Raw genomic sequence first — 144179 nt, forward strand, 5'->3', positions numbered from 1 at the left:
GAGATTGAGTATCTACCTCTAGTGGCCTCTTGCGAGAGATATTTTATTGTTGCCCTTGTCCAACACCAAGACAACTAGTATCAGTAGTAGTACCCATGCCGACCCCACCAATCACAGTAGCACTTGACTAAACAATAATAGGAATACTATCCCCAGATTCCCCACTAGTGGCAGTGGCACTTGATTCACCACCAATGGGAATACCATGATGTGGTGGTGGTTGTAGATTTGAACCTGAAACAAATGTAGGTGGACCCTAAGGGTAATGGGTAGTACCTATCCGTGATGAATCTGAAGAATCAAGTCCAATGACTGGTTTAAGATGACCTTTTGATTTTGACTGTGATGGAAATTGTACCTAAAGTGGATACCAAATTCCCTCTCCTCTAGCACCTAGACCAACACCTTCAAAACCCATTTTTTCCACAAGGTTTGCCCCTTTGCTATATTTATCTTTCATGGACTCACTGACTCCACCTAATATTTTTGGGACTGTAGTAGTTGTTGGAGGGGGTTCAACGACAACCTCATGCTCATCATCATCTTTAGTCATGTCATGCTCCATATCCCACAATTTTCTAAAATATGCATCCTCGTCGATGCTCTCAAATTCTGCACTTGTCTTTAATTCACCGAGATTCCTCCTCATAGTCCAAAAATAATTTATTTTGGTTTGAGTGAAATAATTCTCTTTACATTTGTGCATAATTGATTTGGGAATAGATTTGTTAGATGGATTAGCAAATTTTAGGTAGAAATTATAGGACCTCCTATTTTGGATGCCCTGGCCCTCCTCTGTTGTCCTCTTTGTGTGCATTTGCAATGCCATAATTTGTGATAAAATTTCTTCTGTTGAAATGTTATTGTCAGCTGCAATTTTCTCCATCTCTTTTTTAACCGCATCCCAGGAGTCCATGTTTCTAATATTTTCTAGCAATGGTTTACTTTCATGTTGACATAACGTTGAAGAGTTCCCATTTTTCTTAAGCCTTGCTTGAACTACACCGATTGGATCATACTGCCAGAGACCCTCATCACCAAAGTTAAAAAACTATCAAAAAATCATATGCCACATTGAATGCTTTTCTCTCAAATGTGAACCCTCCACATGAGAAAGGCAAGGAAGAAAATATGCTCTTCTTTTATTGACCATGGAAGTGCCTATCTGTGCTCTCCAATTGCCGTACATACTGTAATGCAAATACCCTCTTTGTCACATGTATTGGAAGTCTATATGGTTTTACTGTCGATCTATAAAACCTTAACATAGTGAGTTCTTCCATGAAGAACCAGTCAGCCAATTCTATTTGACTTCCGAGTTGAATGAAATCTCTACAAGACACAGGCAACCTAGGCATTGGAGTGCTTGTAATTTCATTATACATAGGTGCCAAAAAGAAGTCTACAAAATGGTTGTAGTTCTTTCTGTTATCATGCATCCTTATCTTTGGCATCCAATCATATATTGGACACTCTGTTCTCTTCCCAGTCTTCTCATCAATCTTATAGCTCACAATTTGAAGCTTGTTGGTCTCGAATATTGCATGATACTTGGATAGAAGGAGATAGCACAAGTAGGATGAGAACCTAAATGTCTTATAGGAACCTTTTTTGATCATTAGTTATTGTTTTTGCATGGATTTTACAATGTGCTCAATAAAATTATATCTTACAAGTTGACTTGCACAATGGATATTATAAATCATTTCAAGAAGGCTTGCACCCACTTCCCTATCATTTTCCAATCTCAGGCAAAACAACAACAAGGAAATAGTATCCCCAACCCATGGAACAAAAATGTTAGAATCATAAGGAGGCTTATGATTCTGATCCAACACAATACCAGTACCACTCTTTATTAGAGCTTTGATAAATGAATCTCTACGACTTGGATCAAGACTCTCATAATTCCCTGCCAGCTTTTCAAGGTCAATTTGGATGTTTGAGCTTTGGGCTTCAAATCCTAGGTTCAACAAATGAGCAAATTATCCCTCGTTTATGGATAGAATTTCCTCTTTTGTATTTTTATTGACAATTGCTTTTTTATCTTCATCATAATTTTCGGTGCAGACCATGACAAAATCAGGGCAAGGGAATACTTCAGGTAACACCATGCTTCCCAATCCAACATCCCACGATGAGATTTTATTTGTTTTTTGTTTTAACATTGGGTTGAAAGCAGTCAATTTTTCTTTGGATGCATCTGTCGCCTTACTAGACAATGCATATCTAATGTCTATGATACGCTTTTCATCATAGATAGCAGGGTCATAAATATCATGGTATTCATCAATGAAACCTGGTGTTTTAACCAGTTCGGTTAGGTACATTTTGTTTTTCACTTGGCTTCTTGTTGAACTACTACTTCTTGTTTTCCCCATCACTATTATTGTTAATAATTTAAAATAATGCTAGATAAAAACCTGAAAATGCTAACCCTCAAATTAGACCACGAGATTACCAAAAGCAAAAAAGGCGGGATGTAGGTGTTCTAGATTTTACCCAGAAATTGGAATTTCTATTTCACTAGATTGGCGCACACAGTCTCAGTTGCAACTTTCATTCCTCAATCTAGTAGCTATTTATGATTCTCCCTCGATTTATAGGTTTGTCCATGAAATGAAAGACGATTATGATTTACGAGTCTCTTATTTTGAAAACTCTGAAAAGTAGAAAAGTAAAACCTAAGGGGCAAAATATCTAGAATCATGTTGTAATTTTATTAATTACTATTAATAACTATTCAATACCGAAGGACAAAACATTCATTACTTCAGTATAAATTCTGAGGATATTAAGAATCATGTTGTAATTTTATTAATTATTATTAATAACTATTCGATGTCGAAGGACAAAACATTCACTACTTCAGTATAAATTATGAGGACATTAAATGTAATACTTTCAATTCCGGGTGAAGTTCTCCCAAATATGTTCACTTCCCACATTCGGGCCGAAATCCACCTTAAGTCGTTGATCTTTGCTCATCCAACGGACGAGGGACCAAGGTACATGTTGTGACTTTACGGGTCTGTTTTTTAAGTCTGTTTAATAATTTTAAACTTCCACCCGAAAAAGTGCTTTATAGACTTAATTATATTTAATTAAATTTAAAATATTCAATTCCAGGCGAAGTTCTCCCAAATGTGTTCACTTCCCACATTCAGGCCGAAATCCACCCTAAGTCGTTGATCTTTGCTCATCCAACGAACGATGGTACCTGTTGTCAGTTGTCGTGGGTCCCATGACTTCTGCCAATTTTTGGGCACGTCACCATACTCGTGTCACTTTTTCGAGCAAAGTTCTCAGAAAGTTGTTCACTTCCCACATTCGCCCCAAAATCCACCCTAAGTCGTTGATCTTTGTTCATCCAATGGTCGATGGTACCTGTTTTCAAATGTAGTGGGTCCCATGACTTTTGCCATTTTTCTGGCATGTCACCATACTCGTGTCACTTTTCGGGTTTGATTTTTAAGTCTATTTAATCATTTTAAACCTCCGTCCAAAAAAAAGCTTTATAGACTTAATTATATTTAATTAAATTTAAAATGTCCAATTCCGGGCAAAGTTCTCAGAAAGGTGTTCACTTCCCACATTCAGGCCAAAATCCACCCTAAGTCGTTGATCTTTGTTCATCCAACGGTCGATGGTACCTGTTTTCAGATGAAGTGGGTCCCACGACTTCTACCATTTTTCTGGTACGTCACCATACTCGTGTCACTTTTTAGGTCTATTTTTAAAGTCTATTTGATCATTTTAAATTCCACCCGAGAAAGAGATTTACAGTCTATAGACTATAGACTTAATTATATTTAATTAAATTTAAAATGTTCAATTTCGGGCTAAGTTCTCACAAATGTGTTCACTACCCACATTTGGGCCGAAATCCACCCTAAGTCGTTGATCTTTGCTCATCCAACGGATGATGATACTTGTTGAGAACTTGAGTGTTGTCAAATGTCATCAGTCCCATAATAAGAGATTTTTAAATTTTAAAGATGTGCAATAGTTTGAGATAGCTATTAAATATAATGTTAATATTATTTGTAATTAAAGATGTGCAATAGTTTGAGATAACTATTAAATATAATGTTAATATTATTTGTAAAAATTTGAAATTCAAAAATAGTATAAAACATGAAACTTAGTTTCTAGAATAAAACAAATAACTAAATAAAAATATAAATTTTGATATACAATTTGAAAGGTAAAAGTTTAATATAAAAAAGAAAACATTCAATATTAAATCTAAAATATTAATTTAAAGTTTAATAAAATTCTTTGAAAATATGTTTACGATATATAATTTTAAAAAATAGTTTAAAAATATATATAAAAGTTCAACATAAATTTAGTATATTAATTTAAAAAAATGTGCAGTCCTCAACCTGTTAATGTGAGCAAATTTGGAAAGTACAAATGCCAAGGTGGCGATTAATTGTTGCAGAAGGAGTTGTCTGTGGCATGTCGCATGAACGGAGGAAGGGGAGGATGGGAAGAAATCTTTTTCTTGATCTCATGGCATTAATGCCTTATCGTGCACATTCATTACCTGGCCTATAAGATGGAGGCATAATTTATTACCTTTTGATCTGTGTACCAGTTTTTGCTTTGAAGCAGAACAAATTTGTAGTTCGTAGAATCGTAGCTTCTGTAAGACATTTTTTGCAGGAAGTGCTTTTGAAATTGTAGGTGACCATAGAGGCCAATTTCACACTTTGAATATACAAGAAGTTGGTGCCCTTTTTGGGCAAAGTATCTGATAAACGAATGCAAGGATTGTTCAGGTTTAAGGAGGAGAAGTTGTGGGCGGCAGCTCGACTGATGCTTGCGGAGGAGGTGGCACATATCAATCACCGGTATTGAACTAACATGGAGGTTTACTCTCTGATTTTAGTGTGGGCCTATGAATTCAAACAGGAGGTGGAAAAAGTAAAACTCACATTGGTCAAATTGATTGATGGGGATTTTTTGATTAACCTGGATTCAATCTTGGAGTGGGTGGTGTTGGGAGTTGGCATTCGAATTAAGGAAGGGGACGACTAGGAGGAGTTTCTTCCTTTTATTCATGGACCAGAGGATGAAATCAAATACCAGTGTCATGAACAAGCCCGAGTGGGGTGGGAAGCGATGAAACTCTTTCTAAAATTAACGAGGGTGGATGAAGTCCTGAAGGCTTTGCATGTGGTGGCAAGGATGGAGGTTGGTAGGGAATTGAGAGATAGGGATAAAGAAGGAAGGGCCATACAGCTACTGGCAAGCTTGGAGGGTGACCCCGACTGATAAGTCAATGATGAACAGTGAGTACCAAACCGGTACTGATAGGGAGGCGTGAATCAGTACAGACACAAAAACTTTTCTTGAACCGGTTTGATTGCAAACAGTGAACTTAATTGGCAATCACTAACACCGGTCAGAACTAGATTACTACCGGTTAAGCACAATAAGACTGTGAAAGACATAAACTGGAAACACTTATCTTTCCACACAACCTATTCTCTCATTTCCACATTATCTTTGTGCATAAATAGGTAATCTATCATCAGAGATATAATAACTTACTAAATCAACATGATTCACCGCTTAAACAGGAAATAACAAAGCATCATAGGAAAGAGGCATCACACATGACACACATATTTTTCATGTGGAAACCCAACTAGGAAAAACCACGGTGGGGATGAATACCCACAAGATATTTTTGAACTCTTTAGAAGTTCGCTCTATTAGGAGCCTAGTCCGGTTAAAGATTGTTACAATAGGTTCTGTTAGGAACCGATCCTGTTAGGGATCACCCGGTTAAGAGATGGCTAGAATACCCAGTTAAGGGTTAAACCTTGTTAAGGGTTACCTTGTTAGAGGATTTTATGAACTCAATGCCTTTGAGTCACCCTGTTAAAGGATTTACAGCAAGCTGGTTAAAGCTACCTTGTTAAGGGATTTTCCAACTGTTGAAGTGATTAGAGATCAACAGGTATTACAATGATCTGGTAATAGCACTCAATGCCAATGCAGACCCGCTTTAGTTCCTTCCTTCTGCATACACACTCTGCAGGTATCAGTCCTCTTATCTGGTCTGGCAAGAATCACGTATCTTTGCACTTAGATACACACACAACATTTGCCAACAACTTCAACATGAAAAACTACATCGACCTTATAGGAAACAAATAGGTCGGTAGCATAAACCCCAAACCCTAGACATTTAGGATGAGCAAATCAATCGGTTCAATCCTAACCATTGAACACTTTTCACTTGCATACAATGGTCTTGAACAGATCTCAATAAATTCTCCATCATTTGTTCTTCACCGTTTCTTGGAGGTGATAACCCATTATGCATTCTTCACCATTTGCAAGGGCTTCACACATTCCTGAGGTAGATAGGAACAATCCCCTTCATGCAAGATCCTTCACACGCACGAGGCTGACGTGGCAACATGATCTGATCTCCATTACAATGCTAACTCATCACACAATACCATCAGTTGAATCACATAGGCTCGAAACACTTCAACTGGAAACCCTGAGGCTAGAACTACCAACTGGTAGTCATACCATATTAAACCTTGATAGAGAACATTCCATTTACCGGTTCATTTGGACAAATGTACCACTTCACCTTTTGCACCTATACCAGTTCATAACATATACCAGTTCACTTTTCCAATCACTTAACTTCAATAAACCTGTTCACTCTTCAACATATTGCCAGTTCACTCTTCAGCATATTACCGGTTCTCTCTTTAGCATATTGACATCAATGACAACACAATATCATCATGTCAACATGTTTTGCACATATGCCAACAATCTCCCCCTTTAGCATTGATGGCAATATACAAAGATATCTCTCTTTCTGCATCACATCTTCTCCTTAATACTTGCAGGTATCTTCTTTGCTTCACATCTTCTACTCCTTTGACAACAATGCCAAAGTGGAGGCACGAGCTTCCCTATTCCACTATGTTGCTCCCCCTGAGGAGTAGCATCCTTCAACATATAAATCCTGAAAAGATATGGCAGAGTAAGATCTGACTGGTGTGGCGCACAAACCTTTAGTTTGCCTCTTGAAGGGGCAGGACCCCTAATTCACCTCTTAGATAGGTAAAGGTAGCCTTCGATAGAGGCTTGGTGAATATGTCTGCTAACTGCTCCTTACTAGAAACATGTTCCAATACCACCTCTTTGTTCTGAACCTTTTCCCTCAAGAAATGGTACTTGAGTTCAAGGTGCTTGGTTCTAGCATGTAAAACTAGATTCTTGGAAATATTAATTTCACTTGTATTGTCACAAAATATACTTACCAGTTCAGATACAGGAACTTTGAAGCTATTCAATACATGCTTCATCCAAATAGTCTGGGTGCAGTTCATAAAAGCTCCAACATACTCTGCTTCTATTGTAGACTGAGAGATACAACTCTGCTTTTTACTCATCCATGAGACCAGTCTACCACCGAGAAAGAATGCACCACTGGTTGTGCTCTTTCGGTCATCCACATTACCAGCCCAATCAGCATATGTGAACACTTCCATGTTGAAATCATCATTGTATGGATACCATAATCCATAGTTAATAATTCCCTTCAGATATCTAAGAATTTGCTTGACTACTACCAAGTGGGATTCTCTTGGGCTTTTATGAAACCGAGCGGTAATCCCCACTACATGTGCAATGTCTGGTCTGCTATGCACTACATAATGCAACTTACCAATCATGGATTGGTATTCCTTCTCATATACCAATGTTGATTCATCCTCTTTTGATAGTTTACAAGCGGTCATCATTGGTGTACCAATCGATTTACTGTCTTCCATCCCAAAGGTCTTCAACACCTCTTTGACATACTTGGACTGAGTAATAAAGATTCCTTCTTTCATTTGCTGAATCTGCAATCCAATGAAGAACTTAATCTCCCCTATGAGTGACATCTCAAATTCCTTCTTCATCTCATCTACAAAGTCATGACTCATCTTGTCATCTCCACCAAAGATTATATCATCAACAAATACTTCACAGATCAGAATCTGATCTCCTTTTGATTTCAAGTAGATATTGCTATCTTCACTTGTTCTTTCAAATCCAATCTTCGCAAGATGGGAGTGCAAGTGTTCATACCATGCTCTAGGTGCCTGCTTCAGTCCATACAAGGCTTTATGTAGCCTACACACCATGTCATTGTCTTCTGATAGGGCAAAGCCATCTGGTTACTCTATATACACCTCCTCTTCAAGTATCCCATTTAGAAATGCAGATTTCACATCCATTTGGTATACCTTGAATCCTTTAAAAGCTGCATATGCAAGAAGCATACGAACTCCTTCCAATCTTGCTACTGGAGAAAAGGTTTCTCCATAGTATTCTCCTTCTTCTTGGGCATATCCTTTGCATACTAGTCTGGTTTTATTCCTTACCACTGTGCCATCCTCATTTAGCTTGTTTCTAAAAACCAATTTGGTTCCAATGACATTTTTATGCTCTAGTCTGGGTACCAAAGACCATGTACCATTCTTCTCTGTCTAGTCAAGTTCCTCTTCCATTGCCTTGATCTAGTCTTCATCTTTATGTGCCTCTTTGAATGATTTAGGCTTAAATTCAGAGATCATACATGAGCTTTCTCTGACCTTTCTTCTTGTAATAATTCCTGCATCTTTGTCTCCTATGATTTGCTTTGGATCATGATTGAGTTTAACATACCTAGGTATATTCTTAACAGATTCTTCTTTCTTTTCTTCTTTATCCTCATCTTCATCAGCATCAGCATCTACCGGTGTAGGAGCACAGTTACTGGTACTGGGCAGATTTACAACTGGTTCCCAGAAGGTTACTATTGGTTCATCTCCTAGATGCTCACTATCGATTTTTTTAGGTTTCTCAAATTTTCATCAATCCTAACATTGATGCTTTCAACAATTCTCTGAGTCCTACTATTGAAACATTTGAGAGCTTTACTCTTGGTGGAGTATCCTAGGAATATTCCCTCATCACATTTTGTATCAAACTTACTTTGATGTTCACTTCTCTTGATATTACATTTGCTACCAAATACTCTAAAGTAGCTTACCACTGGTATCTTACCGGTCCAGTACTCATAAGGAGTCTTATCCTTTCCTTTTTTGATGAGTACTCGGTTCATTGTGTAGATTGCAGTGCTCACCGCTTCTCTCCAAAAGGTGTGAGCAACCTTTCCTTGGATCAATATAGTTCTAGCTGCTTCAACCACAGTCCGATTGTTCCTCTCTGCTAAGCCATTCTATTGTGGAATCTGGGGGCTAGACAGTTGCCTCTTGATGCCATTCTCTTCACAATATTTGTTGAATTCACTGGAAGTGAATTCCCCTCCTTGATTAGTTCTAAGGCATTTGATTCTTCTACCGCTTTCCTTTTCTACCAGTGCTCTGAAAGATTTGAACTTTCCAAAGGCTTCAAACTTGTCCTTCAATAATGTGACCCACATCATTCTTGAGCAATCATCTGTAAGAATCATATAATACCTATCTCCCTGCACACTCCTGGTTTTCATAGGACCACACAAATCAATATGCACAAGCTCAAGTAAATTGTTTGTAGTGAAAGATTTACCTTTGAAAGTTGACGAAGATATTTTCCCCAGTTGACACTCTCTGCACAAAGGATTTTATGGTTTTCTCAGCACCGACAATCCTCTAACTGTCTTGATCTTACTGGCCTTCACAATATTGTCAAAGTTTACATGGCAGAGTCTCCTATGCCATATTGAGTTGTCTTCAAACTTAGCCATAAGACATGTACTGACATTAGCATTTAGCTAAAATAAGTTACCTTTGGTCTGCATACCGATAGCCATCAGTTCACCACTCTTTCCTTTGATTTTGCACACTCCATTTTTGAATTCCAGAGTGAGTCCATTATTATTCAGTTGAGCAAGACTCAAAAGGTTGTACCTTAGACCTTCTACCCAATACACATTATCAGCACTGCTTCTTCCATTCAGAGAGATGGACCCTTTGCCTTTTACCATACATGGTGCATCATTACCAAAATGAACCACACCACCATCATACTCTTCCAGAGAAAGAAACTTACTCCGGTCACCAGTCATATGGTGAGAACAACCACTATCAATAATCCACTCATTGGAATTGTCAAAGTGAGAGACAAGAAACTTCTTGTCTGACACATTTTCCTTGACTGCTACAAACACAATATCCTTATTTTCTTCATCTTCTGATTCCTCATCAGTGACACCTTCATCAACTGCTACAAAACAGTTTCTCCAGTTTCCTCCTTTGAACTTCTTGAACTTTTCCGGTTTGTCCTTGCTATCACCATTTGGACAGTTAATAGCAATGTGTCCTATTCGATTACAAGAAAATCATTTCAAAGGGAGCTTACCTCTGTATTTACCGGTTCCCTTAGGAAGTCTCTTAGCAAGAACGACTTCAAATTCCATCAGAATCTCCTCATCATCCATTTCTTTGTTTTGTCTTGGTTCCCCATTGGTACTAGCTTCTTTGCCTTTTCTAGATGGAGCAGCAGATGCTATAAAGGTTGATTCAGTCTTCTTAACACTACCATCAAAACTAGTTAGCTCATAGGATGTCAACTTTGCACTGATGGAGTCTAGGAATACCTTAGTTTTGTCTATTGACCTCGACTCCTGAATAGCAACAACCCTTATTGCATAGACCGGTAATAAGGATCTCAAGACTTTGCTAGCAACAGTAGAATCTTCCATTTTACCACCTGCACTCTTGATATCTCCAACAATAGTTTTGATTCTTATTCCATATTGTTGAATGGTCTCTCCTTCAACCATCCACATGTCTTCAAAATTTCCCCTAAGGCTTTCTTCCTTAGCTTGTTTTACATGCTCATCACTGCCATAGATATTCTCAAGAGTATCCCATACTTCTTTGGGATTTTCTTTATCTTGGACATTAATAAACTCAATGTCAGATAAGTTGTTGATTAGGGCTTCCATGACTTGCCCATTCTTCTGGATCTCTCTCTTTTGGTCATCGGTGAGAGTACTGATAGGAATAACATAAGCATTCTCATCATAGCTCCAGTGTTGAGCACCCATGCTTCTGATATATATCTTCATTCTATCCTTCCATATTTTAAAATTATCTCTGTTGAAATTTGGACCTTCCCTCCTCATCATTATAATAGGATCTTTCCCTCAGGCGGTTAGGCTTACAACACACAGAGGACCTGGAGGATGCTCTGATATCAATTGATAAGTCAATGATGAACAGTGAGTACCAAACTGGTATTGAGAGGGGGGGGTGAATCAGTACAGACACAAAAACTTTTCCTGAACCGGTTTGACTGCAAACAGTGAACTTAACTAGAAATCACTAACACCGGTCAAAACCAGATTACTACCAGTTAAGCACAATGAGACTATGAAAGACATAAACCAGAAACACTTATCTTTCCACACAACCTATTCTCTCATTTTCACATTATCTTTGTGCATAAACAGGTAATCTATCATCAGAGATATAATAACTTACTAAATCAACATGATTCATCGCTTAAACAAGAAATAGCAAAGCATCACAGGAAAGAGGCATCACACATGACACACATATTTTTCACATGGAAATCCAACTGGGAAAAACCACGGTGGGGATGAATACCCACAAGCTGTTTTTGAACTCTTTAGAAGTCCGCTCTGTTAGGAGCCTAGTCCGATTAAAGACTGTTACAATAGGTTTTGTTAGGAACCGATCTTGTTAGGGATCACCCAATTAAGGGATGGCTAGAATACCCGGTTAAGGGTTAAACCCTATTAAGGGTTACCTTGTTAGAGGATTTTATGAACTCAATGCCTTTGAGTCACCCTGTTAAAGGATTTACAGCAAGCTGGTTAAAGCTACCTTGTTAAGGTATTTTCCAACTGTTGAAGTGATTAGAGATCAATAGGTATTACAATGATCTGGTAATAGCACTCAATTCCAATGCAAACCTACTTTAGTTCCTTCCTTCCGCATACACACTCTGCAAGTATCACTCCTCTTATCTAGTCTGGCAAGAATCATGTATCTTTGCACTTAGACACACACACAACATTTGCCAACAACTTCAACATGAAAAACAACATCGACCTTATAGGAAACAGATAGGTCGGTAGCATAAACCCTAAGCCCTAGACATTTAGGTTGAGCAAATCAGTCAATTCAATCCTGACCATTGAACACTTTGCATTTGAATTCAATGGTCTTGAACAGGTCTCAAGACATTCTCCATCGTTTGTTCTTAACCATTTCTTGGAGGCGATAACCCATTACGCGTTCTTCACCATTTACAAGGGCTTCGCACATTCTCGAGGTAGATAGGAACAATCCCCTTCATGCAAGATCCTTCACGGGCACGAGGCTGACATGGCAACATGATCTGATCTCTATTACAATGCTAACTCATCACACAATGCCATCGGTTGAATCACACAGGCTCGAAACACTTCAACCAGAAACCCTAAGTCTGGAATTACCAATCGGTAGTCATACCATATTAAACCTTGATAGAGAACATTCCATATACCGGTTCATTTGGACAAATGTACCACTTCACCTTTTGCACCTATGCCGGTTCATAACATATATCGATTCACTTTTCCAGTTGCTTAACTTCAATAAACCAATTCACTTTTCAACATATTGCCGGTTCACTCTTCAACATATTATTGGTTCTCTCTTCAGCATATTGACATCAATGACAACACAATATCATCATGTCAACATGTTCTGCACATATGCCAACACCGACTTCGGGTGCCTAAACTGCATTCCAAAAATGAAAGCTGAAGCAAAAAAAGGGAAAGCCAAAGCATCGACCTCCAAGGAGGGAAGGGACTGGGAGGAGGTGACCCAGGGGGATAGTGAGATTGAGTGAGCGGCCTATCGGCAATGAACTGGTTTTTTTGTCTGCTTGCTATAAGTTGTTGACAATATGGTTTTCTATATGTCTGCATTTATGCATGAATGATTGCAAATTTTGTATCTTGAAACTTTTGAATTAATAGATTGAAAAAACCTTTACGAATAAGCTTTTGTATCTTGAAACTTTTGAAATTTTGTATTTTGAATGACTATATAGTATATATTTATAAAATTATAATCAACCATAATCAATGTACAAATAATTAATGGAACGAACTGAATTTTTTTTTTAATAGCATTACATAAAAAAGATCACAGTATTAAATTTATTTCCATTGTTTAACAAATAATTGAAATAACGTAGCTCATATACAAAAAGAATTTGAAAGAAATTAATTAATAAAAATGAAATAGAATTATAGAAAGCATTTTTATATCCATAAGACTGTAAGAGGAAAACTGAAACAAACTAGAATTTGAAAAATTATCATTAATATTTATGCTTTTGAAATTTACAATTTTTCGTCTGAGACTTGAGTCCCCCAAAAACTTAAAAGCCAAAATGAGTGAGCCACTGGCACTGAGCCTGTTAGGGTTCGAGGATATAGGAAAAAAAAACTACAAGGGGGCGGGGCTAAGGCACAGGTAGTGGAATTGTTTACAATTTTTCCCTAAGAATCTGGCCCTCCTTCCATGTAGAATTCTTCAGATAGCATAAGCTGAGAGAATTCTTCAATCCACATGTAGTTTGGAAAGTCGTCTAGGCAAAACCATTTCCGGAGAAAGTCCCTGCCAATTCGCACCCATTTCCTGTGACACATCAACTGCTCCGCATTCAGGTTTAAGAGAAACGCTTGCCTGGCCACTGGCACTGTTTGATTAGGGAGGAGAAGCTTGGATAATTCACTCGCCCAAGGGATCCCCACCCCTACTTCTGCAAGGACAACAAGAGTAATGTCATCTCCAAGGAAGTCTTCCTTAAAAACCTTCCTCAACAGCATCAACATATCCACCTTGTCTCCTCCCAAGTCCAGAAGAGACGCTAAGAAGCGAGATGTAAAGTCTGTGTTAACACGGTACCTATTTTTCATTTCGCAGAAATTCTCTGCCCAACACCATCCACACAGCCTCATTGGTGAATGACCCAACCTCCTTGCAGACTGATTAGAGGGTTGGGTCTCTAATGGAGCCTAGAAAGGCCTTCTAGTCTTCTGTAGAAATGCTTCTCATGCAGATGGGAATGTCCATCTTGAGAAAACAGATTAACAAATTAAACAACCTGAGCCTATAAACCTAAAATACCATGAGCTCCAACGATTTATCTACCAAATGGCAAAGGCTCATTGAAGATGAAAGAAGCAGAGATCGTATATAAATTGTTGAAGCTCTTGATTGTAATAATTACTTCTTCAACCGTATTAACTACTATAAAAAATTTTAAATCTTTTGTATCTCTACAAATCTTTCCCATAAATGCACTATTGTGGGAAAATGGAAACAACTATGAACTGGTACCACATTGGCAAGTATCACATTGGAAGCCGTGGGGACATACTGGATTGTCGTAAGTGAATAGATATATATTAAATGAACGAAATTATTGATCGTGATTCGTGACATTTGATAAGTGTCTATTGAATCCAATTTCATTCTAGGCACTTTTTAGTGAGCTATGTTCTCTTTAGAAAATTGGGCCGAAATAAAACTTCAGTCATTAATCTACGATCATCGAACGGTTTAAAATCATTGATAGATTTTAGGTATGTGTCACCCTTCATGTGTCAAAGAGGCCGCGCTTATTGATACATCGTGCAGAGTTCGGACTCAATGTATTATGTGATGTGATGTGCCTTGTCTATTAATGACAATGGATTCATGAAATCGCAAATGAATTATATATTGTACCATAAATAACAAAATATTTGCCAAAACAAATTAAATAATTTTCAAGCGGTGGAAAAAAATCGCCAATACATTTAAATAATTTTCAAGCAGTGGATAAAAATCGCCAATACATTTAAATAATTTTTCCTTCGGAGTAAAATTTTTCGCTCATACAATTATATATTTGTTCTTTTTAAAAAAAATTATTCGCCTCCCACAATAAATATTTTCCCCATAGAACAAGGTATTATTCGCCAGAAATTTATGGCATTTTCGTACACTAGAAAAAAAATCGCCAATACAAAATAATTTATTCCTCATTTTAAAAAAAAATTCGCCATCGATATGAAAATCCCCCCCGAAAATAATGTCTGATTTGCCAGGATTTTACACAGTTGCCTGGGGGGGGGGGGAGTTCTTAAAGTTATCCCTGTATGACACTAAACAATTTCTCATCATATAGGGCACTTAATAGTGCTTATTTTTATCTAACATCATTATTGGCTCTCTTCAATTTGTTAGAAGGTGTCGGAGTTCCAAAATTAGGATCATGAGGTGTATATCCTTTTTCTACTATCTCCCAAACTTCTAATCCAAGACATCTCAGATGAATCTTCATTCACTCCTTCCATAATTTGTAATTTGTACCATCAAATCTAGGACTCTCCTTTCGGTAGGGATTAAATCAAGAACTTGATGCCATGGGATCTCTTCAAGTGGTTAATCTTCTATAGAGAGGACCTTTCTCTAATACCAATTGTTAAAAATTTTTGATTCCAAAAGTTAGAATGAACCGGAGGAAAATTGAGAGGGGGGTGAATTAGTTTTCCACAAGTTAAACAATTATTGCAAATTATAAACCTTCTACCGGAGCACAATGAAAAAAGAATAGTGAAAGACAAAGCATGAACGTATAGAATACACAACACCAATATTTTTGATGTGGAAAACCCGATTAAGGGAAAAAAACACGGTGGGAAACCCTACCCACAGTGAGATAATACTTTTGCACCAATATGTGAAATATTACAATGGGGATTGCACTTGCAATCAGGCCAACCTCTTAGAGTTCACTGCTCAACACAAAGGGAAATCTCACTGACTTACATAAACATCAGACTACAATCCAGAGGAAATGAACTGTGGAAATAGCATCTCCTAATGCTTGATACAGTTATGATTAAGCACAGATGTCTTCCCTACAATACCAAACTCTCCTAAAACCTTCACTAAATGATATAACCTTGTTCGCACATAAACCACTCTCTGATAATGCAGACATAACCATTCCATACAAATTACATGAATATATCACCTATATATATAGATCATCAACCTTGATAAACAAGGTCGGCTAAACCCTAAACCTATAACCCATAATTACAAAAATTACATCACACGATACAAAGATTGACCACTGGACCAATATTATGATTTAAATTACATATCATGGACCTAATTCAAATTCCCAAACAATTATATCCACCAAAAATCGCGCCAAGGCAAAATTTAGTACATAACTCCAACTGATAGAAACCCTTAGTGTTAATAACACAAAATAACCAACCAGACCCAAATAGGATCACCAAATTAGCACGCCAGCCAATGTGAAGCCACCAAACAATTAAGACACAATCAAGAACACCTTCAGCATGTTAGGAACCATTTCTAGAAGCCGGATCAAAACCACTTAACCATTTCATCAAATATCACCAACTAGTATAATCAACCAGGACCAAGAATATCAACTAGAAAACCAGAACATAAATGATAGCTTCTGGAGCACCAAATCATGAACCAACTGAATATGACATACATATAAACATCTTGAATAACCATCCAAAACTGAATCCAACAATCTGATCATACTAGATCAGAATCTCTGGTAAACTCAACCAAAACCATTTCCAACCGGAAGAGGTCAGCAACCAACCGAGACAATGTTGACATCAATGACAACACATAATCAATTCTTGCATAATGCCAACAATATCCATATTTGGCTTTCTTCAATAGCATACAACTTATGTTTGTAAGATCTAGGTAATGTCCTCATTACTTTTCTCACAACTTTATTTTCTTTCAATTCTCTGCCAATACCTCTTATTGCACTAATTATCTCATTCACTCGGTGTAGGTAACCTTCAATGTTCTCATCTTTAGACACCCTCAGTATCTCAAATCTATACTTTAGATTCTACATCTTGGCTTTCTTGGTCTTCTATTCTTCTTCATAAATGGTGCTCAACTTATCCCAAAATTTCTTTGCAGATAATTTGGAGCCCATGACCTTTAAGAACTCTAAGTCACTCAAACTATTAACAATTACATTTATTGCCTTGGCATTATTCTCATGATCTTTGACCTTATCCAAAGTAGAAGGACCACCAATTAGAGTAGTATAACTAATCTTAATAATATCCATATTCCAAGTGATATAAAATTCAAATGATATTCTATTTGCACTTTCCAAGTAGAATAATTTTATGCCATCGAACTTCGGTGTTGTGTAACTATTCTATTGTGCCATCTTGGACCTTCCTCAAGTGGTTAAGCTTATCTTAGAGGAACCTCGCTTTGATACTAATTGTTGAACATACAACAAGACTGAGAGGGGGGATGGGTGAATTATATATTCTTGACCAAATCTTTAAACTTCTTTAATCACAAGTAATTATCAATTATCATTAACCAACTAAACATCAATGAAATATGAAACAATAAACACCAAATACATGAATACCAAATTTTTACATGGAAAACCAAATGTGGGAAAAAACATGGTGAGAATCACACTAACAATATGAATAATTGAATGTACAATGTTTTAGGCTCAAGGCTAAGGAAGCTCACTAATCGAGGGAAAGATACAAAAGACTTGCAATATTGAGACACACGATCCTAGGGTAAGATACATATCTGCACAAGTTACCAAAAGGACTCACCATCTTCTGATAGGCATAGAGAAAAACATGAATTGAACTGAGTAAGATCTCCTAATCATAAACACATCACAGAATAATATTTGCACTTCTAATTCCACACATATACTTCTACATCATCCTTAACCAATCCACTCAACAATTTACACATCCGCACATCAATTTATATTAGCTTGTTCACTGAAACACTTAGTTAGGTTGGCCATAGATAAAATAAGCAAAAATTAGACAAGGTCTACTACTATGATCAACTGTGCTAAATGCAGTCCACTCTAGGAGATAAAGTTGACCCAAATACATCACAAAATGTCTTCCTAAGTCAATTCCAATGAACCACACACACCAACACCTCCTCCAAAATCAATATCAAATATAACATGTAGATAAGCAATAAAGAACATTAACCAATTGACCCAAAAAAATCAGCCAATGCAAATAACTCAATGTGGATCTTTAAATGCCACAATAAGACCCATATGAACACCTTGAATCAACTTCCAATGCATATCTGGACCAAAAGAGTATGATTCAAATTAGATAAACCAACTGAGTTGGCCAAAGACCAACACAACAAATAATGCCAAATTACAAATCAACATAGCTTCACTTGTGGAGAAAACCAACATAGGAATTATGAACTGGAACATTATACAAGCAATAGGAACATGTCCTCCAAGACACAACACTTGAACTAACACTACAAATAAATGTGAAGAATTCTCCAGAACAGTCCTGATAGATAGCCTCATTGTCAACAACCTACAACAACTCACTTCAACTCTTGAACAACTGAAAACATGAAACATAGGAATGAAACATCCATAGATCATAGACAATAAATTCAAAACCACAAGCCATCATCTTTAGAAACTAGAGGAATGCAAAGCATTCTTCTATAGAGACTTTAAATACTCTTTCTTATATATTTCATCTTCCACTACTATCACCTTCCAAAAACACCACATACTCACTCAATATCACCATCAAACAATATAACAATATGTGAGCATGGAACATAAACATCAAGCAATAAACATATAGACAATATTGACCACAACTACACTTAAAAAACAACTAAACAATTGCAACATAAATGACAATACTAGCAATTTACCATGACAACAACTTTGACATCAATAACAACACAAACACATTTTCTAACAACTAGTTTGTAGCATCATATCCAATAATTCTCGAGTAGTTTGTCCTAAAAAGTTGCATATTAGGGGTTCTTCAAGACATTCTAAGAACAAATGCAATCAAGAGAGAGGATTCCTATGAAACTGTCACCTAATACACCAATACAATTACATTCATTGTGGACAAATATTACACCTACATGGATGTGGTAGATCCTCACATGATTTGTGTATAGTGGCTACCCTATGAGCTCACCACGTAGGAGGTAGATACATATGTCACCACCATCCTTATCCAACACAAAGATCCCAAGGTAGAATATTTTGGTACCTACAAGGAAGTAATAGACAATAGAATAAAAAAGGAGTCACATGAAAGGTTGGAGAAGAACAAAGAAAAACTGCATACATAGTGGGGAATACCAAAAGGGGGTTTTCTCAATTCCTATCAACTGCAACATAGTTAAACCCTACCATTTCTAGAAGATATGGGAGGCTCCATACTACATCATCGAGGAAATTAGAAGGCACCACCTCCTTCACATAGACAATGTCCACACCATAAAAAGGGAGAAAACCATAGAAATCCTAGGGAGAAATACCAAAACAAATGGCCAAAAAACCACCAAATTTTTTTGAGGAAGAGATAGAACAAGTAAAAGAAATAGAGGTTGAATAAGTAGGAGAAGAAGAAGAGGTTGAACAACCTCTACAAAGGAGGAAGAGAAAATGATAGATCATGGAGGCCAATAAATAAGAAGAACAAGAATCCCAAGAGCCTCCATAGGAAGTAATAGATATTTTAGTGACATAAAATGCTATCATCAACCATGGGATACTATCATATCTACTAAAAATGTAAGGGGAGAAGAATATGAAGAAAAAATAAAGAACAATCTAGTTCCTAGTGAAGTATGTTAATCATTCCAACAAAACACTATATGATGCAATGAAAGAGTTTCGAGAGGAGATTGTTTCTGCATTGAGGGTCAAGAGGGCCAAAGAATTAGAATTAGAAGAATAAATAAGGGAAAGGGTGATCATCAAAGTCAACCCACATAACACAAAAGAATAAAAAAAGGTGTTAGACCAAGCACAATCTCAAGAGCTCCACACAAAGCATAAAATAAATATACTCATGGAGGAGGATTTGGAAAATGAAGATAGGCTCTGGAAGGAGACAATAGATGTAACTCAAAAATTTGATGAAGAGATGATCAAGAAAACTAATAAAGAGGTAGAAGGGCGAGCACCACCAAAAAAAATCCAATAGGGGAGGACAAATACAAGGGAAAATACACTAAAGTCAAAGACTTGCCTCCGCCTCCACTTCCACTTATGCCTCCACAATCTCCACAATTAGGAATTTCTTGGTGCAATATAAAAAATTATAATTTATACCCTCACCACAACTGATACAACTACCAATGGTTGGACAATAAGTAGATCTATCGAGGTTTTCACCCATCTAGAAAATGCAATTAAGGGATATCTTACATGCTACTAGAAGGGAAGAATTACTAAGCAAACACATTAGTAACACAAACTAGTTGTAGGATGTGGTAGCTACACTACAGAATGTCATCCCCCATCTACCCCAAGATACTTCACTCACCTAACTCAACAAATCAAACAATTTGTGGATAGTTTACAAGGAGATTCATCCTTCACTAAGGACAACATAAGAAAAGAGGCTCGAGAAGAGTTTATTTAAAGAAGGGGATAGATGAATACTTGAAGAAGCATGTTGTCACACACATGCAATTAGAGGAGCAAATCAAAAGCTTAAGTGACATTATCTCATAAGTAGGATTCATCTACCAATTTTTTTTGCAATGTCCTACCACAACCAAGAGCCTCAGGGACCAAATGCTAATTAGAGGAGAATATGCCCTCATCCTACTCCTTGTCCCAAAAGTTGTAAGTGTTGTCATCTATTTGAGTAGTGTTATATCCTAGTCATTTCATCATTATTATTATTATTGTTAGTGTATGTTATATGTGGATTGGAGGATGATGTTTCCTCATCCCTTCCTTGTGTGGTGTTACAAGAAAACACAAACGTGGGATTAGTATTTGATCATTGTCATGTATTGTCCCCTCTCTCATAGGTTCATCATGGTGGATTTGTCCCACAATTATTTAGCCTTTTTCTTGTATCTCCTTGCTTATTAAATTATGAGGTCATTATTATTGCCATTGTCCTTATGTCATTATGTCACCCACAACACTTGTGTGCACACTGAAGTGCAAGTGCAACATATTATGTTGTGTGTTTCAAAAAATAATTGTTCTGCTAATTTTTGCCTTGGTCCTTTGAATAAGGCATTGCATTTGGTAGCAAAGCCCAATTGTAGCACTAATATCTCTGGTTAATGTTGTTGCCCATGGTGTGGCTTTAGTGTGCTTGATGTGTGTGTTTTTATGTGCTTGTTGTGACAGGGTACTCATAGGACCTCTTTCCTTTTGTGCCTTAGCATATGTTAGAGGGTTGAGTTTACTAACCTTTATTTTTTGTTTGTGGAGGAATGATGTCTCTTAGTCCTTTCCTTACTCAATGGGACCAGAGTTCCAACCTTGGTTGAGAGTCTCTCAAGGTTGATATTGATCACTTGCTTATGTCTTTGGTTGTGGGTGGGCATATTTGGGTTTTAACATGCTTTTGGGTTACAAGTGACATGTTTGTTGCCTAAATGGCCCTTGTTTGGTTTCTTGATTTATGCTTGTTGAAAGGTTAGCTAGACCTTAAGATTGCCATGAAGTTTTTATTTGTATGTATTATTTGTGCTTTGTCTCCTTGTTGCAAGTTATTTTTGAATTGACCCTATGTGCTCCTAAGTTGCTTTCGTAATTATTAATGCATGATGGTTGAAAATATGATAAGTGAGGAAATGAATGATCATCTTCTTAGTACATAGTGAATAATCCATGCTTTCATATGATTGATGCATTTTCATATAAAAGATGGCGTGTTGTGATGAAATCATGTTTATATGTCTTATTATTTTGGAAATGGTAAATTTCTCCTTCTTGAACAACAAATTTGAAGTGTTTGGTGTAATGAACTATGTATTGAACCTCATTAAATGTACCTAGTTATGTTGTGTAATGAAGTCTTGCTTAGTGTGTGTTGATTTGAGTTGAAATAAAACATCTCTATCCCTTTCTCTTGTCAAATGGTTAATGAACATTCTTACCTAGAGTGCGTTGTGTTTCATAATCATTTGAGAGCTTGTTTCATATGATTTGATTTTGTGTGTGTAAAAGATGTTGATTAGAAAAAACCTTTGGGTAAAGGGCCGAAGTCTCCAATTGCATTAGTAATGGTAGAAGATCTTATAAATGTTGAATTATTACATTCTTATTAGGAATGCAAAGTATTAAATGTATTGTTAAGTGAGTAGGTGATATGTCCTTGTCTTGGGTTAGAAATTTGAATGCTCTTAATTTAGCAAAAAATATTTATAGTTACATATACAATTTGATAAAAATAGAGTGGATTGCATGATAATGAAGTCATTGAGTAGAGATTTATTTTTACAGCCCACTAAAACCTTGATGTGCATTCTTATTTAATAAATCCTTGTTGTATGTTATTGCATTATGAATTTAAAAGAGATAAGGTTGTCATTTGTGCATGGTAAGTTGATGTATCAACTTATGAATGTGAATGCAAATTTATTGATCTTAAGTATGGTGTTGCCATTTAACTTCATCTATTGATGAGATTAGTTCAAGTGTAAAAAGGATTTTAATTATGAAAATATAATTAATATGCATTATCGAGAAATTTGAATGGATGTTTGGAAGTACTTGTTCTTGGAAAGTTGTGTTAATTTCACATAATCATATGTGTAGTAGTGGTTTTGCTTTTTTAGAAATGAAATCGTAATTGTAATTGTACTCCCTTGTGGATGCAAATTTCCTATATTAGTGCTTATGTTGAGTGTTGTGAATATAATGTTCTTGAGTAATGCACCCATGGGATTGTGGTATTAGGTACCCCTCCATGGATGATGTGTTTGGATAAGAGTACATATGGTGGAATTATAAAATATTTATGTTTTCTTGTTTGTAACCTTATTGATTTACCAACCTAAGGGTTGCAGATAAGTCAATGTGTGTGGGATAGTAGAAGAAATAAATTTATTTGGTAGGTTTTGGAAAGGTGTTTGAATATTAGCATGGTGTGACCTTGATTTCCCACCTTCCTAAAGAAAGCACTCACTACTTCCTCTTATGAATGAACCACAAATTCAGCTCATACTGATAGCTTGTTTCTCACAGTTCTTGAGGATGATATTGGAAATTGGTATGAGTTACTAACAAGAAGTTTTATCATACCCTTTTATTTTATGTATCTATCATATCTACATGTATTCCAATGTGATGCCATGGATATGATGTCATGCCACATTAATGTCTAGACACAATATTGGTGATGATGTCGTATCGTTGATGGTAGTGAGTTGAGCTCAAGGCCATGATACCACGTACATGGAGGCATGAAGGCACATTGCATTTAATCTTTCCTACTTGGTGTTGAGTGTTGTGGGGATGTTTCACACTTGTAGATGGGAACTCATGTTTACTTTCATGTGGTTTGTTTGGTTAGCATATGAGTGGGGCCTAGGCATGTATACCTCTAGCTTTAGCAATTAGCTTACATGTATCTTCTCTATGAGGTAAATCACTATGAGAGGTATGATTTACATGTGATTTACATGTGATTTCTATATGAGGTACATTGGCATACAACATACAACCATTGTGTGTCTTCTCTACTTGGTGTATGACCATGCTATGTGTAGATGCAAAGGGGGTGCAGCTAAGGTGTGTCTTTTCCACTAGGTGAAATGCCATCTATGTGGGGGATTTGTGTACTCACTCCACAAACACACATGTACAACTAATGTTATAGCCATAACATTACTCCCCTCCTTCCTCATTTAGTGGTTGGTTTTACTCACACAATGATGTAATGTGTAATTTTGAAGATTGCAAACCTTCCTTGTGGTTATTGATGTCTCTTGTTTGCTTGTGTAGGCCAACAAATTTAGTTTATCTTGTCTATAATGGTTTAACCATAGATTGCAAATTTACTTTTGCATGTAGCTCTTGTAGTTACATTTGATTTAATGTTTCAATTTTACAAATTTTTTATATCTTATTATTGAAATTAAAAATTATTTTTATTTTTTATGATCCTTTGGTGGCTAAGCTAGTTTATATTTGTTGTTTTTCAAGAATGGTGGTCTTGTATTGTAATGTGATTCCTCACCAAGGATGATAGAGTTGAACCTAGTTGAGTATATATGAGGAAGTATACATAGGGAACCTTTGAGGATGGGGGTATGTGAGGCTCTTTTGTAGCTATGCTCCACTACCTGGCCTATGAGTGTTGACTATCTCTTGGAGGTTGAATGCCTTACACAAAAAAGAGGTAGATCATTGTGGACTCGTATGCACCATGTGTGTATAGCCTAACACCATCAAGCCACAAATGATTTGGCATTGATTTTGGATTTAGGTGAGATTATTATGATGACCCCATGGTGTTATTGAGGACCCAAGTAGCCTTATGTTGTGATCCATATTGATGTAAATGTGTATTTATGTGTGAAATGCATGTTTTACAATGGGTATAGTTTTTATTAAGGATCAAACAAGTTTTGAGGGGACCCAAAACCCCTTACAACAAGTTTTGAAGGGACCCGAAACCCTTTGGACTAAGCAAAAATCCAGAAACCAAACACAAAATGTTGCTAAAAAATACACCAGAGACTATTAGAAACCCACTAACAACCAAACATCAACAACAAGGCATCAAAGAACTGGTTGAGACACACACAAGGCCTAAGCCATCACACAAACAAAGGGTTTTGCAAGGCTCCCATAACCTAAAACATGGATTTTGGCAAGGATCCCATAACCTTCATCTCCAATAACAAAAGGATATTACATTAAAAATACACTTGAATAGTGGGTTTTGAAAAGGCTCCCATAACCTTCAGTAGGTTTTGAGGGCACCTGAAACCCCGAACATAGGGTTTTGATAGGAACCCCAAACTAGAATCAACCCCCTTATAGTAACACCTCGAACCTCTCCCACACAACCAAATTCCACCTCAATAGGATAGGTAGGAAAGGATGTCAATTGAAGAAGAACCAAACCCTCAACTCAACTCATAAAAAAACTCTCCAAACAACATGTATGCAACATTTAACAATGAAAAATGAGAGAAGAACCCAAGTTTGTAGCTCCAAAGACAACAAAAGAAGGAAACAAAGGTCCTGCCAAAAACGGATCCAGGTCTTTAAAAATACCCCTTACCAGCATGAAGACCCATTGAAAAAAAATCACCAACATTAACAATTTGGGAAAACCAACTCATTCAAAACAAAAGCAAAGGAGACACCCATTGAACGAGCCAATCCAAAAAAAATAGTCACCTTGGTAGAAGAACCCCCAACCACAAACCCACCATGCCCTTTCCAAATTCCCCCACACCTGATCATGTTATCAAAAAACAATGAGAGGACTAAGGCCACCAAGGGTAGAAAGACCCTCTCAAAGTAGGGCTAGAGAGGCCAAACAAACAACTCCATCAGACACCACCTCCAAAAAAAGAAGTCACTCACCACACCTACGATCAACAATAACCAATGCCAACAGCTAAGCACTAAAAAGAAGAGAGGTCCATAACAACCACGCTACTTACTAGCCATAGAAAGAGCATTGACCAAACATCAACAACACTCAACTTAACACAAGGGCATGAGAGTTGCACTATAGCCAACACCCTACCATTGTTTGAATTTGACTCAAACTACCCATCCCATTTTGCAATGCCATCGCCTCCTCCCAAAACCCTAAAACCTCTCATTCCACTGCTCCTGGTGCTCCATAGTTTAAATCTATAATTCTTTACTATGGGTATATTTACATATGAAATATTACAACTAAATTATCATGCTTGAAAGTGTAAAATTGTTGCATTTTGTGAAAATAAATATTAATTATGCTATGATATTCAAAAGATGAAATTGTGTAAGTGATGAATCTTTTAGAAACAAAGATATTCTTGTGAGAATTGTGTGTATTGTGCATCTTCTTATCCTATTTAGCAGGAAAATAATGTGTATTACTGCATATCTTTGAATGATGTATGAATCTTTGATGATTGGTGAAGCAAATTTCATTGTTTTATGTGTGGATGTTTTCATCCTAATCTTTGTGACTTCTAGAAGTAATTCAAGTCCTAGGGGAGAGGATGTAATGTCTCCCTAACCCTAGCCTAAGTGAGATAATGTGTTGATATTGATTTTATGTCTTGCATGGGGGCTTCACTTAGTGAACTTGGGTTATATCACGTGTGTTCATGGCATACTAAAGAATCCCCCTATTTTCAAAAAATATTGCCCTAAACACCTTTTTTTGTCACCCCCTCCCAATATACAGCTTGAATTAAAAACCCCCCTATTTTCACCAAATAAGCAATATATTGAGCTCATTTTTTAGGATTTTAAACTCTTCAATATGAATGCACGTGATATAATATTGCCTAGCTAGTGAAGCCCCCATGATGTTTTGGTAATAGATGGATATTATAACATTAATGATTGCAATTTGATGCTAATCATATAAATAAGATTTATATTGGTAGGGTCTCATGGAATGCGTATATGTGTTGTGGGATTTATCGAAGTATGATTATTATGCTTAAATTCATGATTAGTTGTATAGATAATGGTGTTGTATCATTTAAATGTAATGAGTTTGAATACGATGTTAGAATCCTTTATGACGATCATTCAATGCTTCAATTATATATATGTATGTAGGTATGTATGTATGTACACACACATATATGTGTGTGAGGTGGAAAATGATGATGACAAACTATTGCAAAACCACGAAGATCCAACCACAAACAATCCTAGTCCTACAATAAAACATTCACCATACAACAATGAAGATACCTGAGAACATGCAAATTAACAAATTAAACAATATTACCATTCACATGCCAAGTAGGGTTTGATCTCCATTGTCTCCTATCTCCATTGATCTTGCTTGATATATTTTCTCTCAGATTTTATATGTGCACAAGAGCTCAACAGAGAACAAATTGTGGTTGTGAAGTCGCTTGATCAAAAGAAGGCTTGATTGCATAAAAGTGTTAGCTAGGGTTGTGAAAGACGGAGAGTATCCTCTTATATAGAAGACACTTTAGAAAATGGAGGGATAAAATTAAGAGGTGAGAAAATAAATGGTCAACTAGGATTAAAGTGTAGCTAGAAGAAATAATAAAATATGAAGAGGGTAAGTAGAGGAAAAATTAAGAGATAAATGACATGTGTCATAGAGAGGAAAAAGCTAATGAATTAAATTAAATAAATAAAGATTTATTTAATTAATAGAGGAAGTGGGACTAATTAAATAAATGAAATATTTATTTAATTTTAGGGGCAAAATAATTTAAATAAATAATATATATTTATTTAAATGAGGAAAGGGCTAGAAGAGGATAAATCAATGAATTAAATAAATAAAGATTTATTTAATTAAGAGAAGGCTTAGGATAACATAATTCAATAAAAAAATATTTATTTAATTAAACACGACAAATTTAGGTGTCTACAACACACACACGCACACATACACGCAAGCGCACGCGCACACACACACATAAATCCACATATATTGAGTAGGTATGCTTAATAAGTGTGTTTAAGTGACTACAGATACCACCTGACTCCACAAGTCTGGGCATACCTCGATGGTGATTAAATGGAGATATTACACTGGTCAATTCCACTATGTCTTACTTGTCATACTCAGTTAAGCATGATTCCCCATGTGATGACTGTATTACACCCTACATACCATGATTGGTAAGTTTGAAAACCCTTATTCTCATGTGAAATCCTAGTATAGAGTGCTTGGTGTTAGTTTATATTCATCACACATTTAATTATGAAATTGACTTTATGATTTAAATGACGTTTTTCTTGTAATTTAATAATTAAATAAACTTGTTTGGCTTTTAATGAAAGATTAGATGTTGTATGCATAAGATTATTTTTCAAATGACCATCTTGGTTCAAGGGTGAATTTTGGGTGAAAATAAAATATGGCATTACTTTATTTCGATTTAATATAAAATTATGTTTTATAGTTTTAATTGGCAATTTTATGTTTGAAAAGAGCAAATAAGGGCTTTATGTATATTCATTTTGAAAGACATTCATAATTAAGGTAAAATAGGATATTGGGAACTAAAAGGTTTTTAATTTATTTATTTCAAAAAGTGAAAATGTCAATGGAGTTTTATAAGAGGAAAAAGACTCATTTTGTACTTAGCCAATTTTAGAAATTTTGGAGAGAAAAGCCCTCATTTTTGTATGAAATTGAATTTTAATTTGGGAGATCTTTTGTTGGGGAAATTGAATAAATTTTGTTGCATTGGAGTAAGAAATCAGAAGAGTTTATGCTGCTCTAGGGATTTGCACATTCATTCGGTATTTTTAATGATTTTCAAATTTTAAATTTGGAGCTATTTTGAGGTAGGAATCTTATTTCTTTCTCCCTACTCTTCATTTTTCTCTCTTTTCTTGTTGAAAATGAATTGTATGATGAAATTAAGCATTTTTTTAATTGAGATCATTTCATTTGATTGAGTAGATAACAAGTTGTGAGAAATTTTGTAGAAAATTGCATTTTGAAATGTTATCATCCAAATTTTATACAGGGTGGGTGAATTGATGATTTTATGTTAAAAGATTATTGTTGGGAACCTTATAATCAAAAGGTTATTGTTAGATTTTTAAAATTATGACTTTGAATTACTATGAAATTTTGAGCTTCTTCAATGGAGGATTTCATTAGTCATGCTAATTTGGGTTAAAATTGGAAAAGTATTAAAAAGTGAAATTTATGTCAAATAATGGTAGATTATAATGTGGAACAATTGAATTAGTGTATGAAATTTTAATTTGAATCAATTTTGATCTCATTACAAGGGTTTATTAAGAATTGAAACTTTATGCCCATGTCGTGAATAATAGTATAATTGTGTTTTTTTACATTGAGCTTTGAATTTGATTTTGAGTCATATTTTTTTGTTTGTGGAGAACACAATGATCCTAGGTAGCTATTAGGGTCGATTAATGGAGTGGCTCCTTATGAGGGCTTGGGCACATGCAATTGCTTGGTTAACTCATTGGAAGTTATGTTGAAAACAAGTGAAAACAAAACAAAACATGAGAAATGAATTGACTCAAGTGATAGTTTGCTCCCCCTCATGCCTTGAGTGCTAGCATGGTAATAAGATGAGTTGGGAAGATGTGACCTTCCTTGGGATGTCGAGTTAGTATGAGTGATTCTCCTTGTCTCCTTGAGAGGACCACTTAGTTCCACATGAGTAATAACTTCATGCTATGTGATGAGACTCCTCTTCCATGACTCTAATACCTAACCCCTTTTGTAGCTTGAGTAGCACCCATGAGAAGTTATATCCCTTTCTATTTTGGTGTTTACTCTACAACTTTTCATAATGTGTATACTTTGTGATTGGTGCATGTATGTCTTTCTCCCCAAGTGTATTATGTGATTGTTGTGTTTTGGCCATGTGATTATATCCATAGCATGGTGGGATAGACCTATAGGTTCCACATAGTTGGGTGGTGTGGTAACTATCATTGGAGACATGAGGCTTTTGTTGGCAAATGCACACTCCAATGAGAAATTGTAGGTGATTGAAGGTATTGCCATTGATGGCAACCTTACAATCCTATGGCACCGGCAGATGCCAGCATTGGCATAGACATCGACAGCGACAACACCAAAGATGTTCACCGACACCCTGACCGACAAGATTTTATTTATTGTATTTTGTATTTTAATTGTAAAATATTTTGTAAGTCGACAAGGTCAGTTGTAATATGACTCATATAAGTATGAGCTCTTGTAAATAATTTAGTAGATATGAATATGGTTAGATTATTGCAAAACTAAGATGTGAATATTAAGGCAGAGTTTGGAATAAGGTTTTGGAAGTTGTATGAGCTTAAACCGGTACTAAACCTGGCATAGAAGATGTTGATCCGAAGAAGTACAGGACATTGGATTTTCATAATCCACTTTTGTAAGTCAGTGAGACTTCTCTTTTGTACTTAAGCAGTGAGCTTTAGGCAGTTGGCCTTCCTGCATGTGCAGGCCCCTATTGTATCAGTAATATTCACTTATTGGCCAGTAAGGAATATTGTGGGTCACAAATCCCACCGAGGTTTTCCCACACCGAGTTTCCTCTTTAAAAATATTGTATTATGGTGTGCTTTCTATGTTGTAGTTGTTGTTCTTATTTACTGCATTAATTCTTGTTTAGCGGTATACTGTTTTGAGATGCAATTCATTTAATAAGTCAAGAAAATCCATTAACTGACAAGATACTGATTCACCCCCCCCTCTCAGTATCTTTGGGAATCCTAACAATTGGTATCAGAGCCTGGTCCTCTATTTTCAAAAGCCTAACAACTTGAGGAAGATTCTAACATCGGTACAAATGGATAATATGAGAAAGCAACTAGAAACATCTCTTGCAGATTATGATACAAAAAAGTTGAAGAATATAAAACTTGAAGATGATCTGAAGGCTGCACAGGAAATCATTCAAGGACTTCAGGAGAATCTCACTATTGCTAGGAACAAAAGAAGATAACTTCATGAGAAGATATAGAGTGATGGTGATGAAAAAGAGACTCTTAATGATCTGGTAAGCAAACTGAAACAAGAGAATATGTCTTTGAGAAATGAGATGCAAGACATAACCATGAGATTTTGTAAAGACACTGAAAACAGAAAGAAGAATGAAGATGATCTAGCTAGAAGAATCAATGATGCTGCAAATGAAAATATAAGACTCAGTCATGAAAATGATATGTTGAAGACATATATAATTCACTTGGAGCATGATAAAACCGAACTCATGAGACAGAAAGATTTCTTGGAAAATGAGTTGGCTACTGCGAATCAACACAAGTAGAAATTCAAGAAAAGTTCAGAAGAACTTGATGACATGTTGAAAAATCAAAAACCTAATGGAGATATTAATGGACTTGGCTTTGAAGTTGGTGAAAGCTCTGGCACTGCAAACAAACATGATCACAACAAACCGGTAAAAGTTAAAATGCTTTAACTATAACAAGTATGGTCATAGAGAAAATCAGTGTAGATCTAGAAACTATCACAACACCAATGCACCCACCGGTCATTGTTCTAAATGCAACAAAGTTGGATACAATTCAGAAAATTGTAGAATGAATGTAAGATGTTATGTTTGTGGAAGATTTGGACACTTATCTAATCAATGCAGAACACATACCGACATAGGATATGGAAAAGCTATTCAGAAAAAACAATGTGACTTGTTATGCTTGTAACAAGATTGGACATATTGCAAAATTTTGTAGAAGTAAGGCATCACCGACAAATAACAAAGGACCCAGTTTGAAATGTAAAGAGAAGGTTGAAGAAGTAAAGCAAGAATTCTCAAAACAATGGATTAGAAAGTCATATATGAATGTTAGTGAAGCTATGCCTTCACCGATAGAACAAAGTATCACTCCACCGGCAAGAGATTCATCATCTAACTGAGAAATAATCCTTTGGGGGTATGGAAACTAATGCAAAACATGCTTATTTACCCTCAGTTGATGGTGAGAAGTTGAAATACTTCTTTACCGACAGATGAGTTAAGTTTTCATTTAACCGACAAGCATTAAATGTGGTAGTTGAAGGAACTGACATTATAAAGCAAGTTATTTGGCTCTCTTTTCATTCACCGAGCATTCAAACTTCCTTAAGTCATGAAAATTCTGAGCGAAGACATCCATAGCGAGAAGTGAAGGAAATAATTCAAGCATTCTTACCTAAAGGCAGATTAAGGTATTTATAACAATGGCTTCCTCCTCTGCACCCGAATTCATTGCAAACCCTACTATAGTTGAAGTTTTTAAGCGCACTAGGCCCGTATTTAAAATTATTCCTGAAATTGCGAAGACAGATGATACCCTAGGAACATTCTCAAAAATAACCAATGGAGTTGCTTATGCTGAGGATCCTAGAATCTACATACATTGTCATATAGAAGAACTAGGAGATGATGAAATTAAGAACATGTACGGGACCGTTATATGTGATGAAAATGGAAATGTTAAACCAGAACACAAGATAGTTGAAACCCTAGGTTTTGTGGAAATTCTAAGTATCCCTAATTTTACCAAGGATGATATAAGAATAGTATTAAGCAGAGTTCATGGAGAGTTCTTTTGGTTGGATTCAATTCACAAGATAACCAAAGAAGCAGTTAGGGCAGTGACAGGCTTACCTTCCACCGGTAGCAGACCTGAGAAAGAGAAAAAGGTTCCTAATGCCACTGTAATGACCCTAACCGATGCAACCTTTGATAAGAGATCCTTGAGAGTAAATGATGTAAAGGATATCAATGTAAGGTTCATAAACATGATACTTGGATACAAAGCTACTCAAGCCAATAGATTAAACTTTGTTTCTATCTTGTGTATCAAAAGTGCCTATTACTTGGTAAATAACAATGCAATGATTGACATATGTGAATGGTTGAAGGATGAATTTATAGATAATCTGAAGAAAATCAAAGGAGACAAGAAAGGAACTTTCAGATTTGGCAACCTACTTGTATGTTTAATGTTGTATATAACCAAGCAAGTTCTCGGTATTGGTAGAAAGGATTTTGGTTTTGACATCTCGATAGGAAAACAACTACTAGACATTCTAAACAACATGGGAGATAACAGAGAAAAGAACATAAATGAATACTTTCAGGCATTAAAGGCTATAATGAAAACTAGGATAAGGCTATCTCAAGCTATTATTGATAAATATCAAAAGGAGATATGCTTTGTAATAAAGAAAGATGAGATCTAGATGGAGGCAGTGGTCCCAAGGACTATCTGGGTTACTGAAATGGGATATGAGGCAGATGACAATATAATTGAAACTTATGCAAAAGCCCTCTTAGAAGTACCTAAAGAACCAACTGAAGAAATATTTGGTAGTGCTTAAACAATAGAAAGCAAAATTCAATCCTAGAAAAGATTAAAGAAAATTGAGCAGATAGTTAGGAAAGGAACAAGGCAAGAAAAAGCAATCAAAGAGGATGTATTAAATAAAACTGGTATCAAGGAGAGTGACTTAGAAGGACTACAACTGGAAACACATCTTTCACCGGTTGCTACCTCCTCTGGCAGTGAAATACCAACAGAGTTTAAAAGGGTAGTCAGGAAAAGAAAACCTTCACCGACACCTGCTCCTACACCAAAAAGAACAAGACAGAAACTGTTGGTATTTTGGTATGGTTTTGTCATTGATGTCAACACCTACTAAATACACCTACTTTGGAGATCCAGCAACATTCACCGACAAACAGTAAACTATGCAACAATTACCAGTATATGGTTCACCGACAGGATATAATGTTCACTGACAAGATATAATGTTCACCGGTACCTGCAATGACATGGAAGACACTTGGTAATGTCGAAGAGTCGAAGACATCATGTGGACACTTTATTTTGAAGTAATAATCATTGGTATACTCTTATTTGCATATTTGCTTTTACCGGCAAATAGGTCCAGGTTATCTAGGGTTTCACCGACAGGCTTATCTTTTCCAGATCAGCATGGCATGCTATGGAGATGATTTATTATTGTTGTAAATGCATCAAGCTGACATGTTCAATCGGTTATTGCATCAGATATTGTATTATTTGTAAAATGTTTTTATTGTAATATCTTGTAGAGTCGACCTACTAAAATTGGTCTTAGGGTATGGTATAAATGTAAGATCTTATTTGTAAGATCAAGTGTGGAATGCGAAAAAGATTTAAGGAAGGGTATATGCGAGATCAAGCAGGGATATACATGAAGAAATCATTTGAAGGTGAAGTTAGGTTTTTGTGGAAGCATATCAACATTACACCGGTACTGAATCCAGCATATGAAGATGCTATTTTGTGCAATACATTCTCATTGGATTTAACCATCCAACTGTAGTCAGTGTGACTCTCATTTGTGATTGAGTAGTGAGCTCTAGGCTGTTGGCCTTTTTGCATGTGCAGACCCCTCTTTGTATACCTACTATCTGTAGTAGTATCATCTGATTGTGGGTAAGGTTTCCCACTGTGGTTTTTCCCCTTACAGGGTTTCCACATACAAATATTGGTGTCATGTGTTGTGGATGACTTTGTGCTTATGTTTCAAGCATTAATTCTTACCGGTACAACAATTTTCTGTTAACACTGTCTATCGGCATAATTAACTGTCTTACCGGTATTAAGCATTAAGTTGGTTAATAAGTTTTGGGTTTGAATTTATTTGACAATTGATTCACACCCCCCCCCTCCCTCTCAGTTGTCTCCAGGACCTACAGAAACAACAGGCAGTTAGGCCTCCGACAAGGAAGTTGACACCAAAGAAGAAACAAAAACAAGTTGTTCCTCCACTTGACAAATTTCTGAGTGAAATAACTGAAGATGGCAAATTGACTAACATCAACAAGTTGTATAACACACTATTAGATGATGAAAAAGAAAGTATAGAAAATAGTGTTATTTTACATCTTTGATATTTATAAGAAATTTTTGATGGAAGGTGTTGATGATATACCCAATGACTTGTACAAAAGATTAGAAGCTAAAAGGGTAGCAATTGTGGAATTAGATAAAAAGATAAAAATAGAAAAATTACTTGCAGTTCACCCAGTGAACTCAACTCAAGAGATTGATGAGTTAATCAGTGAGGCTAACCGGACAGTATTCTCAACCAGTCATCAACATGTAGCACTAATGGCAGGAAGAGTTAATGAGATATCAGAAGAAATTGTAGACAAAGTGGGATATATTCTTTGTTGAGAAGGAGAAACAAGAAGAGATTAAGAGACCAAAGACCTTTAAAGTCTATCAAAAAGAAAAAGACAAAGGTAAAGGTAAGGTAGGTGGACCTCCAAGCATAAAGGTGACATATAACTTACCCCCACCTCCTTCTGATACTCCACCGGCAACAAAGAGTATGGAGACAACACATGAGCACACAAATCCTAATTCAGAAGTGTCGTACACAATGAATATCGACACACAGGAAGTAAATATTGTGGTTGACAAGGAATCAAGTGAGAAAAGAGATGTGGCAACTAAGCCACCGGTAGAAGACACAACAGTTGACACAAACATTGAGGATATAGTTGGAAACCTTGAGATTGGGACTAAGCAACAAACTGAACAGGCAACTAATTTCTCGGATACAAGAATTGCAGATATCACTGGTACACATACTGATGTATCTACTGAGCAACCAACAACTGATAGCAATGAAAAATATATTGAGATACCGACTGTAGACATTTCTGAGGTGCAAACAAAAAAACCGGTAGTGGATACCATTGTAAAATCATCAGAGGCACAATCAGAGAAACCATCAGTAGAGAGCACAGAGAAACCGACAGAGACACATACAAAGAAATAGGTAGAGCAAAAGGATTCACAAGTACATTCAGAAACAGTGCCATCGACTACAACAGAAAAACCTAAACCTTTGGTAGTGGAAATGGAGACACAAACTGACCCTCCAGAGAAAGATGAAAACAAAGCTATTACCACCATTGACGAATTACATATTGTAAAGGTAGATGGACAATCATCTAGAACCTCTATGTCTGAATTTAGGCCTACTAATGTGACTGAGGTATTGCTAGATTCAATCAAGAAAATAACAGAGTGTAATGCACTAGCATATAAGGCTATTGATGATACATTACCAATTTTGAAATTGATAGCACCTAAGTGTAATATAGAGAATAAATATTCATTAGGCCAATTATACACATTGTCTAAGTACATAACCGACAACCTACTGACAATTGATCAAATCAATGAGGAGACATTCAGAGAGAAAATGAACAAAGAGAAGGAAAAATTCTTTGAGGAGACAACCAAGAAAAATAAGGAACATATGGATACCTTATTACCGGTACTAGGCAAGACAATTTTGGACTTCAAGAAACTGTATAGAGATACATGCAAGACAAACATTTTGACAAAAGATATAGATAAAGAGATCAACATAGCTCAAAAGGAAAACAATGATATTGCTGACAACTTAATAGGTTCATCGGATTCAATATCGGTAGTAGAACATGAAATTACCGGATTTGAAGAGAAGATATAAAAACTTGAAAAAGATAAGGAAAGATTAAGGTTTAAGGCAAAAGAACTGAAGTGCAGACTAAGTCCTAAACTGGATATCCTCATCTCTTAGAGAAAAGAGATTTCTAAGGCTCTTGTTCCAGGACTTAAGACACCGGAAGAGAAAATGCACTTTCTCACTGGTACAATTCAAAGGACTAAAGCAACACTCAAAGACAGTGAGAGATTATACAATAGTCTGAATGTTGCTTTAGCAGAGTTATATTAGATTGTAACCCACCGGTTACAGGGATCATAACAGGAACTACACTCAATTGACATTAAATGACAACCTTTGTCATTGATGTCAAAGGGGGAGTAGTAGAGGATGAGAAAAAGGATATGACAGAAGAGATCACCAGCTCAGGTGGAGCACACAATTTTGATAGTTTTAGACAACACTTTTTGGATGCACATTTTGACTTTTTCTCATGAGTGTTGCCATCAATGCCAAAGGGGGAGATTGTTGGAAAATGCACACTCCAATGAGAAATTGGAGGTGATTGAAGGTATTGTCATTGATGGCAACCTTACAATCCTATGGCACCAACAGACACCGACACATGCACAGACACTGACAGCGGCAACGACAAAGATGTTCACCAACACCCTGCCCGACAAGATTTTATTTATTGTATTTTGTATTTTAATTGTAAAATCTTTTTGTAAGTCGACAAGGCGAGTTGTAATATGACTCATATAAGTATGAGCTCTTGTAAATCATTTAGTAGATGCAGATATGGTTAGATTATTGCAGAATTAAGATGTGAATATTAAGGCAAAGTTTGGAATAAGGTTTTGGAAGTTGTATGAGCTTAAACCGGTACTGAACCTAGCATAGCAGATGCTGATCTAAAGCAGTACATGCCATTGGATTTTCATAATCCACTTTTGTAAGTCAGTGAGACTTCTCTTTTGTACTTAAGCAGTGAGCTTTAGGCAGTTGGCCTTCCTACATGTGCAGGCCCCTATTGTATCAGTAATATTCACTTATTGGCCAGTAAGCGAATATTGTGGGTAACGAATCCCACCGAGGTTTTTCCCACACCGGTTTTCCTCGTTAAAAATATTGTATTATGGTGTGCTTTCTATGTTGTGGTTGTTGTTCTTATTTACTACATTAATTCTTGTTTACCGGTATACTGTTTTGAGATGCAATTCATTTTATAAGTCAAGAAAATCCATTAACCGACAAGATATTGATTCACCCCCCCCTCTCAGTATCTTTGGGAATCCTAACAACTTTGACATCAGAGTCAACATCAAACTCTCTCTTCTCTCCTTTTGTTCCACGTTTTCTAGTTCTTTCTATTATGGCAAATGTATAATTCAAGGACCCTATGTCCCATGCTATGTAAATTGTAAAATGTATATTGGACCCTTGTTAGGAAGGGATTGCAATAATATATAAATGAAATTGGTTAGAGTAGATTACATGTGTTTGTGTTGATGTCAAGAACAAAGTACTTGTATGCTTACCTTTACATTTGAATTTTGAATTTATCCCTTTATACTATCACCATTTCCATAGCAAAATATATGACTTCATTCTAGGTAAATTGCCTTCATAAAATTTCCATCCTTGTCCCACATTCATTATGTTGCTTCGTTTGCAATCAATAAGAGATATAAGTACATAGAAAACATATAATTTTCATTTTGGTACTATTCTTCAACCATTGTTGTATCCATCCATCTTGGTCTATATAGTAATTTGTTCTTCTACCACTATTATATCTATCTTACACATTTTTGCAACCTTTAACTTCTATTCTAGTGGCAATGAAAATTTAAAGACAAATGTAGATTAACAATTTACAACCTATTCATCTACAATAATCAAAGAAAATAGTACTACCCCCCACTTTACTTGACAACATGGATTATTTCTTTAATCATGTGTACAAATGACTTTTGTGAGGAATAGTAGCAAGATCCAAATATTTAATCTCCACTTCTCCTTGATTTCCATTTACAAATACATTATCACATTTAAGGATTGGTGAATTACAAGAGAATCAAGGTTGCGAAATAAGGCAACCCTATGATGATTTTATGAGTCTAATTCACCATAGTTGTGATTTCCATGTGCTTATGTTTTGTTTTTGCGTTTGATATCACAATTGATATCACAATTGTTTGTACAAATGACTTTTGCCAAAATATTAACAAGATCCAAATCTTTAATCTTTACTTCTTGATTTCCATTTACAAATACATTATCACATTTAAGTATTGGTGAATTACAAGAGGATTAAGATTGTGAAATAAAGGGGATTTTATGAACCTAATTCACTATAGTTGTGATATCCATATGCTTATGTTTCTACATTTGCTATCACAATTGCTTCTGTAATCATATCCTCTTCACTTTCTTGAGAGGAGAAAAATAATATTATGACTATCAAACAAGCCAATTTAAATTGTTAAATGAGGAGAATATAACATACAATTTACTATTTAATATTTGTCATCTTAATAGATTTGGGTAGTTATGTGATTCATGTCTTTGAAATATTTTAATCTTTTATCATTGGTGAAGAAACATAACATACATAATAAAGAACCACGAGCAAATGCTAAACCTTAAAACAACATAATTCTTGAACCTCAAAATAAAGTATTGTTATAATATTAGAGGACTATGAATTTTACAATAAAATTTAAATGTTTCACTAGCACAATCAACATAATTCTCGAATCTCAAAATAAAGTATTGTTATAATATTGGAGGACGATGAATTTTACAATAAAATTTAAATGTTCCACTAGGGGAAGAGCACCAATAGATAACATAGTTCCAATAACCGTCACCTTATTGTCATGTTGACCCCCCAATAGCTGTCATAGTGAAAACACCATTAATAAATTTGTTTTGTACCAATAGCCGATCATTTTTTGTAATTAATTGGCCCATTTGTGCACAACTATTGGAACATTTGTCCCATTTGTGTATCACTATTGGAACATTTGTGCACCACTATTGGGACATTTGTCAACAAGTACTAGCGATTTTGAGTTGATGGTTACTGGAACATCTTTAGTTAGGTATTGGGCGACACTTTGAAATGTGTACTTTTTGACCTTTGTGCGCATAACTGATTTCAAAGCGTGCATCATTACTACCCAGAAGCCAGATCAATAGCTATAAGTAGTTAAGTCGCATACGGAGACAACTAAAAAATCAAAATCAAAATCCAATGTACCGTTTAGGATCTGTGGGTGCTCGAAATTAGCTATGACGGCTACTGATGCTCTTCCCCTAGCACAATCAACATAATGGTAGAAGTTTTGTATTTTACTATTATCATCTTTATGTACAGTTTGAGTTGGCGTGATAGTGAGACTTATTTTACAAGTAAACGAATAAAAAATTCTGTGACAAGATGGACACTAAAAGAACTTGTATTTTATAATGACAACTCAAATTAGCATGATAATAAAGAAATCTATAATATATATGTTGCCTCTTCTGGAATTGAAAAAGTGATCTACGGTAGGTATAGTGAAGAAATTCTTTTTCCCTGACTTAGATTTTCCCTGTCAACATAAACTATGGCACCTGCACATGACGCAAGTACCTGACTTAGATTTTGCCGGTCGCCATAACCATTCTGGTACAGGTGTTAGTTTAAAAACGTGGAACTTCACTCCACTTTACTATAAAAAAGGGTTTCTGGCACCGATTGGATTAGACCCGACACCAACTTAAGATGAGCGCCCGCAAAATATTTTTGCCTTAGGTTGAAAGTGACAAGGGATATGCCCGCTCATATTCTGTGCACTATACCCACAAATGATTAAAAAAACATAAATAAAACAAGGGCGCATGGTAAAATCAGGGACCTATGCCTGCATATTCTCAATAATTTATCATCCAACGTATGTAAAATGAGGTACATCTGTATCCACTACGGAATACTATATCCATATTTTGCAAACCCTTGTATTAAATTCAAAAGGTCTGTAGTGGAGCGGTATCAGGTCGAGCATATCGTATATACTGCAAATCCCAGCTTAATTTTTAAGTATCTTGAGTTAGTTGATACAATGCTCATCTTTAATGCAAATACAGTGCTCAGCTTTCGCTTTTTAAGTTTCCGAATACCAATACACAGTGGAATTAACTTGCATAGTTGAAAATGTGCGTTATTGTGAATTGGCGATTGGATTTTGGGGGTTTGGAAGGTTAAGGGCAGCTCAAATGGCGTGAACGGCTGGTTTTAGGGAGGTTTGGGCATCGAATCTCGCCCGCCCCCCATGCGACGAGCTTTTCAAGCCTTCATTTGTACAATTTGGTGCAGAATTCGCTGTTATCTTTCTTGGTTTTGCCCGAAGCCTTTTGTTTACATTTGGCTGTGTTATTTGAAGTCTTCTTTGTGTCTTTGTTTTCAAATTTCGTTTTTTGGCATGCGAAGTGGATGTACATTAGTAGTGTTGCTTTTCGGGCTATCTGTGGCATTTATTACGAGATGATATTGAAAAATAGTCTTTACAGTTTGTTTCGGTATAAGATTTGATGTTCTAGGCTCTAATTTTGCGTAGGTTATGTAATCACTGAGAACTTGCAATTGAAACAGCATAAGGAGCTCTGGAAAATAAAACGACCATATCAAAATCGAACTAAAAGCAAGGCTTCGACCTTAAATGTGTTGCGGCCAGAAACCAAATAGGCTGGGTTTATTTTAAGATTTAAATTCTCAAGGTCTTCGTAGATCAGTTTTGTTTTGGAACTGCAACTTACTGATTTTCTCATTCAATTGGATAGCTGTGCTCTATAAGCCGAAAGGAATGCACGTTTGTTTGGAAGATTTGAGATAAACAACTGCTATTTGTTTATTATTGTGCTCTTCGTGTTCTAGAGTTGAGAAAAGAGAATAAAGCACAATGGATGTTTTCAAAGACTGGTTTTGAAAAATAGTCTAAAAACTTCTATATTATTTCAAACTTCAACTGAAAGGTGAAAGCGGTTTTTCGTAGGTCACAGCCTAACTAGCATGTCTTTGAGCGTGAGACTCTCTTATGAAAACATGGGGGATTTTTGAGTTTAATTTATATAGTCTTCAAGTTTTGTGCTCTATCATATGAACTCACCACAAGCAAACCAAGTCTTGCCAGTCGAACCTGCATGAGGAGTACGCAATGTGCCATCCTTGCCATGATTCGGTGATTATTGATAGTGGGATTTGATCCATATTTCTTTGGGCCAGAATCGGAACATGGCATCTTTGACCAACTCAGCCGTCGCAACAACTATTCATATTCATGTATATTTATATATTCATGAGCAAGATTTTAAATTTTTTTGTGCAGATTGACTGAGTTGTTTTCCAAGAGCAAATAAGACCTTCTAAGTCAATTCTAGGAGATCAAGGTCAAGCTATTCTTGTTAATTAAGGTTTCGAATCTACCTGAGCGGAGTCCAACAAATATCGAAGTACTTTAGTTTTGCTTAAAAGTGTGTTTTGAATAATACTTCGATAACAAGATGAATATTCTGTGCTTTTTTCATTCCATTAAGTCCAACAGAGTTTCCTTCATAATTGTGATGAGCGCATCCTTGGCACCTATAGGTGCTACTGCTAATACGATTGTTTGTTGGATTATTAAATTTTGTTGGGTTTTTTCTGGTAGTTAATCATATGCCAATTTCTGGCCAAAGGTCGCTATTACCAGGGTTCCATGACCTTTTTTACATACTTTATGGCAATAAGTTCTTGTAAACAACCCAGACATAGCAACCCCTTTATGGTGCCAAATTCATGCATGTTGGTAAGTTTTAATTCTTCTTTTGGAAGGAATTGATCAAGGAAGCATGAAGGTCTACAATTCCTACACAATTTGAATTGATTTTATACAGGATTTAAGGTTTTTAACTGACTTCACGATCAGAAGATTCCACCATTCAAGTATATCATATACTTGGAAGTCACTCTATAAAGGGTAGCAGGCACTTTTAGGCCTATGGGAATTCTAGGATCACTGTGAAGGCAGTTTTCTAATACTTTGTACGCTGTTCTGTTTTTCGCAAAATCAGTAATTTGCCTTAGAGTTTTGCATTTAATATATATACCATGTTTCTAAGAAGGCTATAAAATCAAAAAAATCTTTATTCACTGTGCAAAGAGGGAGATTCGATCTCTTTATTTGAACATCATGAAATGCATGGTTAGGCGTTTTATAATGTTTAGGATCTCATGTCTAAGATGGTTAGGAATTAAATTCTTTGCCCTTTGCAAATATGTAAAAACATATGATGCAAAATACTATTGTATGATGAATCTTATTTTATGATAGATCATATCCAATTCAGTGGCTGATAGCCTGATACTTACTGGAATCATAGATGAAAAAGCATTTCCCTTTATCTCTCCTTTGTTCCTCCAGCTTTTGCTTATCCTTAATGGTTCTACGAATTTGGCATTTACCTGGGTCTACTAGAAGGAATTTTGTTGAAGTGCATTTCCTAGGTTCTTAGTGAGTTGTGAGTTTAAACTATGGTGATCAAATGAATTCTTCCTTTTTCCAATTATAAATGGTCATTGTTATGTTGATGTTTGAAGACACGCATAATTTCTTAGAGATAAGGGGAGGAAAGTTTTTGGCAGCATTATGGCCACTTTGATTTTCTAATTTCAATATCAATTTGAAGTGTGTTTAAATGGTTCTGGAAGAATTGTATCTTTTAAAAATACTATTCGTGTCTTGGGTAGACATTGAAGAAGCTAAAACATTGCTCTTCTGATTACAGCTTTTGTTATGCTGTTGGCAGGGTTGATGCCGTTGGCAGGGTTTTATCTGATTAAGTTGCAAACCACTATAATGTGAGTATTGAACAATATTGGTACACTTTGCCACCTTCTAGATGAATTGTTACCCCAGATGGTCTTTAACATCAGTCTTTTAAACATTAGAAGAAGTTCAGCGTATATTTCAAACTTTGAAAGAGTTGTACAGTAACACCATGTATTGATAGAAGTATTGTTTGTCTCTGAAGCTGTTCATTTCAAACTGTTATATTCAAGGAGATACTTGTGTCAGCACATCCTCCACTGTTGTATGGCTTAAAAATTTGGTGCTGCTCTGCTGCTTCTACAGAGGTTCTGGTTGACAACAGGGTGGTTTATTATTTGCAATTAAACCGTGTGAATTTCATTTAGAAGATTGTTTTGGGCAATTCTCCTTTGGCAGTTACGTTTTTACATATTCTCTGGGGCGGTTCTTGATATTACATCTTCAAACCCTCTTTGGGCAATTCTCCTTTGGCATGTTCTATTCTGAAAAGTTCACTTGGGAAATTCTCCTTTGGCACTTTCTATGTTGAAAGGGTTGCTTTGGGCAATTCTCCTTTGGCATGTTCTATTTCAGTAAGCTTGCTTTGGGCAATTCTCCTTTGGCAAGTTCTTAAAATCAGAAGGATTTGCTGGGCAATTCTCCTTTGGCAGCAGGTTTTAGATTGAAGATTGGTTTTGGCAATTTGCCTAGGCAGGTCTTCTCTCTAAGCTTAAGACGTGAGGTTTGTTTAGGGCAATTCTCCTTTGGCATTTAGTCTTCAAAGATTTTCTCGGGGAGCTTATCTTTGAAATTACTTTCATCATTGTTTGCTGAGGTCCAGCATAATTTGGATGTAACTGTAATAACCAATTTGGACAGAACTGCATATTTGGATCTACAAACCAGTGTGCAGAAAGCTCTGTAACATTGCCACTGGATTTGATTTTTAATGCTAAAAGGATACTACTTGCTGTAGACGTGTTTGAGAAGACACTCCAAAGTTCTGAACAATAGGACCTGGTAGGCATGGTGATGGGAATTTCAGGTTATTTAGAACTTGAAAGCAGCAGCAGTGATAGTGAAGATCAAGATGAGAGTGAATCTATATTTGAAGGCCATGCGCAAGTAATCTGGACAAGTCTGGCTGAAACAATTGAGAAGATTGATGACATTTTAGTAGTTGACAGGGCATTTCTTCATGGCGATATTGTTGCATCTGTGTCAGATCCATCAGGGCAGACAGGTACAATAGTAAATGTTGACCTTACAGTTGATTTGAAAGCGGCTGGTGGAGAAATCATAAGAAATATTAATAGCAAAAAACTTGTCAGAGTATGTGCCTTTGCAGTGGGAGATTATGTTATATATGGGCCTTGGTTGGGCAGGGTTGAGGGGGTAGATCAAAATGTAACAGTCCTTTTCAATGACAATGCAAAGTGCAAGATAAGAAGGGCAGACCATGAGTGTCTTATCCCAGTTTCACAGAATCTTCTAGAAGAGGGGTATTATCCTTATTTTCCAGGTCAGCACATACGTGCCAGTTCATCAGCAGTATTCAAGAATGCTCGATGGTTACAAGGAAGATGGAAAGCAGGCCGCATGGAAGGTATTATAAGTGATGTTGATGTGGGATATGTACATGTCAAATGGATTGCATCGGCCATGCCAGGCTGTGGTTCCCAGTCAATAACCATCCCTGCAGAGCAACAGAACCCTAAGAAATTGACACTCTTGTCCTGTTTCTCACATGTTAATTGGCAACTTGGTGACTGGTGCCTTCTCACTACAAAAGGAGAGTTATCAGGTTCAGTCTCTTCTAGCGTGGAGTCAAGTGTAGACACAGAAACCAATGTGGAGTTGGATTGCTTGAAATTTGATTTGGGAAGAACTACTGATGATATTCTAAATCGCAACAAAACCAACAGAAGTCCCATGAAGCACAATAGTAAAGTGCACAAAAAGGGAGATGTTATTGAACAGGCACTATTTGTAGTGAACACAAAGACAAAGGTGGATGTGGTTTGGCAGGATGGCACTCATTCATTTTGTTTAGATTCACGGACCTTGTTTCCTGTTGATAATCTTGGAGATCATGATTTCTGGCCTGAGCAATATGTGCAGGAAAAGGGTCAGGATGAGGATGGAGTGGCTTCTAATTCCAGACAAATAGGAGTTGTGAAAAGTGTAGATTCAAAGGAACGAACAGTAAGGGTAAAATGGCTAAAGCCTATGCAGCATCCAGAAGATCCTCATGAATTTGACAAGGAGGAAGTGGTAAGTGTCTATGAGCTCACCGAACATCCAGATTACAGCTACTGTATTGGGGACATTGTCATTCTTCTGCCATCTGTTCGAGAGAGATTCATAAGATCTGGTATTGTCAACCATTTCGGTCAGCAAAATGAATGCCAGAACAATTTAGAGCCTGAGAAGAATGGCCTATCACTAGAACCAAATTTTGGGGAAAGAGGTTTAACAAAGATGACGAGTCTTAGAGGAGATGGTTGCGTTGGGGAATCATACCTGTCCTTTATTGGATATATTATTGGTCTTCAAGACGGCGACATTGAAGTTGCATGGGCAGATGGGATGGTATCGAAGGTGTGTACACTCTTTCTTTAGTAGTGAGGCAGTGTTTCTGAAATACTGAATGTGATATATATTTGACTTGTAGAGCATCACATGCATCAATTTTGCTCAATAAAGATGCCAGGTCTATATCTTTATACCATAGGAAGTATACAAGTTTCTTGAAAGTTAATTTTGTTTTCATTCTTCCTTTCTTTCTATTTCACTTGAATTTGTACAAAGGATATTTGTGTATTGTTTACAAAGGTGACATTGGTAATTCAGATTAGTTGCTGTAGAATTTGTTCAGAGTAGCTCCAATTTAAGCAATAAAAAACAGTTCTCTTTGGTTTGTCCAACAGAGCATGGTCTAGCAGTAAGTTGTGGCATGTGATGTGATGATGAACTGAGTCATTAGGAACCATTTCTTTATGTTGTTGCCTTTAGGTGATCCAGTAGATGAATCCAAGATAGCTAGATTCCTATAAAAAAGGGACAGCTTTCCTGTGGCTTGTAATTTGAGATAGCCATTCAAACTTTGTCTCAGACAAAACTTTCCTAATAGATATTCTCTTGCTTTTTTATCTTCAGAGGATGCAAGGTCGTATTCAGGTCAGTTTGTTATTTCCTAGAATACAAGTTTTAGATCTTAAAGCAGGTGACATCTTTAGCTAGTGGTCATGTGGAATCATAAATTGGTCTTTAGCTATCTATTTTGAAAGTACCTATAGCTTTTACTATTAGTTTCATGCCAATAGAAGAATGAACCTACCTCTATTTTTCATTGGATTTGGGTTTTTGCACACCATATTTCACTGTGTCCCTTTCTCTGATCCAGAGTTCGTAGTAAGTGCTTGATTCCCTGAATACAATGGAGTTTTGCTCTTGTCAAATCTTTCATTTTACCTCCCCTGATCAACACCATATAATGTTCTTGTAGATTATGATTTTCACTCCGTATGATTGTAACAATGTTGTGCAGATTGTTCAACCATGCATGAGTTGGGTCAGGTTTATTTGCTGTTCTTGTTGACACACGAAGGTGTACTCCTTGCTTACGAGGGTGTTGAAAATTCACGAATGGACTATGCATCTTTCTCCTTCCTACTATAACAAATCAATTGATTGCATATTGGTGTTGCTTATCTGAAGTTTTCCACATTACCCTATCTTTGCCCATCAAACCATTGGTGTGATTGGTACTTTCAGTCTAAAGTACCATTCTCTTAATTATAGATGAATCAGGTTGTCAAAATAAATAAAAGCACCATCATGGACCAAAGTCCAAATAATTCAATCTTATTGAAAGAGACTGCCTAAAGCAAAAAAGGTGACTTCTAGATCAAAACTAGTTGTGAAATACAAGCCAGATAAATGATAAATCTTAAAATAGCATATCAAAAAAATTCTGGCATCACCAAAAGAATTGGAAGCACATCCATATGCTGACAGTTGTTTTGGGTAAGATGAACCATTGGAAGCAAAGAGAAAAGGAACATCAAGTAACATCAAAGAAAGTAGCAATGATTTCTCGATAAATACAAATAGGTGCAAATTCCAAAACTGTTCACTTTTTTCTGTTTGCTCACTGTCCCAGAGAGTGGCATGTGAGAAAGAGGATTCCTACCTAAGGCAAGGATCCAAAGGATGCTTGATTGCTCGACTGATAAGAAGAGCACTTTTAGGCCATTAGTAATGTTTGCCGATACCAGAGTGATGCTAGACTGAAGTATACTTAAGATTGTAATGATGCCATGCAACGCCATTCAATCAATTGACCTAGATTGGCTGTTGACTGACTCAGCGTCTAGTCTTGTAGTGGCAGTGCACTACTGACCAAAAAGACTGATAATAGGTAGTTTGTAGTTTGTACCCATGACTGACTTTAGGGATTCCAGGTGCTTGACCAGTGAGTTGTATACTTCTTGACCAACTTCATGTCATTTATGCAGACAACCTTCGGTACTGATTTTTCACTTGACTATTGGGGTTTGAACAGTAGGATATCACTTGGTGTATCTCTGACTCAACAGGTTGTCTATGGACTCCCATGTTGCAGCTAGTGTCCAGAAGTAGTCTATTGATTGGGACTGCTGGAATCAATCTCAATGCCCAGATCAATGCCCATAAATTGATGTGCTCCTGAATCAATCAGTCAGTGGGGTGGAATTCATCAATTGCCGAGTTAAACCAATTGGTGCTAGATGGATTACATCAATCAATACTCTGACTGGTCATTATTGTGGTGGAGCTCAATGTTGTTCACTGCCTTTTGGTGACTAGCAGATGAGGCTGGGTGCAAGTCTTCGACAGATTTTGGTGGGATAGAAATCCTGTGGACGCAACTTTTTAGGCAAAGAAAATTCAAAAGTTGATGATGGTTCATCCTCAATGGTGATGCATCCTTCTCAAAATAGTTCATTCTTCTCAAGATAGTGTTATGACCCATAATGGCCTTTAGAAGTTGGGGCTCTTGCATTGGAAATATAAAACATATAGGACAGTTAAAAGAGATCTAAGAGGGAGTTACTTGTTGACCAACTTATGATGCATATAATGACATGTCATAAGACAACTTTGAATAGAGGTAATGGAGCCAAAATGGACTGCCCAAGCTAGTGAGTTGATTATGAAGAGTTTCTGACAGGTGGATGGAATATGTCATTTTTAGTCTATGGACTTATCTTGAAATTTGGGTGTTGGATTTCTGACAAGGAATTTGAGCATCGAATTTTAGGTTGTTTAGCTCATGGGTTCCTAATAATTTTTTGATGATTTCATGTATTGCGTTGTCATTTTATTGGATGCTTGAGATGGATTTCTTGATAGTGAGTTTTGTAGGTATTGTTATGTTGCTAGAATTACTCTAGATTTCTAGTTGGTTATACTCTTGTAAAGGCTTAGACTTTGCAAATGTATTATAGCCATTGATTATTGAATAATAGATTGAGTTGCTTTGGAGTGTGGGTTTTTTCTGCCAAAAGGGTTTTCCTCACATAAGTCACTGTGTTATGGTGTAGTGTCTTGTTTATTTTTCCTTGTAATTGCAAAGATTTAGTTTATTTGCACATACTTCCTCTCATAGATTAGTGTAGAAGCTTATTTCACACTTCTACTTCCTTTTAGTGGTCTTGATTCTTTTGCATCTTTTTCATGATTATTGTGAATGCTTTCAGTTGAAATCATGAAGATTGACTCCATTTGATTTTTTTTTGCAATTGACATTCTTTCATATCCTGACATTCTCTATACATCCTGATGATGGATCATAGAGTGTGATCCGAAATGTTGATGCAAAAAAAAGTCAGAGTCATATCCAGAAGCAGCTCAGATATTCCATTTGATAGGTTATGCAATGTACTTGTTGGCTCAAACAATCGATTGGCTTGGTTTAGTTTGCAAATTGGTTCATGCTATTGATTGTGGTAATGTGGTTCAATTTATTGGTTGGCTTGGTGGCAATAGTATCTTGGCTGGCTCAATTGGCCTAGTTGGGTGTTTGTTTGGTTGATGCAATTTGTCACGTGTCATTTGTACCAATTGGCTTAGTTTGCTCCCCTGGCTTACTTTTGCTAGTTGGCAAGTGAGGAGATCCACTCTTGTAAGTGTCCTGTCTTTGATATTAGCTTTTAGTTTTGATCTTATTGCTTTTTCCTTTCCATCTATGCTTGGCCTTCTCCAACCAACACACACCCTCACCATTGTACATCTATTTAATGCATGCAAATTGAGAATGCAATAAATGAAATTTTGGCCTCGATCTCCTTTATTTCTTTTTGTGCTATGTATTTTCTCTTTTTTTTTTCTGAGGGTTGGGACATATCAGTTGGTATCATGGACAAGTTCAAGCTTGCACTTAACAGCCACACTGCCATTGAGTTCCTCTCTTGAGGCGGAATGGCCTAGACTTTAATTTTCTTCTCCAAAGCATCCTTTGAGATTATCATATAACGGCGAACCTTCATTTCCATCTTTGTGGATGACCATTCTCTTTCTGGGACAAACCACAGGACTACTAATTTTTTCATACTCTCTTGCTGTGGTGACCAAAACAGTTAATCACATATTACCCACATAGGCTTGAATTCTTTGGTCCTTCATCTTATCAAATGTTTCTCAGCCACATATTACCCAGATAGATCTGAATTCTCTAGATCTGTTTATTCTGTTTGTGGATGATTCCTGCAAATCCAACCAGTTTCCTTTCTTCTCAGTATCACAATATTCATTGTCAACCTCCATATTGGCATCCTATTTATCTTTCATGATGACTTGTTCTTGGCTACAATCAAATTTAATCTTCAAGCTATGTTGCTAGTTGGAGTTCATGTTTGGTGGTTCATCAATTGTTTTCTCTAGGGTCTTTACAGCTGGGTTTGGTTCATATATATAACATGTATGTTATATGTGTGTATGTACAGACACACAAACACACGTGTTTGTGTATAACCATAATTTGTGCAAAATGTACAGAATTGAGAATGCAACTGATATTTGATAATGTAATATCAATTATCAAGCCATAAATGTTTATATCATAGTAGCATTACTTGGAATCAAGATTGACTTTGCAAACCAAAATTATAAATGGAATATACCTACTTGGGATTTAATTGAAAAAACCTTAGGAAAAAACTGTTGTTTTTCTATTTGGCACAGCCCTAAACAATTTTAACTTTTTGATTTTGAAAACTAGAGCAGGGATTTGGGGGCAGCACTCCTTGTAGGGTCTGAGGGCTTGCATTATAGGGCAGCATTGATCCTATGCTGTAATGTCCCCTACCTGATCTATTTAAATATACTAAAATTGATAGATTTTCTTCAATAAGTTATTAACAAGTGCTTGTCTATTTTCCTCATTATATGATTAATATCATTATTAATATTAATATCAGACCCTGTTACTACTTTAGTTTTAAGGGAGAAGGGATTTACGTATGTTACCAAAGCGCTTAGAGACCAACTACAATAGGTTCCCTCAAAGTTTACAGATCCAAGCCCTTACCTATCTTGGGTCTATACCCTCAAGGCTTATGGGTTGCTGATCCCCACCCTATCTTGGGACTTAACCTATTTCTTGGATTTAGACTGCCCCTCTTTGGAACATCTCATCCTCATCTTCTTAAATACTGACAGTAATAACATGATTTCTCTTTGGAACATCTCATCCTCATCTTCTTAAATACTGACAGTAATAACATGATTTAGACTATGAGTATATATATTTCTTATGTATTATGAATACGTATATGAAATAAGTATGACTATCATACATATTGCAGTCCATATTAGTATTAATATTAATTCTGCATAAGAACATTATTGGGCTTCATATATTTAATATTAAGGATACTTATTAAACACATCCCCATGCATACCACCAAGAACAAGGATGTTACTGCATGTAACTTAATAACAGTTCTGATCTGATCTGATCCATGGTGCTCTTACCAAATGCTTTTGATTCCTTTCCTTTATATCTCTCAATGTGAGGGAGAGGTCACACCTCTTCATCATGTATGCCCTTTGGCAAGAGACACACCCTTTCACCATTCCCTTTGATAGAGTGCAACTCTTCATTATTTCTGCCCTTTGAAAGGGACACAACCTCTCATAATCAGATCTGCACTTATCATTTAAATTAGATCTGCACTTCTCATTTCCAAATTATTCCCCCTCTCAAATGAGGTTCTCTTCTCCCTTTTATATCTCATTGTTGAGGGAGTCACAACCTTTCCTTTCATTTCTTTTGACTTTTCATTAACTTAATTAATTTTTAATTAATCATATTTAATCATATTTAATTATTTTATTTTATATTTTAATTTTATTATTATCATTTATTATTGAATTTTATTTCAAAGTGGGGACATTACAGATATCTATATTAATAATGGACATTACAGATATCTATATTAATAATGATATTAATCATATAATGAGGAAAATAGACAAGCACTTGTTAATAACTTATTGAAGAAAATCTATCAATTTTAGTATGTTTAAATAGATCAGGTAGGGGACATTACAAATGGTATCAGAACCATGATCTTGCCATCCTGTAGGGTAAGATTCAATCAACGAATTATTCTAGTCAATAAACAGAGGCAAATACCATGACGGATAAGCAACGAGGGTTCCATCTCGTAAAATGAATTTAAAATATATTATTATCAGCCAAATAGATATTGAATTGGTATGACTTCAGAGTAATTCAAATTAGAATAGTGGATAACTAGGCATATCCATGTGGCATTTAAAATATTTAATATATATATATATATATATATAATATAATAATGACAAAAAAAATAACAAATAACAAATAAGCTGGCTTGTAAATTGAGAATAAATTAATCATAAATTCCATATGGACCATTAGTGAGGAAATGGGGTAGAGCAATGAGGTCAGCAGATGTTAGGCCTCTGTCAGGTGCATCACCCGCTATGGCGACTGTAGGTCTGCCATTAGTGAGGCCAAGGGGGAGTAAACCACTCTTGGGCCTAATAAGCGCTACGGGCGTCTCATTGCGTCTAAATCCTTTTGATCTCATTGAGGAAGTGAATACGAAGAAGGCTAATGCATACACAAATATTTATTGAAATTACAAGTCAGTATTGAATTGCATTATTAATGTGATTTTAAGATCACAAGGATTAGTCCCATAAAGAAACCATGGATTAATTATTAAGTAATGATGAATGGATAAATTGCATACCCAAACCCAGTAAGATACAAGGGAATAGGGCCATGGGATAGCAGGAACTAGGCCTCTGTCAGGTAGGCAACCCACTGTGGATGACCGAACATCTGCCACAAGTTGGGCCAAGGGGGAGTGTACCGCTCTTGGGCCTGATAAGCGCTACGGGCATCCTATTGCACCTACTTCTCCTTGGTCTCACTAGGGAATGAGTATGGAATTATCTCATTGATAACAATATAATCTTAAACAAATTGACTAATAATAGATGTATACTTTACATTCACCACTAGTGTGGGAGAGAGATAGAGCAATGAGGTCAGCAAAAACTAGGCCTCTGTCAGGTAGGCAACCCGATGTGGATGACTGAAAGTCTGCCATCAGTTGGGCCAAGGGGGAGTGTACCGCTCTTGGGCCTGATAAGCGCTACGGGCGTCTCGTTGTGTCTAAATCTTTTCTCTTTCATTAATGGTGAATAGGGGGTTAAGCATAGTCCATTTAATTAATACTTGAGGCAAGTATCCAAACATTGTGCTATCTATCCTCTTTGTCGATATGGCTAATCAGACTCATTATATTTACTCCATTTGAAATTCTTAAATAATCTACCTGAGATCACAAACTAGATTGAGTGTTTATGTTTTTGCATCAAGCTGGTGTTGATTTGTGTTTCTACTCATAACAAGAAAGAAATTTCACAATGTGTGTATTCACATGTATACTCCGTGTTTGCATATATGTATGCTTCGTGTTTTCCATGTGTATGCTCTGTGCCTTCCACGTGTATGCTTCGTGTTTCCCATGTATATGCTTTGTGTTGTTTAACTCATGTTGGTAGATGACTTAGTTGAGGAAATTAAAATAAACATTTGCTTGAGGACAAGCAAATTCGGGAAGGGCGGACTGTAATGTCCCCACTTTGAAATAAAATTCAATAATAAATGATAATAATAAAATTAAAAAAAATTAATTAAGTTAATGAAAAGTCAAAAGAAATGAAAGGAAAGGTTGTGACTCCCTCAACAATGAGATATAAAAGGGAGAAGAGAACCTCATTTGAGAGGGGGAATAATTTGGAAATGAGAAGTGCAGATCTGATTTAAATGATAAGTGCAGATCTGATTATGAGAGGTTGTGTCCCTTTCAAAGGGCAGAAATAATGAAGAGTTGCACTCTATCAAAGGGAATGGTGAAAGGGTGTGTCTCTTGCCAAAGGGCATACATGATGAAGAGGTGTGACCTCTCCCTCACATTGAGAGATATAAAGGAAAGGAATCAAAAGCATCTGGTAAGAGCACCATGGATCAGATCAGATCAGAACTGTTATTAAGTTACATGCAATAACATCCTTGTTCTTGGTGGTATGCATGGGGATGTGTTTAATAAGTATCCTTAATATTAAATATATGAAGCCCAATAATGTTCTTATGCAGAATTAATATTAATACTAATATGGACTGCAATATGTATGATAGTCATACTTAATTTCATATACGTATTCATAATACATAAGAAATATATATACTTATAGTCTAAATCATGTTATTACTGTCAGTATTTAAGAAGATGAGGATGAGATGTTCCAAAGAGGGGCAGTCTAAATCCAAGAAATAGGTTAAGTCCCAAGATAGGGTGGGGATCAGCGACCCATAAACCTTGAGGGTATAGACCCAAGATAGGTAAGGGCTTGGATCTGTAAACTTTGAGGGAACCTATTGTAGTTGGTCTCTAAGCGCTTTGGTAACATACGTAAATCCCTTCTCCCTTAAAACTAAAGTAGTAACAGGGTCTGATATTGTAATGTCCCCTACCTGATCTATTTAAATATACTAAAATTGATAGATTTTCTTCAATAAGTTATTAACAAGTGCTTGTCTATTTTCCTCATTATATGATTAATATCATTATTAATATAGATATCAGACCCTGTTACTACTTTAGTTTTAAGGGAGAAGGGATTTACGTATGTTACCAAAGCGCTTAGAGACCAACTACAATAGGTTCCCTCAAAGTTTACAGATCCAAGCCCTTACCTATCTTGGGTCTATACGCTCAAGGCTTATGGGTCGCTGATCTCCAACCTATCTTGGGACTTAACCTATTTCTTGGATTTAGACTGCCCCTCTTTGGAACATCTCATCCTCATCTTCTTAAATACTGACAGTAATAACATGATTTAGACTATAAGTATATATATTTCTTATGTATTATGAATACGTATATGAAATTAAGTATGACTATCATACATATTGCAGTCCATATTAGTATTAATATTAATTCTGCATAAGAACATTATTGGGCTTCATATATTTAATATTAAGGATACTTATTAAACACATCCCTATGCATACCACCAAGAACAAGGATGTTACTGCATGTAACTTAATAACAGTTCTGATCTGATCTGATCCATGGTGCTCTTACCAGATGCTTTTGATTCCTTTCCTTTATATCTCTCAATGTGAGGGAGAGGTCACACCTCTTCATCATGTATGCCCTTTGGCAAGAGACACACCCTTTCACCATTCCCTTTGATAGAGTGCAACTCTTCATTATTTCTGCCCTTTGAAAGGGACACAACCTCTCATAATCAGATCTGCACTTATCATTTAAATCAGATCTGCACTTCTCATTTCCAAATTATTCCCCCTCTCAAATGAGGTTCTCTTCTCCCTTTTATATCTCATTGTTGAGGGAGTCACAACATTTCCTTTCATTTCTTTTGACTTTTCATTAACTTAATTAATTTTTTTTAATTTTATTATTATCATTTATTATTGAATTTTATTTCAAAGTGGGGACATTACATATGCGCTCAAACCAATAACTATATTGGGTCATATGTAGCTGACTTACAACTTATGTAAACATTTAATTAGTCTTAGTTATATAGTCAAGTAAGCCTATGTGATTTAATTAGGTAACCAAATCGGGCCTAGGTGATATCCAAGGCACGAGTAGGGTATATATAGGAGGTAGCGAGTGTTATTAGATTATTCATTATCATATTGTAATCATGTTCTTATTGGAGATATTTGGAGGTTTGCCCCCTCAAAGTGGCTTATTATTTTCAATCATTATCAAGTAATTGCAGTGTACTTTCTACTATATTCTTCTCTTGTGCAAGTTATTTCATTACAAGTGGTATCAAAGCACGATCTTGGCACTTGAAGGGCAAGAATCAAGACAAATTTTATGGCTCAAGAGGTCAAATTGGGAAGTGCATATCTTTCTTGAATTAGTGAACTTTTTCCTATTTTTTAAATAGTTTTTCAAGTCCATATTGAACTGGCTACAATTTGAATTTGACATCATTTGGAGCAAATTTGAGGAAGTTATTGCAAGATTAGGGTTTCCACCAAGTTCACTCCCAAGGCTGTTAATTAGCAATTCTCTTGAAGATATTTTTTCAATAAAGGCAAGATCTAAGCCTAGGTAAGTTATAATAATTTCTGTAGATCATGTGGATTTGTTGTGTAATTTATTCCAAAAATTATTTTGCCCCACCATAGTGGGGCTTGCAAAAAGTATCCTGTCACACTTGGAATATCTCTAGATAAGAAGGATATAGCAATTGACGAGATTGATCCTAGTGATATGAAGGATGAAAACACCAAGGTTAAGGAAGAGATTTCATCCTTGAAGATAGAGATGATAGCCACAAGAGTAGAGGTTGGTTTGTTAATGACGAGAATTGAGTCCCTTGTGAGTGTTTTGGAATCTAAAGGAGTAGATTCACATAACATGAATTGGGAAGAAGATGACACTCTTAACGGGCATGATGCTTTTGTGTTTGATTCAAATCTGTAGAGGCGAAAAAGTGAATTACTCCGACAGGCGGGCGACCAACTATTAGGGACTCACTAATCAACCTCTCCACTCGGGTTGCGGTACAAGGTGTAAAACTTTTAGGTACCCCTTAGATGACACTAAACGTATCACAAAGGCACTCTGACGTGACTCAGTGACACTCTGTTTGAGGACGCACGTGTGGGTCTAAGACAATAGCGTGACACGTTGGCATCCTATATGGATAGAGTCATAGAGTCTGTACAGAGAATGGACTGTGACGGAAACATGCCCAAATAACAGGAAGTAAGCGAAATGACAATGCGAAAAGCAAATACGACTATCTATGAAATAATGAAAAGGAAAAGGGAAGAGATAAATCTCACAATTGGTCCACGCTTGAAGTCTCCAACTAGCTCTCCAAATCTACTCGGCAACTTGCACACAAGACGAACAAGGACAAAAAGGTTGTGGCTGTGTTTTTAGAGTCTTGCCACAATTAGACCCCTGCTTTGGTGTTTCCACCTCCACGAACAACCAAGATAGATAGATGAAAAGATAGTTGAAATAATAGATAAAAGATACAACAACAATATGCTAACAAATATGCTATGGAGATAACAAAAGATAGAGGAAGAAGAAGACTCCCCTTCCACACCCAAAGCGAGAAGCCTGCTGGATGATGATGAAGAAGAAGCTGGTGTTCCTCAAAGCATGACAATGGTAGGAATGTGTAAATCCAATAACAATGAAAGAGAGCTTTGAAATGAGACAATGAACAAGCGTAAATCCAATAACATTCTAGGGAGAGAGTTAGAGAAGCAACTAGAGAGCCAAAATGAGCTCCAAAAGGGAAGATAAACATGTTGGGACGAAAACAGATATCGGTGGATGCGCACAAAGGCATTACAAGCATCTTCCAAGCGTAGGCATAACACTCAAACAACCACCTTTAGACTGTCAGATTTGCGGGACGCTAGCGCGATGCGCAGACATCTCCGTGGCACACTAGTGTCTACAAGTCAAATGGTCAACAAGGTCGGGAAAAGGACAAGGCAGAGGCTGACAGGGCAAGTGAGATGGACAAAAGGACAAGGCGATGAACAAGATCTCCAATCAGCGCAAAGTGAAGGTGCTTATGTAGCATAGAATTATATGGCTTATAATTTACGACACTACATTTTGCCCCCACTTTAGCGAGCATATTATTATCAAGAAGCGAGCTAAAGTAGAGATTATCGAGATATGAAGGGGAAGGAGAATCTTCTACCTGTGCGGAGATGCCCACAGGGAAGAGTCCTGGAACTTCAAAAAGATGTTGGTGGGCTGTTCCATAAAAAACATGTTAGTTGCAGACAAATATGTTAGATGAAAAAGCGAATAGCATGATACACCAGATATTGAGATAACAGATGATTATAAAAACATAAATAAATTTCATCGGTATGGGTAGCAAGTTGTGCTAGATAGCCATACGATAGGGTGACCTTCAATAAAGTGGATTAGCCCCCACGAAAGGCGATAAGATCTAGTGGTTTGGCGCCCACCAAGGCAAATGAGATAATGGTTTATAGATTTCGTCGGTATGGGTAGCGAGTTATGCTAGATAGCCATATGATAGGGCCACCTTAGATCAAGTGGGTTGGCCCCCACTAATAGGCAAACAAGATAATAGATTTCGCCAGTATGGGTGGCAGTTATGCTAGATAGCCATACAATAGGGCTGTGGAATATTCGGAATACTGAGAGGGGAGGGGTGAATCAGTACTCCCTTGAACTTATTAAAACTTCTAACTAACCAATTAGATAACATAATTTAATGCAGTAAAGGAAATTAACACAAAACACAAACCCAACATGTGAAAAACCATGGAGGGAGTGATCTCTCAAGTATAGTGTAATATGTAACCGGTTACATAGTACAAGGGGTGGCTCACTGCCAGTGGAGTCTCATTGCCCAAATAGAAAAGGCTCACTGTCGGATGATAGGCTTATAGCCAGAGTACAAAAATTGAATTGCTAGAGTTGCATTTGACATATGCATGAATTACAGTTTCGTTGGAGTACACAAACTGCTTTTATATCCTTTGTACATACACCGCATAACAACATTCACATCCACAGTTTTTTTGCATATACAATATGTACACAATAGCTGTTTTTCAACAACCATATCTCTATCTTGCAAAACTGATGGTTATATATATCCGCACCAAATATTCTGATAAATTGGCTCAACCGGAGAAAGGATGAGACCGAAATGCACACATGCTACAGCAAAATAACTTCATAAGATGTCGGCTTCACTCTTGAATCCAAAATACCTCATGGATTACACTTTCTTCATATCCGTATAGGATCGAACCAAGATGCCTTCTGGTGAAGTAGATATGGAAACTCAAAACTGCGTGAAGTAGGCACCAAACCAAGCATACATACATTGCATAATAAATGACCAAAAGAAACGGATCAATAACATATGCTGGGGCAAATTGCCAAACCAAAATATAAGCCGAAACCAGACCACATATACGCCGGACCAAATTGCATCAATGTCATCAATGACAACAGGCCAAGAAGGGTGACCATAGATAGAGTGGATTGGCCCCCATTAAAGGCAAACAAGATATTGCAAAATGCAGATATGATAATGCAAAAATGCAGAGTTATGAAAGCATGGAAGGCCCCCCCTTAGAATGGTATGTGTGAAACATGTCATTCTAAGAAGGGATGTTGTGTCACGTCAACATAAAGAAATGTTTTTATGGAATGCCACCTTGCAACTGATGACACATAACACCCACAACAACAACAAAAACACAAATGCATAGGCAGATCCACTAATTCAACGTCAGAATCCATAGCAATGAAATGAGATGATATATAGTTGTGTATGGGTGTTTCATCATGGTACTAAACTTTACAGATTGTATGAAGAAGGTGCATGAAAACAAAGAAAAAAGATAAATCGGGTCAATATGGAAGAGAGCCTAAATGCCCCCAATGCTTTGCATCATCTTTGATATCAAAAATCAATATACGACAGATGGAAGAAGGGCGATTAACAAATAGAAGAATATTAGTATTACGACAGACAGATAACACAACACAAAGACAGATAACCTCCTGTTTCCAAGTACCAATGGGGTTACTTGGGTCCCTCGGGAGGGAATAAACACATAAAGCAAGAACGGGGGAACACAAACAGGTACACTCTAATCTACAAGATAAAGAAAAGAGGCACCGTCCTACAAGTCATCTACCAATAGGTCACCATCTTCCCAATCTTGATCATACAGGGAGGGAGGTCGAGACCAAAGGGGGACAACTACGAGGGCAATGCTGGGTGCAGTTTTAGCAGCAAGAGCTAGGGACGAGGCAACTTCCACTTTTTCGTCCAATAGCCCCTGAGAGGAGAGAATCAACGATCATGTAAAGATCGTCAACAGTGTCGGGATATCCTCTAAAGAGTCAAACAAACACCTCTCATTAGAAGAGGAAGGTGACTCGCCCGAGGTGGCGGAATAGGAGCCACATTGCCAACCCCCGAAAGAGGGGCAAAAACAAACTCCAGAGAAGGCGAAATCTCCTCAACAAAATGCACAGAAGTAGACAATGAAACCGAAATAGAAATAGGCAAAGACAGAGAAATCAAAGGTGTCGGAGTCGACTTTCGGCAACGAAATTCAGGCATGGGGCCTTGTTCAAACTTCCTCTTTGGTTTTTGCGGAGGTGAAGGCATTCGATCAACCATAGCGGGTTTGAGTACCTTGGGAAAGCTCTAATGCAGAGGCGGCTAAGCAAGCGGAACAGACAGGGCTACACTGGGCACTACCTGTGTGTGAGGCATATCCATAGACTGGGAAAACAGAGGAACATCTAGCAAGGATGTGATCAAGAGAGGCTCCAAGGAAGGGGTGATGAAAACTTGTACCCATTTAGGGCGAGGCTCGTCAACAGCCATTGGAGTGGGCGGTAACAGGATAGAGGACAAAGCAAAAGCAAGATTAGTAGGCTTGGAAGCAAGCACATAAGTGGCGGGGACGAACACCATCGGTTCACTCGCAGCCGTCGAAGCGGCCTCACGCTCATGGGCCATGATACGCCGATGACGCTTGTGCTCATGCATTCGCTGATTACGGTGTAAATGGGCTCCAAGAATGGAAGCTTGGGGAGGCTTAGCAGCATTGTGCTCCGTGGGAGAGGCCTCCGAAGCTGGAACCAATAAGGGAGAAGGCCCAATTGACGAAGTAGGAGGTGTAGTTGACATGGGTCTCACGTCCACAACTACGGGCGCACTTCCTCATTTTGGTCGAGCAGTTGGAGGAACAGGGGGTACCCTCGAAGGTTGTGATGTGGGAGCCAGTGGAGACGAGTGAACATGAGGTGAACGTCTACACTTATCATACCAGGCAGGATGAGGGATGTTAGCAAAGATGGGAAGCTCAAAGGGAGGGCGGGATGTGGACCATAGCAACATGGATGCATTTCCATTGTCTGTATCAAGTACAGATGTAGGAATAGAAGGCACCGTTAGAGGTTGCGTGGTTTTGGGTGGGCGAGGAGGTCTATTTTGAGGAACAGGGTTAACCTCAGCCCCTGATGAGGAAGTGAGAAAAGGTACTACCCATTGCAACACATGAATAGACTGAGTGGAGATGGGTGTAGGAGGAGGCAAGGAGACTGTAGGCTGAGTTGATGAAGAAGCTAATTCTCCCATCTTATACTTGTAATATGCTTTATATAGTAGATCTCCACGGGGAGTCATGGGCCCAACTAGAGCAAGCCAAAAATGATCTAACGAAAAGCCCCCACGTGCAATCAGTGGCTAAAATCTAGTGCCCTGGACAATATGCACAATGCCCTCGTGAGGAAACTTTAGACATTTATGCACAACTGAGGGGACTGCTTCCATGACGATTAGCCAGGGGATACCTAGCCTAACCCGAAATAGGTTCGATTCAGGAATAACAACAAAGGTGGTTGAGACCGTCAAAGTGGTATTATTGAGAGGTGGTACGGAAAGCCAGTCATGCATACGGACAAAGGCACGACACTCATCGTATCTCACTCTATGCCAGCCATTAATGAATAAGCCCTCCTCCGTGATAACATCAACTCAACATGTGGGATCTACCATCACATTTGTGACAATGTAATTGTTGATCTTAGCTGAGATTTATAACAAAATGGGCTCCTTGCTATAAGGAGCGTCTAGAGGTGTGAATGATATTTCTTTGTTACTTTGCATCTTCAGGCTAGGGGGCAAGATAGGAGTGATAGTGACCATGTTGACAAAGGAGCCACAACCTGACTCGGGTTTTGATGATGCGAAAATGAAGTTAGATGAATGAGGTGGAAAAGGATCGACGAACTTATTAGCTTTTTGTTTACGCCTATTGACTTGAATGACACCACTGTCTATATGGTCTTGGACCAAATCCCTAAGGCAAATACAATGCTTAGTATCATGTCCGGGCACATGATGGTACTAACAAAATTTTGAGCCATCATACCATCTAGGATATGGTCTGTTGTCGGATAGTGGTCAAATCTCAGGAAGAGTTATGAGATTGTCTTTCAACAGTTTATGCATGATGCTTAAATAGGAGTCACACAACTTTGTAAAAACGCGATTCCGTGGTAGCTCTTGCGTAGATCTATCACTAATTTGAGGGACCGAGAATGCATTTGCCACCACATTGTTCTTTTTAGATCCTCCTCCAAAAGAGTCTCCATGGGAGCTTGAGGAAGATTCCCCAAACTGAGTCATCATGTGCTAATAGTTAGTGAGTGCAGTGCATAAATTGGTGAAATTTGAATAACGATTTGAAGCCAATTTCCCCCTTAGTGCTGGCTGCAAATTCCCAATTGACATTCTCTGTAAATCACTATTTGGCAGGGCAAAAGGGATCTTGGTGGAGATGGATTGATATCGGGAGATAAACTCCATAACCTTTTCATTGGGCTTTTGCTTACAATGAACTAGGTCTGCTATGGTGACCCGACTTCCAATGTTTGCTTGAAACCTTGTACAAAAAGCGTCCATAAGTTGATCAAATGAATGAATCGAATAATTAGGTAGTGAACTATACTATTCTAATGCGGTTCCTTTGAGGGACTGAGAGAACAACTCAAGTAGCACAAAATCTAGATTATGGTAATCGCTGCAAACGGTCATAAAAGCATTTGTGTGCATTTGGATCCCCTTCTTCACTATATCAATCGAATTTCAAAGATTTAGCTCCTCGTGGGGTGATCGTATTTAGAATACTCACATCAAGAGGGTTGTGGCGATAATAAGCAAGAAGAGATGACTGGTTAGAAGCAGATACAAGGTTAGTGAGTTGCTGTTGTAACTGTCCCATGTTTTGCAATATGGTGTTACGCATAGGATTATGCGGTGGAGGAAGTGGAGGTGGAGCAGTACTGCCTCCACCACCATCGCCAAAACTATGTCCACCACCACTACCAGCACTAGCAATAGGTCCAGAAGTAGTGGAGGTCATTGCTATCCTAGTATACCCAAAGGACATATGTGAGACATTAACTTTAGGTATCGTATATCCACCGACAAGCGAATCGATAGTAGATCCAGTATTTACCATATGGATCGTTGCCTGAGGAATATCGACACCAATCTGTGGCTAGTGGTGTCGGATTGATCATCCTGAACAATGGCATCAACAAGTGGTACATGATTTTTTAACGATCATAGAGATGACCCTTAACACTTCCAAGCCCTTCTTATCTGAGATTAGCATATCTCTCAAATTATGGATAATAGGATTGGCTTGAGGAAGGACGTTTTCTCGCTCAAGAAAACCTTCGAAGTCCTCTAAGTTTCTCTCTAGAGAATGAACTTGGTCGAACGGAACCTCCAGAGCAGATTCATTATTAACAATAGGTGGAGATTGCGGAGGACCATTCGTAGGAGTGTTGGTTTGTGAATTGTGTAGAAGAACCCTCAGTCATGATGTTTTTAAGGGCTCGTGAAGCAAAAAGATCATCTGGATTTGGTGAATCTGCGAACATCAGCCCTAGCCGGGTCGAACTATAATGAATCGGAGGGATACTCTTTCTAGCAATTCTCCTTACAACAACTCCAGTAGTTGTCTAGGTTGTAAAGCTCATAGACAAGCCTCACGCCGACAAGCCAAGAGGGGTGAAGAAGAAATATGAAATTTCTTTTCATGTCGGGTTCACCAAAATGTAGAGGGGAAAAAGTGAACAACTCCGACAAGCGGGTGAACACCTATTAGGGACTCACTAATCAACCTCTCCACTCAGGATGCAGTACAAAGTGTAGAACTATTATTAGGTACCCCTTCGATGACACTGAATGTGTCACAAAGGCCCTTTGACGTGACTCAGTGACACTCTGTTTGAGGATGCACAGGCGGGTCTAATACGATAGCGTGATGCGTTGGCATCTGGTACGGACAAAGTCACAAAAAAAAAGACTAAGACAGAAACGCGCCCAAATAACAAAAACTAAGCAAAATGACAATGTGAAAAGCAAATGCAACTATCTATGAAATAATGAAAAGGAAAAAGGGAAGAGATACAATCGTACTATTGTTCCACGCTTGAAGTCTCCAGCTAGTTCCCCAAATCTACTTGGCAACTTGCACACAAGACAAAACAAGGACTAAAAGGTTGTGGCTATGTTTTTAGAGGCCTACCATAGTTAGACCCCCACTTTGGTGCTTCCACCACGAATAGCCAAGATAGATAGATGAAAAGATAGTTGAAATAATAGATAAAAGATACAACAACAATATGTTAACGAATTTGCTATGGAGATAACAAAACATAGAGGAAGAAGAAGAATCCCCTTCCACACCCAAAGCGAGAAGCCTGCTAGATGAAGAAGAAGAAGTCGGTCTTCCTCAAAGCATGACGATGGCAGCAATGTGTGAGAGCCAAGGACACAATGAGAGAGAGCTTCAGAATGAGATAATGAACAAGCGTAAATCCAATAGCATTCCAGGGAGAGTTAAAGAAGCAACTAGAGAGTCAAAATGAGCTCCAAAAGGGAAGATAAACATGCTGGGACGAAAACGAACGTCGATGGACGCACACAAAGGCGTTACAAGCATCTTCTAGGCATAGGCGTAACGCTCAAACAGCCACCTTCAGACTGTTAGATTTGTGGGATGCTAGTGCGGCTCGTGGATGTCTCTGTGGTGTGCTAGTGTCTATGAGTCAAACAGTCAGCAGGGTCAGGAAAAGAACAAGGTAGAGGCTGACAGGGCAACAAAGATGGTCAAAAGGTCAAGGTGATGAAGAAGATCTCCAACCAGTGTAAAGTGGAGGCGCTTATGTAGCATAGAATTATACGGGGTATAATTTACGATGCTACAAAATCTCAAGATGGATTGTCACCCAAATAATTCTATTGTTAGGCATTTCACATTGAAGATGGATGTGTGGAAGTTTGATGTCAAAGATCCAAACAACTGGCTATGTCAAATGAAACAATTCATCAATCTTTATCATGTTTCTTGTTGGCAAAAGGCTGTAATGGCATTCTTATACTTGCTCCTCACCAATTCATTTGGTATCATTGGCTATGTGAATAGAAGAGATGTGCTGCTAAATGGTTCTTTTTTCAAGAGGAATTCACTACACACTATGGTGACAATCTTATGGATGGTTACTTCATCTAGCTTTCCAGATTAACGAAAAGATGTAAAGTCACAAATTATATTCAGTAATTCCAAACTTTGTCTTTAGGAGTGGAGAATGTTGTAGAGGAAAATTTGAGGGAATTATTCTTAGGGGGTTTAAATGACCACTTTTAAAATGAGGTACACATGTTATATTTGAATTCTATTCCCCAAGCAATGATTATGGCAAGGTAGTGTTGATGTATTTTTTATGCACATGCGAACACAGAATAAAATACCGAAGTATCTTATCCTCTCTTGAACAAAGTTCCCGACTGCTGAAGATCTCGTTGAAGGATCAATCGGAGTAACTTCAAGGTTCTGTTATGTAGGATCTCTACGTGTGGATAAGCTCTTTGTGGTATGATGTGATTTTGCTGGAATCACAAGGGGACTTACACTTGATGACCTAAACGTCTGATTTGCTGGAATCACAGGTCCTATTAACTAACTGGAAGACAAACAAATGACAAAAGATGCAGGGTTCAGGAAGTCTACTCTACTACCTAGAATGCGAGAAGATGGATGAACGACTAGGTGGAGTCCTACTGGGCTGGGTCTCACCATCAAGTTGAACAATTCAACACCAACTCAGTGCGATCTTCTGGGGGATGCTTCAAATATATTCAAATCGGACACCATCAGATACTGATCATCATTCAAGTTAATGCATGAGCAATAGACGTGTAACGACTTGAGATTAAGCTCATTTTATGCCAGTTGACCACGGAGGGCGCACTTACAATCAGTAAGAGGCTAGTGGTATGGATTAGACGAATTCCACACAAGTGCATTCAACGACTTCTTTCATTCAATTTAATTATCTATCATCTAAAATGAAGATTCAACAAGAGACCATGCATATTGCAACGAAACAACATATTTCACCATATCTTCAATGAAAAAGAAGTCTTTACAATTAAGGCAACAATGTCTTGTCTTCTCTTCCTAGCCTACTCTGATTGCTATTCTATTTGCTATTCTACTACCTATTCATAGACTATCAACTATTTTCTCACTATTGTCTATTAGCTAACCATTGACTAACTATTCGTCTTTACAAATGAGGAGCCAGGGCTTATATAGTGCCCACAATACAGTTTAATGGCTTAGATCAATTTGAGATCAATGGCCAAGATTTTACAATGAAACTTTAATTAGGGTTTGTTACAACAAACTTAATTCTAACCAATGAAATAATTGCATTATTTGGACACATGTCTTCTCTGGAATATTCGACCAATGGATAGCCGAGGTAGGTACATCGAAGTTAGTGCCATCTTTGATGAGTTAGGTACATTGAATCTGGACATGCTGAAGTGGACTAACCCGATTGGAGGAGTGATGACTGGGATGCCACCTTGTCCTTCCTTCAAATGTTGGACTTGAAGAGGTCGTCCTTGATGAGGCTGGGCTGGAGAAGGTCGTCCTTGTTGATGTTGGGCTGGAGAAAGTCGTCCTTGTCCTGGCCTGGTCTTCTTTCATCTGCCAAAACAAACCAAAAGATGATTAAGGACACATGATAAATTCATTTCAACATAGCATTTTCAACTTAAATCATCAACAAAAAGATATTAACATGAAACTTACCCAAGATTTTCTCCAGGAACAGACCCTATAAGAATTTCGCCCTGGACCCTTTGGAAGGGTCAGGAGCGAAATTCCAACTTTAGCTCAAAATTCACATTTTTGAAGGTCAAACATCTTTCCAAGGCATTCCAAATAGCTTTTCTCACCCTAGTCCAGGCTTGACTCAGCACAAAATTTGGAGAAAAGGATGGTTTTAGTGTTTTTCGCTCTGGACCCTTTGGAAGGGTTAGGAGCGAATTTCTTGTTTGTAGCTCATTTTTTTCATCATTTCAACTTCAATCCACCTCACAAGGCAAGGAAACACTTTTCTTCTCTCATCCAACCCAAGTTTATCTTGATTTTGCAAGGCAAAATAGGTGATTGAAGGATTTTCGCCCTGGACCCTTTGGAAGGGTCAGGAGTGAATTTCCTCTTCTGGCCTAAAATCATCACTTCTGGAGACAACCATCAACTTAAGGGCAATCACAAGGGCATCTTTTAGCTTGGTCTAGGCATAGCTTAGCATAAATTTGAAAGGAATAGGTAGATTTTAAGATTTTCACTCTGGACCCTTTGGAAGGGTCAGGAGCAAAATTCTCATTTGGCTTCAAAATTTGCATTCTTGGCAACTCTAAGGCAATCCAAATGACTTCTCTCACCCTTGTCCAGGTTTGACTTTGCTCAAATTTTGGAAGAAAAGATGGTTTTTAGGATTTTCGCTCTGGACCCTTTGGAAGGTTCAGGAGCGAAAATCATTTTTAGGCTCAATTCCTTCATCTTTCATGGTTTCTAGCAACTTAAAGTCACTCTCAGGGGCAAATTCTCCTTGATTTTACCTTAGCCCACACTTGATCTAGCAAAAAATTGATAGCAAAGAGAGGTTTTGAGAAAATTCGCTCTGGACCCTTTGGAAGGGTCAGGAGCGAAAATCTCATTCTTGACCCAAAATCATCATTCTTTCAACTTGAAACTTCTTTGCAAGGTAGAATCTCATCCTTCATTGCCCTAGAAACAAGGTTTCATGTCCAAGAAAGGTTAAAAAGTAGGCTTATAAGGAATTTCACTCTGGACCCTTTGGAAGGGTCAGGAGCGAAATTTCCTTTCCTGGCTAAAATCCTTCATTTTCACAACTTCCAAACACTCTCAAAGGCAAGATCATGTCCATTTCCCCTTTCAACATGCTTTGGACATCACAATTTGGTCAAATAGGGAAGGAAATGAGGTCTAGGAGGATTTTCGCTTTGGACCCTTTGGAAGGGTCAGGAGCAAAAATCATGATTTGGGCTTGATTCTTCCTTTTTCCAACTCAAAATCACCTCAAGAGGTAACTAAACATCATCCTTCACCCAAGGGATAAGGTCTTAAGCCAAAACAAAGTCAAAAGAATAGGCTTTCAAGGAATTTCGCTTTGGACCCTTTGGAAGGGTTAGGAGCAAAATTCACCTTCTTGGCTAGAATCCTTCATTTTTTCAAGGCTTTCAAACATTTCCTACGTCCAAACATGTCTACTCTTCCCTTCAAAATGCCTTGCAAATCAAAATTTGGTCAAATAAGGCAAGAAATGAGTCTTAGGTTGATTTTCGCTTTGGACCCTTTGGAAGGGTCAGGAGCAAAAATCTTGATTTAGGCTTTAATTGCTCATTTTTCAAACTTCAATCTTCTCCTGGAGGCAAATATAGATTGTTTTCCACTTGAGGAACCAGGTTTTGAGCCCATTCAAGGTATCAAATGAGGATTATAGTGAATTTCGCTCTGGACCCTTTGGAAGGGTCAGGAGCGAAATTCCTATTCTTGGCTAAAATCTTCATCTCATCCACCTTTACTCACCTCCTAAGGTCAGAACATGTCAAAAATCCCCCAAACATGCCTAAGGAACTATGAAATTGGTCTTGACAAGTGATAAATTGAGGTGCATAAGGATTTTCGCTCTAGACCCTTTGGAAGGGTCAGGAGCGAAATTCCTAATCTTGGCCAAAATCCTTCACATTTCTACGTTCCATCACCTCAAAAGGCAGAGACATGTTATTTCCTTCCCAAATTCGCCCATGGAACAAGGTTGGTATCAAAACAAGGGAGCAAATGAGGCTTATGAAGAATTTCGCTCTGGACCCTTTGGAAGGGTCAGGAGCGAAATTCCTATTTTTGGACAAGATCCTCACTTTTCAAAACACTTCTCAAGGCAAGAACACATCAAGACTCACACACAATGCCTAATAAACCAACGCCCAACCAAAACAAGGAAGGAAAATGAGGGTTATAAGGATTTTCGCTCTAGACCCTTTGGAAGGGTCAGGAGTGAAATTCCTCTCCCAGGCTAGAATCCATCATCCCAAAGTCTAAAATCTCCTCTCCAAGGCAAAGTTGCATCAAACCTTCTCAATTATGCCTCAAAAGTCTACAAACTTGGTCAAGCTAAGGAGAAAAATAGAGGAAATATGAATTTCGCTTTAGACCCTTTGGAAGGGCCAGGAGCGAAATTCACCTTAGGCCATGATCCTGACTTCATTTTTCGCATTTCTTCATTCAAACAAGTGCTTTTGCCTTCATTAAAGCCTAGGAATGCATTAGTTCTAGGTTTTGGTCAAAGTAGAATGTCTTATGGAGAATTTCGCTCTGGACCCTTTGGAAGGGTTAGGAGCGAAATTCGCTTTGGACCCTTTGGAAGGGTTAGGAGCGAAATTTGACATTTTGGACTCTCCGTCAAGATCATTTTATGGAATATAACATTTACTTTAAGTTATATTCCATATATACTTTCAGGATGTTTGAGAGTGGTTTCGGACCTCCAGGAGTTATATTGCAAAATCTAGTTTTTGGAGGATTCTTCAGTTTTCCAGACTTAGTCAAATTTCAGGATCAGGACATTCCAAACTTAGCCAAATTTCAGGATCAGGGCATTCCAGACTTAGCCAAATTTCAGGGCATTTGAAGATCAGGATGACATTCAGACTTCATCACTCACCAACTCGACCTAGCTCGAACCTTCAAGAATGATACCCACTCACAAAGAAAGACACAATTAGCAACGAGAGCAAAACCAGGCCCTAAGAAAGACTCTCAAAGAAACCCTAATTCTGGGGCCCTGTGGACTCACCCTGGCTCAAGCAAAGCCTGTAATTCAACAATCCCCTCGACAACACTCATCCTGCAAAGTTTAACAGACAAAACCCTAAAAGACCTAGAAAACAAACCCTAGAAAGCAAAAAGCAGGGGTCCCCATTTGCAATGGGGCGATGTGTGAATACGTCACAACAGGTAGGTAGAGGAAAAGTTTGTGACCAATAGAAAGCAAGGTTTGTAAATATAAGAAACATAAGCACTCCTACACATTCACTTCCTCAACTTACTAGATTGACTCCGCAACAAATTGAAGAGAAGAGGGCAAAAGGATTATGTTTTAACTATGATAGCAAACATGGTCAAGGAGATAAATGTATTGAAAAGAAATTGTTCTATATTGACAATGAGAGAGATGAAGAATTGGGAGATACTAAAGCAACCATTTCTTGTCATGCACATTTTGGAATTGGCACACCACAAACTTTAAAGGTAGTGGGTTTCTTGAAGACAGAGTATAATTGTGCTGACAAACTTTGAAGCAATCACAACTTCGACAACAAAAAGTTGGCTGCTTATTTAAATTGTTTTATATTTTCAACTCCAAAGTTTAGATCTTGATTATAGATGGGGGTACCATCATTTGTTTATGGAAATGCCATAGCATTGAATTAGTGATGGGAGATTACTATATTGATTGCGCAATGTTTGCTATCTCTATGGGTGCAACATATATTGTTTTGGGAGCATAGTGACTTATGACGTTAGGGATAACCGAGATGAACTTCTAGGAGGTGTTCACATGCTTTCACTTTGATGGAAGGACAATAGAATTGAGAGGCTTGTGTGCAAATTCTCCACAGATGGTAAGCTCTTACCAAATACAAAAGATGTTTAACAAAGGGGTAGATGGGTTTATTGCCCAATTGTTTTCAATAGAAGCATATCGCACACATCCTTCTACACCACTAGATCTACAATTAGTTGTAGATAACCATTGAATTGTTTTTGGAGTTATGCCTTAAGAACTACCTCCTAATAGGAATCAAGATCATGCCATTCAAATAGAACTAGCTAGTCAACCACCCAACATCATGCCCTACAAGTATTTAGGGTCCTATGTACAAAAAGTGAGATCAAGAGATGCTATAGGAAGGTATTATTAGGCATAGCTAGAGTGCCTACTCCTCTCCAGTGGTGATGGTACGTAAAAAAATGACACTTGGCACATGCGTTCAAACTATAGAGATCTCAACAAGTACACCACCAAATATAAGCTTCCTATATCAACCATTGATGGTTTACTAGTTGAATTGAATGGAGCTATGTTGTTTACAAAACTTGATCTTAGATTAAGTTATCACTAAATTCGAATTAAGGAATAATATATTCCCAATATGACATTCAAGATTCAAGAGGATCATTATGAGTTTCTAGTGATGCAATTTAGTTTTACTTATGCTCCTTCCACATTTCAAAGTTTGATTAATTCCATCTTTAAGCCATTTTTGAAAAAAAATTGTATTAGTGATGATATATTGATTTATAACAAGACCTGGGAAGACCATTTGCACCATGTAGATCAAGCATTACAAGTTCTTGAACAACACTGGCTTTATGCTAAACCTTCCAAGTGTGCTTTTGGTCTTAAAGGTGGAATACCTAGGTCACATAGTGTTTCACATAGGAGTACAAGTTGGTCCTAACAAAATCAAAGCTATGATGGAGTTGGCCTATTCCTAAAACCTATGTTACTGGATTTGTGGGTTTGGGTTTGGGTACGGGTTCGGGTTCAGTTCAAGTTCGGCCCCGAGTTCATCCTGGGTTCGAACCCAACACACGAGCTGAACCTTGAGCAAATCTGGGCATTTCCGATGTCGTGGGCGTCTAAAAAAGGACCCCACAAGTCAAAAAAACCAATTAAAATTAAAAAGGCTTCCCCAACCCTAATTTAGCCCTACCTTTCCTTTTTGTCATTTCACCTCATTTTTTCAACACAAAACTTGCATTCTCACCATTTTTTTTTTCTCCTAGCGGGTTTTGAAGGTCACTTAGATGCTAAAGTTGCACAACTTGCCCAAGTCTCTATAGATGAGGCAACTCTTGCACTTGACATAGATGTAGCTAGTGGGAGTAGCAATCTAATGGATTGTGGTTCAAATGAAGTTGAACCAAACGTTGACCTTGATGCTTCTAATTAAGATGAATATGGAAATTAAATATGGATTGTAATTTGGATTTTCATTGTGTGATGACATTGGGAGACTTGAATATTATCACTTTTGCAAATTAAGAATATGATATTATGAGGTATTTAAATTTTTTATTTATTGGCAATTATTTAATACAAAATTAACATGGTACCCAATGGTTATTGTTATTAACTGTGATCCTATCTTTACTAGTAAATTTTTGGACAGATTTATTCTCTTGTTTGGGTACTCAGATGACTTGTAGCTCTTCATACCATCCTCAATTAGAGGAAAAACTAAGATTGTCAATAAGTGCTTGGAAGGTTATCTAAAATTGTTTCACTTCATATAAACAATCTCAATAGGTGGATTGGCTACCACCAATAGAATGGTGATATAATACTTCCTTCTATAGTTATGCAAAAATGTCCCCATTTATGGCATTATATGGATATCGTCTCCCATCCATCACATCATCATTGACAATGACACCAAAAGTTCAAGCTATGGAAGACCACATTAATCATCAACAATAGGTACTTTCAAGACTCAAAGAGAATTTGGCCATGGCACAAAATTGAATGAAGCAATAGGTTGACCATCACTATAGTGAAAGGAGTTTTGAAATAGGTGATTGGGTTTTCTTCAGATTGCAACCTTATAAGAAAATGTCCCTGAAGTGACAAAAGAAAAAACAAGTTGTGACCCAAAATATTATTGTCCATACCATATTCTATTGAGATTGGTAATGTAGCCTACAAGCTTGAGTTACTTCCAACAACAAAGATACTTCAAGTTTTTCATGTTTTTTGTTTAAAGAAGGGATTGGTTTACAAATCTCTTTGCACAAATAGTGTTACTATAGCTAGAAGAAGAAGGAAGAATCATCTTGGATTTAGAGTTAATTCTCAAGACAAGCACAAATAATTTGAGGACTAGGACAATGATAGAGTATCTCTTTCAATGGAAGAATTTGCCAATCAAAGATGCCACATGGGAAGATGAGGATTTTGTATAGAAGTATCCGCAATTGATTAGCATTGAGGACAATGTTTCTATAAAGACGGGGGGCATGCAACACCCTTAATAACTATATCAGGTTGTGTGTAGTTGAATTTTGACTTATGTAATCATTTAATTAATCTTAGTTAGGTAGTCAAATTGGCCCATGCGATATCCATATATATATATATATATAGACACTAGAATTTGATCATTATTTTTTGATCAAATTAATTGTCATAGTTCCCTTCCTATATAGTCCAGTTAATAATTAAATAACTTAATTATTTAATTAAAATCTACTTCCTCTACAGTCCTAGGTAAATTAATTTAATTAATTTTTCTACACTCCTTGGTCACATTTAATTAAATAAAATCCCACATTTATTTAATTAAATATTTATCACCTTTTTCTTCCATATTTTGTATTCAATTTAATTAAAAAATCCTATTTACCCTCATCCACTTGCATTCTCCTACATCTCCCACTTGCATTACTAAACTCAATCTTAATCCATCTATTAAATTAAATATATTGGAGATAATTGGAGGTTTTCTCCCTTGAAGAAACTTATTATTCTAAAGTATCATCAAGTATTTAAGAATGCTTTGTATTATATTCTTTTCTTGTGCAAATTATTTCATTACAATTGAAGGGTGAAGCCCCTAACACCAAGCCTAAATTAGAGACCTTTGAGGCCATAGGGACTTTTATGGTGCATGCCATTTTTCATAATTGCTATTTTTAACCAAGCTCCAAATTCTCCATAAGTGCACTTTTAAGGTTAGTTAGCTTTTTTTAAACATGGTTTTTGATCTAGGTCCTTTGGTTCACCTAGGTTCTCCTTGGATTCACCCAACGAGTAGCTTGGATTGGGTCATTTGGGTTGGGAATGTCTAAGATGTAACCAAGCCAAATGATAACTTTTGGAGCCAAACCTTGTTTAGACTAAAGTCGGACCAAGATCAAATTTGGCCTGAATTCATTTGGCTTTGGTAGGTGTTCTTGACAATCTTGATAATGTAGTCTCTAAGGATTTTATTGAAGGAGAAAAATCTTTTCTAGATGTTTTTGTTAACCCTTTCTATGTTTACACTAAGCCTTTATTTTTCAAGGGTAAAACTCAAAAGAACTTTATTATGTTTATCTATATGTATAGGTTTTAAGACAAGTGGGAGTTATATGTTCACCTAGGTATTCCTTTTTGTAAAGTTCTTGTAATATGAACATTACATATTATTTCAAACAAAACATTTTTTAACGGTGTCTCTTCCAAGATTTTTAATTTTTGATTAATTTGTGGGGGATTCTATTGGGGCCTTTGCTTGAAATGTAGAAGAGAGGGGGGCAATAGAAGGTTCAATAAAAGCCAAATCAAGAAGAGAGGTTGATGAAGTTGCCAAAGAAAACTTTGTAGAAGGAAGAGGAGGAGAAGGTGGAGGAGAAAATTCCAAAGAAAGAAGAGTTGAAGGGGGCAAAGAAGTTGGATCCTCTACTACAAACCTAGGAGACAGTCTTCACAAAAACCACCTCTTCAAACCTAGGAGAAGGAAATGATGAAGAAGAAAAATAGTCTTAGGAGTGGGGACCCCAACCAAGAGACGCCTTCTGAGGAGCCATAGTACCAACCTACTAACTAAAAATGGGAGGGATTAGCATCCTTCCACCACAATGTCTGATTATTAGATTTTTGCTTTGCTAAAGAACACATCCAACCACCCTATAAGCCAAGACAAAAAAGTTATGGCATCAAAATGCCAACATTTTATAATCTAATTGTTGTTTCTAATTTTGATCCTTCACTTTATGCCAAATTTCAATCATTTAACTCTTAGAGATATCCATTTTAACTTGAATGCAGGCAAGGGTAGGATGGGATAAAGCATTAGTTTCAGGGGATACTGCTAGAAATTAACCTAGAGTATTACCAATGGCCTTTAAATCCGAGTCTATCCAAAATTGGAGTGGAAGACAAGGTAACCTTTCCCACATTAGAGGTATAAAGAAAGTCTTAGAAAGAGGATCAAGAGTTGGATACCACAACTTTGACAATAAAATTATTTTCCCACAAAACAATGGTCCTTGAGCTTAATTTTTGGCTTGACCAATGCCAGATTCACAAAAAATAACAAAGAACCCTACACATGGATAAATATCCACAATTTTTATAGAAGAGGCATCCAATTTTGAGATACCAAGGAATAGAGAATTGACTAGCTAGGTTAGTGATAGTGAATTTTGCAAATTTAATGCATTTTGAGAAAAATACTTTTCTCCAGCCAATACATCAGCTCCTAAAACCAATAAGCAGATTTTGTTGGAACAAGAAATTGCATAAGCACCAGGGCAGAAAAAACCTACATCCTTACCGAGCTGTTTAGAAACACCATCCAACTCATTTGCAGACTTCCCTACATTGGTGAATGAGAGGTGGTTAGACAGCGAGAAAAGAGGAGCTGCAAGGTTGCCATTTGCAATCTCTCCTCACACATTATGAGAGCCACATTCACTTGCCCAGATCTTAGCAATACATTTGAACCTAACTAATTTGAAGCTTCCACCACCCTTTGATCCCTTGCAATAGTTGCAGATAAATCCTTAGACCTGTAGCAAATGCAATAGCTGCCAAATTGGAGGGATTATGGTTTACAATAGAAATGGGTTCCATTGTGCCTTTGGCTAGCTTCCTTAATATTTTGCTAAAACTTCTCTTCCTAGATTTTTATTGTCACATAATGTTTTTGTTGTAATTGATAAAGAGGGAAAAGTTTGTGGGATACCTTTCTTTATTACACCTTTATCTTACAGTTGTGGTTATTATTGGGGTTCTTGAAAATCCCATAGATGTGACCCATGTCTAATGATAAAAGCATAATGGGATTTAATTCAATTTCAAACTAATGTAGCAAATTATGAGCATTTGCAAGCATATCACATGACAGTATGCAGCCAACATTATTTCATTGGATATGTGCATTGAGCACCCTACTTCCTAGTTGGACACCATGATATCTTTTTTCCATCTCGATGATGACATTCAATGGGGACAGACTAGATGCTTGGATTTGCAGTCTAGAGGTGTATTTCAAGACTCACACAACCCATACAAAGCCATGGTGCAATATGGTTGCTGAGGTTCATAAGAATGATTAATCTCTCATTCGGTAGGAAACTCACATCCAACTTGTAGTGCAACAAAGCAGCTGGGCATTGACAATCGGATAATCTTCAAGAGACATTCAAGAAATTCTTTTATGCCCTTTGGCATAAAGAGGAGATAATTGGCACATTGGCATCATCTTCGTGGAGGACACTTTAGTGTACTAGTGTATTGATCGAATTCAACAACCTCTCCATGCAGTTGTAGGTGAACGTGTTTATGAGCTAGTTTGAATCAAGTTTATCTTAGGGATGTTTTCTCATCTTTGAAAGAAGCTGGACCTTTTAATCATCATGTCCTTGGAGCATCATTTCTTTCTTTCTTTTAAGGTTGAAGTTGAACAATAGAATGAACCTACAAAGTCTAACCAATCTTTTCATCTTAGAAGAAGAGTTCATTTTCTATCCCTATTAAGTCTTCGAACTGTTGATGGTGTTTTTACGCACTATGCAACATAAAATAAAATACTAAGTATTCTATCCTCTCTTGAATAAAGGCTCCCAAATGCTAAGCTGCGTGATCAAGTGGGACGATTCCAGGGTTCTTGAATGTCAGGTCTTGACATGCTCTTGGATAGACTCAGTTGTATATGATGTGGTATTGCTGGTTTCACAAGGTGGACTTACGTTGAATGCCTGAATGCTGGTATGTGGGATTTCACTTGGTAAAAAAGGGAAAAAAGGATAGAGGTTAGGAAGCTATTCTAATCCTAAGAATGTAAGAGCAAAGGACAATCTTTGGTGGAATTCAACTAAGTCTTGCTTCAACATGCAACAAACATATCCACAAGGCTAGTGAAATCTCCTAAGAATAACTATATGATTTTCAAATCATCACCACAAGCATAGACACCATCAAGTTGATGCATATCAATGAAGAAGCGATAATTGAAGTTAAGCTTTAGCTGAATGATTCTAGTTAACTACATAGGGCACTTTACCACCGGCAAGGTGTTAGTAGTATGCATATACAAACTTCACCATTGATTATACATAAGTTCTTCCATTCATCTAATTATCAATATCTAAAATGAAGATCCAGCAAGAAACCATGCAATTGTAGAAGAAACAACACATTCCACCATAACTTCAATGAAAAGGAAGTTTATTTAAAACTTTGGCAACAATTTCTACCTTCTCTTCCTACTCTACTCTAATTGATTTCTACTCACTATCTATTCACTATTCACTATTAATTTACAAATGAAGAAGTGAGGCCTTTTATAGTGCTCTCATTACATTCAGTGGCTCAGATCAATTTGAAATCAATGGCCAATATTGAAAGATAGAAACCCTATTGCAAAGCATTTGATGTTCGACCAATGATAAATTTACAATTGATGGGACACATGTCCTTTTTAGAAAATTCAACCAATAGCTGACAGCGGTAGGTACATCAAACTTTGTGCCCATGCGGTAGTTCTCTCTTTGATAGATGAGTTAGGTTCATTGAATCTGGATGTCTTATTATGAAATGATATGATTGGATAAGCGATGACTAGGCACCACCTCAGTGTGCTCGATCTTTGTAACTCATCACAAGTGTGTGAATGAATGAAGCATATCTCTTGACAACTCAATATTTTAAGCTCCCGATGTGATGATGACTTTGCTCATGTTGATCTTCTAACTTTGATTAACTCTTCTGAAACTATCTCTTGTCTTGAACATTTGCATTCTTGAGCTTTCATCTGGCTATACTGACAATGATTCTTGGATTTCCGAAGGAAATTCAAGATTGTGAAAATTCCACCTTAAGTGATTGATGTTGAGAGTTGCTCCTTACGTTGATTGCTTGCATTAGACCTTATCTTGGACGGACGGACGGACCTTACTTCCTTCGTCTTGTAAGAGTTGTCCAAATTAGTTTTATGAAATGCTATTTGCTTTGCAAACAAAACTTTATTGCCTAAGTTAGGATTCATAACCTTAGCCAAATCTCTAATCTTTCATCAAAATATAATATGATCATGATAATAATTAGTCCCCATGAATGCTTAAAGATGACCAAAATGCTCTACTTTAAAGTTTCTAAGACAAAAACCTCATGAAGGAAATAAACAAGAAATTAAATGTCACAAAATGATGCCTGATTTTGCATAAGAATGATGAAATAAGCTGTATTTCAGACCTGCGCACTGTTGTACAATAGTCAGAAATTTCAATTTGGTTACCACTAGACCAAATTGTCTTTATAGTTGAGTGCACTCTTGATATCAGCTGCTGGATTTTGTCAGGCTGTTGATGTATGCGTAATAATCTTTTCCAAGTTCGATATAGATCAGCTGATAAGTGTTTAGAAAAGACAATATTACTTTGTAATGACAAAATCGCATTTTGGGAGGAGCCAATTGTTGACTAATCTTGAAACTTCGAATGTCTTCACCTCCACCCCAATCAAAGTCGCTCTCAATCAGACTTTAAATTCGCTGTAGCATGTAAAGGATCGTTGCTCTGCAAGTGGGTATTCGCTGAAGTTTGTAGATGAAAGCCTTATTACTTTCAAATCGAAAGTCGCTATCAACGAATACTTGATCAAGGAGAGATCGCCTGGTCTTTAATTCGCTGGTGTCGAAAGTCGCCACCTTTATGATGATCAATATGTTGCATCTGGAAAGCAATTTGCAATAGCTTGATGATGATTAAGCTTAGCATTCAGACCATAATCGCATTCTTTTAAGGGAAAATCCCCATAGTTTTGAACTTGGCGCAGTTAGTCATCAAAGTGACTTCGCTATAGGCTAGGATCAAAACTGTCTTTCAAATGACTTTGCCTTTTCCTGGACACCCATTGCTGTCTTAAAGAGATCAGTAGCAAGATCGATCATGTGTTGATCAAATGAAATGATCAACATAAAGTTATAATCGTTTACACAAATTCGATACCTCATCACAAGCATTTGGCAATTCTACTCAATGAAATTCGATTAGGACGACCAATACCTTGGCTGCCTCTAATATTTAATGTCTCACCATTGACTTTCAATGGTAAGACAATCATTCATTAAATGTGCTGCATTTAGAAACTTCGAACTTTGCACCTCAAGCCTTGGGATATAATTGCTTTATAAACATTTAAAAATGTGAGCGATTCATATTAAATGCCTTTGCCACCTTCATTCATAGCTCAGCTTTGAACTTAAAGTCATTAAATTAAATTCCCTGCGTTAAGAATCAAGACGTAGTTGCCATTTTTAAATGCATTTCACTCATATGTCAATTCCAATTCAGTACATTTAATACTTGCAATCATCTTCGATTTTTTAAAACTTGCATCGAATAGGATATAGAGATTGTATCGTGGAAATACCAAATCTTGAGGTGGCGTCCTCAAATGCTCATCGTTCATTGCATTCATTAAATGACTTACATCATTTGAATTTCAAGGCGTGGTTCTCCTTTCTTCACAATCGAATTTGACTTGATTGCTCTCACTCATACATCATCGTGGTCAAAGGACAGGGCTCATGTTCAAAGGACGAAGGGTCATGTTCAAGGGACGAGGGTCTTGTTCAAAGGAAGAGGCTTCCGTTCAAAGGACGAAGTTCTTAGCTATAGAACGCCTCAACGTTTTCCATGCCTTAGCCAAATTTTTTGATTTAAAATGATCCTTACTCACTCTATGCTGAAGTGGCATTATCAATGCCTTAAAAACATTTTCAATCTCCTCCATAATGCTTTGTGGGGGCCAGCATACCACAAAAAAAGCTTCTAACTTTTCCACGTCAAAATTTGGTGGGGCCAGCAATGCCACGTTGTGAAGGGAATCAAAGGAAATTATAATGTTTTAAAAAAAAAGCTTGTAAAATCTCCCTGTTTAAATCTTGTGGTGGGCCCAAGCATGCTACATGGGTGGAAAGGGAGAACCAAAGGTGATAAGGTGAAAGGGGGATAGGACTTATGGTGGGAGGCATAAGGGGTTAGGAAAGGGAGGTCGGGGGGGGGGGGTGTAAAGTAGGGGGTAAGAGGGGTAAGTTAGGAGCTACGGGGTTATAAGGGATAAGGAAAGGTAAGGGTGTAGGACAGGTGATGGGAGATTGGGAGGTATAAAGGGTAGTGAAGGGAGTTAGGATAGGATAGGGGTAGGGGTTAGTGAGGAAGGAGATAAAGGGAGGTTTAGAATGTAAGGTATGAATTAGGGCATAGGAAATGGAAGTTGGGCGGTGGTGAGGAAATGTGGGTAGGATAAAGGGCAATGGAGCGGGTAAGTGGTAGGTGAGAGGTGTAAGGTAGGATAGGATAGGATAGAAGTTATGATAGGTTAGCAAGGAGGGCTATGAAGGGTGTAAGGGGGATGGGTTAGTATAGGATAGAAAGGAAGGTAGTAAAGGAAATAAAGGGATAAGGAAAATAGGATGAGGTTAGGATGTAGGGAGTGGTAGTTATGAGAGGTATTATGAAGTGGAAGATAGATATGAAGTGGGGTGAGATGAAGGTAGGGTGAATATGGAATAGGTAAGTGGGTAGGAGGTTGAGGGAAGTGGGAGGTGAAGAGATGGTGGAGATAGGTGAGCTGGAAATGATAAGTGAAGGTAGAGAAGGGTAGGAAAGGGAAGTGGAAGAAAGGGAAGTGGAAGAGGTGGTATGAGGGAACAGGTAGAAATGAAGGAGGGGCAAGTATAAAATATAGGATGGATGGAGAATAGGAGAAGGTGAGGTTGGAGGGTGTGAGATGGAAATGGGAGGAATCGGGCTTGGGCACCCACTGGTAGTGCTGGGAGAGGCAGGTCGGCAGCTTGGTTGGGCAAAGGAGGTGTTGTGCTTGACTTCATCCTAAAGAGAGAGACTTGTCCTGATCATAGCTTAGCCACCTATGATACCACACTTCTTCAAAGCAATGGCTAACAGCTAAAGGAGTCAAAGACTAACCTAGAAAGAGAAAAAGTGGGGGTCCCCATTTGCAATGGGGCGATGTGTGAAAACGTCACAACACTAACCTTGCTAACACATCATTGAAGAATTGGAATTCTTCATAGGGTGGCTCTAATAAGGGTTTGGCTTTTATCTAGAAAGGGGCAAACATTTTTTTTATGACAAATATGGTGAAATTCTTCTACCAAACTTCATTTCCTCAAATAATGAAGGGAAAGACCCCTCTTTACAAGAAAAAAATTACAATCCAGAGATCAGGAGATTTAGATATTTAATTCCGATGCTTCTTATCCTTAAGTCATCTTCATTGTTGAGATTCATCTAGGAAACAATCAGAAATATTTCTTTGGTTGTGATTGCCAAATTAGATGGGATTAACAGAGGCTATTGCTATTGCCCCTAGTTGCGTTATTTGGAACCTCCTTCAAATACAAGGTGTTTTGGATGGTTCATAGTGTATGAAGGTTTTGATCTCAAGGCATAGTTGGGTATTGTGGTTTCTTTCTCTCTTGGTGAGGACCCTTTATAGGGGTTTCTTGGGTGTTTACTTTTAGCAAAGTTATGAGACTCAGACTTGGCTCGGACTTGGTAAGCATGACTTGACTTAGGACTCAGGACTAGGCGAAGACTCGACAAATTGAAAAACCCAAGAAATTTGGAGATTTTTAAGGATTTAAAACTTATTTCATGCACCCTTTTTTAAATAAACCTTAAAGACACAATAACATCAACAAATAGAAGCTAATTTGATCACATACACAAGTATACATCAAGCACATAAGTATAAACACAAATTGTAGCTGAAGGAAATAACACACTTAGATATATAAATATTGTCAAATTTATACAAAATTCATGGAATATGAAGTCCATGACATCAAAAGTTCCAGACAAATATCAGAACAATAGCTAGAAGTCTATGGCTCAAAGGAGCTTGCATCCTTCCTACAAAGGCATCTAAGGTAGGTCCTAGATGATGTAGCAGCCATAATATTATTTTAACTATGAATATGCAGAGATTTGCAACAAGGTATATGTATTATATAGATTTTTATGACAATGATTCATCATTGGCCTATTACTTGCTTACACTTATATTTTGATAAGGGTTTGGGGGCAACACCAAAATGAGGTTGAGGGTAGCACCCCTAATGGGGGTCTGAGGGTGAGAGAAAGAGAGAGAGGTAGAGAGAGGGGATAGAGGATGAGTGATAGGTCTAGAGTTTAGGGCAGATAAAGTGAGTGAGATAGAGAGAGCGAGAGAATGTTGATAGGAGCCTTCTGATTACTGAAATTTGACTATCTAAAAATTTATAAGACGTTATAAAACCTAGAATTTGCATTATAACTCCTAGAAATCTGAAACAACTCTCAAACATCTTGCCAATATATACATGAAATTTAACTTCAAGTACAAGTCACATTTCCCTTGACTTATACTTAAATGTTATATTTCATCTATATATTCTAATGAAGGGAATGGGACTGACTTGAAGACAAAGATGGGGAGTTAAATACTATATTTCATGTCTATTCTGGGGGGCATGTTATAAACCAAAAAAGCATTGAAATTTTGAGGCTTAAATTATTTGTTTTGTCTGGCCGAGTACAGGTGATCAGGTGATGAGACTTGCCTAGACTTGGCAAGCCTGGCAAGTCTGTCAAGCTCGGCTGAGTACAAGTATGAGCCCCTGGGACTCGCCGAGTCTGGGTGAGCCCGTGCGAGTCTCATTTTATTGACAGGCTGACAACTGAAAGAGTTGTGTAGCATACAATTTGATTGGAAGTGACTGATTTCCTTTGAAGGACCAGATTTAAAGCTACTTTTCAAGAAGGTACCTTCTATTTAGTGAGGGGAAGTTGCAACTGTGTAGTCAAGATGCAAAGCTACTTTCCAAGAGGATAACTCTCCTTTCATTATGGGGAGGGTGTGAGCTTTTAGATAAGATTAGGCTTTCATTGTGCGAGCTAAGGCTCAACGGTTTTGGAAGGATGTGAATTCTTTGCTCATTGGGGTGCAGGTTGAGGTAGTTTCTTTCCTTGTCTATGTAGGGGTTAGATATTTGTTTTAGTCACTAATGCTTGGCTATTGTGAATCATTTTACTTCTTCAGTAATATTACTAATATAAGATGCAATTCTTTGAAAAAAGACTGGATTAGGGGAGCTAATCATTGACACTGGCAGCATAAACTTGATTTAGTAGAATCCATTAATTTCGAAAATGAGTTCTTAAGGTAAAACTTTGGATGCCATTTAAAACAAAAAGTATTTACAATGCTAAATGGATATCAAGTTACTTTGTTTTAGAAATTTGTTTACAAAAATATACCTCTAAGTTTTAGGTACCTGTTTATGAGAGTCTAGAATTAATGTTGAGTTTATTTAGGAGAAAGACTTGATTGCTGTACATTTAGATATTTAACAGAATACCTTAGATGGTACATTTTGAGGAGCATGTAGCAGATATCAAGGGAAGAACCAATACTACAATATGGAAGAGTCAGTTCATATTAACTGAAGAATATGTCCACACAGAAGAAGAACCATAAGGTAAAATTGGATTTAGCAAGAGAATGGATATTCCATTTTGTTTTTCCATAATATATAAAAAGAGATATGAATGAATGGGCATTAAAGAGGAAGGTGATGAAATAATGACATATAGTGAAGATATTTTTGAGCTTTTTGGATATTTTCTTTTTGCAATTCAGAAATGATAATGTGAATATCGAATTTGCATGCCATTCTTATTGGCTGCTCCAAACAGACTTGTGGTCTAGGAAGGGCTAAAGATACCAGAATGGGGTACAGTATAGTTGTGGATGCTCACACACAACACTTACAAATGTGTGAGCTACAAAGAACAAAATCTTAAAACAGCATTTCATTAATCAAGAGCCAAGTGACCAATGATTATTATCCTGAAGCCCCAACTTTACATTTACAAGAGCAATGCATAGCATAAAATTGTGAAGACAATCAAAAAATATTTACAAAGAGGAAAAACGCTGTACATATAGATTGCCAAAAGTAAGCAATTTCAGTCATGGATTTAATAGGGTTTTATCCAAAAAGCAAATCTTAAAATAGACATCTTCTTTTTTTGAGTAACTTCCTCGCACTCAAGATGGGGGTGAATTATCACATTAAATATTAAAGGGAAACCACAACAAATGATAATTTAATAACTTGCACAGCTCCAAAAGAATTTTAATTAAATAAGAGATTTATTAAAATCCAAATGCTGAGAAAATCCCTACATGTTTATCCCTTCAAAATATGGACCATGAAATTCCCTGCTTAGATGTTGAATGGACAGAACATACACCCGAAAAAACTAAGGGTATCCAATCTTTAAGTATTGATGGTCTTCTTGCAAAGTCGTATATTGCCAATAATGTACGTAAAAGTGAATAAATGTCACGAGGCAGGGTAATTTTACAGAAGTTAATAGAAAATAGTGATTTTTCATGCAACAACAAAATGCAAACAGTTGGATGCTTATGCTTATTATCATGCAATAAAGAGGGATAGCATAGTTGTTGATTTCTATTATACCTGTGAGGCCTAGAAAGGTCTTGTAATTGAGGCATATATGTTGAGGAATTTAATATATGTTTTGAAGGGGATAGAAAGGGCCTCAAAAATTAGTCAGACGGCTTGAGTTTCAGATCTTAGTTCAAATGAACTGGGATTTTAAAAGCTTGATATTGAAAGCATCAGTGTTTGGGGATTAAACCAGGAAAGTTCTGGAGATTATTACACAAACCAAGGCAATTATATTTTAATTGATGAATTTTTAAAGATATTTATGTTGAAATGTCTATTTACACAAGATTATCTTTTATTTGCTGTCCTAGTCTTCTGCTTAATTAAAGTTACCACGAACTCAATCATGATATAGTATAGTTGGAGGACAGTGGTTTGCATAAAAATAGTAAAATACTAATGTTCTTAACAACTGTTCAAGGTTCATCAGCTATTTCTGCTGTGTTTGATTTATTTTGCTTGTGGTTTATTGAAATTGAGAAATTCTCATTTGTTGGAACTTAGAAGTAGGGATAAGTCTGTCAGATTTGTGTCTGATACCATGGTTGAGTGCAAGTATTGTATTTACTTTTCAAATACCAAAGTTGAGAGGACACCGATACAGATTTTCTACGTTCCTGATAAATGGGTTTGCTTTGTTGAACAGAGAGGCATCTCAAAGTTGATATAACTTGTGACAGAATCGTGGTCAGTGGAATGGCCATATACCTAGTTTGGTGTCATGAATCATGACAACTTTTGAAATCACATTAAACTTCTAGAGAACTTGCTGATTTGTAGAATGGTATTTGATGTGCAATTTTGGTATTTTGTATGATCTAAGATTGTTGGGATGAATTTTCATGTTCATTATAATTACTTAACTAATAAAAAAATTAAACACATTTAAGGTATGCAGATGGGGGGTTATTTTACAGAATTGCAAGTAGTTTTAATGAAATGTTATTTTATAGTACAATTGCATTTGCAGTGCCATTACATGTGTTCGTGCTTCCTTTTTTTTTTTGTTGGGGCAATCTTGTTTACATGGGGGTTATTTTACAGAATCGCAAATAGTTCCTAATGAAATGTTATTTTTTTTAGTACAATTGCATTTGCAGTGCTGTTACATGTGTTCCTGCTTCCTTTGCTTTTATTGGGGCAATTTTGTTTTACTTGGATTGAGACACAACATTCTTGGCACATGGGCATGATTGTATAACCTTTTCTAGATTTTTTGTTTTAGGTTGGACCACAAGCTATTATTGTTGTTTCCAGAGATGAGGATATGGATTCAACTCAGAGTAGCTCTGAGGAGGATGACTATGAAGAGGGTACCGAGGACAGTGAAGACAATGCAGCTGATTTGGGAACTAATGATTCCGATGAAGTGTACATGAATAAGAAAGAATGGCCGGTGAGACAGATGCCTTTCTAAATTCCTTTTGGTTGGTTCTATTGACTATGTTATTGTAATGCTAGGTCTTCAGGATATATGTTTTTCAACTGATAGATAAATGCCGTGGGCAGGTTGAGGAAGCTTCTTCAGCCCAGATTGATACACATGGATATCATGGTATTGCAAATAGGCAACAGGAAGTTAATGCAGAAGAAAGATTAAACCAAAACAATGGTGGTGTTGTTTCAATTTCTCAGACTGCATTTGAATTTGTTGCAAAGCTTGCTAGGGGCTTGCTTGGATTCCAAGGATCAAATGTGCTTTTAAACATGGCAAGTACTCAAGGTGAACCTTCCCAGAAACATATACTCAATAGCACTGAACTGGGCATTTGGCAAAAGCAGGAGCTCATAAGAGGTTCGGAGTATCATCTGTCAGAGTCTGTTTCCATGAATGCTGGGGATGGATTGAACACTATATATGGTTCAGCAGTTTTGCTAGGAGGGATTGAGGAAGCAGAAATACAGGCTTCAAAAGATGAATTAGAAGACACTCATAGTAGAATTGAAGATCAAGGCTGGAATTTCAGAAAGGGTGTCACTGATTCAGAAAAGTTGACAATCCATACTGTTGAAAAGCAGAAAAAAGAGGAAGATTATTTGTCTAATGTTTCTGCCCTTGGCAACAATGAATTTGGACACTTCAAACAGTTTGACAGTGTTACAGATCCCAATGACCATTTCTTCTTTGATAAAACCAGCCAGGTATTTTTACTTGAGACATTTTTCTCCTTCAGTGGAAAATTATTTAACAAGCATTTAGGAAGATGCATTTGTGCTTATAGGATTTCAAAAAGAATAGCAATATGTGGTTCCAAAAACTTTGACTCTTGTATGCAGTCTAGCAGCCAGCGTCAATGGATAAAGAAAGTACAACAAGAATGGGCTATCCTAGAAAACAATTTACCTGGTAAGCACTGCGGGCTTAAGTTTGAAAATTATTTGTGGGTTATCTTTACCTACATTCTGTAAGTGATATCTTGAGTGATTTATGATCCTTAGTTTCTTGGGAATGTAGTTTTCTAATGTTTAGAAACATTTAAGCTTGGTACTACCTTGTAAAAAACCAACCATTTTTAAATCAATGGAGAAGCTTCTTGCACAATTTTCCAGAAATATTCTTTTATCTGGCATGGATTATCAAAATCAAGTTGATTTGTCATGGGTATGATGTTAGCTCATCCCTTCCATGTTCTGGATTGAATACATAATAAATCTTACTTAACTGGACAAATTCTATTTATGTTCGAGTTTATGAAGTTGATTTGTCATGGGCATGATGTTAGCTCATGCCTTCCATGTTCTGGATTGAATACATAATAAATCTTACTTAACTGGACAGATTCTATTTATGTTCGAGTTTATGAAGACCGAATGGACTTACTTCGGGCTGCAATCACTGGAGCAGTTGGCACTCCATATCAAGATGGCCTTTTTTTCTTTGATATTCATCTTCCAAATGAATACCCTCGTGTACCACCTGTAAGCATATTTTTAATACCATCTCATGATTTAATTTTTGATATGCATGGATCAGTGCTTATGCTGGGTTTCTTTGTTTAATTGTGGACTGAATGGTTCAATCTTTGCAGTCAGTACACTATCATTCTGGTGGCCTCCGACTAAATCCCAATCTTTATGAAAATGGGAAGATCTGCCTTAGTCTTCTAAACACATGGACAGGAAGAGGGACTGAAGTTTGGGACCCTAAGAATTCAAGCATTCTTCAAGTCCTTGTTTCCCTTCAAAGTCTTGTATTGAATGCAAAGCCATACTTTAATGAGGCAGGATACGACAAACAGATTGGTAGAGCTGAAGCAGAGAAAAACTCTCTTGCATATAATGAAAATGCTTTCCTTCTGTCATGCAAATCAATGTTATACCTACTGCGTAAACCACCGAAGGTATAATAATCACTTGACATTTTTATTATCCAAGCCTCATTTTCTATCTTTCAAGAATTTACTACATAAGCATTTTTTTGGTTATTGGCATCAGATTATTGGTAGCCATAGAAATATGATTTTGTTCCTTGACATTCTTGCAGCATTTTGAATCATTTGTTAGAGAGCACTTTTGCAAACGTGGTCGTTATATACTTGGTGCCTGTAATGCGTATATGAAGGGTACTCAAGTTGGATTTCTTTCAGGCAAGGCAGTGATGCCACTACATGCTAAGACTGTTTCTCAATGCAACAGTTCAAATGGTTTCAAGATTATGTTGGATAAGCTTATTCCCAAACTTGTCTCAGCCTTAAGTGAAGTTGGAGCAGATTATGAGGAATGTCTGCAGGTCAATGTCTAAGTAATTGCGCGTGTGGATAATCTATGAATTGGTTTTCTTTTTGTCAGACTGGTATTGTGGATGCTGCCGTGTTTGTCTTATAAATGCCTTAGACAAATGGAACGTTCCTGTGCTTAATTAAACTGTTCTATTGAAGTTTGTTGTAATTATAATCAGGGTGTGGTATATCTGCACATCTACAAATCTGCAAGTGATATTATGGAGTGCATAGTAATTGTATTTGTATTATGGATACTTTTGTGTTTATGCTTCTTATAATACTTTGGATGGATGGAAGAAGCTGCCTGTGCGTTATTAAAATATTCTATTGAATTGTGGCATATCTGCACTTTTCCCAAACCGGCAAATGATATTACAGAACAAAGTGATAGTAATTGTATCATATCGTACCATGTAGAAAATAAATATATTGAAATTTGTTGTATGTTGCATTTTGGTTGATTGAAATTTGGCTTTCCAGTGTGCTGTATATTAGTCATCAGTTGAAATATAGCAAGCCTTTTGATGTGAAAAATTCCATTATATGCAATCAATAAATGACACTGTACTTGTCTAAAAGCTTGCAACACGGTGAAAAGAAAAATATTTGGAATGTCTGTTGTGGATTTACTACATCCAGACAACGTTGCCCTAGGTACCTTCATCATCATGTGTGTACTCAAGAGGAATGTAGAAATTGAAATGAAGGTAATGAGTAGTTAACATAGGTAGAGAAACATATACCTTTCGAGGGAGTGATAATGCAAGGAGAATAATAGAGGTGCAATTGTAGGGTCTTACCTACTCATGAGGTCATAACATAGAAGAGCACACAGTAGTCGGTATATTAAATTTAGTGGTTTGCAAATGTTAATGTAAGAAAACAAAAAGTTGACATTGACAGTTGTGAGATCTAGTTGATTGGCTTTGATTCTTTGTTTGGTAGCGTCCAAATTGAAATTTATGTTATGCAATACCTCCCGTGTTTTCATTCTGCCATTGCTTTATTTTGATCCGATATTGACTCTGTATATGATATTTGATCCGATATTGACTCTGTATATGATATACATCTCGACTGTCCGTATGTTTTTCTTTTGTATTGGCATCCACGTGGTGCATCTGCTTACAATTATATTCTTTTGGTCATGTAGATATTACTACTGTTGTGCTTCAACTTTCACCAATTACTTATGTGGATAGATGGTTATACATGTGATTCTGTGATGATATATACATGATGATTATACGATGTTATGACATGATGACATATGGATTATATTCATGATGGTACTTTGATTATACTGACAACGATGTGCTTACATGATGATACGTTGATTATGTTATATTGATTTGATGAGATATTATGCTACTGACCATGTTATTATGTGACCTTAATTGGGGAATGATTATGTATGTATTTTGTTATATTATGCATGTACAAGCATATTGTTCTGTTATGGATGTAGGTATAGGGCATCGGCTCCACCTGGCTACCTTAAGGCCACCCCTATTGTGGACCCTATTCTATCTAGTTGCGCATTCATGATTTAGCATGTTCTTTCTGAGTGTTTATATTTTAAGATGTACTTACATTCTTATAATTCTATCATAGGCATGATGTCGTTAATTTGATCATTTTAAGATGTACTTACATTCTTATAATTCTATCATAGGCATGATGTCGTTAATTTGATAAGGTTTTGTATATTGAATTTTAAATATAAGGAGGCTTAAAGCATAGAGTAGTTTGTGTTGAAGTTATGCTATATTGTGATGTTGAAAATTTTAGTTAGATGAGGTTAGGTTGGTGTGATTAGTGACTATGAACTACTTTTCTTCTTTCGGAGCCTATGTGCTAAGGTGTTCAGTATTTGAAACTATGCTTGTTAATTGATGTTGTCATTTGCATTGAATGCTATAGATGATTATCAAGTTGTTGATGGGATGTTGCAGTCAACTTTCATATGCTTGATTGTGATGTTCAATTATGGTGATGATGCCAAAAATGACCACTCAATATGTTTTAGATTTACTTTAGTCTAGCAATACAAATTTAAATATTAAGCTAGATAAAAGTAATTTAATTTATATATGTTCTTATTTTGGGAGGATGTCACTTGGTGATTTATAAACAACTTAAAATGGTAACTTTAATATCCTTTTAAAATTTGATTTAAAAGAACTCTAATAATGTGAATTTTAATTTTAAATTGGATGAAGGTGAAAGAGTAATATAGGTAGATAAATGCTTTGGAAAAATTAATGAGTAGAGTTTTATTATTTAATTTATAGTTAAACTTTAAGTTATTTAAATAATGGAGGTTAACTAAATTTAGTATAATGAAACAAATAATTAGAAATTAACCTTAGGGGGCAAATCATCTTAGTTGCACTTTAATGGAATTTATTTAATTAGATTAATAAATTTCAAATTTAATTTAATAAAGTGAATACATTGAATTAAATTAATATTAATTATGGCATTTGGCCTCATCATGTTGGCCATGTTAACAATCCCTTGAAGAAGTTTTCACGTCTCAAATTGTGTAACTTATTTTAATATTATTATTGAAAACTAATTAGTTGAGGTGTATTGTAATGCTTTGATTAAACAAATTTGTAGGTGTGAGCAAGAAAATACACGAAACCATGTAAAGTCAAGCACATTCACAACAAGGTCATCAAACAAAGTGTAAATGAAATAAACAAATGAACAATCAAACCATCTAAGCTCCTTTGACGAAGGCCTCGCTGCTCCTTTCTTCTCTAATTACGTTGGTATGTTGGCTCAATCCCTTATGCACTCAAATGAAGCAAGGATGAATGATGATCGAGAATACTGGAAGCTATGAAAATGAAAGCAAGAGTACGAAAATGATTGCATATGTCAAGTGTTTGAAGTGTTGTTGAATAAGAGGAAAATGACTCGAATTTATAGAGGAAGAAGATCGGAATGGACAACTGCGATAAAAAAACGATCGACGACTCATGTTAGTCAAGAGGAAGAGTTAAGTGGGGGTAAATGGGAAACCTTATTTTCAAACAAAAAGCGAAAGGAGAAGCTTTCATTTTCGAACGAAAAGCGAAGTGAGGTGCTTTTTGGAAGGTGGAAGAGTTAAGTGAAGAAAGGAAATGAGGTGGAAATTAATAATTAATAATTAATTTTTCCTCATTTTCAAATTAGCCAATTAAATAAATAAATCATTTAATTGTGAACTTAGGATAAGAGGAGTAAATGAATGAATTCATTTATCTAGGAAGAAATGTTAATAAAGGTGACATGACTAAAATGAAGAAATGATTATGGGAATCCAACCCCAATATCGAATTAGGCCCAAATTATGACTGAAATAAAATGATTGATTGACAATACTGACAAAATTGATGACATTTCGACAAGGAAAAAATGATCAAAAAGACCATAATCCAAAGGTGTTCTGATAAGACCAGGAAATTGATAATGATGATAACGACAAGATGATTGAACTGTTGGCAATTGACACTCATCCGGGCTATAAGTGTTGTCATTGATGACAACACACTTCATGGGAGATCCGACATTCACTCCATCGTCATTCAAGGAACCGACAAACTTGGAACCGGTATTCTAAGACCGACATAGGAGATTGATCTGGCAAGCGTGGAAGCGGCAACGACCATATTGTTTTATGTTTATATTTTATCTGGGCCGACATGTGTCTTATCTTTTGTGATATGTTTGTAAGCCGACATAAGGAATTTGCGTTTATTCATGTAAATGGGTATATAAGTCAGTCCAAGTTAGGTCATTTTATATGATGTGAATATATGGGATATATAACAAATAAGTGATGCGAAAGGTTTTGTGATGTTATCTTGATCGATAGAATGCAAATGCAAAGATCAGCAATCGATCTAGAGGATCGGGAAGCGATCTAAGATACCGGTAAGGGAGGTTATAGTATAACTGGTATAGATGGTGCTTTAACTAGAACTCATCCAGCATAGCAGATGCACATTCTGAGTTCAGTTTTTGTTTGTAATCCAGTATTTGGATTTGTAGTCAGTGAGGCTCCTTTTGTGATGAGCAGTGTGCTCTAGGCAGTGTGCCTTCCTGCATGTGCAGGCCCCTCTTGTAAAATTTATTCATTTGGCCAATGGATAGATATTGTAGGTCACCAATCCCACCATGGTTTTTCCTCTTTGAGGTTTTCCACATATAAATATATGTGTTATGGTGTTGATTCATGTGGTTGCATTGATATTACTTGTTGTTACTTTCTTTTATGAATACCGGTTAATAAATGAATTTGTTAATAAGGTTGAAATTACTCTAACCGACAGAACACTGATTCACCCCCCCCTCTCAGTGTTCTTGGATTCCAACAATTGGTATTAGAGTCTTGTGCCTTGGAATAAGTACAACTTGAGGAAGATCCTGAATTCAGAATCCATGGAGATGAGTCTACAGAAGGAACTTGAAGTAGCACTTGAGGACTATGATGTTGAAAGGTTGAAGAACTTGAAGCTGCAAGATGAGTTGAATTCTGCAAAGGAATTTATTCTTACTCTGCAAGAGAGGTTATTATCTCCTCAAGTTAAAAGGAAGGAACTTTTACAAAATCCGAATGATGAAGAGAAGAATGCCCTTAAGGAATTATGTCAGAAGCTGAGTTAGGAGAATGGTGTCATGAATAATGATATGCAAGCCATGACTATGAGGATGTCCAAGAAGATTGAAGATCGAAAGAAGAATGAGGAAAATCTTGCTATGTCACTGAAAGACAGATCTGAGGAATGCATTAGGTTGGCGCATGAGAATGATGTGTTGAGAACTGAGTTGGTGCAATCACAAAATAATGAGCAAGAGTTGGAAAGAATGATGTCAATCCTAAGAAGTGATTTGGATGCTGCAAATGAATACAAAGAAAATTCAGGGCTAGTTCTGCAAGGCTTGTTGAATTATTGAAAGATCAAAGAGACACTGGAGACACTAGAGGTCTTGGATTTGAGCATAGAGAAATCTTCGGTACTGCAAATCAGGGGAATCCACCAGACAACCAGAATCAGAAATCACCGATAAGGCAACCCAATGCACATAAATTTAATTGTAGATGCTTTATTTGTAATAAGTTTGGTCATAGAGCAAGTCAATGCATAAATAGAGCAAATCAGAATAATAATGTTGTTTCCGGTCAGTGTTCAAGGTGTAATAAGTATGGTCATAGGACAAAAGATTGTAGAATGAATGTGAGATGTCATGCATGTGGAAAGTTTGGACATATGGCTAATCAATGTAGGTCGAAGAATGGTCAAGGACTCAACAAGGCAATTCAGAAGAACAATGCTACTTGCTATTCATGCAACAAAATATGACATATTTCCAAATTTGCAGAAGCAAGAATACACCGGAAGGGAATGACACATCAAATGAGAAAGGAAAGAAAAAGGTTGATGAGATCCGATAGGCTCATGCTAAACAGTGGATTAGGAAGTCTGAAGATCAATTGGCAGAGGTAAATTCTCTGGTTAGTCAACCGGTAGAGCAGAATGTTCCTGCACCGACAGGAAACTTATCCAGTAACTAAGGCCTTAGCCTTAGGGGGAGGCAAATTAATGATAGATCCTGCATTGCCCCCGGTAGAGGTCTGAAAGCTTGTTTCGGATCTTGGTGAAGACAGTTTGGAGATTCACCGGCGTTGAGATAATGGATTTTGTATCCGGTATCATATGCCAACATGCATTAATGTCAATGGGAAATTAGGGTTTCATAGATTAAAAGGGATAAGTTGCTTCATTTCTGATCACACAACACTCAGAGCAAAGCAGAGGGAGTTTAAGGCGATTAAGAGCATTTTCCAGCGATTTCCAATATTCTTTGTGCGGATTTATCAAAGGTTTTCACTGGCTTTGGTTGTGAGGTATTTTCTCTATTTTCATGCTATTTTTTTAAAAATCGGAATGGCTTCTGCATCTTCTCCCGCTCTGGCAGATGTGGTTGTCCCTGTTGTGGTGGATATTAAGGATCGTCCATGTCTGGAATTCAAACAATGCCCTCAAATTGCAAAGGTCGATGACCCTATCGACGCATTTTCTAGGGTTCTTGACAAAGTTCTTTATGTGGAAGATGTGAGAGCATATATTCATTGCACTTTGGAGGATTTGGGTTCATCGGAGATTAAATCTATGTATCTGTCTACTTTGTTAAATAAGGATGGATTGATTAAACCAAAATTTCAAAGTCTGAAGGATCAGGGTTTCACCAACATTTTAGAGATGCCCGAGTTCAGGGATGAGATGATTCGGTATGTGCTGAGATGAGTCCATGGCGAGTTCATGTGGCTTGATTGGCCCTATAAAATCACCAAGGAGGCGATTCGTTCTATCATCGGCTTACCCCAGGTCGGACAGACACCAGGTAGGAGGAAGATTCCGAACAATGAGGTGAACAAGCTAACCGGTGCCACCTCTAACAATCGATCAATGCGGATTAGCACTATGAGAGATAAAGTTGTTCAATTTACAAGGATGGTAATTGGATACAAGGTAACTCAATCAAACCGGTTGAACTCTGTTTCTAGTTCCTGTATTTTCTGTGCACACAAGATGGTGAAATAAAATGAGAAATATGATCTTTGTCAGTGGATGTGTGATGAGTTGATTTCTAATTAATGTACATTCCGGTATGGAAATCTCATTGTCTGTTTGATGCTTTTCTTTTTGAATGAGATGTCAGGATCCGCTAAGAGGCAATGAGCCTTTGATATACCGGTAGGTAAACAGATCAAGGATGCATTGAGAAACTTGGGACAAGACAAAGACTCCATTTTGTGGGGTTATTTCAAGGCATTTCAGAAAGCTATGAAGAAGAGGGAAAGGATCCCTAAGCATATTGTTGATAAATACTCTACCGACATATGCTTCATGGTGAAAAAGGATGAAACTTTGATGGAGGCAGTGCAACCTAGGACTATCTTGTTTACTAAGATGGGCTATGAGGTTGATGCACAGATCTTGAACCTTTATGCCAAGATGCTTATAGATGACCCGGTTGATGAGAAGGAGAAAACATTTGGAACAACCAAGCAGAAGGAATATGAGGTGAAGATTGGTTTCGGCAAGAAGAAAAGGGAAGGGCAAATCAAGAAGGTTGGACAGGCTGTCAAAAAGATGTCCTTTGAAATCAAACAAATCATTGGTTTGGCAGAGACATCTCCTCCGACAGTTGTTCAGGCTTCTCCGACAGTAGGAACCTGTAAGGGTTTATCTAAGAGGAAGAAACTGAAAACATTTATTGCTTATGTTGAATTTGGTTCTGAGACTGAGGAAGACATCCCAAAGATTCCTAAGATCTATATGAGGATTCAAAGGAAGAAGCTCGAGGAAGGGAAGCTGCAGAAATCCATAGTCACTCCTTCGGTAGCTCTAAAGAAAATTTTGAAGGAGAGGAAGCCTACTGAGAAAAGGAAACTGACCAAGGAGTCTGCTCCCATCCCCGATAAGAAGAAGAAATTAGATTTAGATATTGCTCTTGAATCTAGTAAAAGTGTATAGGTTATTGCTCCTCTTTCTGTTGCTGAATTGATTGATCGGATCACAAAGGATGGTATTTTGAGTAACATACAACACTATTATGATGATATGGATGATAAGGAACAAAAGGAGATTGAGGAATCAATTTTGTTATATTTAGACATATATAAGAAAGCTTTAATTGAAATTGAGATTCAAATACCGACAGTTTTGTATAATAAGTTAGATGCTAGGAGGTTATTGGCTATTGAGGAGGATAAACATATTAAGATTCAAGAATTGCTAACTGTTTGTGGTTCTATAACTGATGAAGAGATGCAATAGTGTCTAGAGTTTGCTAATAAAATAATTTTCCAAAGTAGACACCGACATATAAGTCTTATGGTGGGAAGAGTAAATGAAATTGTGAAGGAAACTCATGAGGCTTGGGTTAAATTCTCTGTGGATTGACTAGGTTTCTTTACATCGCTGGATATTTTGCCTAAGTTTGACATTCTAGACATTTCAGTTGGTGCTAAAGGAAAAGGTATACTAGGTGGAGATCCACCGGTTTTGAAATGAAAAACATTTGAGGACATTCCTTCGGAAGTTACACTTGTACAGGATGTTGAGATCAATAACCAGGTAGATAATCTTCCGGTAATTGATGTTGATATAGTTGAAGTTCATGAGGTTGAGGTAGTGGATGTAACTGCACCAAGTGGCGAAGCCACTAGTGCTGAGGAGGTAAAGGATAAAGTAGATCAGAAGGTAGAAGGTCAGGTTGATTAGACTGAGGTCCGGATACCGACACCTTCACCGGCTGTTGGTCCCTCATTGTTGGCACTTGACTCATCTAGTCAAGAAGATTTTGGCCGTCTTGGAAATAAGAACATTGAGAAGCTGAGTAGTTTTGAATTGTTAGAAATTAGGATCTTAGGATACTAATCATTATAAACAAGATTATAAAGTAAATGAAATATGAAACATACATGCAAAATGTACACATTACATATTACACTCCCCCTCAATGGCATCACCTAAGGCCAAGCATTGTTTGAATTTGGATCATATAATGCCTAAAGGTCTTATGCCTATTAGGTCTTAAATCTAGGATTTAGCCACTAGGTGGTGTCATGTACACTCTCCCTTAATGACATCACCTCAAAGCCAATCACTGCATAGAGGATTTCAAAGTGATGGCTAAAAATATAATATATAGTATGTGCTCATGATCTTCAAAGTGTCTTTATTAGAAAATGCTTGCACTTGAGTGAGGTGCCCATGATCTTCAAGGTGCCTTTATTATATAATGCTTTCACTTGAGTGAGGTGCCCATGATCTTCAAGGTGCCTTTATTATAGAATGCTTTCACTTGAGTGAGGTGCCCATGATCTTCAAGGTGACTTTATTATAGATTGCTTTCACTTGAGTGAGGTGCCCATGATCTTCAATGTTTATTTTGATCTTTAGAAATGATATTCCTAGAATGAGTAAAGTAACTTCAAGTAATATGGTACTTTCATATGTATCCAAATGGAACTCTTCCATAAATCTTCAAGGCCATATTGATTCTTTAAGAGCTACATTCATATTTTGTCCATTTGATTCAAAGACACATAGAAGATAGTCTTCTTATTAAAGTATTGCCGCATCCATGTAATAGCACTTGCACCATATGTTTTGAAGGCATAACCTCGCCATAGAAGAAACAATATAGTTAGTAACATAGTAATCAACTTCATTTTTGGTGCAAAGAAAGAACATAATATTATTTTTGTCATTTGCCAAAAATCATATAATATTCCTTATAAAAATATAGTCCAATGATTGGTAGAAAGGAGAACAACATATATTTTCATGAGAATAGGAATGGATAATTTGTTGTCTTGTTTAAAATAAAAAATAGACATGCTACTACATATAGTAATGATCCATAAAAAATTAGGCAACGGGTGAGCTATCCTTTCTAGGTTTGCTCCCCAGACAGTTATAAGGGCGATAGTCACCCATTATAAATAGTATGATTGAAAAAAAAAATGGATCAAATATAGAATAGAATAACAAATCACTTGGATCTCCAAAAAAGGATGCTAATAAGAAATTTTTTAATTTACTTATGAATATTTAATAGCCTTTATATTTTATCGGTAAATATTTTATCCTCTATCTATAGATGATCATTGTGATAATTTGATAGTAAATCATTCGTACATCAAACATAGTACAAGTAAGAATATCCTCAATGAAAATATAATGCATATCCTTCATCAAATACTAAAAAAAATAATTTAAGATAATTCATGATGTTCCTTTCTTTATTCCTACTAGTTCATATATGACTTTTTGTGATGCACTTAAAGGACTAATATAAATAATAACAAGTACTTTGGGAGTGCCACTTGAAGGGCATGTGGCACATTAAAGTAAAGTTAGTTGATTGAAGTTTCAAAATTCATTCCATGGGTCTTAAATATATATGAAGACTTCCTTTTATTTATTGTATTTTTTAAATATTGAAAGTAGATGGGAAATGTCATAGGTAGACAAATTATACGATAATGACAATGGATACCAAAAATTACCCTATCAAAATGTAGTTTGAGATATTCCCATAATAATAACATGCCAATTAAAAATGACAAAGAGACCTCAAGAATATGGTTTGCTTCTAGATATTATCATGCCAATTTATATGCTTAGAAGGGGTGTAGATTTTGATATATCATTATTTTGATAGACCTAATTCAATATCTTCTATAAAAGGCTCAAGAAATCTTGAAAGAGACTAGGGCATTATTGAACATGAGGTTGAAACTATTATTTAGAATTGTTATAAAATTAATCTCATATTAAAAAAAATGTAGATTATACTCCATAATCTTAAAATCACTTCAAGGATATCATGCATATAATACACTTAGGCGTACACATGAGGTATTCATTTGAAAGGTACCCACAGAAAATAGTCTCATTACTATGGACCCATATATGAAAATGTATTTTATTATTAATTGTAAAAATCTTTCCTCTTCAAGCCATCCATATTGAATGAGAGTTTTGAATTGTAAGAGTCTAAAAACTTGTACGATGGCTGTTCATTTTAAATAGACAATTTTTATTGGCCCTTTACTTGTTAGATGGAGATGTTGACGATAGGCAAAATCCTCCCAATATACTGAAGATGAAGACTTTACCCTCACTATTGAATGATATGGAAACAAGGAAACTAGTGAGCAATCTTCAGGACAAATGTTTCTATACTTTATATTTAATTAAGGAGGTGCGCCAAGCCCTGGAATTTAACATGGAAGTTATGGGGATAGGAGAAGAAAATATTGGTGTCTTAATTATGGAAGTAGTCTCTTTGCCTATTATAGTGGAATTTGAATCAAGGAAGTCTTTGAAAGGAATAACCAAGAACGTAAATATTATGTGTGGTTGACTTCCAAACAGATGACAATAATGAGAACCATTAAGAATTCTTAAACAAAACTGTCAAATAACTCCAAACATCGAACAATTTATTAAGGTTGCATATCATATAATGCTTGACAATGGCTCTGTTGATATTATGCTTGATAATGCCTCTCTTGATAGCGGTGGCTCTTGCTTTCTGTCTTGGAATAGAAGCAGTGGGAAATGGGCGACAGGAAGTGGTGAGGCGAGGCCGGTTTATAAGTGTGGGTCACCCTGCCCAAACTTTCCTTGCAACATGCGCTCCTAATCTCTTCCATATGGACGAGTTTTTGCAACTTACCCAATTTGAGTTCCAATATTTCTAAATACACATCTGGTAAATTTCTTACCTACTATTAAAAACAATTTTTAATACTTGTTTTGGTTCCACCACAAAAATGCGAGATCGGACCACATGACTTAACCACTACGTTCCCTTTACTTACATTCACCCTTCTCGTTTTAGTCCAAGACGTTTTAGTGTGCTTGATTGGCAAACGATTATCTACTTGGATAGGCATCAATTGATACGTTGGGCAATATCATGCCAAAGGTCATGACTTATTTACATTCGAGCGGTTGCAAAGAGAGTCCCTTTTTCACTATTTATAAGATGAGTACTAGTTCCTTGAGTAATATAAGTACACAAACTTTTATGAAGATAAGAAATTGACACAAATGAGGGATTCAATAAGTGATTTGAGTTATTTAAATATTTCATTTAAGGATTCTTATTTAAATAATGGTTTGATTGAGTTTATACTTAACAAACTTAAATATAAAGATAAATTATAATTTTGATTGAATATTGTGATATATTTTTCATATTTTTTCATAATAAAAAAAATGATAGTGACCTTATATCAATTGTGATCAAATTGCAAGTGAAATGGTGTTTGCTTGAAATGTCATGTTCAAGAGCTATGAATTTTATTTCCCTTTTATAAGTTGAATTTTTTTTTTTTTTTTTGGCTTTTATAAAGACATGAAATTTATTAAAAGACTTCATAAATTCAATTTTAAGGTTAAACAAATGAAAAACTATGGTTTCTAAGCATTATATCAAGCTATTTTTTGATAATTTATAATCTCACATATCTCTCTAAGGAGAAACAACATCCAACTTTCTAAAGTACTTGATCTAGTACCTACACAACTTTCTATACAATTGACACTAAAAAAGGTTTTATAAGGGAATAATTTTGAGTTAGTAAGATTATGAAATTTGATGTTATTAAAATATAATTCACAATCTTATGCTATGTAAACATTAAATTTTTTGAAAATATCACTTATAAAAAAGAATAGTTAGAATTTCCTTACTTGGCCTTGATAAATTGAATTTAAATGAATGGAGAAGGCATACTAAATACATAGCACAATTGGCCTTGCACGTGTGTTGATTTAGCATAAATACATTTTCCATCAAGTTTTATATGTCTTCTAGTATAACCTGTAAAAATGATTAGTACTAGCCTAACCTGCTCTGATACCATGTTAGAAATTAGGATCTTAGGATACTAATCATTATAAACAAGATTATAAAGTAAATGAAATATGAAACATACATGCAAAATGTACACATTACACAAGATATACATGGGGAAAACCCTTTCGGGTAAAAAACCCCATAAAGTATCATTTAATTAAAACACTTACAAATATAGTCTATAATAAAATAGACATGAACCTGGGGACACTCCTCCAATACTTCCACATGGCCAATAATACCTCATATGCATAGTGATACAACTCACCATAAAGCTCCAAATTCACACACCTCTCAAATGAGAGAGAACCTCCTTAAATATAGGAGGAAGGGTGACTTCACTAGTCACACCTTTTCAATAACCCCCACTCATAAATAATTAATAATCTAATAGTTATTAGATTATAATTATTTTAAATGGGATATGCTTATAAAGCTTATAATATATAAGGTTTTATAACCTTATAATAGAACATTATATATAAATGTTATAAGGATGTGATCCCTAATAACATTATGTTCTAACATGAATTGATGTTTGTTGCAGCTCATAAATTAAGGAAGGAAGGGTCAGAAGATAAGCAGGTTATTGAGCAAGCTATTCCTTTTTTGCAACAACTTGCACCAGAATGCAAGATTGATCAGGTAGCTAGTCCATCCGGTAAGTTGAAAGGTTTGACTGAGCACATTGCCAAAGAGTATAAAACTCTTCAACAAGTGTCAAACCGACAGTTGGTGGAAAGGTATAATGTAGCTAGGAAGGCCACCTGTGATAACATGATCACATTCGACAAGGATAAGCTGATAGATGAGATGACAAGGATTGATGAGGCTCTTCATCAATGTAGTCGAATATACCAATCTTGCACTAACACAACAAAAATAACAACAAACCTGGATAATAAAGGTAAGGAGGATAAGGACAAGTTGGAACAACTTGTAGTCAGTTTTGATGGTACTGAATCATTGACTAGCACAGTTGATGGTCAGATTTTTCTTTTAGTCTGAAATTTCAGCCCTGGATAAGGAAAAAGACAACTTATTCTAGCGGGCCAGAGAGTTGAGAGGTTTGGTAAGTCCCCGGCTAAATACTTTGTTACTTCATAAGAAGGAATGTATGGAACAGATGAGTTTGCCCACACCGACAACCCTAACAGAGGAAGAACTGCATGCTTACATTCTTAATGGGTTTGTATCTATTTTGGGAACTTTGAAATCCGGCTAGGATACTTATTTAGCATTTTTGAAGGGTGCTTATCCTGATATTTTCAAGTATATCTAGATCCGGTAATCGCATTTTGGTTTGTACATAATTTCATCTTATTTTTTTTACTCCAGTCTTTGGCATTGTTGTCAAAGGGGAAGAGGTGGATGTGAAAAATATCCAAGGACATAAGAAGTAATGTATAGCTCAGGGGGAGTAGTCTTCTGAGATTAGTTTTTGGATGGGAACCGGTACAACACTTCAGCGATTCATTTTTCACATGAGTGTTGCCATCAATGCCAAAGGGGGAGATTGCTGGCAATTGACACTCATCCGGGTTATAAGTGTTGTCATTGATGGAAACACACTTCATGGGAGATCCGACATTCAGGTAACCGACATTCAGGGAACCAACAAACTTGGAATCGATATTCTAAGGCTAACATAGGAGATTGATCCGACGAGCGTGGAAGCGACAATGGTCATATTGTTTTATGTTTATATTTTATTTGGGCCGACATGTGTCTTATATTTTGTGATATGTTTGTAAGCCTACATAAGGCATTTGTGTTTATTCATGTAAATGGGTATATAAGTAAGTCCAGGTTAGGTCATTTTATATGATGTGGATATATGGGAGATATAATAGATAAGTGATGCAAAATGTTTTGTGATGTTATCTTGATCGATAGAATGCGAATGTAAAGATCTGCTATCGATCTTGATTATTGGTCTAGAGGATTGGGAAGCGATCTAAGATATTGATAAGGGAGGTTACAGTATAACCGGTATAGATAGTGCTTTAACCATAACTCATCCAGCATAGTAGATGCACATTCTGAGTTCAATTTTTTTTTGTAATCTAGTATTTGGATCTGTAGTCAATGAGGCTCCTTTTGTGATGAGCAGTGTGCTCTAGGCAGTGTGCCTTCCTGCATGTGCAGGCCCCTCTTGTAATATTTATTCATTTGGCCAATGGATAGATATTGTGGGTCACCAATCCCACCATGGTTTTTCCTCTTTGAGGTTTTCCACGTATAAATAGCTGTGTTATGGTGTTGATTCATGTGGTTGCATTGATATTACTTGTTGTTACTTTCTTTTATGCATACCAGTTAATAAGTGGATTTGTTAATAAGGTTTAAATTACTCTAACTGACAGAACACTGATTCACCCCACCTCTCAGTGTTCTGTGATTCCAACATGAACGTCATAAAGGCAAATGAGATGTCAAAATGATTGATTCTGACATTTTAATTGATTTAAATTGATAATGTTGATTGATAAAAGACTGATAGAGATTGATTAAAGATAATAAAAAAGGATTTGATATAAAGATTGAAGAGGTTGATAATTATTAACTGGTTAATTATCAATAAAGGTTGATTTAGGACCAAATGTTCAAATGATAAAAGCGCTAATCATGATGATTTAGTGCCAAATGTGATTGAATAGGTTCATTAGGGTTGGAAAGAAATCAGATAGAATAGTGATAGCGCCAAAAATGACCTAACGATATATTTTTCATGCCTCAGGAAAAATATTGGTCATTTTGATTTTATCTTGCTCTCTATCTTATGCTTCAAGCTTAGGGTTTAGGGTTTTATGCATTTTGTTTATGTCTTGGTTAAAACCCCTAAATTGGTTATAATTTTGCGTTACCTTTTTTCACTTAAGTTTGAGGGTTTTAGTAACGTTGGCGGGGCCTTTTTGTGTCCTAGGCATTATTTTGTTTGGTGGTTCTTGTTTTTTCCTAGGTCTGCATTTTTTTTCTCCTAGGCGGGTTCCCTTTAAATATTTCATCGACTACATAAAATTTTCCTAAGTCCGACCTTAAGTATTGTTGTCGATACCTTTGTGATAATAGTCGGGCTACTAAATTTTCCTACCATTTCCACATGTGTTAATGGACGAAGATCTTTTAATTTATGATCAAAAGATGCTTGATCTTTAAATTGCTAGAGAAGGCGAACATCATGGCTAGTAGGATAAAGCTTAAATAGATCTGATGACTCTTGCTACCTCGCGGTTGAACATGCTCGAGGGATAATGATCACGAAATCGTGAGATGATGCCACGTGTCTAGGGTAGGCCAATATAAGCCGAAGGGTGGGGGCCGCTAGCGACAATGAAGAGGATGATGAGTTGGAGGTGCCACGCCATGATTTTGATGTGTCCGCTTGCCACAAGGGATGGTCATTGTCTGATTGACTAGTATGAAACGTGTGATATACCATCATGGATAGGATAAACGGTCCAATTTCTATCTTGGTTCAAATATGAATTTAAGTCGTTTACTACTCGTGCGAGCAGTAATGGCGAACAAGACAGTGACTCTTGGTTCCAAAATGATAATAAAAGCCTTTTCAAAATCATTATTGACTCACAAAACAATTTAGTAGTGACCAGAAGGTGATTCCAGAGCTAAAGAAGATCTAAACAAGTTCTTGCAATGCGAAATTGAGGTTCATCTGGTGCATATAAAGCAGTAAGTTGTTAAATTCCCCTTCTGTGTTTTCAAAACTGTTGAAAGATATGAATTGCGTGAGATTGTCGTGAAAGGATTGTGAATTGTTATAGGGTTAAAAAATCTTGGCGTAAAAGGAGTGAGATTTTTTATTTTTCTGTGTTGAGATTTTAAGTCTCGTGTTAAGCCCTAGTTTCCCTCCTTCGTTTGTCGGTAATTGTTAAAAAGGCCCTAATCAAGTGGGATGGCTCCCTCATGAAATCACTAAGGACATATAGAGTATTTGAAGAGAAATATGTTTGATGACTTTCTTGACCAATTGAAACCCTCAACAAATATAAGTATCAGGGGTAGAGGCTTATACAAGGTAAAACCCTAGGAGAAGGGTTAGTTGATAAAGCATATGTTAGGTCCCAGAGATAACTGAGAGGGGGGGGGGTGAATCAATTGTCCAATAAATTCAACCAAAATTAACTTAACCAAAACTTAATGCTTAATACCGGTAAACCAAACTTTATGCCGGTAGACAGTCTTAATAGTTAATTGTAGTACCGGTAAAGATTGATGCATGAAATAGAAAGACAATAACATCCACAACACATAACACAAATATTTGTATGTGGAAACCCTATAAGGGGAAAAAACACGGTGGGAAGCCTTACCCACAATCAAATGATACTACTGCAGATAGTATGTGTGTACAATATGGATTCTGCACTGCTTAGAGCTCACTGCTCAATCACAAAATGAGAGTCACACTGACTACAATTGGATGGTTAAATCCAATGATAATGTACTACACAAAATAGCATCTTCATATGCTCGATTCAATAATGTACTAGAAGAAATTAGGTAAATTAATTAACAATTTGTCATTTATAAATTAATTTACAAGAGGAAGAATAATTAGCCAATTAAATAAAGATTTAATTGTAATGAGAAGACTTAGGATAAATAAGTAATTTATTAATCCTAAAGGAAGAAAATGATAAGCAAGGTTAAATGACTAAATCATGAAACCTTAGAAGACGAATTAGGTCTTGAAAGATAATTGACTCGATTTGATTTGATTTTTGGATTGATAAATGACCAATGTGATAAATGATTTGATTGATAAAATGCGCCAATTGACAAGGAACAATGACAAATTGATCCAAATTGACATAATTAAGACAGACAATGATCGATAGCAAAATTGATCACAAAATGACAAGATCGAACAATGACAACGATCGATGACAAATCGATCGCATGATGACAAGATTGAAAAGAGGACAAAACCCTAATTAGGATTGACGATGTCCAAAATGATAAGATTGATGAGAGGACAAAACCCTAATTAGGATTGACGATGTCCAAAATGATAAGAATGATGAGAGGACAAAGATCGACCAAAATCATGATTGAAGATTGTTGTCAACAAGACCAAATTCGAAGGCGAGATGAATGAAGAATACAGAAGAATGACTCGATGCTCGCAAATGATAAAGATCAAGTGCGTGACATAGGAGAAATGTTAATGCGACGCAAAAACCTAAAATGAGGCAATGCACAAATGTTAAAGTATGACTTCGCAAGCGTTGACCATTTTTGGGTGTCTACAGTTAATTGTAGTACCGGTAAAGATTGATGCATGAAATAGAAAGACAATAACATCCACAACACATAACACAAATATTTGTATGTGGAAACCCTGTAAGGGGAAAAAACACGGTGGGAAGCCTTACCCACAATCAAATGATACTATTGCAGATAGTATGTGTGTACAATATGGATTCTGCACTGCTTAGAGCTCACTGCTCAATCACAAAATGAGAGTCACACTGACTACAATTGGATGGTTAAATCCAATGATAATGTACTGCACAAAATAGCATCTTCATATGCTCGATTCAATATCGGTTTAATTCTGATTGCCTCCACAAGATCCTTCCTTCCACCTTCAAATGATGTCTGCTTGTATAGCTCTGCTTATTTTCGCATATACCTTATTGCAATCCATTTTTGCATTCACATATTAATCTCACAAATGAGATCTTACATTTATACTATAACCCAAGACCAATTGAATAGGTCGGCTCACTAAAAGATATTACAATAAAATCAATTACAAGTAAATCAATATCCGATGCATGATGTCGGCTCAATGCATTTACAATAATAATAAATCATCTCAATAACATGTCATGCTGATCTCGAATAGATATGCCTGCCGGTGCTTATCCTTGACCTATTTTCCGGTAACAACAAATATGCAAACCTGAATAAATAATTAACCAAATTGCCAAAGCCAAGTGATCAAATAATGTCTTCAACATAACCAAGTAGTCTCCAAGTCATTCCAAGTGCCGGTGAACAACATAATTTGTCGGTGAACCAAATACCAGTGACTTTGCATTAGTCTCTGACTTGCCGGTGAACATAACCAAAATCTCCAAGTGTTGATAAGTGTTGACAAGTGATGATAGATGTTGACATCAATGACAAAACCATATCAAAATATCCAAAATATCAACAATCTCCCCCTTTGGCATTGATGGCAACACAAGATGGAAAAACCATCAAAGTGCCAAAACAGAAATGTCAAAAACCAAAAACCAACAATCTCCCAAAGAGATCATTAACCAAAAATAAAAAATACATAATATCTCTCCCCCTAGGAATTATCTCTCCCCAAAAGAAAAAGATAAGGTGTTTTTCGATATCAATCTCTCCCCCTTTGACATCAAATGCCAAAGCAATACAAAACCAAATATAAAATACCAACTTATTATACCAACTACTCCCCCTGAGAAGTAGCTCTCCTCATCAAAGTCGGAATAAAAGATTTCTTTGTTAATTATGTTGGTTGATGACAAACATCAACTGTCTAAGTCTCTACCGGTGGGGGTAGGACTCCAAGTTTCTCTCTGAGATACTCAAATGTTTCCTTAGGCAAGGGCTTTGTAAAAATATATGCAATCTGCTCTTTAGTATTCACATAAACCAATTTTACTTCTTTTGCTTCAACATTCTCCTTTAGAAAGTTCAGTTTGATAGAAACATGTTTAGTTTTAGAGTGAAGTACCGGGCTCTTAGAGATATCAATTGTTGTTGTATTGTCATAGTAAATAGTGATAGGTTCCTTGCATTTTACCTTTATGTCCTTCAACATTTGCTTGATCCATAATACCTGTGTACAATTAGTTGTTGCTGCAACATATTCTGATTCTGTTGTTGATAGACTTGTACAACTCTGTTTCTTGCTCAACCATGAAATTAGTTTGCTGCCAAGAAAAAATGCTCCGCCAATGGTGCTTTTTCTATCATCCACATCTCTTGCCCAATTATCATCTGTGTATGCACATAAGTCAAAATTTTCATCTCTAGGATACCATAAACCAAGATTTGTAGTGCCTTGTATGTATCGGAAAATCCTTTTCATTGTTGATTCATGATTTTCTTTAGGATTACTCTGAAATCTTGAAACAATACATACTGCATTCATAATATCAGGTCTTGTTTGTGTCAAATACAATAAACCTCCTATCATAGACTTGTATCTAGTCGGATTAACAGGTGTTGATTCATCCTTCAAAGATAATTTATCATTTGTAGTCATAGGTGTGCTTACCGGTTTACAATTTTCCATGCCAAATTCCTTTAGTAATTCCTTTAAGTACTTAGATTGACATAGGAATATACCTTTATCAGTCTGTGAAATCTGCAATCCTAAAAAGAATTTTATCTCTTCAATCATAGACATTTCAAATTCTTGCTGCATTTTGTTAGAAAAGTCTTTACACAAACCATCTTCTCCTCCAAAGATTATATCATCAATAAAAACTTCAATAACCAAGATGTCATCATTAGTCACTTTGTAGTATAGATTGTTGTCAGCATTACCTTTAGTGTAACCAAGCTTCAAAAGATATTTGTCCAATCTAGCATACTAAGCTCTAGGAGCTTGTTTCAATCCATATAAAGCTTTCCTTAACCTACAAACCATGTCTTTGTTATTTGTCAAAGAAAATCCATCAGGTTGCTCAATGTAAACTTCTTCTTCAGGATCTCCATTCAGAAATGCACATTAAACATCCATTTGATATACTTTATAGTTCTTGTGTGCTGCAAAAGCCAATAAAAGTCTGACTGCCTCAATTCTAGCTACCGACGCAAAGGTTTCATTATAATCAATTCCTTCTTTCTGAGAATATCCCTTACACACTAATCTTGCTTTGTTCCTGATTACCATACCATCTTCATTAAATTTATTCTGAAAACCCATTTAGTTCCAATTACATTTTTGTCTTTAGGCTGGGGAACTAATGACCAAGTGTTATTCCTTTCAATTTGTTCCAATTCATCTTCCATAACTTTAATCCAATATTTGTCTTCGCATGCCTCATTAATTGATGTAGGTTCAATTTGAGAAATAAGACATACCTCCTCATTTTCCAATCTTCCTCTAGTCATAACTCCTTGAAATTTGTTTCCAATTATCTAATCTTTAGAATGATTCAATCTTACATACTAGGGTGTTTTTACTTGTTGTTGTTCTTCAGTGACTGTTGAATCTCCAGATGATGCCGATGTAACTAGATCACCATTCAATACTGGTGTATTCATAATAAGTTCATTTGTGATTATCTCTATTGCCGGTTCAGAGTCTGTGTACCTTGAATTTCCTCTAAACTATTCATCAATCTTCACATTTGCACTCTCAACAATTTTCTGCAATCTCTTGTTAAAACATCTATATGCCTTGCTCTTAGATGAATATCCAAGAAATATTCCTTCATCACTTCTAGGATCAAATTTGCCAATATACTCATCTCTTCTAATATAGCATTTACTTCCAAATATTCTGAAATATTTAAGAGTAGGAGTATTACCAAACCATAGTTCATGTGGGGTCTTACCAATTTCACCTCTGATGTGAACTTTGTTGAATGTATAAACAACTATATTGACCGCTTCTCTCTAGTATATATGAGGTAGATTTTCTTCTGATATCATGCTTCTGGCTACATCCAAGATAGTTCTATTTTTCCTTTCCACAACTCCATTCTGCTGGGGTGTCCGGGGTGCTGATAACTATCTTCTGATCCCTTTCACTTCACAGAATGTATTAAATTTCTTAGATGTGAATTCACCTCCTTGATTTGATCTCAAACATTTAATTTTCTTGCCGGTTTCATTTTCTACCATTGCCTTGAATAGTTTGAATTTCCCAAATGCTTCAGATTTTTCTTTGAGAAAAGTAACCCAACACATTCTAGAATAGTCATCAATGATTAGCATAAAATATCTATCACCTTGTATACTTCTAGTTATTGCTGGACCACATAAATCAGTATGAATTAAACCAAGAATATTGTTAGACTTCTCTGGAATACCCTTGAAGGTTGCTCTAACTTGCTTTCCAAATTGACATTCCTTACATACCGGATTGTGAGGTTTAACAATCTTAGGTAAATCTCTAACTGTCTTAGTACTGATTTTCACAATGCAATCAAAATTTACATGACAAAGTCTCTTATGCCATAGCCAACTTTCATCAATATGTGCAATCAAACATGCTTTCTCATTATTGTTCAAATGAAAGATATTACCTCTAGCCTGATTACCGGTTGCAATTTCCAAACCAGTTTTGTTTAAGATTTTGCATTTACCATTCTTGAATTGTAACCGAAATCCTTTCTCAACTAATTGACCAACACTCAAAAGATTATGCTTCAAACCTTCAACATAGTAAACATTATTAGTATTGTGCTTACCATCAAAAGATAATGCCTTTTCCTTTGATCAAGCAAGCTTTATCATCTCCAAATATTACTAGACCTCCATTGTAATCCTGAAAGGTTAAGAATTTACTCTTATCTCCAGTCATATGATGTGAACATCCTGAATCAATAATCCATTCATCCTTATCTTCAACTTTAGTTTCCAGGGCCTGCTCTACCAGTTGAACAGTAGGTATTGGTTGATCTTCTGTTATAGCAACAAAATCCCATCCATTGTCTGTCAGATCCTCATCAGAATCATCGGTAACTCCTTCATCAACATAATAACAAGATTTGTCTCTATTCTTCTTAAACTTGTATTTCTAATAGTCAGGGTTAGGCTTATATGTTCTTTTATCTTCTTCTCTTAATATTGCATGTCTATCAGGACATCTAGAAGCCATATGACCAATCTTATTATAGTTAAAACATTTAAAGGGTGCTTTACCTTCATACTTACTTCCAATTGGACCTTTAGGCATTTTCCTTGCAAATAGTGCTTCAAGTTCTTCAAGTTCTTCATTTTCTCTCCTGCTTTCTTCAAGTTCTCTTGCATAGAAGGCTTTCCAATCAAATTTATCATGTGATGATGATGATGCTGTAGTTGATGATGATGCCTTAAAAGCTATATTTGTCTTGATAGTAGTAACATTCCCAAATTCCTCAAGCTGAAAAGTTGAAAGCTTTCCAACCAAAGTGTCTTTAGATACTGATGCATTAGGCATTGTTCTTAATTCATTTATAGTAGTAACTTTAATTTTATATGCTGGTGCAAAGCTCTTAAAACTTTAGAAACAATCTCATCTTCACTTAAGGTTCCTCCACAACATTGTATACCCAAAACAATTTCATTTACTTTTTCCATAAAAGCAGAAATTCTTTCATCTTCTTCCATTTTCAGACTTTCATACCTGACCCGAAAGCATTCCAGTTTTGCAATTTTGACTGTGGAATCTCTTTCATTCAATGTTTCCAATTTATCCCAAATAGATTTAGAAGTAGATCTACCTGACAATCCCATGACTTGCTGATCTGACAATGCGCTCAAAAGTGCTTCTCTTGCTTTGCAATCATTTTCCCCATCTTTAGCCAGGTTAGGTGGAATAGGTTGTCCTTGAGTAGGAGCAGTATAGCCATTCTTTGTAACATCCCATATGTCCTTTCCAATGCAATTCAAATGTGTCTACATCCTGATCTTCCATATGCCATAGTTAGTTCCATCAAGTTTTGGACTGTCCTTCCTGAAATAGTTAGAAGACATTAGATCTCCTCAAGTTGTTAAACTTCTGCAAAAAAAGGACTATGCTCTGATACCAATTGTTAGGTCCCAGAGACAACTGAGAGGGGGGGGGTGTGAATCAGTTGTCCAATAAATTTAACCAAAATTAACATAACCAAAACTTAATGCTTAATACCGGTAAACCAAACTTTATGTCGGTAGACAGTCTTAATAGTTAATTGCAGTACCGGTAAAGATTGATGCATGAAACAGAAAGACAATAACATCCACAACACAACACAAATATTTGTACGTGGAAACCCTGTAAGGGGAAAAACCACGATGGGAAGCCTTACCCACAATCAAATGATACCACTGCAGATAGTATGTGTGTACAATATGAATTCTGCACATGCAGAAAGGCCAGCTACCTAGAGCTCACTGCTCAATCACAAAATGAGAGTCACACTGACTACAATTGGATGGTTAAATCCAATGATAATGTACTACACAAAATAGCATCTTCATATGCTGGATTTAGTACCAGTTTAGTTTTGTTTGCCTCCACAAGATCCTTCCTTCAACCTTCAAATGATGTCTGTGTGTATAGCTCTGCTTATTTTTGCATATACCTTATTGCAATCCTTTTTCGCATTCACATATTAATCTCACAAATGAGATCTTAAATTTATACCATAACCTAAGACCAATTGAATAGGTCGGCTCACTAAAAGATATTACAAGTAAATCAATATCCGATGCATGATGTCGGCTCAATGCATTTACAATAATAATAAATCATCTCAATAACATGTCGTGCTGATCTAGAATAGATATGACTGTCGGTGCTTATCCTCGACCTATTTGCCGGTAACAACAAATATGCAAACTCAAATAAATAATTAACCAAATTGCCAAAACCAAGTGATCGAATAATGTCTTCAACATAACCAAGTAGTCTCCAAGTCATTCCAAGTGCCGGTGAACAACATAATCTGCCGGTGAAACAAATACCGATGACTTTGCATAAGTCTCTGACTTGTTGGTGAACATAACCAAAATCTCCAAGTGCTGATAAGTGTTGATAAGTGATGACAAGTGTTGACATCAATGACAAAACCATATCAACATATCCAAAATGCTAACAACATATACTATTTCAGATGCTAGGGTACCCATGACTGGGGTGGAGATGTTTAAATTATGGCATGGGCAAAGAAATTTGCAATCTCCATTCTCAAGTACATGGCAATATGACTTGGGCAAGTTAGTGGTGCCCATTGTATTCATGGATGTCGACCTTATCAAGGTAGTTGCATACAGATATGACCTTGTTTCAAGAGTAATAAGGGGGAACGATGGAGAAGTTTTGTTGACAGTCCGAAGGGAGGAGTTCCAGGAAATTTTTGACTTATATGAACCTTCTTCCATCTTGGTTCAAGTGGATTTTAATGAAATAAAGGCTGAGTACTACATAATGAAAGGTTTCATCAGATCCAACCTCCTCCCAGCCCATTTGGTGAAAGCAGGAGACACAACATACCACATTGGCCCAAGTTCAGTGGAGCATTTTCTTATTGGTGCTTTCGCCAGATATCTTCAAGCCACTTTCTTTTCTCTATGCCAAGTTTTAAGTTTCAATCCTATTACAGTCATACCACCGGACTTCATGTGTATGGCTATTCAGATTCAACATCCTGATTTCACAGTGATTTTTGACTTCGCATCGTATCTTGAAGAAAAGATTCATGAGGGATTGATAGATATAAATAATGATGTATTTAACACTCATTTTTATTGGCACTCATTGTTAATGCATATGTTATTATATAGAAATGCATATTATTTTGAAGGTACCATGAATCTTAGAAGAACAGTTGATAATATTGAGATACCAATGCAATTATGGATTATGGATATGTCATGCGACATGCAGGAGGCCAATTTTGTGAGATTTGATAATGGTTTTGCTTCTAGATTGAGGTAAATATTGACAACGAATCCACCAAATATTCCCACGTAGCTGCATGATTTTGTAAGATCAAAGGAAAGGTTGCCACTCATGAAAATTGAGCATAATTGGGGGGATATTATCCCCTATCTAGTCAGTACAGTTATCAAAGTTTATGGTTTCCTTAGTCAGCTGCATGTACTACCTTTTAATGTTCCTTTGAGATTAGGTTTTACTGAAGTAATCTGGCAAATAGGTTGTATTCATGACAAGGAATTGAAGGGTAAGGGCAAGAGAACTATTTTCTCGGATTACACTGTCATTCAATACTTTGGAATTATGAAAGAGGGATATGTGCATTTTGACAAACTCTTTGCACCATATCACTTGGGGGTCAGCATAGTTAGGCACAGTGACCCAGAGGGATTCTACAATATTTTCAAACAAAGACTAAAATGAGGTTCATTGCCTCATGAGCACAATTTTCCTTGAAGATATAATTATAAATGAATTTGATTTCATGACCCAAGATTGGAGGAAGGAAAAATGGATAGCTTTCAAGAAGCTATGGACTATTGTTCAGAAAATGGATCCCAGTTAAGATCCATTAAGAAACTTCACTCCATTCTATGCTAAAGTTGATTTTGTTATGAACAATTTTGATGAGTTAATTCTTGCATTAAAGGAGAAGAAAACCAGACTTGAAGAAACCCATGACCATCAAGTTGAAAGAAGAAGAATACAACAACCGACACCCATCACACTTGAAGAAGAAACCCTAATTCGCCAGATGAGGATGAAACAACCAGGTTCACCTCCTCCTCCACCTCATAGGACATATGGGTTAGAAGAAATTATACCTAGCTATGTGCCCCCTCCAAAGGGTGATATTGTGATAAAAAGAATAAGAGATGAGACGAGTAGTGGAGAAGAGAGTGGCAGCGGTAGTGACAGTGGGAAGTTGGTGAGAAGGAAAGGAAAGAAAATAATGAAGGTAGAGCCAGCCCCAAAGATGTAAGTTAGACCTTTAAAAGGAATCAAGATCATTGATCTAGATTCAGACAAGAGTCCCTCACCACCACATGTGCCTTTTTCACCTCCAAGAAAGAATGAAGAACAAAGAGAAGAGAAACATATGGAGGAACAACAGGAGGAGGATACCATTGAAATTACAAATGCAGAGATGCAGATTGGTATTCCTCCTGTGCCACCCACTCTGGAATTAGACCTTACTCTTCTAGATATTCACGGAAGAGCTTTTAGAGATACCAGGAAGGAGGCATGTGATAAATTTCTCAAAGATGAAGCTTTTCTAAAAAGCTTGGCATTCCTTCAATTGGTGTGGAAGATGAAGATAGATGAATATAAGAGGAGAAGTGCTGAAAGAATTGCCCAAAGGCCAAATAGGTCTGACCAGGACAATTAGGAAGAAGTCAAGGGTGAAATGATGGAGGAATTTAAAAGAATCAATGCAAATGAAGGCATGTTGATTGTAAATTAGGTTGGTATTTTAATTCTTATGGAATGGGACATAGCTGATGTAGTGGCTTTTGATACAATCAGAAAATCAAAAGACCAACAATTCAGTTAAGAAGAAGAAGCAAGGTTGGAATTAAAAGGATCAAAATTTGTAGATGATTATGCAACCTTAGCGATATGGTCACTAGAATAGGGGCCTAGAAGACCTGATATAAATGATATAAATCCAAACTTGAAAGGAAGCCTCATTGTAAAGAGAGCCTATGATACATCAAATGTTGAGGCCTCAAAATTAGTTGTTGATGTGACCAAATTGGTCCATGAAACTTCAAAGAGGGAGGCTAAGGAAAAGAAGGAACTAATGAAGAAATTTGAGAAGCTTTTTAATGATTAAAATGTAGTTCAACAAAGATGTATGGAGCTCATGCAGACTAAAGTTCATCTCCTTGAGCAGAAACATGTAGGAGCACCCTCTTCAGTTCTTGCAATCGCATCAATCCCATCAACATCCAGGTCTCCACCAGTCTCACATATAGATGCATCAGTCCAGTTTGACAGTGAAACTGATACTCCAATCACACCACTAGTACCATATGTTGATGAAGAACCTGAGCCCACTAAATCTACTAACCCAACAAGAGCTCAAATTTTGGAGAGAATTAATGAGTTAGAACAAAAGCTAAAAGAGTCAGAAAATCAGTCTACCAGTAAGCAAAGGGAGATAGTTAGCTCCGTGTTGACTCATTTGAATGAGAAAGTAGACATTCGATTGAATAACATTCATTCTTTATATTCTTTGTTGTTTAATGCTATTCAAAGTTTTGACAAAGATAAAGAGTTGGCAATCCCTTTGTTCACAAAGTGGTTACAAGGGGGGAACAAGCTCAAAATAATGTCAATGGATTCCAAGTACCATGTTGAAAGGCCACCTTCACTCCAGCCAACCTATTTGTTGGTAAAATCAATGCCGGAAGCCCAAGTGCTGCCAGACAATATAGAAAGAAAAATTAGAGAGTTGATGAGAACTTTTAGTGAATTGAATAAAACGCTTTTGTCATGTATTGACGGTGAAAATGACGTAATCAAGCCTTTACAACTTTGGAAAGAAGAGGCAGAAAGAGTCATCAACACTCAAGTGGACTTTATTTGTGATGATTTAGATACTACCATGCTATAGGACAACATGGACAAGATAATATGCACAAGCACATTTTTTGAATCTTTTGAAAGGAAGGCAAATCAAGTAGAAGTTAAGTATACTCCATATAGGGCAAAAGCTGAAGAGGTAATGAGTTTCAAATGACCGTCAAATGAGGAATATGTTGAATGGAGTAATACTTATTTAAAGGATGAATGAGGACATCAAATAGTTAGCTAACTATGTGATGTGACAATCTGGCAAACGATTTTGATTCTTTGCAGCATTCACTTTTGGACGTGACCAACAAAAAGGTGTGCCCATTTCAAATATTCATCGACAACAACAAAAGGGAAGAAAAGGTACATAAAGTGCTATGATGAATCAATTGCAGATATTTGGTCTTGGTTGTGACATTCCTTAAATGAAATCTTTTGTAACTGAATTATGGGTAACCGGTCACTTTTTAATGACATGTGTCTCCTCTGGCTAATAGCTTGTTTTGTTCCCTTATTTCTATAAAAGGGAATTCAAGGCCAAGAGATAGGGTTCTGAATTTGGTCTTTGTACTTAGTATTTTCTAAAATTCAAAGTCATAGGTTCCTGTAGCAAGTTTTAGGTGGAAATGAGCAATTGTAAGGATTTTGAAGAGCAATAGATAAGAGCCTTGTGTCTAGTTTCTTGCAGGTTCTTGAAGGAGTTATGTGTAAATTGCTTTATGACAGAAGTAGCAAATTTATTCAAAGGAAATATAATTCTGACTTATTTCTCTCCATTGCGCAATTCTATCATCTTTTAAATGAAATGTAATCAGGGATTTCTTTCATTTAGTGCATTGTTATGATGTATGTAGTTTTTGTTTATGCTTTGATCTAAGGGATCAATTAAACGCTAAAACAAAATTGCAAAGTGATAGGGCTTGTTCAAGGAATTGATAAGTAGTTTAGGTTGGGATTGCAGATAAAAAATATTGAAAAGCAATATTGGTGCAAGGCACCCATCACTCCAAGCAATCAATTTTGGTTTTGTTCTAAGTTTTGTATTGTCTTTAAAGTTGTAATAATGGACCAATCATTTGAGATTCAGTGGAGCCATGGTTGAGTTGTCCAAGCTTTGATATGTTTCAAGATGTTCTTAAGTCAAGGAAGTTGTAATGTTGATATTGATCACAGGTGTAGGACTCTAAATCAGAGTCATTATGTACTAGGGGTCTTATGAATTATTTTTAGGTCTTCTAGGATTCTTAGAGGGCCTTTGGGAGCCTTGGAATGCACTAGAATGCAAAGTTGCATCTCAGGTGACAAAAAATGTAAAAGTTGTTGAGCAACATTTTGCAACATTTTGCAAAAGTTGCATTTTTGGATGTTGGTGTTGAAAATTTGGTTCAACCAACTAAACCATGGGAATATAAGCCAAAAAACAACTTCATTTTATGGTTGGAGGATCTGGAAGGCAAAGCAAGCTTTTATGTTTTAAAGAAATCTTGTCTTTTCACTGTTTTGGACAATTTTTCCTTTGTTTCATTGCATTGTACGGTCCAGTACGGACTTGTCAGAGGAATCTCATTGCAAGGCATGAGATTTTGTTGATTTTTCTTTCCAAAAAGGTAGATTAGCAAGTTTGATTGTGTTTATTTGCAGAGATCTAATCCATACTCCGCGACTAGGTGCAAAACCCTTGCAAAGTAGGGTTTAAGGGCAAAATGGCTCTAACTTGAGCATCCATTGATGGCACCAGTTGTAATCATGTGGAATGATAGGTTAGGGTCTGTATATAATATTGGAGTAGGTGTTTTTTTTTTTCCAGGCCTTTGTGTTGATTGTGCAATGATGCCCTAGGCTCACAACTAGGAGTTGGTGATTTAGGACATCAGAAGATGTGCGGTTTCAAAGCACAAGTGGATTGGTAGAAGACCGGTTGAAATATGGTTGGAAAGCCCTTTGAGTTCCATTGAATAATACATGAATAGGTTTGGTAGAATTTTTGACTGGTGAACCTTTTTAAGACCAAATTGGAGAGTCACCCGGGTAGGCCTAAACCCTTAAAAATAGGACAGTTTTGGTTCTCATATGTGTACAGAAAACCCAGATGCAATTATTCAATATTATTTGTAACACTAAAAAGGGTACTCAAATCTGAAATTTATTTGTGGCCTTGAGTGGGAAAATTTCAAACTAAGTCTTTAAAACCGCCAATGGAGGGCTAATTGTATTAGGCCTATTTGGAACCGGTAGAGACCTAGAGAGGTTAAGAAAGCTTGGCGATGGGTTTGAAGGTGCTCAAACCCCTAAAAGACATCAAATAAATTATGTAGTTGCATTTTGAACACAAAGAACTAGTTAATGTATTGTGATCCTTGCATAAATGATTGGAGCCTTAGGAGTGGAGTTGGAGATTGAGGTGGAATCCTCAATAGGCAGTTAGTTGTCAAATCTCAATGGATATACCTTGGAGGAAAGCCAAAGTGGACCAGACCTTGGAGGTCTAAATAGAAAAACCCCTACCAAGTGCCATTGGATGGGCTTGAGGAGTTAGAGGGTTGAGTAAGACAAGTAAATCAAGAAAGTGAACATGAATAGCTCCAAGACTCTCTGCATCAAATATTGTCTTAAGATCTTAGTGCTATTAGATTAATTCTGTTATAAATCATTTATATCTTTTGAATTCAAGCGCCCAATGGAAGAAGGCACTGGTCACAGTTTTTTATAAGTCTTTACAGTCAGTTTTATGTTTTGATTCACCTGTGTTTGTTACACAATTGTCAATTATCAGAATACTTTTCATCTTATGTATGTTAATGTATGTTTTGCCTATCTCATGCTCCATTCAGGTTGAGGATTATTGATGGATTTTCCATCCTTGAGCATTCTCCTTGTTGTTGAGCCTATACATGAGATATTCTGCTTACTTTTGGTGAAAATTGTAAGTATGACGCAAAGAATATAAGTTCACCAAGGGACCACCCTCCTGGTTTTTGCAGAGCCCAAAGTGTAGAAGGATTAGCAAAATCCTTGTCATATGTTGGTCCAAGTTCTTGGAGATTTCAATAGTTGGAGTTGTCTTCTCCATAGAAAATCTGAAGAATCAATTTGGTTTCTGCCTTCTTGTTGCGTAAACCCCATTTTTCTTAAGGAACCAACAAATAGGAAGAATGATCCAATGTCAACATATGATGAAAATCAAATGTTACATAAAAGACATGTTAAAAATTAAGGTTTTGCGACAGAGGCATAAAAGATATTTTAGTGTCTACAGTAGGTAAGTTCGGTTGTGTCATGTTTACACCTTGTGAATAGTGGGGCATGACAACTACACAGGTCTGAGCATGCCCACTTCCCTCATGGTGGTTATAGGACACAACACACTAGCTAGTTATGTCACCCAACTCTAGCCATCGTTCCTAATTTGGACGATTTTCCTAACTACATGTGTTTACACACCCTAATTACTACCTTAGTAATGTCCAATTACCCTAATGCATAGTTGTGTAAGACTCGTAATGATTTTTTGTGCATAGTTATGTTAGTGTAGGTTTTTTTTTGGGGGGTTTTAAATATTTATTTAATTAGATGTTAGTGTAGGTTTTTATTTCCTAGTTAATTATTTATTTTCCTATTCCTAGGTTTTTCCTACACTTTTAATTAAGCTTGCTTAGGATTAATTAAGTGAGTATTAGTGTGAGTAGGTGCAAGGCGTTGACATCTTCCATGGGAGTTACACTTGCCTTTTTTAGGCTATTGTAGTGGTCTCTTCCCATTCATCGTATTTACCACCTCTCCCCTCTCTCATTTCTTATATATACTCACTCCTAGCTAGTCTTTGTATTCCATTCTATTGCATTGTACTTGCATTTTGTAGATTTTTCTCTTACATTCTCCTAATGCTATTTTTCTTCTTTAGTATTTGTAGTTTCTCTTTTTGGAGGCTAACTCTATGTTGTTATTTTGATATTGTACCATCTACATTCACACTTTTATTTCTATTTGTTTTCACTAGTTATTCTAGGTTATTCATCTTTTTTTATTAACATGGTGTCAGAGCTATTCTAATGCAAAAATAGATTTTAGTTTTCTTATTTGAGAGATCTAGGGGGGATAATAAGTTTTTTGCAGGGTTCCTAAAAACTGAGTATGCTCATCTCTTGCATTTCCATATGAACTTGAGAATTAAAAAAGTTTGAGGAAAAATTTTAATGTCTAGGGTTTTTTTTGTGCAAATATTTTGTTTGTAGCACCTAATGGCTCTTTTAGTTATTCCATACCAGAAGGCTCAAGAAAGTCAGATTTGACTTTTATTTCACCAAAATTAGGGCATAGAAATTCAGAGAAAGATTGGACGCATCTTCTTTTTTTTGCATCAAATTTCTATCTTTTGTATGTCAAATCAAAAAAGGTTTTTGGGTTTGTTTCTCAGCCCCCAAAAACCAACTGGATATTTTTTAGATTTTGTAGATATTGATCAAATCTGACAAAACTTGTTATCCAAAAAGTGTCACGTGGTCATTTTTTTGTTTGCAAAAGGTTAAATTTAATTTATTTTTTTCAGCTTTTTCTTGTCGGATTAAAAAAAATATTTTGGCTTTCTAATATGATCTACATACAGTGAATAGATTTTTCAGAAATTAAAATAGAAACAAAAATTTTGTTGCCAGAAAAAAAGGTTCCCGTGGGACAAAATCAGTGTGTCAAAAATTCATCTTTTGCCTCGGGTGTCAGATTTCAACGAACAAGATATATTTTGAAAGATAAAGATAAGAACTTTCCATCCATATTGCTCTTAAACAGATTTCATATCTCCTTTTTCAAGTATTGCATGCTGATGTTGGTCCTAAACACATCTACATAGCTAAATTTTCAAGATTCTATGATTGTACTTCTGGCCATTGTGGGCCTTAACAATATTGTACTTTGGGAAAATCTTGGTAATTGCACTATACTATAAAGTATCAACATTGTAACATTTTGGGGGGGTTGATTTCTGAAACTAGTTAAAAGGGCGAGGGTGTACTGGTGTACTTGTGTTCTCTTTCTTTCAACACTTATTTCAACATTTTTGCATCATGGATCAAATAACAGTTCCCATTCTAAGTCCTTAAAATTATTTTGAGTGGAAATCATGCATGACAATTTATTTAAGAAAATTTAGTTTGCATAGGATAACAATGGGATTGGAAACTGAACCTACTGTAGATGTAGAAAAGCCTAAGTGGTTTAATAGATGTGATGAAGCATATTGAACTTTGTTTGTTTGTTTCTCCTGACCTACTATTTCATATTGAATCTTTGAGTATTCCTAATGAAATTTGGACAAAGTTAGAAACTTTATTTGGAACTCAAGATTTAATGAGAGGTCATATGTTGGAAAATGAACTCATAAATCTGTCCAACCAATTTTAACGCAATCCAAGATTTCTTCACAAAATTAAAATCAGTAAGGCTACAATTAACACAATTTGGAATTGAAAAGAAAGATGAACAATTGATTCTTAGTATTCTCTCTAAGCTAAGTTTTGAATATTTAGTATTTTTTTCTACCTTCTATTCTACTAAGGGTGCATTTGGGACTCAATTTACCATGCCACCATTAGACGATTTTTCTATTTCTCTTACATGGGAGAAAGATAAGCTAATCCATATGGGCACTCTAAAATCCTCTAATTCACATGCCCTGACTATCAACCAAGGCACAAAAAAATAGAAAGGACAAAGTAGTAACTATAAAGAGAAGAAACAAAAGAATAATAATGAGAAGAAGGATAAAAAATAAGGTACCTCAAAAGTAATTAATGAGACCCAATCTTCTAATGGTGACAAGCCTAAGAAATAGAAGATCAAATGTGCCTACTATAAAAGATCTGATCATGATGAACACAAATGTTTGAAGAAAAAAATTGATCACTTGACACACATTCTTGAAAAGAATAGTATTAGTGTACCTAAATAAGTAAAACAAAGTTCAATTGAGGGGTTTAACAAGGCTAAAGAAAACAAGGGGAAAGGAAACTGAAAGGCCCTTGTAGGATTTGCTTCACCACCATCCACTTGGGTTCTTAATTCGGGTGCCTCAGACCACATGGATATTGGCAAAATACAACAAACTGAGAGGGGGGGAGGGGGTGAATCAATTTGCACAAAAACTCACTGCAACTTAAATCACAAATCACATCTGATAATTAATAGTTAAAGCATGAAACAACACCACTTCAATAACACACATAACACCAGGATTTTTGACGTGGAAAACCTAGTTAAGGGAAAAACCACGATGGGAACCTATCCACAATGAGATAATATCCTGTTAGCAGTAAATGTAAATATTATAATGGGGAATGAACATGCATTCAGGCACATTGCCTAGAGATCACTTCTCAAATAAGAAACCTAGAAAGGCTACAACCTTTAGGGAAGGCTCAATGCCTTACAAGAAGTCTCATCGACTTACAAAAACATTCAGACAACAATCTGGATTACATGAACTGTGAAAATAACATCTCCATATGCCTGGGTACATTTCTGGTTAAGATCACTGTCAATTCTTCTCTGCAATACACTTCTTCACATAACTTCATACAACTTCCCTACTACTAAATGATTGATACAATATTTGCATATAGCATGGTATCTCACAATGATTATTGCATCTATTTATACAAGTCATCAACCCATGAAATACAGGTCAGCCAAACCCTCAACACAAATAACAAGATAATGACCTCACACATTACATGAATACATGCAGACCAAAACGATGCCAACTAAGACATAGTTTGGACAAAAATCTATACCGCAAACACGCAACACCTCCAAGAATTACGCCTTGACCATCTGCAACACGCTACAACCATCAAGATTGTCGCATAACATGAAGAACATCTTCGATAAAAAAAAATCTTTAATAACATGCACTATAATTAGTGCGGACCAACAATACACATAGAACACTATCTAGAGATATTCACAAGAAACGTGAATTGCACCGCAACAACCTGGATTACCAAAATCATCATCATATTTCTACCAAGGCTCAAGAACACCATCATAAATGACTATCAACCTGAAAGATTCGCTTGTGGATTTCCAAATCATGAACCAATCAAACTGAGGACACACATCAACGTCCAGAACACATCCCACACATCCACAACTAAAGATATTATAATTTTGGAGCAATACGAAGCATAAACCAGAATACCGAATAACATGAACAATTGAATAACATCCTAAATACTGGATCTCATAACTCGATCAAGATATCATGTGGACCTGTGCAAATGGGAATGAACCATCTACAGATAATATACCAATAACCCTTTAAACTGCATCAACTCATCTGCAACACACAAGCTAAACCAACTCATCCAACCAAACTGCAACACTGGAATACACAGGAGAATATGTTGACATCAATGACAACACATCATTCTATCAATCTTCTCAGCAACATCCAACAATGGCTTTATTAAAGGATGAACTTGTATCTTTGGAGCCATGTTCTATGTCTTCTATTTTCATGGGTGATGACACTCTTGTTGAGGTATGTGGGAGAGGGTTTGTTGATGTGGGGGATGACACACTTCATGATGTTCTTTGTGTGCCCTTAGTATCAACTAATTTCGTATTAGTATATCTGATTGCTCACACAAGTTCAAGCAAGTGGGTTGAGTTCTCTCTTGATTCAGTGGTAATTCATGAGTTGCACAATGATTCTACAGTTGTAGTTGGAAAAGAAGATCATCAATCTTGACTTTGTTTTGTTTTCTCATTTTGTTCTTGATCCTCCTTCATCTATTTTTCTCACTCATTATGATGAAGTAACTTGTAGCATCAATGGTTTGGCCACTTAAACTATCGCTACTTGCAATAACTCAATCAACATAACATAGTTATAAGAATTCCTCGAGTTCACTTTTTTGATGGTGTTTGTCAAGGATGCATTCTTGGCAAGCATCCCGAGGATAAATTTGACAAAGGCAAAGTTTGGAGATATTCATAGCTTTTGGAGTTGGTACATAGTGATTTGGTTGGACCATTTCCACATCCATCCTTCAGTTTAGCTTGATATGTTTTGACATTTATTTATGATTTTTCTAGATACATATTTGTATATTTTTTCAAACAAAAGCTTGAAGTCTTTGATTTATTCTTGGACTTCAAAGCATTTGTAGAGAAACAATCTGCTAAATCTATCAAAGTTCTACGTACAAATTATAAGGGGGATTATGTCAACAATGGGTTTGAGCAGTTTTGTGTCTTTGAGGGTATTGGATTGTAACATGCAATTCCATACAGTCCTCAGCAGAATGGAGTTGTAGAATAGAAAAATCAATCCTTGAAAGAAATGGCCAACTATATGATTCACTCCAAATCTTTGGCACCACCATATTATGCAAAATCAATTATGTGCATTTTATATCTAGAAATGAGTCCCTCACAAAGTTGTAAAGGGAGTAACACCCTTTGAAGCTTGGACTGGTAAAAATTCCTTAATTAAGCACTTTCAAGTGTTTGGTTCTCATGCATGGGCCCACATTCTAGCAAAGAATTACAAGGCTATGGATATGCAAAGTAAGACTTGCATATTTGTTGGATATCCAATTGATGTCAAAGGCTACAAGCTTCTTGATCCTACCACTCATGAGATGTTTATTTAAAGAAGTGTTTGTTTTGAGGAGAGTCATTTTAGCTCTTCTTCTAACACTTCTCCATCCACTATATTATTAGAGCCACTTCATCATGATGATAGTTCTTTAGAGGATCATAATCCTCCTACTTTTGATGAGGATTCTTCTTTCTCCACTTCAGATGCTGATAGTGATGATGAGGATTCACATTCCTCCCATGGTCATCATTTAGAAGATGTTGATTCTCTTCTAGATTCTCCAATCTTGAGACCTCTTTGGGCTCATAAAACACTAGAGTCAGTAGGTGACTAGGTTGGTGATCCTTAAGATGCTAGAAGAATAAGGTCACAATTTCAACAAGATCCACATCTCTTCATTGCTCTAGCTTCTCATCCATAGTGATTTTGGGAAGCTTCAGGTATGCTTGAGTGGGATGCAACTATGTAGGAAGAGTTTAGTTCCTTAGAGAGGAACCACACTTTGGATCTTGTCTCTCTTCCTAAGGTAAGAAAACTTGTTCGATGCAAGTGGATCTATCAGACACAATTTGTTTCAAATGGGTTGGTTGATAAACATAAGGTTTGCCTGATTGCTAAAGGATTCTCCTAGGATTCCTAGGATCGACTACTCTAAGACTTTTGCACTAGTTGCTAGAATGAATTCTATCTAGCTTGTCTTTGATTTTACTGCAGCTCATAGATGGGAAGTTCATTAAATGGATGTGAAGAGTTCTTTTCTTCATGGTGACCTTCAGGAGGAGATATTCATGGAGAAAACACAAGAGTTCAATCAAGATCCTTCACTTCTTTTTTGTCTTTGGAAGTTTCTTTATAACCTCAAACTAGCCCTCAGACTTGATATGCCAAGATGGATTCCTTCCTTCTAACAGTTGAGTTCACTCATTTCCATTTTGATCCAAATGTCTATATTTTGAAACAAGATGATACTCTCACTTTTTGGGTTCTCTATGATGATGGCTTGTTGATCACATGGAGTCACTCATCCACCATTCAGGCAGTAAAAAATTTCCTTCATGATCATTTTTTAATGTTAGACTTTGGCCTTTTGCACTATTTCTTGGGGATGGAGATCACCCAGTCTTCTTCAAGGATATTCCTTGCATAACCTAAGTACACTCTTGATATGCTCTCTATGTTTCACATGGATGATTGTAAGCCTGCACCAAGTCCATTTTTGTATTCTTCACCTTTGGTAGATGGCACTTTATATTAACAACTTGTTGGTAGTCTCATTTACTTGACTTGCGCAAGACCTGGCATTTAATATGTTGTAATCATGGTCTCTCGATTCATGCAGGTGCCCCATGAGTTGTGTTGGAAAGAAACTAAGAGGATTCTTCACTACATTCATGGTAATCATAGTTATGGGATTCACTTTGCAATGAGCGTGGATTTCAAGTTGGTGGGATACACAGATTCAAATGGAGCAGGCGATTCTCTAGATCATAAGTCTACTTCAAGATATTACTTCTCTCTTGGTTCTAGTACATTTTGTTGGTTGAAACAAAAGTAGTCAATGATTTCTCTTTCATCTATTGAGGTTGAGTATCAAGGAGAAGTTAATGTTGCTACTAAGGCTATTTGGCTTTAGATGATACCCACTAAGTTTGGTATTTATTTTTGAATGTTTACAATCATCTTTTGTGACAACCAGAGTGCCATATAGATCTCTTGCAATTTGGTCCATCATCAGAGGACCAAACATATTGATATCCAAATGCACTACATTCAGGAGTTGATTCATGAGCAGATAATTGATCTCAGGTACCGTCCAATATTAGATCAAATTGCAGACACCTTCATCAAACCCTTCACTCAGAGAAAGTTCCTTCATTTATGAGCTTTTCTAGGAGTGCAACATGGGTCCACTTTAGGGAGGGGAGGGGGGCTTCTTATCTCTCTCTGTGTGTGTGTGTGTGTGTGTGTGTGTGTGTGTGTGTGTGTGTGTGTGTGTGTGGGCCCTTCTTCTATATCTTTGGGGGGGATTCTTCTCTTTAGGTTGGGGGGGAGGAAGGAGGGCTAGCGGGGAATTCTTTGTACATGGGTACCTAATATGGCCTCACTTTCTGGGACCCATTGACTTTTTACTCACCTAAGTTGCGCTTAAGGGGGATGTTAGTGTGGGTTTTTATTTCCTAATTGGCTATTTATTTTCCTATTCCTAGGTTTTTCCTACACTTTTAATTAAGTTTTCATAGGATTAATTGAGTGAGTATTAGTGTGAGTGGGTGCAAGGTGTTGACATCTTCCATGTGAGTTACACTTACCTTTTTTAGCCTATTGTGGTGTTCTCTTCCCATTGGTCATATTTGCCACCTCTCTGCTCTCTCATTTCCTATGTATACACACTCCTAGCTAGTCTTTCTATTCCATTGTATAGTATTGTAATTGCATTCTATAGATTTTTCTCTTACATTTTCCTAATGCTATTTTGCTTCTTTAACATTCACAGTTTCTCTCTTGGAGGCTAACTATGTTGTTATTTTGATCTTGTATAATTTACATTCATAGTTTTACTTTTATTTGTTTGCACTAGTTATTCTGGGTTATTCGTCTTTTCAAATTCTAACAAGTTAGTCATTTGTAAATTGTCATCATTTTAATGCATTTTTTAATGATATTTTAGTATTATGGTAGTGATTTAATATTTAATTGTAAAATGTCTTATTTAGATTGAAATTAATGAGAATTGCATGATTTGTTTATATGGGTCATTTGGGGGTTTATTTGCTATTTAAGTTTTAATTTGATTTTTATATGATTTTATTGTCACATCAAATAGTGAGTTTATATTATGAAATTGGAGCTCTTTTTCAACACTTAGTCTATTTTCTCATTCTTGTGCTCTCAAAAACCTACACCTTGATTTTGTATTGATGATTGTGGGAGATTTTTTTGGAGGACTTTTGTGGGTAGTGGCTCAAAAGAATTGTATTAGTGGATACTATTGCCTATCCGAAATAATTGCACTCATCCAATGTGTGAGATTTGAATTTTTAATTTGAAGATTTGAGGAAGTTTGAGGTAGGAACTCAATTTCCTTCTTTTTTTCAATAAAATTGTTTTTAGTTTGTTGCAAATGGTTTAATGTGATTTAAAAGATTCTTTCAATTCAAATCCCTCCATTTTAGTGATTATATAAATTGTTTGTTTCAGATTTTGAAAACTTGGTTTTATATGGGATTATTTTGCCCAAATTTCTTTGAAATTATTGAAATGCCAAATTGAGGGTGTTTTTATGTTGTTGTGTTGATAAGAAACAAAGAGTATTTTCACATTTTTATTTTATGCATTTTGAAAATTCAAGCTTTTTGAGATCCATAAAGTGAATGGCCTCATGACTAGCTTTTGGCCCATATTAGGATTTGTTGAAAATCGCATTTTGATAGTTTTTAAGTGGTATTGTTTTGTGGAATGATGATATTATTGTAGCGTCGTAAATTGTACACCCTTGCTAGGGTGGTACAATTCTACGCTTAGTTTAGCACCCGCCTTAGTGTGTTTTCATCTTGCATTGTAATTTCCCTTTAAGAATTTAATTAATTAATTTAATTAAATCTAAAGTCATATTTCATCACTCCCTACATCATAAAATTGGGCCCTTTACCCTAAGTGTTCCCCTTTTTATTTTATTCCTCCAATAAATTATTAAATCATTAACCCTAATTATGTCTTATTTTGACCTTTAAGGCTCGATTTCGCATATCAAAACACCTTGAAATCAGATGTAACTTTCGGATTCGATCTAATATCATCATATCTAACTGCCCTGAAAATTTGGTCGAACCAGGTGCAAAGTGCACCTGGTCCCTGATATTTTTCCTGAAATTTTGGGAGCATAATTCTATGATATTATAATGCCTAACCCCAAGAAATTGGCGAGAAATTCAAATCCTAGGTCACCCTAAAGATGAAATTAAAATATAGGATTTCATACATAATAGCTCTCTTTCTTCATTTGCAGGGATCTATCTAATCTAAGGAAGTTTTTAGCAAAGCGATTACAAGGAGCCTTCTATGCAGCGAAAGAGAAGATGTTTTGGAGTTGTCAAAAACATTCAACAACATTCATCAAGAATTCATCAAGTAATCATAAAGTATTCATCATCAATTAGGATCCTTGAAGACACTGAAGGATAATAGGAGATCAAGTGGCTTATGTCTATCCCTTGGGGATTGGTATGGTTTCATGTTATTTTCATGTCTTTGTATGAGCTTCTTTACACTCATTCTCACATTTACATTCATGATTTAGATCATTTAACATATTTTATTTATGACATTCTCATTTACATTTACATTTACATTTACAAGAATTTTGGGTTTACTCTCCAAAGCGTAGGGTAGCTCTAGTTTCTTATCTTTCTCATTTAGGATCTTCTAAGGTTCTAGCACACACATTTTCAATATATTATCGGTTATTTGTTGAGGTGGAAATCACCAAAATAGGGGTTTGACTAAGGAAAAACTCCACATAGCCACCCATACCCTCTCTTTTTAGTTGAAGGTACAGGTATAGGTACCCGGGAGACTTTCAGGATCAGCAAAAGACACAGGGACAGTTGTAGCCTCAAATTTTCCCAAAACCATCAAGGATAGGGGTGTGGCGCCTTGGTCCTACTTAGGAAAGGGGTGTGGCGCCCTGTTCCCTCCACTTTTTGGTGATTTTCAGTAGGGTGGTGTCTCAGGACCTTCAGTTTGTAGTCTCTTAGTTGCAACCTCCTGTCAGACAAAATAAGACCAGAGTGTGGCACTCTTGTCCAGGTTAGTTTGGTTCATTTTTCAACACCAGGTACACATTCAAATTCCCCCACCTTCTTTAATTTCAGTATCTCAGTTTCAGATCTACAAGTTTCTGCAATTTCAGTTTATGTATGCTTCATTGTTTATCTCCTAGTCCAGTTGATCAATCACACCCTATCTTTCACATCTGCTCTTCATAAACAAAAAGAGGAATATAAAGAATAAGAGATAATCCTTGGCTCTCTTTCTCACAAGAAGTAGCCAAAGTGAGCTATCTCCCTAGGCTCTTTCGTATTCCCAATATGTTGGCAAAAGTGAGATTAGGTCCTAGTCACCCAATCTCGTTTTTCCCCCTCCACAATTATATATGTAAATTTCATTTTGGGATCGATTTGGATCCATTTTCATGTGGTATTGAGACAATTGAGATTATATTGAAAATGTGTGGAATGAAATTTTGGAGTTGAAACCATTTGATGTATTAGAGATGTTGTGCATTGAGATTTGGCATGAGCTTAAGGTTAGGTCCTAGAGTGAGGCTAGGGAGTCGCTTCCAATTCATACCTAACTCATAAGTGGCATGCAGGAAATCACGTTGGGAAGTTTCAATCAAGTAATAACATAATAATTAAACTTGGAGAAAAAACTAATAAGATAATTGGATTCCTCAAACACGCCTTTAGCACTATCATGAGGTCAAGGGTGTGTTGAGAAGGCATTCCCACACATGGAGTGATGGGACTTGTCTAGAGAGACATGCCCGCTCATGTAGCACTGGGAGTTACATGATCACCATTCTTGTTTGTATGAGAGAATGCTCATATCTGTATGGTGCATCCTTTTAGGAACATACGATGGCACTACCCCATTGCACTCTATAATAAAACATCATGAAGGTTTCACAATGATGCAAAAACAATCATGACATGCTGAGAACAAACTGATCACAAAAGATTACATAAATCCATTCACATGATAAGAGCCTTCACCAAGTCAATACAAAGAAAGAGCCAATCATGAATATAATCAAAGGATGAAACCAAATCCATATCAAATCCTCTAAAATGAGGCTAAAAACATCCCATTGGAGTCATATAATTAGTCTTGAACAACGAGGAATTCTCCCTCTCGCTGGAGCAATAGATCGCATATGAAACACCTCAATGATAAGGCATGAATCCTATTATCGAAGCACAAGAAACATCATGAATGATCAAGATACATCAAGGAAAACTTTAATAATGTCAGCATAGTTTGCACATGCCTCTGGAGAAATCACAAAACCCAAAAAGAGACTTAAACAGGTTAAAAACTGACTTTTTAGGACCTCCAGAACAATTCAACGCTTTTGGTCTAAAGAGTAGCACCCTTGGTATGTAGGGTAGAATTTTTGGTATGTACCATGGCATTTTTGGACCATCCTATAGAGTTCTAGGTGTATTTGTCAGCTTTCTTAGTTGAGAACTTAGCTTTCTCAGTTGAGGGTCCAGCTCTTTGGGAGCATTCCCCAGTGCCCTTGGAACATTCACTAGTGCTACTAGAACATTCTCCTATGCCTTGTTCAATATTGTTTAGCATTGATTCTTTTAGGACATGTTGTTGTCATTGATGTCAACATATTCTTATCTATTGCTTTGGTGATTGCAGATTGCGAAGATCTTATGATCCGGTTTGCAGGGTTGTTTTGTTGATCATTGTTTTGCAGAGTTTGATGTATCCTTTGGTATGTTCCAGTGTGATCAGATCTTGTGCTAATATTTTGGGATATTTCTTGGGATGGCCTTGTGTATCTTCATTTCTGATGGTTCATGATTTGGTGCTCTGCAAGTTATCTTTCCTCGTGAGAGTTGTTGATTGGTTGTGTTCTTGAGCTTTCAGATGTTGATTGATGAATATTTGATAAGTGGTGTTGGTGCAGTTCTTCCTGATGATTCTAATGTTCTTTTTGGTGTTTCCTATTTGTTTCCTTTTTTTTTGGTGATCCACATTGATCATTGTGCGAGTTTTTGGTGGTTTCTATCAACCGGTGATGATTTTCGTGCTATGTAGTTTTTCTGGTGGTGTAGCGTGTTGTGGTTGATCTTGGCATGATTTTTGATGGAGTTGTGTGTTTTGGAATTTGATTTAGGTCCATGTTATGTCATGTATTTCACTATATTGGTTCAGTGGTCGATCTTTTTATTGTGTGATGTAATTTAATAATTGTGAGCTGAGGGTTTAGCCGACCTTGTTATCAAGGTTGATGAATTGTATATATAGGTGATATATTCATGTAATTCAGGTATCGATGTTGTGTTTGCATTATCATAGAGTGGTGTATATAAAAATAAAAGATATATCCTTCAGTGAAGTGTTGTGTGGAGATTGGTGTTGCAGAGCAGACATTTGTGCTTAACCGGAACTGTACTCAGGCATTTGGAGATGTTATTCTTTCAATTCATTTCTTCTTAATTATAGTTAGAATCTTATTGTCAGTCAGTGAGACTTCCTTGAGGGTTTGTAGCCTTCCACGCCATTATATTTGAGTAGTGAGCTCTAGGAAGTGTGCCTGAATGCATGTGCATTCCCCATTGTAATATTTTCACATACTAATGCAGAGTATCATCTTACTATGGGTAGGTTCCCATTGTGGTTTTTCCCTTAACCAGGTTTTCCACGTCAAAATCTTGGTAGTGTGTGTAGATAGGAATTTGGAATTCATCAAAGCAAATAGCAAATTAGACTAGCTCAACCACGAAAACTAAATTGCAATGATAAGAAATCCTAAAAAACATTCAATAGAGGTATGAAAACACGACATTCAAATCAAATGCAAACCATCACAAACGTGAATATCTCTTCCATAATTCTCCATTGTCCTTCTTTCTCCTTCAAATTGCTTTGTTTGTGGATCTCACCTACAAATGCAAAAGGCATAGCATGAAAGCAAGATGAAATGTCAGCGTAAGGATACTAGAAGCATGATTGATTCTCTGAAAATGTGATTAGCTCGATAATATGATTCATTGATCCTTTGATTGAAGAAACTCATCAATTTATAAACAAATTGGAGAGATGACAAGATTAGCATGAAGAGATTTGAAAAGAAATTTCAAATCAAGAATGACAAATATGACAAATTATGACAAACTTGACATGCAAAATTGATTGATTGACAAATTATGACAAAATTGACAAGATTGCTATGCAAAATTGATTGATTGACAAATTATGACAAATTGACATGCAAGATTGATTGATTGACAAATTATGACAAATTATGACAAAATTGAAAATGCCATTCCCATGAAATTAGGAGAAATATTAGAAAAATAGGAGAAATAGAAAATTAGGTTAGAAATGATGAATTGGAAATTAGGAAATTAGAAATTAGAAAATTAGGTAAATTAATTAATAATTTTTCATTCATTAATTAATTCACAAAAAGAGGAGGAATTAATTAGCCAATTAAATAAATATTTAATTGTGACAAGAAGACTTAGGATAAATAAATAAATTATTTAACCTAGAGGGAAAATGACAAACAAGATTAAATGAACAAATCATAAAACCCTAGAAGATGAATTAGAAATGCAAGGACAACGATTAGGTCTTGACAAAAGATAATTGATATAGGGTCGATTTGATCATGATTTTGATTGACAAAGGACCAATGCTGATAAATGATTTGATTGATAAATTGACCAAGATTGATAAAGAGATCAAATTGACAGGCGCCAATTTACATGATTGAAGAGGACAAGGATCGATGATGAATCGATCGCAAAATGACAAGATTGATGACAAATTGATCGCAAAATGACAAGATTGATGACAAATTGATTGCAAAATGACAAGATTGACAAGAAGACAAGGATCGATGACGAATCGATCGCAAGATGACAAGATTGACAAGAGGACAAAACCCTAATTCTATCATCGATTAGGATTGACGATGTCCAAAATGATGATAAATGAGCACGCACATTGATGCGACAAGATAAGATCGACCAAAATCATGACTGAAGATTATTATCAACAAGACCAAATTCGAAAGCGAGAAAAAATGAAGAATGTAGAAGAAGGACTCGATGCTCGCAAATGATAAAGACCAAGTGCGCAACATAGAAGAGATGTTAATGCGACGCAAGAACCCTAAAATAAGGAAATGCGCCAATGTTAAGTATGGCTCCGCAAGCGGTGACCATTTTTAGATGTCTACATTTTGCCCCTCTTTGAGACAATGCGATTCTAAGCGTTGTTTCAAAGAACAATAATGAAAATGCCCCAGACAATAACAATGACATATGCATACCCCCTCGAGGAATTGGCCGGAAACATCCAGAAAAGAGGCCAATTGATTGATAAGAATGATAGAAAATGATAGGATCAAACAGATGGAAGATCGGAGGTCGGATACACAAATTACAAGCAGTGGAAGGTGCAAAAGACCACGACTAGCATAAGATGGAGAAGGTGCACGTCCATCTAGGCACTGACAAAGAGCTATAATGAGACAAGGAGAAGGAAAAGAGCTCATTTACACTGACCAAAGTGGGGGAATTGTTGCTCAGGAAAAGGACCGTTGCATAGAGATAGCGAACATTCCAATGGCAGATCACCTCAGGGAATGTGTACACACCTACAGACGACCAGACGATGCAGGAGCAGCGGTATGTATCTCAAAAACCCATATGTCAAATTTCATGAATTTTGCTTGCTTGCGGGACATTGCGAGGCCCACAGGGAATGGAAAAAGGGACATATGCGCCTGTGTGGGTGCATTTTGCACTTGTGTGAGGATGTTATGTGCCTGTGTAGGGTACACAGGTGCAGCTTGTTGCTGTACAGGCGCGAGACAGGATACACAGGCACAGTTGTGCACTGAGGACCCCAATTTGACCGAAAATAGCACACGGATGATCTCGAAAAGAGGGATAAGGGTGGGATAAGTCAAAATAGATAAGAAAAACCCTGATTTGTGCATGAAACAAGGAAATGCAGCCCTTAGGAGAAAACCCTAAAACTGACAAAGTGTGCCCCAATTGTGATGCAGAGTCGATAGTATCCATTGATTACACGAGAGAACAGACCCGACTGCTTCATGTTGCGACATAGACTCAGAAGCACTGACAGAGATACATTAGCAGGACTTAGATTATACTATATTACATTCATGCCTAAGATTAGGGCAAACACGGGACTGCTTACTGTATTGGCAGAGCGATGGCATTCAGAGACTTCCTCTTTCCATCTGCTGACTGGAGAGGCAACGGTAACACTAGAGGACGTGTGGCGTATCCTCCGCATTCTGATTCATGGGGAGATGATAGTATATGACCCAACGACACGGAGAGACTCATTGTGTAGATTATTTGAGTGCAACGCAGATGACCTTGATATCGTAGAGAGGGATATCCGCTAGGAGACCATGGCAGCAGAGTACGATCAGCGATATGTGGTGATAGCATGCCTATTAGCAGGTGACAGATGAGGACATGGATTCCCTATTGGATGGGGAAGAGTTCTAGAGAGGATGGCTACAGAGGGGACTGTATACGCATGCCATGCTATATTTTCAACTGCATCAGATAGCATATCAGAGGGTGTAGACTTTGAGCTGTTGGGTTACACTGTTACAGATATGGGCATTTGAGCACATAGCCATATGTCGACCGATTGTAGAGAGACAGGTAGTACCACATCGACCATATGTGTACTCTTATGGGGGTACGCTGAGACAGGGTCCTTTCGGATACATATTGTATTGGTGACATGAGCTAGACAGATTGAGAGAGTTCACATGGAGGCCATATCTTGATTGCCCTGGATGGTCAGATGATAGTGATGAGCTACTGTATTGCAGATAGGAGAGATACCTGATTGAGCGACCAGTGAACCACCAGAGAGTGATTGAGATGTACCTGCCAGAGAGAGTCAGACGACAATTTGGAGAGAGACAGGATGTACCTAGAGGGACTGCACACTTTGCCCGATCTCATAGAGAGATGAGTCAGTGGGGGAGGATGATTCAACCACACATAGCATATGCTGACTTCGCACAACTATAGCAGAGATAGTGGGATTGGAGATTAGATGTGGTGGACGTTGGGATGAAAAAGGAGTATGAGCGATGGTTTGCACGATGACGGCCTATGCCATTGACAGATCCTGATATTTCGGTACCTAGGAGACAGGAGGACTTCCCACTTGCTGGAGAGGAGGAGGGAGATGATGAGGATGACGAGGATAGAGGTGATGATGAGGACATAGATGATGAGTATGAGGAGGATGATGAGGACGGAGGGGATGAGGACAGAGGGGATGATGAGGACGAGGAGGATGGTCCAGATCCATCCGATCAGGAGGCATTGCAGGATATACCCATAGAGCCAAAGACAACTAGCATAGAGGAGATGGAGATATGTAGGGCCACCATAGCGAGTCAGCATGATCACATTGCGAAATTAGAGAGACAGAATGCTATCTTGAGGACAAAGCAGGATCATTTCAGAGCAAAGATAGCCAGACTGACAGTGGCTCGAGATACAGCAATAGCCCAGGCACAACAAGCAGAGCAGAGAGTGACCGAGTATATTGGGTCGATTAGGGATGCCAGTGCATGTTAGATGGCACAGATGTTGGTAGAGACTGGAGATGAGATATGCCAGTTGAGGACACTATATGAGAGTGCATTTCTGCCAGAGCAGAGAGTAGCGACATATCGGTCATGGTCGAGGACAAAGAGCAGGTCATGCTCTCAGAGGTCAGTGAGCAACATGGGGGTGAGTGGACCTAGGAGACCACCACAGCCAAGACCAGGGATAGGAGGGACATCATCCTTGAAACATGGTAGGGATCAAGAGGATAGAGGGAGCACCCAGTGACAGAGGCACGTGCTCCTTATGATAGAGACATATGTAGTGTGACATTATGTAGTCAGGCTGCGGGCCATACTTAGGACAGACAGTCCAATTTTGTACTCCGATACTTTTTTGATATATGATATGATATGCAGCTATATGATGGGATGCAATGTGTGATGGTTGATGTGTACTTTCCATGTATGGATGGCTTATGCACTATTTATGTACCATTTTGGAACATGTATGAATATATTTTTATGTGTTTTTGATGCATTTATAATATGAAATGGATAAAATGCTTGATATGGGCTTGATATAATGCAAATGTACTAATCAATGAATGCAGGATGCAACTTATGTTTTTGGAGATCGGAGAACTAGACCGAACTGACTGCCCAAACTGACAGAAGAAATGTTAGTAAGAAGAAATTAGATAGAGGACAGTTAGAGATGAAGAAAAAAACTTGCTTTCACCAATGCACAGAAGTAGGTGATAACCTTTATTTAATGTAGCAAAGTGGATGCAGAGCATCATGGCAGTGAAGGCCAAAGCTGAAACGCAACCCCTTTTGCAAAAGATAGACACATCACACAAAAGGAATGAGTGAAGCATCCTAGGGTGCATACATCAAGGGTCAAGGTATGTGCGACATTCACAAAGTGAACGTACTTATCACAGACACCCAATGATATAGTTGCCCCAGTTTGTGACAAACATTCCACAAACAGCAAACACAACAAAAAAAGAAAGGGAACATGAACCATCCCAGTCACTCTAAACCACTCAGTGACATCATCGAGCAACATAGGAACATGATCAAAGCCAAAGATAAATCAGTAAAAAGATAAGACTCACAAATTCGACCAAATCAAACAAACATTCTGATCGTCATTATCAAAAGTGGAACACAAGAATGATCATGATGTCTGGTTCCAGAGAATGCGGTACCCCGTCTAAGAAAGGACACAATCTGGTTTCAAGTATACCACACCTTATATAAGACCCATGATAATAGTGACAAGGACAAATGATATTAATGTTGATTGATGGATATGACAATTTTGATCAGTTTGAATGTCTGGTTTGATTGAAAAGTTCATCTGTTAATGCGTGATTTTCAGTAAAGTGCAGTGTGTGATTGATTGCCATTGGATGTATGCTTAGCAATCTGTCTATGCACAGAGGGTACCATTTATTGACAAAATGCAAAATGCCAAAGAAATTGTTTTTGGATTTTGATATTTTAAGATTTTTTTTATTTTTTTTGTCATTTTTTCAGGACTTTAACTTTTTAGGGATTTTTTCAAGACATTATTCGATTTTTTTTGGATTTTTTCAAGACATTATTTGATTTTTAGGGATTTTTTCAGGACATTATTTGATTTTTAGGGATTTTTTCAGGACTTTATTTGATTTTTTTGGATTATTTCAGGACATTATTTGATTTTTTTGGATTTTTTCAGGACATTTTTCAATTTTTATGATTTTGCCCCCAGTGTCTAGCAAGGCAAGGAATATGGCAGGTGAATAAATAGGCTTGGTGAAATGATGTTGGATAGAGGGAAGACAAAGGCCTTTTATCATGGAGACAATATGGATGCAATTTTCAAGGGCTATTGCGTGATGGGACAAGAGATTGGATATGACAATGTAAAGCAGGAACATGACATGAGGGACATGCCAAGAGGTTTTTGAAACCATGTTTAAATTTTGCGTCCTTATGTCAAATCAAGATCAAGGAATGAAAAAGAGTGTATGGATAGTGATAAGATATGGATAGGATAAGCAAGACCAAGAATGGATAAGGGACATGGACTGAAGGTCGGGGTAGGCTAAGGGATAGTGGCAGAAAGTTGCAATAAGCTAGGGAATATGGATGAAAGGTTGTAATATGAAAATGGATAAATGACCAAAAGCTATGATGGACTAAAAGCTGCAAACAAGATGCATGATGCTCATGACAATCCTCAGCCTTGTCAAGATCAAATGTGGAAAAGGGGATATGTGCATGAGGGACAATAGGATATGAAGGGTAATAGGGCATGATAGGATAATGAAGTGTAATAGGATATGATAGGATAATGAAGGGTAATAGGATATTAATGGATAATGAAGGGTAATAGGATAAAAGGATATGATAAGATAAAACCTGTCCCCAAGTACGGTATGCAAGAAGTTCATAGATTACGCATGACGCCTGTTTGCTAGGTTTTCATCATGCCAGGTTTTCACCAGTGGATGAATTATTTTTGCTTTACTTTTTTTTCCTTTTTCTTTTTTTTTTCTCACTTTTATTTTTTTTTATTTTGACTTTTTCAATAGAAGATTGACACATGATAGGGAATGGAAGAAGGACTCAAGCGTCTTTTTGGTTGGATAGTAGCCTTGAAAAAAATGGACCATGACCTTTAAAAGTATGCTCAAAGACGTTGGTAGGATAAGGACATGGAAAATGAGGCGAAACTAAGGCAAGGATTTATGCAAAGGATGGGATCAAAAGGATTGAAGGATGGAAAATATGCATTGGATAATAGATAGGGTATTGGAAGAATTGGGCTTCACTAGATGGAAATGAAGGCAAGATCAACATTGGAACACACCTTGACAGGTGGTGGATTGATGGAGGAAAAATGGATCTCAGATTGTGAGATTTGGATGGAGGAATAGCTTGGGATTTTGGGACATAAGGGCCCAAAATGGATGATGAAGGTGATGGAGGAACAAATTTGAGAGGGTTGGATGGAGGAATAGCAACTTTGGATGCCAAGTTGGATGTTTCTTTAGGCTTTTGTGCTTCAAGGAGCCGCTTAGGGATCCACATGGTTTTTTATTTTTCATGCTTTTGTGGTTCCTTGGAGGGCATTGCCAACACAAGGGATTTAGGAACCCATATAGATTTTAACTTTTGTTTTTGAGCAATGGGCCTTTGTGACCTTTTAGATTTTTCCTTTTCTTTATAGATCAAATTTTTCTTTGTTTTGACATGTTGATCCTTGAATACATGTGGATTTCTAGACTTATGACTTTTATACTTGGCATCCAAATTGCTTGGAGGGGGAAAGGAATGCATGGATGGATATGAATGAAATGGACTTCTTTTGGATTGATGAAATTTACTCAAGGATGAGTGCCTTTGCTGACCTTGCATAGATGAGGAAGGAATATAAGGACCTAAGATGGATGGAAAGTATGAAGGGGAAGGGATATGTTTGGATTTTTATGGAGGGATACCAACATCTTGAGAGTGAGTTGTGTAGACATGAGCCTTAAGATCTTCTTTGATATGGAGGTATTCTTGCTTGTGGAGATCTACTCCTTTTCCTTTATGAATATCTTGACTTGTAGGATACTCTTTTCTTTGGGAAGAAGACATGAGTCCATTATGAGGTGGATATGATATGAGAGAAATAATGAGATCTTGGAGTGGATCGGATTGCACCAAAGTGGAAGAACCCATTATACATGTCGAGGGTTCATGAACATCTTGCATTGACATGTTAGAATCATGAAGGGGATTAGGATCATGAGGGGGACTAGGATTGTGTAGTGGACATGGTTCAATGACAGGCTCTTCAAGGGATGGAATGGGAGAAATAATGGGATCATCAAAAGAAATGCAATCTTGGAGTGTATATGGAGGATTAAGACAAGGAGATGGAGGAACAAAAGGATCTTGCAGATGATTTAAAGGAATAATTTGATCTTGACAAGGAGGAAGATCATTGGAATCCTCTTTAAAGGTGCTTTGCTCTTGACTTTTAATGGGATCATCGGAGAGCATGGAAGGGATATCTTGATCTTTCTTAGGAAGTGGAATGCCAATGGGATTTGAAAGGACATTTTTTTCATGAAATGGAAGGGGATTGTTTGGGATTGGATGGACTGGGATATCTCGATCTTGCTCAGGGAATGGAGTGTCAATAGGACTTTGGATAGGATGGACAAGAATAGGGGAATCATCGTGAGTGTCTGGGAAGATGGGATCCTGGTCAATAATTGGATGGGATGATAAGGTTTCAGGATCTTGATCTTGATTTTCTTTAGGACTCATTTCTTCGTGCTCTAAATTATCCTCTTGACATGGGGTTGGACTTTGGATATGCATGGAGGATTCTGACAAGGAATCAATGTTTTGACATGAAGGAAATGCACTTTGAACATTTGTGATGGATTCTGGCAAGGAATCAATGCTTGAACATGAGGAAGAAGGACTTTGAATGGGGTCCTCTAAAACAAGTAATGGCGATAAAGTGCATGGTGGCATTGGGTCTTGTATTTCTGAAACATGACAAGGATGTGCATCATGAATTGGATTATCTTGGCAATCAATTATGGATAGCCCTTGGATAATTTCATCCTTGGGTGTATTGTTTGATGAGGAAATTATGGAAGGTTCTTGTGAAACTTCTAAAGGTGTAGGGATAGATGCCACTGGAGAGTCAATTTGTTTGCGGGGGGATGAGGCATTGCTAGACATAAGTGTATTATTTTGATCTTCCTCAAAGAATTCACTTGGTAATTTCCTTAAGAGCCTTGCAATAAAGCCACCTTTCTTTCGAGGTTTTGACATGGTTGTATCTGGAATTTGAACTTGTTTGGAAAGAAGTTGGTTCTGGTCTGATGTCATGTTTTGATTTCGAACTAGATGTTGCTCAAATTGGTTTGACATGTTCAAAATTTGGCTTGGTGCATGTTGCAACCTTTGTTTTTGAATGTTTGGTTGTGGTTGTTGACATTGATATGTTAATTGAACTTGTTGATATTCCACCATTGGTTGAACCATTTGTTGACATTGTATAGTTGGTTGGACATATTGTTGAAATTGGACCATTGGTTGTGTTGGTTGTATATGTTGGACAATTGGTTGTGTCTGTTGGATATGTTGTTGATTCGAGATTTGATTGAATGAAATTTGACCAAATGAATTTTGATTTGGGACTTGATTGAAATTTGTGCTTGTTTTTTGAAATTGTTTCATCATCTCTATTTGAGAGATGAGAGCTGGTATGTCTGATCGTTCGATAAGAGCTTTTACATCAATTGGCTCAAATTTTGGGTTTGGACCTTGAAATTTTTTAAATGTTTTGGACATTTGGGATCTAATCTTCTCACTATTTTTCACTTTTTGTTCCAAGATCTCTTTTTATCGAACTAGTTTTTCCTCTAGTTTTTGTATTTGGACATTTACATCATCATGATAAGTTTGATCTAAGTTCTAAGACATGTAGAGATTGGATTGACATGATTGATTTCTCAATTGTGATGACATGGCTTCGTAAGAAGGTTGAGACCTCATTTCAACAAACATGTCACTATGAAATGCAACTAATGGGATTGACAAATGCAACCTAAAAGGATGACAATGCAATCTATGGCAAGAATGAAACCTATGTTTTTGTTGTTTTTCAAGATTTGGACAAACTTTTTGGAATGCAAACCTAAAGACTCAACCTTGGGAAGTTGAAATGAAGCCAAGACCTTAAAGGACAAAGGACCAAATGACAATAGGACAAATTAACAATGTCTCATCTATATGCTTGGATACTAAGCTAGGTTTGACAAAAATGATATTAATGAAAGGAAAAATTTTAGACAAGGTCAAGACTCCCTAACAACAACTCAGGGTATCATCCAAGGTTTTGATTTTTCAAGTTTGACAAACCAAATTTTTGAGACTAAATGCAAGAAGGCAATGATTATGACAATGAATTAGGATATGACATGAAAAATATCTAAGGATATGATATGACAAGATGAAGCCAAGACAAGATGACAATACAATGACAAGGATACGCGAAGACCAATGACTTGGAATATGCAAAATGCAACCTAGGCAAGACCTAATTTTAGCATGACAAGGATAATGCAGGAATGTCACCTAAATGGAAATCTAGCTTGGATATGACAATGAAATGCAAACTTAGGGAAATGATTTTGAACCTAGGTGCAAAATGAGGACGCTTGCAATGAAAAGGACTAAAATGAAGGGAGATGACAATATGTTCTAGGACCTAAGTTGGACTATGCAAAACCTAGCCTAAAGTGACATGAATGTTGAGACAAAGTTTTTCAATGTGTTTGAAAGCCATGTTTTGAACTTTGTTGGATGAATGTTCTCTTTTTTGTTTGTTTGTTTAAAACCTTGTTTGGACAATGTTTGGACTTGTTTGACACATGATGTTTTGTGACAATTGTATATTTCAACTTTTGACAATCACAAAAGACAAGATGTTTGGACTTAGACCCAAGACAATCATGCTCATTCACAACAACTCCTATGGCTGGCAAGGGCAATATCTGTTGAATCCTCTAGCCATAAAATACAACACTTAGCTAGATAGATAGACACTTGGTAGCACTAGCTCCCCCTTACAATGCACTCACTTCTCGGGCATACCAAGCTTCGATTTCAAGGGGCATCACTTCCCAAGAACTTGCTATCTCTAACTAAGGAGTACATGAGAGGTGTCTTCAGCATGCACGTATCACAACGCCTGAGCCAACAGATAGAAGGATTTTGGCCTCTAAAAACAAGAGATTCTAATAAGGGCATCCGTTCAGGTGGGTATTGATCTGGTGAATAAATCGTCGCAATACCATTCCAGCACCCATTGTCTACAACTTTCGTTGCATCCACAGTTATTTAGAGTGGTTCGAAAGAGCTTGGCTTTAGCCTGTCACCACTTAGGGTCATTCCCTCTCACCAATGCCTGTGCGAAGTGCCAGACAAATTGGGAGGCAGACCCAATTCTAAGGGTTAAAACATGCAAACAAATTAAAAGCAATCAAAGCATGCATGGTGTTCATTAACCTTTAAGAATTTAAATGTGCAACTACTTTAAAAATCACATGCAAGATGTTTTAATAAAAGTCTTTGACCGTGTCGTGCATAAGATTTCTTATTAGTTTCATTTTTAGTCTTCGTCACACATAACGCCAAGGTGCTGCACAGAGAAATCAGTACCACAGAAAAACCAGAATATAAGAATAGAATGAAAACAAAGTAATTTGCAAGTAAAAACACTGGTTTCACCTCTGTTTCTGGTCTTACACAAGCACAGAATGTCTCAACACAGGCGCAAAATGCCTTGACACAGGTACAAAATTCCTTGACACAGGCGCAGATCTCTTTGACATAGGCGCAGATCTCCTTAACACAGGCGCAGATCCCTCCTACACAGGCGCAGAAGTGTCCAAAAAGCTCTGAGTTGCCCTGTTTCTTCAGGTTTTCACCTACAAATCAGCTCAAAAGGCACTCAAAACATGGTTAAATGGTTAGTTCACATCGGGTTCACCAATTAATGTAGATAGGAATTTGGAATTCATCAAAGCAAATAGCAAATTAGACTAGCTCAACCACGAAAACTAAATTGCAATGATAAGAAATCCTAAAAAACATTCAATAGAGGTATGAAAACAAGACATTCATATCAAATGCAAACCATCACAAACGTGAATATCTCTTCCATAATTCTCCATTGTCCTTCTTTCTCCTTCAAATTGCTTTGTTTGTGGATCTCACCTACAAATGCAAAAGGCATAGCATGAAAGCAAGATGAAATGTCAGCGTAAGGATACTAGAAGCATGATTGATTCTCTGAAAATGTGATTAGCTCGATAATATGATTCATTGATCCTTTGATTGAAGAAACTCATCAATTTATAAACAAATTGGAGAGATGACAAGATTAGCATGAAGAGATTTGAAAAGAAATTTCAAATCAAGAATGACAAATATGACAAATTATGACAAACTTGACATGCAAAATTGATTGATTGACAAATTATGACAAAATTGACAAGATTGCTATGCAAAATTGATTGATTGACAAATTATGACAAATTGACATGCAAGATTGATTGATTGACAAATTATGACAAATTATGACAAAATTGAAAATGCCATTCCCATGAAATTAGGAGAAATATTAGAAAAATAGGAGAAATAGAAAATTAGGTTAGAAATGATGAATTGGAAATTAGGAAATTAGAAATTAGAAAATTAGGTAAATTAATTAATAATTTTTCATTCATTAATTAATTCACAAAAAGAGGAGGAATTAATTAGCCAATTAAATAAATATTTAATTGTGACAAGAAGACTTAGGATAAATAAATAAATTATTTAACCTAGAGGGAAAATGACAAACAAGATTAAATGAACAAATCATAAAACCCTAGAAGATGAATTAGAAATGCAAGGACAACGATTAGGTCTTGACAAAAGATAATTGATATAGGGTCGATTTGATCATGATTTTGATTGACAAAGGACCAATGCTGATAAATGATTTGATTGATAAATTGACCAAGATTGATAAAGAGATCAAATTGACAGGCGCCAATTGACATGATTGAAGAGGACAAGGATCGATGACGAATCGATCGCAAAATGACAAGATTGATGACAAATTGATCGCAAAATGACAAGATTGATGACAAATTGATTGCAAAATGACAAGATTGACAAGAAGACAAGGATCGATGACGAATCGATCGCAAGATGACAAGATTGACAAGAGGACAAAACCCTAAT

The 144179-nt window shown here is 36.6% G+C and overlaps 1 protein-coding gene across 4 annotated transcripts; it reads left to right on the forward strand.

The window, feature by feature from the left end:
• The first annotated feature begins 39617 nt into the window (after positions 1 to 39617).
• LOC131066526 (probable ubiquitin-conjugating enzyme E2 23) lies at positions 39618 to 88193 on the forward strand. 4 transcript variants are annotated; one of them, XM_059218540.1, is made up of 9 exons: positions 39618 to 40016; positions 42893 to 42944; positions 43118 to 45495; positions 85253 to 85423; positions 85537 to 86169; positions 86305 to 86374; positions 86807 to 86946; positions 87057 to 87368; positions 87512 to 88193. In XM_059218540.1, exons 3-9 carry the CDS (start codon positions 43921 to 43923, stop codon positions 87767 to 87769), a joined length of 3159 nt encoding a protein of 1052 aa, XP_059074523.1. In that variant the 5' UTR covers positions 39618 to 40016; positions 42893 to 42944; positions 43118 to 43920; the 3' UTR covers positions 87770 to 88193. The 4 variants fall into 4 exon arrangements, with proteins under 4 accessions (XP_059074523.1, XP_059074525.1, XP_057857286.2 ...); XM_059218542.1 differs by having other exon boundaries at positions 39618 to 40002; XM_058001303.2 differs by lacking the exon at positions 39618 to 40016 and adding an exon at positions 40032 to 40445.
• The last annotated feature ends 55986 nt before the right edge of the window (positions 88194 to 144179 follow it).

This window comes from Cryptomeria japonica, chromosome 3 (assembly GCF_030272615.1).
Source record: "Cryptomeria japonica chromosome 3, Sugi_1.0, whole genome shotgun sequence".
In the NCBI taxonomy this organism is placed as follows: Eukaryota; Viridiplantae; Streptophyta; class Pinopsida; order Cupressales; family Cupressaceae; genus Cryptomeria; species Cryptomeria japonica.

Bases quoted from the DNA above. Each gene is read 5' to 3' on its own strand.
- LOC131066526 (XM_059218540.1), top strand. From the start codon at position 43,921: ATGGTGATGGGAATTTCAGGTTATTTAGAACTTGAAAGCAGCAGCAGT. The intron at 86,170-86,304 runs GTATTTTTACTT...TCTTGTATGCAG, and splicing joins TCTTTGATAAAACCAGCCAG to TCTAGCAGCCAGCGTCAATG. The intron at 86,947-87,056 runs GTAAGCATATTT...CAATCTTTGCAG, and splicing joins AATACCCTCGTGTACCACCT to TCAGTACACTATCATTCTGG.